General features: G+C 34.3%; 11 protein-coding genes and 1 long non-coding RNA gene across 17 annotated transcripts in view; 4 read left to right on the forward strand and 8 right to left on the reverse strand.

Annotated features, from left to right (window-relative positions):
* Positions 1-1,962: 1,962 nt before the first annotated feature.
* LOC148275465 (uncharacterized) lies at positions 1,963-7,921 on the reverse strand. The gene is made up of 3 exons (XM_088235680.1): positions 7,806-7,921; positions 4,443-5,369; positions 1,963-3,422 (listed from the first exon to the last, which is right to left on the reverse strand). The coding sequence occupies exons 2-3, from the start codon at positions 5,287-5,289 to the stop codon at positions 2,080-2,082; spliced, it is 2,190 nt and encodes a 729-aa protein (XP_088091806.1). The 5' UTR covers positions 5,290-5,369; positions 7,806-7,921; the 3' UTR covers positions 1,963-2,079.
* A 2,513-nt stretch (positions 7,922-10,434) lies between these two features.
* Positions 10,435-15,836, reverse strand: LOC148275466 (uncharacterized). The gene is made up of 3 exons (XM_088235682.1): positions 15,520-15,836; positions 13,571-14,089; positions 10,435-12,855 (listed from the first exon to the last, which is right to left on the reverse strand). The coding sequence occupies exons 2-3, from the start codon at positions 14,031-14,033 to the stop codon at positions 11,621-11,623; spliced, it is 1,698 nt and encodes a 565-aa protein (XP_088091808.1). The 5' UTR covers positions 14,034-14,089; positions 15,520-15,836; the 3' UTR covers positions 10,435-11,620.
* Positions 15,837-18,826: 2,990 nt separating this feature from the next.
* Positions 18,827-27,482, reverse strand: LOC148275467 (uncharacterized). Its single transcript, XM_088235683.1, has 3 exons — positions 27,386-27,482; positions 21,254-21,820; positions 18,827-20,232 (listed from the first exon to the last, which is right to left on the reverse strand). Exons 2-3 carry the CDS (start codon positions 21,798-21,800, stop codon positions 19,088-19,090), a joined length of 1,692 nt encoding a protein of 563 aa, XP_088091809.1. The 5' UTR covers positions 21,801-21,820; positions 27,386-27,482; the 3' UTR covers positions 18,827-19,087.
* A 2,008-nt stretch (positions 27,483-29,490) lies between these two features.
* On the forward strand, positions 29,491-37,905 carry LOC148275468 (uncharacterized). 2 transcript variants are annotated; one of them, XR_015824016.1, is made up of 4 exons: positions 29,491-29,554; positions 30,155-30,382; positions 33,579-33,847; positions 37,606-37,905. It is a non-coding gene; the product is annotated as an uncharacterized LOC148275468 (long non-coding RNA). The 2 variants fall into 2 exon arrangements; XR_015824017.1 differs by lacking the exon at positions 37,606-37,905 and adding an exon at positions 36,075-36,456.
* A 4,670-nt stretch (positions 37,906-42,575) lies between these two features.
* LOC148275469 (uncharacterized) lies at positions 42,576-45,707 on the reverse strand. The gene is made up of 2 exons (XM_088235686.1): positions 44,642-45,707; positions 42,576-43,621 (listed from the first exon to the last, which is right to left on the reverse strand). Exons 1-2 carry the CDS (start codon positions 45,591-45,593, stop codon positions 42,999-43,001), a joined length of 1,575 nt encoding a protein of 524 aa, XP_088091812.1. The 5' UTR covers positions 45,594-45,707; the 3' UTR covers positions 42,576-42,998.
* Positions 45,708-49,386: 3,679 nt separating this feature from the next.
* Positions 49,387-55,967, forward strand: LOC148275470 (uncharacterized). Of its 2 annotated transcripts, XM_088235687.1 has the most exons (3): positions 49,387-49,612; positions 51,189-51,493; positions 54,559-55,967. In XM_088235687.1, exons 2-3 carry the CDS (start codon positions 51,232-51,234, stop codon positions 55,704-55,706), a joined length of 1,410 nt encoding a protein of 469 aa, XP_088091813.1. In that variant the 5' UTR covers positions 49,387-49,612; positions 51,189-51,231; the 3' UTR covers positions 55,707-55,967. The 2 variants fall into 2 exon arrangements, with proteins under 2 accessions (XP_088091813.1, XP_088091814.1); XM_088235688.1 differs by lacking the exons at positions 49,387-49,612; positions 51,189-51,493 and adding an exon at positions 51,627-54,327.
* Positions 55,968-59,708: 3,741 nt separating this feature from the next.
* Positions 59,709-67,172, forward strand: LOC148275471 (uncharacterized). Its single transcript, XM_088235681.1, has 3 exons — positions 59,709-60,035; positions 61,767-62,059; positions 63,534-67,172. Exons 2-3 carry the CDS (start codon positions 61,798-61,800, stop codon positions 65,450-65,452), a joined length of 2,181 nt encoding a protein of 726 aa, XP_088091807.1. The 5' UTR covers positions 59,709-60,035; positions 61,767-61,797; the 3' UTR covers positions 65,453-67,172.
* Positions 67,173-75,614: 8,442 nt separating this feature from the next.
* On the reverse strand, positions 75,615-78,687 carry LOC148275472 (uncharacterized). Its single transcript, XM_088235690.1, has 2 exons — positions 78,609-78,687; positions 75,615-76,936 (listed from the first exon to the last, which is right to left on the reverse strand). Exon 2 carries the CDS (start codon positions 76,881-76,883, stop codon positions 75,831-75,833), a length of 1,053 nt encoding a protein of 350 aa, XP_088091816.1. The 5' UTR covers positions 76,884-76,936; positions 78,609-78,687; the 3' UTR covers positions 75,615-75,830.
* Positions 78,688-79,318: 631 nt separating this feature from the next.
* Positions 79,319-82,313, forward strand: LOC148275473 (uncharacterized). Its single transcript, XM_088235691.1, has 2 exons — positions 79,319-79,386; positions 80,335-82,313. Exon 2 carries the CDS (start codon positions 80,396-80,398, stop codon positions 81,374-81,376), a length of 981 nt encoding a protein of 326 aa, XP_088091817.1. The 5' UTR covers positions 79,319-79,386; positions 80,335-80,395; the 3' UTR covers positions 81,377-82,313.
* A 9,126-nt stretch (positions 82,314-91,439) lies between these two features.
* On the reverse strand, positions 91,440-96,331 carry LOC148275474 (uncharacterized). The gene is made up of 2 exons (XM_088235674.1): positions 96,137-96,331; positions 91,440-93,370 (listed from the first exon to the last, which is right to left on the reverse strand). The coding sequence occupies exon 2, from the start codon at positions 93,347-93,349 to the stop codon at positions 92,888-92,890; it is 462 nt and encodes a 153-aa protein (XP_088091800.1). The 5' UTR covers positions 93,350-93,370; positions 96,137-96,331; the 3' UTR covers positions 91,440-92,887.
* Positions 96,332-98,534: 2,203 nt separating this feature from the next.
* Coq2 (ubiquinone biosynthesis protein COQ2, mitochondrial) lies at positions 98,535-113,066 on the reverse strand. Of its 4 annotated transcripts, none has more exons than XM_088235668.1 (7): positions 112,892-113,066; positions 108,944-109,451; positions 106,456-106,631; positions 104,165-104,312; positions 102,615-102,808; positions 100,694-100,882; positions 98,535-98,712 (listed from the first exon to the last, which is right to left on the reverse strand). In XM_088235668.1, exons 2-7 carry the CDS (start codon positions 109,386-109,388, stop codon positions 98,557-98,559), a joined length of 1,308 nt encoding a protein of 435 aa, XP_088091794.1. In that variant the 5' UTR covers positions 109,389-109,451; positions 112,892-113,066; the 3' UTR covers positions 98,535-98,556. The 4 variants fall into 4 exon arrangements, with proteins under 4 accessions (XP_088091794.1, XP_088091796.1, XP_088091797.1 ...); XM_088235670.1 differs by lacking the exon at positions 112,892-113,066 and adding an exon at positions 112,598-112,813; XM_088235671.1 differs by lacking the exon at positions 112,892-113,066 and adding an exon at positions 111,735-112,021.
* A 4,700-nt stretch (positions 113,067-117,766) lies between these two features.
* The window catches only part of Skp2 (S-phase kinase-associated protein 2), a 36,870-nt gene continuing 10,457 nt past the window's right edge, over positions 117,767-144,179 (reverse strand). The window contains exons 4-14 of the mRNA XM_088235673.1: positions 142,438-142,893; positions 140,601-140,739; positions 138,924-139,224; positions 136,578-136,763; positions 134,552-134,681; positions 131,064-131,245; positions 127,628-127,731; positions 125,001-125,108; positions 124,325-124,484; positions 120,239-120,358; positions 117,767-118,806 (exon numbers count right to left, since the gene is read on the reverse strand). Of these exons, the coding sequence (XP_088091799.1) occupies positions 118,740-118,806; positions 120,239-120,358; positions 124,325-124,484; positions 125,001-125,108; positions 127,628-127,731; positions 131,064-131,245; positions 134,552-134,681; positions 136,578-136,763; positions 138,924-139,224; positions 140,601-140,739; positions 142,438-142,893 (1,953 nt within the window). The 3' untranslated portion in view covers positions 117,767-118,739. The remainder of the gene's footprint in view (positions 118,807-120,238; positions 120,359-124,324; positions 124,485-125,000; positions 125,109-127,627; positions 127,732-131,063; positions 131,246-134,551; positions 134,682-136,577; positions 136,764-138,923; positions 139,225-140,600; positions 140,740-142,437; positions 142,894-144,179) is intronic.

A 144,179-nucleotide genomic window follows, 5' to 3' on the forward strand; every position in this document is an offset into this window, starting at 1 on the left:
TTTCAAATAAATTTTATTTTTATCAAAGTATTCGTAAATGAAAATTACTAAGCACATTTTAAAGTGTGTTTTTTAAAGCATTTTTAATATCTCATTAAGATTATGCAAATTTGTTTCATGAAAGTATACAATATTTTTCCTTAAAAAAATGAAATTATTTTACTTTTTGTCTACAATAAAATAATATGTTCCATCTTAAAACTTAAAACCTACTTGTTCTCTAAATCATTTGAATAAATCCGTGGCATGTGATAGTAAAATAAGTTGTTTTAGTTAAATTACAAATTTAAAAGCTTCGATTTAATTTATTTATCCAAAGAATCACTATGTAAAGCACCCTTGAGGTATCATATTACGAAAATGGCCCTATATAAGTTCCCATAATAATAATAACTACGAAATTAGCTACAGTTTACAGCAATACAACAAGCCGTGGGTACTCTTGCAAGCGCAGATTGAAACCATCCGTTATACGTTTGTTGTTAAACTAAAACTCAAACAAAAAAAAATAATCGCTTTGGTTCCATGCAAAAGAGCTTAAGGATTATATGGTGAATTAGTACTCTAACATTACATAGGTCACTTGCATAGGTAAAATTTGTGACTACTTCTAACACAGAAATTCAAATTAAGTACTCTGGAATAAACTAAAAAGCAATGTTATTCCACAATTTTAGAATAAAACTGTTATATTTCATAGTTAAATATTATAATGCCACCGTGTCAACTGATTTAAGTGCTAAATTTGTTATAAAATCGTCACAATACATAGAAAATAAGCCTGGATGTGTTTGTTAGAATTGTATCCACTGATATTAAATATCTTTATTTGCGCATGCGAGGACTTAAAACTCCTGTACCGAGAGACCGCCTTAAAAGAACTTGAGCATTTACGCAGTTCCATGATCTAGAATCAGACAAAGCGCAGTGTATTTTATACCAGTTTGCGCATAACTGCGCAGCCGAAAGGTTGTGTGTGGGGTCGTCGCATTTTTTTAGAAGTTATTAATGAATGGACATCTAACCCACCACAGATCGCTACGATTTAAACTACAAACCAATAAAAAAATATTTATTGTAGTTATTTAAAGGATTAGTTGACTTATGGCTGATTTTATTAAATAAAAATAAAAAAGATACCGTCAGAGGTGACATTTTTAAGCATTGGTTCCATCCAATATATGGACGGATCGCGCATGATACGAGTATATCAATGAGTCTAATATTTACATCGATACTTATTTTAATATTATTAATCACTGGAGACCTGATTATATGCAACATAATATATATATATACATATACTTACTGTTAACTAATTTTCATTATTTGTTTTTAAGATTAATTTGTTAATAACATTTTTTTTATACGTATATATGTATGTGTATATATGTGTGTATATATATATTTAGAATTCTTAACAAGTTATTTACAATTTGTTTTTTAATTTTAACATTGTTCTTATATTCATATTTTTAATCTTTTTTTTTTTTATGCAAAGTTTCGCTTTTTATTTTGCATTGCAGTTTGCTTTTTATTGTTTCTACATGTATATAAAATCTTTTTTTATTTCTTTTAATGTGTTGTGTATTTATAAAATTATTACTTTCTTTGTTTGTAGTTACCTGTATATTTATTTTTACACTTATAAATATATGAAAATGTATTTATTTTTTTGTTTGAATTCTTTACAAGTTACTTACAATTTGCTTTTTAATTCAATTACTTTTATTATATCCATATAAAATTATTTTTTCTTTTTACTATGTAAAGTTTCACTTTTTATTTTGCATGGCAGTATGCTTCTTATTGTTTCTAAATGTATTGTTTATCTTTTAAATTTTTACGCACTATGTTTATACTTAACTGTATATTTTTTGTAAATGCCCCTTGGGCGTATTGTAAAATTAAATAAATAAATAAAAATAAATAAATAAAATATATAAAAAAAACGGTTAATTACCGAGGAATGATTTATTAATGTACCATGTAGATAATATTGAGATAAATGCTTGTCTCAGCCTTACATAATGAAGGGATTTCGAAATTACCGTGCATCAACAGCATTTAACAATTAATTTAAACCATTTTTAGTAATTTCACAGTTAAAACTTTCTCACCAATGTGATTTAAAGAGTGGTGAATTAAATCACTTTTTTTGGAAAACTTAAGCTCACAACCAGAGCAGGAGAATAGATTTTTGCAAATATGGGTCAACATGTGCGATATCAATAAATTTTTCCGTAAACATTCATATTCGCATTCTGAGCATGAGAAAGGCCTCGTTTCAGTATGAGTAAACATGTGTGATCTCAAATTACTTTTTTGTGAACATTTGAATTGGCACTCTGAGCATGAGAATGGTTTCTCACCAGTGTGGGCAAACATATGCGTTTTTAATCGATATTTCTGCGAACATTTGTAATTGCATTCTGAGCATGAGAATGGTTTCTCGCCAGTATGCGTTAACATGTGCGCTTTCAAATAATCTCTACGTGCAAATTTAGATTGGCACTTTGAGCATGAGAATGGCTTCTCACCAGTGTGAGTTAACATATGCTTTTTTAATTGGTCTTTATGCAAGCATTTATAATTACACCGAGAGCATGAAAATGGTTTCTCTCCAGTGTGAGTAAACATGTGCGATTTCAAATTACCTCTCTGTGAAAATTTACATTGGCACTTTGAGCATGAGAATGGCTTCTCGCCAGTGTGAGTTAACATGTGCAATTTTAAATGACTTTTTCCTGTAAATTTGTATTGGCACACTGGGCATGAAAATGGACGCACACCAGTATGAGTTGACATGTGTGATTTTAATGAACTGCTATATGTACTTTTGAATTCGCACTGTGAGCATGAGTATGGTTTCGCACCGGTATGAGCCAACATATGTGATTTTAATCTATTTCTATATGCTGATTTAAAATCGCACTCCGAACATGAAAAGGGTTTCTCACCAATATGAATTAACATGTGCGTTTTCAATTCACCTTTTCGTAAACATTTAAATTTGCACTCTGTGCATGAGAATGGTTTCAGACCAGCATGTGTGAGCATGTGCGCTTTCAAATGACTGATGAGTAAAAATTTATGTTGACATTGTGAGCATGAAAATGGTCTCACATTAGTATGAGTCAACATGTGCGATTTTAGATTACTTTTATATGTACATTTATATGGACAATTTGAACATGAGAACGGTTTCTCACTAGTATGCGTCAACATGTGGGAACTCAAATTACTTCTATTTGCACATTTATATTGACAATATGAACATGAGAATGGTTTCTCACCAGTATGCGTCAACATGTGTGCTTTAAAATGACTTTTTTGCTTACATTTATATTGACACTCTAAGCATGATAATCTTTTCTCAATACTACCAGTTGACAAGTGCGATTTATGGCTTGCTGGTAAATCTGAAACAAAACAAGAAACATGTTATCGTTGAAACCGCTGTAAGTCATTGAATAAATGTTTTGAATATAGTATAAAAGTATTTACCGCAATGTTAGCGTATTTAAAACATTAAATAAGAACTTTTTAATAACAATTAAGACGTTTTAAAAGGACTTTCTACTATTATTATTAATTTGGAAATAACACAATTTAGAAGGTATATATAAAATATGTATATAGGTGCGGAAAGGGAATGCTGATGATATATTATATTACATATTATATTTAGTATGAATAAAATTCAAAAAATATACTTATAGGATATACAGAAAGAACTCTGCTTAAAACACTTCCGTTAACTTACTTATTGCTAACGAAAAGGCGAACTGTAAATGAAAAACGAATTTCATTCATTTTTGTGATAGGGAAATATTTGAAGAAAGGATAGGAACATGGAATGGATACCTACCTTTAATATGATGTGAATGTTCTTCAATTTCGGGCACTGTATGACAAAATGCACTATAAAATGTAACAATGTTTTCAACGACGCGCGACGAATCCAAACACTTTTTATGCAATTTTATATGAAGTGAAAAATGTTGTTTTGTTTTTTTTCTAAATCCGAATCTTCTAATTTTGTATTTCTTCTATCTTGATGTTAGGTAGGTACCATAAAGATGGGTCAAGGTAAGGCTGGGAAAGAAAGGTAATCGTCCAGGAATAGTATCGATAAATGCTGTTATTTACTTAACACTTATTAAGGGGCATACTTCTTTAAAGCGATTTTTTTACCTTGCAGCTACAAAACAAACGGGCGAATGAATTTCTGGATAATTAAATGATTCTAGGTACTAAAAAGCTAATAACATGGTTTGTATTTGGAGGAATCCATCACAAAGTAAAAATATTTGACGATTCTAATATCCTAAATTTTGTCAACAATTGATGCAAAATAAGTTTAATTCCTCTGCATAACATCATTCACAGTTTAAAGAGGAAATCTGCAAGTAGATAATTTGTGAAAAAATATTACTTACTTGAGGCAATTTTATTGTCACATGGGGAATTCAAACTTTTTTCTTTAATATCAGGACAGTCAATGTCCATCTCGGTATGGATAATTATATCACCGGTTTTCTTAGACTGGCCAGTACTGGTCCCAGGTTCAGACTTTACGGTAAGACCTAACTCCTCGGTTTTGTAGGGATATGGCGCTTCTCCCACAGTATGCAGAATTCCCTCTTCTATATCGCCAGTTCCCGGTTCAGTCTTCACGGTAGCAACACCTGGATCCTCATTTTTGCAGGGATTTGGCATCCTTTCTTCAGTATGAAGAATATCTCCTCCTACATTTTCAGTTTTTGGTTCAACCTTGATTGTAGCAATAAGTAACTCCTCGCTTTTATAGAGATATGGCGTTCTTTCCACAGTATGCAGAATATCATCTTCCATATCGTCATTCCTCGGTTCAGTCTTCACGATATCAACACCTGGATCCTCACTTTTGCAGGGATATAGCATCCTTTCCCCAGTATGAAAAAAGTCTCCTGCTAAATCACCAGGCCTTGGTTCAGCCTTGATGGTAGCAATAAGTAGCTCCTCGCTTTTGTGAGGATATGGCGTTCCTTCTACAGAATGCAGAATATTCTCTTCTATATCACTAGTTCCCGGTTCAGCATTCACGGTAGCAACATCTGGGTCCTCGCTTTTGTAGGGATATGACGCTCCTTCCTCAGTATGAAGAATAAGCCCTTCTACATCGCCAGTCTCTTTTTCAGCCTTTACGGAAGCAATACCTAGCTCCTCTTTTTTGTATAGATATGGCGCTCTTTCCTTAGTATGGAGAATACACCCCTTGACATTGCCGATCCTCGGTTCAGCCATTATAATAACTGAAGCTATTTCCACAATTTTGCTTTCGAGAAACAAAAAGTAAACCGTTGAATAATCTAGAAATAATTTTCCTGGAAATCGTATAATATACTTTAAAATGACTAAATATCAATTTTATATATAGAATACAAGAAAAAAAAGTAGTTCTATTTCGTTTAATAAAAATCCGTTGCTGGGATTAATCAAGATATATATTTTAATCTTCTAATAGTCGTTCGAAGATGGGGCACAAGATGCAGTTTAAATAGTAAATTCCAGATTGTTTTAGTTTATTTACTGTATTTTTATTATTTCTTATATGTTTATTTATATAATATAATCATACAATTATATACAAACTAAAAATACAATTTCTTTATCTACATATACATACTTAGGTGATAGATATCTCTGGATTATGTCTAGTCTCCCTAACTAGGTACAACCTGTTTTAAGGCAGACATTTTTATGCAAAAATAAATAATAACATGACTACCTACTAGTTAATTTATTATAGAGTTGTGCAATATTTAAATGTGCCATTTGTTATTTTAGAATGTTTTTGAGTAAGTTTATTTATACTGTTATTAGCGTAGAACGCGGGTTTTATTTGAGTTGGAAAAGAATGAGAAATATTATTAACTAGTTAATTAATAATATATACAATTCTTCTTCGTTCATTTAGTTTGATTTTATGAATTACAGGAAGAATTTACTAAACTATAACTGACTGCATAATAAATGTAAACAATTTATAATAAATGTAAATTAATGTATGACAGGGTTATGAATGATGAAATCAGGCGCGAGTGTGAATCTGAGTCAAGTATAATTGATAAAATTAGGATAGGGTCTCTGAGATGGTTTGGTCACGTAGAACGAATGGACGATGAAAGAATGGTAAAACAAGTATATATGACAAAAATTAACAGTAAAGTGAGACAAAAACGACCAAGGAAGACGTGGCATGATCAGATTAACCAAAATCTAAAGTCTGGTCATGTCAAAAGCAGACAGAACCGAAGGGCATGTATGACAAGATGTATGAATGTGAAAGAAGCTAGGAATATATGCCAGGATAGACGTGTGTGGCGGTCCATTCTCTCTGCCTACCCCTACGGGGAATGGCGTGATGGTAGAAGTAGAAGTTTACTTAACTATGATTATTTGTTTTAGACTTGATTTAAAATGGAATCTATAAACACAGCAATAAAAACAGCTCAAAGCAATTTGTTTTATTATATTGAGTTCTTTGTTCTTTGAGCAAAGTTCGGATTATATAAGACGTATGCCAGGCCAATTATGACATATGGGATAGAAACAAGAACTAACACAACCAGAATAAATATTCTCCTTAGAACGTCAGAAATGTTAACAGAATGGACTACTCCAGAATCCCTTACATTGCGGCTAAGGAAATTCCACCTTGTCATCGATTTTATGGTAGACCATCTGAAAGATGGAGAGACAGTTGGATCTCAACGTCCCAAGAGTAACAGCTTTCTGCCATAACAGATCAACAGATTAAAACGAAGATGAAGAAAAAGAAGAGTTCTTTGTAATAGTTTTATATTGATAGAAAAATATTTATTATTCTATAAACCATTGAATGAAACACGCAGTGTTTATGATATATAGAATGATAAAAACTATTATGAATTACCACTTCAGTATATTTTGACAGCTTTAAATACTTGGGAGTTCACATAACTGAGGAAGAAAACATGCACAAAGAGCTCGCAACCCGCCTAGGAATAGCTGGGGCAACTTTTAACATGATGCGTGTCGTCTGGAACTCTAGTCTATACTCGGTCAACTCTTGTATAATGCCAGTGCTTCCTATATAGGTGCGAATCTTGGCACCTTACCAAAGCTTTAAACACCAAACTTCTGAGTTTTGAAGAATGTTAAGTATAAGGTGGTTCGATTCTATAACTAACACTGAAGTCCGATAACGGACGCAACAGCCTCCTATAACGAGCGTCTTCAGGATGCGGCGGTGGACCTGGCTCGGACACTTGCTGCATATGCTCCAGGAGAACCTAAACTTAGGTTGCCTCTTCTTTAAACCTGCGGGCTCATGCCGTCCTGGAAGGTCGTAGATGACGATCTTTCGACTTTATTCGGCGGAATAAGGGGCGCTGAGTTTACGTGGGAAGAGGCGCAAATGCTGGCTGACGATAGGGTCTCATGGAGGCAACTGCAGATGGCCACATGCTTCACTTAGGAGCAGATGTAGAAAAGAAAAAGAAGATATGTTGGTTGACAAAAAAAATGAAATCCAATTATTATTCAATGGTTAATACAAGACACCCATTTATTAAATTCCATTCTTAACAATATTGTATTTACATTAGAGATTGCTTCAAGCACGAGTTCCGGGTTCGATTCCCGGTGAGATGACAATAACTAAATGCGATTTTTCACAAGCCGGGCTGAGATTCGCCGTTGTAACGGGGCCTGTTGTGGTGCAACAAATAGAATATAAAATACATTGTTCTTCTTTACATAGTGCAATTGCTACTTACTTTTTACTTTGAATTTTATGGAAAAACGTAGTTTGAGCGTCCAATAATATTGTAATTTATGTATTTATATTTTCCACTAGAAGAGACGCGCACCTATTGCTTGACAGAAGAACCACAGATAAAATTTAATGTAAAGTGATAGACAAACGCAAACGAACTAAAGTTTGCCACACTGACAGCGCCCCTAGCGGCAGAATTAGCAGAAGTGGCTACGGGAGAATCTCTACCATATGCCAAATTTTCATACTTATTTCATATTACGGTATTCCGAACGCGTTTACAGCGCGCTATAATGCGTATTTAGTACGTAAAAACGCGCTATACCGCGCTATAATTTCGTTTGGAATACCAGCCCAGGGGTGGTATCCTGAACCGCTCTTGTCTCACGAGGAAACAGTTTTTCTCGTGTGTTTTGTATGTAAACGTCTGTTCCCTTGGTTATGATGAGAAGATATGACGTCATACCTTCACCTTGGCGGTATAGTTTATAATATATACGATAATATATAAGAAACGCAGTAACCTGTTTTTTATACATAGTTAATAATAACGTTTTTAACTCTCTAATAGAGTAAAAACTCGTGTTTAGATAGGGAGTTTGTCTTACATTTATTTTTATAGTACCTATATATATATACATATATATTATTTTTTTTCAGGAGCCAAGTTCTAGTGCAAACTCTAATGTATGGGAGTGAAGTATGGAATTGGAAAAATTATCATGAAAGTAGGTTAAATGCTGTCGAAATGCGATCCCTCAGGCGAATTTGTGATAAAATTATGTATGATAGGTGCACAAATGTCGATATCCGTGAGCTGTGTAAGGCTAATAACCGTATGCAGAGACAAAACTTAAGGTGAGGAAAGTACATTCTAATCTCATGCAGAGAATAACCCGACGGTAAAGACAATAGAATGTACTTACCTCACCTTAAGTTTTATCTCTGCGTACGGGTATAAGACTTGCATTATCGACTGAGTCAAGAAAGGGGGCCACGCTGGTTTGGGCATGTAGAGCGAATGGACAGCGAAAGAACGGCTAAAAGGATCTACGATGCGAATGTTGATGGATGCTGAAAACGAGGAAGACGGAGAAAGACATGGCATGATCGAGTCTATCAAATATTTGAAGATGGACATGTCAAGAGTAGGAATGATCGGAGTGCGTGCATGAGAAGATGTATAAATGTATAGGATGCGAGGTCTGTATGCAAGACAGAGTGATTAATTAATTAATTAATTATGGATAACTTATATAGCGCCATTTTCGTAATAAAATACCTCAAGGGCGCTTTACATGGTGATTCTATTGTTAAGTTAATTTAATTGAAGCTTTTAAATTTGTAATTTAATTCAAATAATTTATTTTGTTGTCACGTGCTACGGATTTATTCAAATGATTTAGAGAACAAGTGGGTTTTAAGTTTTTTCCGAAACATCACTTCACTTTCACAGCCTCGCACCTCCGCTGGGAGAGCATTCCATGCCATAGGGCCTGCGACCGCAAATGCGCGTTCACCAAATTTAGTGCGCTGTTTGCGTAGAGGTATAATAACTTTTCCTCTCGCCGTAGACGTAGCTGATCTAAGCGTGAGACGCCTGTCAGCTAGTTCATCTGGAATGCATAGTTCCCTTAGATATTCCGGAGCCGAGTTGTGCAGTGACTTATACATAAGCCAACAGAGTTTGTATTCGACCCTCTGTGGAAAACGTAGCCAGTGTAGTTCCCGAAGTAGTGGAGTAATATGACTATCCTCTCTGCCTACCACCCATACGGGGAAACGGCGTGATAGTTTGTTTGTTGTTTGTTTGTTTGTTTAGTTATCCATTCATGGACAAGGGTTTTAAAAGCATTGTTATTCATGTTGCTTTTCGGTATCTCCATTACAGCTCGCCCACCACATACCGCACACCGCATCTAAGGACATAAGTCTCCTTGGCGGTGCCCACATACACGGAAAACTTGCTCGTTGTCATACGAGAAAAGTTGCCCGAAGAAGCTCTCTGAAATCTGGTAGCCTTAGCATCTTTGTGCTGAAAGAAAGTAATCAAGAAGTAGATAATATGTACTTCATTGGACTGAGAAGAGAGGGAAGTGAATTCTCCATTACAGGTGAAAATAATCGACTAAATTTACAAATCGAATGAATAATTCATTAAATCGTTCATCATTCAAAAATCGTACTTTTCCCTCTTTCCAATTGTTCCAAGAAGCTAAACTTTTAGACCTAAAAAAAATATATTGTTTTCAATGTTTAAAATATATATTTCAGAACCAAAATTTATTTACAAGTAAATCAAATAGATCAAGTCAAAGAAGGAAGCGTGTGTTAGAAATACCACATTGTAAAACGAGGCTCGCACAGAGACATGCATATTTTATAGGCCCAATTTTTTTTATTTTTTTTACTGATAATATTTCATCGATTCCAAATTTTCAAAATTTTCCTTCTTTTAAAAAACACGCACTATCCTGGATACAAACTAAAGATATGAACTCTTTTTTTCTACGATTTATTTTGTTGCCCTTTAATAATAAGGAATATTTTTATGTTTTTTAAAAATATTATTTATTTCTTTTTTTTAATTACTATAAAATAAAAAATACATTCTTATCATTAGCAGAATATTTTGTTTTCTCTTTCTTGTATTACACAAAAATATTATACCCGTCGGTTTATCATGGGAGCAAAAATTCATAAAGCTTTCTTGTATAGCCAGGCAGAACGCCTTTGTGGAATTTTTGTGATTTTTGATTGCTATTTAATTTTCCTTTATTTTTCAATACTCTGTTTTAACTCTTATGAAGTTTGTTAAAAAAAACAATAATAAAAAATTAAAAAAATCTCACGCTACCATAATATTTCACATGTTCTGTTCGATTCCCAAATACATGGACCTTACATTACAATCTAGAGCCGATAATAAAAATTGTGAAGAAAATATGAAACATACAAATAGAAAATTAATTTAATATGAATATATTGTAAAAAGACAAAATGTAAATTAATTGCAAAAACTAGTCATCATCAATCCATGTCCGCTCCCTAGTTAGAGCATATGGTGTCCACGAAGATCCTCCAGGCATCTCTGTCGGCTGCCAGCTTCTGCGCGTCCTCCCAAGTCAGATTCGCGTCCCGTAGTTCTGCCATGAACTGCCAACGAACAGTCACCAGTGGACGTCCAGGACGTCGAGAACCTGATGCCTTGTAAAGTGGGCGAGCGTGGTTAAGGCTCTCAGGAGGCATCCGCAGCACATAGCCAAGCCAACCGTATCGCCTCCGCTTGATGACAGTTGTCACCGGAGTTCGATGCGTCCGTTTTCTTATTACTTCATTCCACACAAAGTCACACCACCGCTCGCCCAGGATTCCTCTGAGACACCTATTCTCCAATCTCAATATTTTGCTCTTTAGGGCCCCAGTGAGGTGCCACGATTCGCAGCCATAGAGGAGAATAGGCGTTATGCAGGCGGCATTTGATTTTCAAAATTGTAAAAATAATTAGGTTAAATTATAGCAATTTATTGAAAAACTAATCAATGTAAAAAGTGAATAAAGACACACCCAAAATTTGCAAATCACTTGTCATCAACATGCGATAAATTGACATCATATACAGACATGAAAGTCTCTAAAAAATACTGATATCAATGCATGTCTTAGCCGTACAAAATGGGATTTGTGCTAAAACTATTTATATCCACCAACGTCATTAAATATATTTTAGCAATCTCAAAGTTGAAACTTTCTCACCAATGTGATTAAAAGAGTGAATTAAATCTTCTTTCGAAAAGATTGGATTAACAATCAAAACTAATTTTTTGAAGTATGGCTCAGCATGTGCGATTTTAATGCACCACTCCGTGAACATTTGTATAGGCACTCTGAGCACGAGAATGGTTTCTCACGGGTATGAGTTAAAATGTGTGATTTTAAATGTGTTTTCTGAGAACACTTAAACTGGCAGTCCGAGCATGAGAATGGTTTCTCACCGGTATGAGTTAAGATGTGTGATTTCAAATGACTTTTATGTGAGCATTTATATTGACACTCTGGGCATGAGAATGGTTTCTCACCAGTATGAGTTAACGAGTGCCTTCTCAAATCATTTATGCGTGAACATTTATATGCGCACTCTAAGCACGAGAATGGTTTTAAATCAGTATGAGTGTACATGTGTAATTTCAATTGCCGGCTGAGTAAAAATTTATGTTGACACTCTGAGCATGAGAATGGTTTCTCGCCAGTATGAATTAACATATGTGATTTTAATGTGCTTCTATGTGAACATTTGTAATTGCACTCTAAGCATGAGAATGGTCTTTCACCAGCATGAGTAAACATGTGTGATTTTAAAGTACTTCTATGCGCACATTTATAATTACAGTGTGAGCATGAGAATGGTTTCTCACCGGTATGAGTTAACATGTGTGATTTTAAACCATCCCTCTGTGTAAACCTAGATTGGCACTTTGAGCATGAGAATGGCTTCTCTCCAGTGTGAATTAACATGTGAGATTTTAATTTGCCTTTTAGCGAACATTTGTATTCGCACTCTGCGCATGAAAATGGCCTTTCACCAGTATGAGTTAACATATGTGATTTCAACGAACTTTTATACGAACATTTATATTTACATTCTAAGCATGAGAACGGTTTCTCGCTGGAATGAGTTATCATGTGTTTTGTCAAAGAACATTTGAGAGAACATTTATATTCGCATTCTGAGCATGAAAACGGTTTCTCACCCGTATGAGTTAACATGTGTGATTGTAATGTACCCTTGTGAGAACATTTAAATTGGCACTCTGCGCATGAGAATGGTTTTAGTCCAGAATGAATGAACAGGTGCTTTTTCAACTGACATTTCTGTGAAAACGTACGTTGACACTCAGAGCATGAGAATGGTTTCTCACCACTATGAGTTAACATGTGTGATTTTAATAAACGTTTATATGAACATTTATATTTGCACTCTGAGCAAGATAATGGTTTTCCAACTGTTTTAGGTACTCGTAACTGGTGCGATTTCTGGTTTGCTGGTAAACCTGAAACAAGAACAATTTTATGGTTAAAACCGCTGTAAGCTACTTTATTAACATTTATTAAAGTCCGAAAATACCCTAACGACTTAACCGTGAATTCTTTAATTTTAGAAAAAAATATATCTCTGCAAACCATCCATTTTAAAACTACCGCTAGCAATATAAAAAAAAATATACCAAAAATCCGACTTTACAGCCACGACTTGCGCAATATTGGCACGTCTTCAAAGGGTATTAGAAAGCTGTAGGCAATAAATGCATTCCCGGTCAGGTGGTGTGCGCCCTTGTTCGTTTCTCGGCCCACGAAGTCACCGCCCCGCGCGTTCCTTCGCGCCAACCCGTCGCGTCCTCGGCCTTTAAAGCTAGTTTTTAGTTAGGTTAGCCATGGTTTAATCATAAGAACTTCATTCAAATACATCATATCAGTTCAAAGTCGATTTTTGAGATAGATAGGCTGGAGGTTGGGCTTATCCAGAGACCAATATACGTTTAAAGAGTTAGAAACTAGCTTAAATATATCTTCTCTTCAAGGCCGTCGAAATAAATCTGACATTCTAGTCCTATTAAAAATTCTCAACTCTCTCTTTGATGCGCCTGAGCTACTGAGCTCAATAAAATTAAATATCCCAACTACAAACCACAGGCAAATCTGACTCTTATGTAAGTGATATGTGTTTGGAAAAATAAATAAATAAAAATAAAATAAAGTATTACTTACCTGGGGCAATTTTATTGTACCGAGAAGAATCTAAACTTCCTTGTTTAATGTCAGGATAATTTATATCCATATCTGTATGTTTGATTGAATCACTGGTTATTCTAGGCTGGTCCGAACCAGTTCCCGGTTCAGCCTTCACGGTAGCATCACCAGACTCCTCGATTTTGTAAGAACATGACGCTACTTCCCCAGTGTGCAGAATAACCCCTCCTACATCGCCAGCCCTCGGTTCAGCCTTTACGCAAGCAACACCCGGCTCTTCGCATTTGTAAGGATATTGTATTTCTTCTCTAGAATTAAGCATATCTCCTCCTTTGCTAATCCCCGGTTCAAGCTTCACGGTACAAATACCTAGCTCCTCGCCTTTGTAGGAAAATGGCCCGCTTTTCTCAGTATGGAGAGTATCTCCTTCTACATCGGCAGCCCCCGGCTCAACCTTAATGTTCACTAAAGCGATTTCCATAGTTTTGCTTTCGAGAAATACTAAGTAAATATTTGAATAATCAGAAGACAAATATCCTGAAAAAATTACAAATCGCTTTATAATTAGGTACTAACAGTTTATTTTATAATACTAAAATTAGTTTCAAAGAAATTTTCGTTCGAAATAACCCAATTTCGTATTGTTAGCACTAGCTTATGACAAATACACATTTAAGACTCATAAAGCCAATTTAAGCCTGATGGATTAAGAATAGTCCAGAAGGAGCGTAGAATCATATTTAAATATATCGGACTATGTCCAATAATTCCACCACTATGCCCCACTTCCACCGCGCGCATTTGTGGTGTGGCCGCGTAATGTTGCACGATGGGAAAAAATATAATTATAACACAAATGTAAGGTAAAATAAAAGCAATCTGTTAATTTCTCAAAAATTTTATTGCGCACGCGGAAATATTGATTGACAAAACAGAGTAGATAAGTAGAGGGTCATTTAATAAGAGCAATTGAATTAATGAACTTTAAACTTAAAATATAAAACAAATTTTATATCATGTTAAAAACTTTTGGATGTTTTAAAGATAATGACGGTCAAATGTCCACCACAGAGTTGTTTAATCCGAGATCCATTTTTTATTAGTTCTCTCATTAGATGAGCAATGTAGGGAGAAAAAAATACCACCCTGCCAGCACTAACGAAATGTTTATTTTGTTTCTTCGACAATCTGACAGATGTAAAAATAATTCATTTTTTAAGTAATGCATTTGCTGCATACACATTCATTTGCTAATTACTCATGAAATGTGACCCCATCCTGTTGCTTTAAGATTCTAGCAGTATTTCTACACTTTAAAAGGTCACAAAACGGCATAGTTGAATTCAAATCAGGAGTTGCGTACTGAGCGACGTCTACAAAGAAACTAATGGGTCAAAACGTAAACCTACTAATTTAAGAGTAGTTTAGTCGCCTTCTGTTTGATGTGCGTACGCGGTTTTTGGACTATTCTTAATTCTATGTACATAACATAAACTTGATGTTTGATGATTTTCATGTACAATTATCTTGATGTAAAGCGTGTTTAATTAATTGTATTTTAGTTGCCTAGTAGTTCAACCAGATGAATCTCACTCACATAAGCACTTATAAGCATATCTAGCATTAACTAGCAAATGCGTAAATATTTGTATTTATGTATTTCAAAAAGAAAAAAAAAAGCAGTTTTTGTATGTACGTACATTTATATGTACTGATCTTTCCGGCTGTTAATTATATCTGTAAATTCATTGTTTTTATAAACTTACAAATTAAGGTTACATTACATAAATAAGTATTATAATTATAATTCTTAGCTTGCTTGCTATTTTATCCATACAATAAAATCTAGAATCACTCGACAACAAGCCTGGCTGCAATTTACCATAGAAATTGGGTTACCTGACCTATTGCGGTGTTACACATTTGATAAATATTGTTTTAATTTATAAACTGGAATGATTCCTTACTTTTAGCCGTGACTTGCGTGGAAAACTTCGTTTAATCGGCTAATAATATCGTAATTTAAGTGTCAACGAGATAGGGACGCGTGGTGTCTGACAGGAGAGCCACAGATAAAACGTCACGAATCTACATGCACATCGATGCCTTTTAGAATTTTCTATGCAAAAACATTTTCCAGAACAAATGGTGCGGTAGGTCAGGAATGAGTCGGAACACCACAGAGTAAATTAATGCGGGACCTACCCGATCGAAACAAAGAAGATCTATACTCGGTCAAAACGAAATTCCGATTACTATTACTTAATAGTTGATATTACTTAATTAAGAAAAGAACGGTTGATATTACTTAATTAAGAATTATCTTGCCGGTAATCTTACATGGGTGCAAATCGTGGCACCTTTCCAAAGCTCAAAACACCAAACTTCTGAGTCTAATTGCTTGAGGAGAATATTAACCATAAGTTGGTTTGATTTCATAACTAACAATGAAATTTAAGAATAGACGCAGCAGCCTCCTTTTACCAGGGTCTTGAGGATGCGGCGGTGGGCCTCGCTTGGACACGTGCTGTGCACGCCTCAGGAGAACCTAAACTCAAGTTGACCCTTCTCTACGCCTGCAGCTTCCCTCCATCCTGACGATGACGATCTTTCGGCGGATTCAAGGGATGCGGGGTTGACGCGAGAGGAGGCGAAAGTGCTGGCTGGCGATAGAATCTCCTGGAAGCGTCTGGTAAAATCCACATGATCCACTTGGGAGAGGATGGGGAAAGGAAGATATATAACTGTTTTAAAATCATTTTCAAAATGAGCCGCCATATTACGTTTGCCAAGTATAATTGAATACTGTATTTAAGTACCCCTAACGCCGGTTGATATTTTAATTTATTAGAAAAAAACATTATTTTCATGTTTTTTTATACGTCATTTACTAAAAGATACAATAAGATATGAAACAACAAATTATTAAATATATGTTTTTGGTAATACCGTGTGTGTGAGATTTGTTTCGACGTTTCGGCTACCATTGCAGGAGCCATCTTCAAGGTAAACTAAGTGTTTTGTAGAAAAAAGTATGGGTTTAATTACTAGTAATTTGTACCGTGTCGCAGTGGGCAATAGAAACGTCGGAACAAATCCAACACACACGGTATCACCCAAAGTAGAAACATATTGATAACGGGGACCGTGAAAACCTTCGCGCCTATTTTACAAATTATTCGTTTTCCCTTTTCAGGATTTTTATAAAGAATTTGTCTAAAGGCAATAAACCTGTTAGTATATTTTCTGACATTAAGTGTATAAATATTAAGACCTTTGGTACTAATATAATTGTTGAGGAGTGGACGAGGTGTGAAGAATACCTCGTCCTAGAAGGAGGAAAATTTAGAGTGGACTGTATTGTTGGGGAGGGAAGGTTGCGCAACTCCACTAACCTACTGATGATGAGGCGTGACGTGCGCAGGAACCCTGGTGAAGCTGGCGGTCGTGAGACGCTGGCACGGCTTGTATGGAGCTGGCGGTCTAAATTGACGCTGGCACAACTCGCTTGTGGAGATATTTGTTGAACACTTCACTTGTTTGATGTCAGATTAGTACTGATAATATAATGTTTTTTCACTACGAATTATTGTTACATGGAGTGCGCTAGGAAATGGGAAGGACGGGTAGGTAGATATAGATTTGGTTGAGAATTGGTCCGAACAATAATATCCACTTGATATCAAAATAAATTAAGTTTTTTTTACTTTTATTTAAATACATAGGATAATTATAAAATAAAACACTATAAATATATTATTTTTTTATGTACAGAAAGTTCATACATTTACAAAAACTCACACAAAAATCTCCCATAAATTGTGTTTTATTTACGAACAGTCAGACCTAATACATTACAATTACTTTTAAATACACTATAAAAAAATATCTTCAAATTATTATAGTAAATTTTGGTTCAATACTTGGTCTTTATTGAGATCCCAGATACCTAAGTTTAGTTTAAATTTGAAATAGCGTAATCTGCCGGTCTAAAAGTAATTATATTTTAGTTACATAAAACTTTCAAGTATATTTTTTAACAGAAATACCTTTAAAAACTATTGTTTTTATCTAATTTATGTTCTTTTAGTTTTTTATTATTGCGCGATTACAAAAAAACATTAGTTTTAAAATGGCAAACTCGTATGATTTCCTAATTTCGCGTTAGTTTTACCAGACTACAGCCTTAATAGTTTATCGGGACAAAATATGTATGAGAACTTTGCTTTCTTTTTATAATATATTAATATTGTAATAATGTGTGTATTTTTATATATTTATTTTATATATTTTAATACAATCATCGATATCAAACTATCGATTGTATTCATTTTATGAGTATTTCATTGCTATGTACATTTTCTTTTTTTTATTAAGCATTAACTTTGTTTTCCCTCTTATTTAAAAAAAATATATTAAAATAAAAAGTATATACAGGGTGTTCTTTAAACCCTGTCACACCCAAAACCACGATGCTCAGTATGAGCAAGAAGACATATTGGCACATTAAAATATTTTTTTAGAACAAATAAAATTTACAAAAATAAAATATCAAATAAAACAACTGGTTGCCTTCTTCTGCAGCGAAGAAACGAGAAGGGGGGAGGGGGGAGTCTGATACACTGTCAAGCGCGCGGCCACGCCCCCCTCACTTCTCCCCTGCAGAAGTCAGCAACCATTTGTTTTTTACAATTTTTTTTTTTTTTTAATTTCTTCATTCTAAATATTTTTTTTAATATGCTAATATGTCTTCTTGTCCATACTGATCATCGGGGTTTAGGATGTGTCTGGGTTTAAAGAACACCCTGTATATACACAAGTTTGTACTCAAATCTAGCAATATAAAAGCTTTGCCGGGTTGAACTCTTTTAACATAAAAAAATTAAATAGGTGCGAAGGTTTTCACGGTAACACTGTTATCAATTTGTTTATTTTTTGGGTGATACCATATGTGTTGGATTTGTTCCGAAATTTCGGCTACCATTGCAGGAGCCATCTTCAGGGTAAACTGAAAAAAACTGTAAGTTTACCCTGAAGATGGCTCCTGCAATGGTAGCCGAAACGACGGAACAAATCCTACACACATGGTATCACCCAAAAAGAAACAAATTGTTTAAAACATGAAAATTTAGAATAATATTGATATCAATGCTTGTCTAAGCCACATAAAGCACGGATTTAAACATTTGTCTAACAATAATTATTATTAATTATTACAATTATTATTTTCTTAATTAAAATTCTTATTTATTTTTTATTTTTTGTCACATTTAATGTTTATATCTTTTTAATTTATGAAAACTTAATTGGTCTTTTCATGTTAATTTTTTTTTGTTTTTATTACTTATTTTGTATGACGGTATATTTTCGGAATAAAATAAATAAATAATTAATATCTACCAACACTATAATATAACAGATTTATAACATTTTTACTAATATAACCGTTAAAACTTTCTCATTTATGTGATTTAAAGAGTGATGAATTAAATCACTCCTTTTAGAAAACTTGAATTCACAATCGGAGAAGAAAAATTAATTTTTGGAAGTATGAGACAACATGTGCAATTTTAATTTACCACTCCGTGAACATTTGTATTGGCACTCTGAGCATGAGAATGGTTGCTCACGGATATGAGTTAAGATGTGTGATTTTAAACGAGTTTTCTGAGAACATCTAAACTGGCAATCTGAGCACGAAAATGGTTTCTCACCGGTATGGGATAAAATGTGCGATTTCAAATGAGATTTATGTGAGCATTTAAATTGACACTCTGAGCATGATAATCGTTTTTCACCAGTATGAGAAAGCATGTGTGATTTTAATGAATGTTTAAGAGAACATTTAAATTGACACTCCGGACATGAGAACGGTTTCTCACCGGTATGAGTTAACAAGTGCCTTCTCAAATCACTTCTGCGCGAAGATTTATATTCACACTCTGAGCATGAGAATGGTTTCAGATCAGTATGATTGAACATGTGTAATTTCAATTGCTTGCCAAGTAAAAATTTGTGTTGACACACTGAGCATGAGAATGGTTTCTCACCGGTATGAGTCAACATGTGTATCTTTAATCTACTTCTTTGTGAAGATTCATAATTACACTCTGAGCATGAGAACGGTCTCTCACCAGCATGAGTAAACATATGTGATTTTAATGTACTTTTATGTGCACATTTATAATCGCACTCTGAGCATGAGAATGGTTTCTCACCGTTATGAGTTAACAAGTGAGAATTTAAACTGCCCCTCTGTGTAAACTTACATTGGCACTTTGAGCATGAGAATGGCTTCTCACCGGTGTGAGTAAACATGTGTGACTTTAATGTACTTTTATGTGAAGATGTGTAACTGCACTCTGCGCATGAAAATGGTCTCTCACCAGTATGAGTTATCATGTGTGATTTTAATAAACGTTTATATGAACATTTATATTTGCACTCTGCGCATGAAAATGGTCTCTCACCAGAATGAGTTAACATGTGTGATTTTAATAAACGTTTATATGAACATTTATATTTGCACTCTGTGCATGAAAATGGTCTCTCACCAGAATGAGTTAACATGTGTGATTTTAATAAACGTTTTTTTGAACATTTATATTTGCACTCGGAGCATGAGAACGGTTTTTTACCAGTTTGAGATGTAAGTTGCGATTTCTGGCTTACTGGCAAACCTGGAACAAAATAATAGTAATTTTATGGTTAAAACCGCTGTCAGTTATTTTATCAACGTTTTTTATGTACAGAAGTATTCCTATAAACAAGAGCTTCATTAAAAAAAATATGAAGGCGTTCTGAAGGAACTTTTGAAAATCATATGATACTTTTATTTGGGACCTTTTAGAGGGCGAACAATACACAAGAATAAAACCATGTTAAATAAACGATGTTGAGTTAAAGCTTTATTTTTTTAATAAGCATTTGGAGACTCTTACAAAAATTTATTTAAAATAGTGAATCAGATTTTAAGGGGTTTAATTACACATAACGTTTGTAACTGGTTGTAACTTCAATAAGAGATCTCGGGGGTGGTTCTAGACAACAAACTAAATGTTAATGAACACATTGACTATATAATTAACAAATTTCTTAAATTCTTTGAATTTGTTAATAGAGTTACATCCTATTTTGAAAATACATTAACTCTAAAAACACTTTACTGCTCATTGGTTTGTCTCATTCTTGAATACACCTCCGTAATATGGTCTCCTTAATATGTTACTTATATAAATCGCAACGAATCAGTTCAGCATAAATATACGAGAAAAATTGCGTTCAAACTAGGAATCACAAGAGATCACTATAACTATACCGACATGGAACTTTTCCTTAATATGTCCAGTCTGTCACAACGTCGATTAAATGCAGATGTAATTTGCATGTTTAAGATACTTAATAATTTATTTGATTTCCCGACTATTCTCCAACAAATATCTCTCAATGTTCCTTCACGTAGACTCAGAAATAATGAAATTCTGTTCTGGATTCCATAATGCCTGTCTAATGTATTATCTTGCCTTTGCTTTTCTTTGTTGTATTCCTTCTCATATTGTTACTCTATTATTATTGTTTTTCGTTAAATAATTTGTTTAAATTGGACATTGTCCGTAAATTTGTTAAATAAATAAATAAAACATATACATAGTACACATAAGTAATTTCAGAGCATATAATGTAAAAGGAAGCATTACTTACTTGAGTCAATTTTATTGTGACGGGAAGAATCTCCTTGTTTAATGTCGGGATATTCAATATCCATATCTGTATGCATAATTGCATCACAGGTAACTCTAAGCTGGTTAGAACTGGTTCTCGGTTCAGCCTTCACGGAAGCAACGCCCGGCTTCTCGCTTCTGTCTGGGTATGGCGCCCCTTTCCCAGTACGGAGAACATCGCCAGTTCCCGGTTCAGCCTTCACGTTAGCAACATCTGGCTCCTCGATTTTGTAAGAACTAGACGCCACTTCCCCAGTTTGAAGAAAACCCTCTACTGCATCGCCAGTCCCCGGTTCAGCCTTTACGGAGGCAACACCTGGCTCCTCGAATTTGTAAGGATATGGCACTTCTTCCCTAGAATTGAGTAAATCTCCCCCTTCGCCAGTCCCCGGTTCAATCTTCACGATAGCAACACCCAGCTCATCGCGTTTGTAGGAAAATGGCCCAATTTCCTCAGTATGGAGAATATCTTCGTCTACATCGCCAGTTCCCGGCTCCACCTTAATATTCACAAAAGCGATTTCCATAGTTTTGTATTCTAGAAATCCTGGAAAAAACACGAAATTCACAATAATTGAGTACTAAATACATTTTTAAAAAAAGTAAATGTCGCAGACTCACGGATCAGAGGTCCGAGATGCTTTTATAACTCATGACAAATTACCAATACTCATAATTGGGATTTTTCCATGTTGTCATTTTGTGATTAAGCGTCTTCCTTTTAATAATTAAATTAAAGCTAATTTTATAATTAATTGATAGTTTTATCCTGTTTATATATTTAAAATAGTGGCGGCCTTCGTGGTGTAGTGGTAAAGACGCTTGATTCACTCACATAAGGTTCCGGGTTCGATCCCGGTGAGAACACAAAAATTCAATGTGATTTTTCTCAAGCTTGGGTGTTTTGTGATGTAATTCACCACAGTTATTGGCCCTCCTGGCCTGTTGTGGCGCAAAAACAACATAAATAAATAAAATACACATTATTCACTCTTAAAAAGCCGTCGATTACGACGTTATCACGTGATTAATCAGTTAATTATAACTAAGTTAATTATAACTGATTATTTATCCTATTGACGCATTAAACATTCATATTAGTAAATTCTGGAATACGACGCAATAGGTGAATAAACAGGATATTTGTGGGAATTGAACCATATAAAAGGGGATTGCACATCCCCGCTGTGTCATTATGATTCGATAGTTATACGCATAGATAAATAATTGTACTTGTTCCCTTCTTGATAAAATAAATTATTAAGTATCTGCACAAGTGTTATCATTGGTGGACAATCCTGAGGAAGAAGACAACCCCTGACATAGCCTCCTTCTAAGTTTTCTACAACTTATCAGTGTAACGCTCGGCGTAAGTATAGCCTGTGAGCTCGCCAATACATGACAGATGACATTAACATAACCATAGAAAAACATAGCCGTTGAGCTCTCAGAATTAAAGCAACGTGAATGCAGCAATGCTTGAACTACATGTCAATAATATTCTAATAATAAATAATATTATTTGGCCATACGGAACTTTAAAGCAAACCTTGGTTTAATTACTAATAGTATTTTATCGGTTAGGTAGGTGTATTTAAAAAAAATGTTGCGTACCTGAAAAAAGCACAAATAATTATGTTTTTGTAAATGATGTCAGTGGCGACACTCGGAGAGTGGCTTTGTGACGTTTTGACATTTTTTATAAGAAATTCATGGCGTAGCCGAAATACTGTTATAAAAACGAGGATGTTTTTGTTGATTGACGTTAGCAGGCGCTACCCAGGGGTGACTTTGTGACGTGAGAAATTATTTAAAAAAAGGGATTTATGGCGTAGCCGAAATATTGTAATTAAAACGAGGATGTTTTTGTTGATTGACGTTAGCAGGCGCTACCCAGGGGCGACTTTGTGACGTGAGAAATTATTTAAAAAAAGAGATTTATGGCGTAGCCGAAATATTGTAAGTAAAACGAGGATGTTTTAGTTGATTGACGTTAGCAGGCGCTACCCAGGGGCGACTTTATGACGTGATGAAATTATTAATTTAAATATTTTTTTTCATTTTACATAGCGTAGCCGAGATAAGAAATTGCGTGGTGTTTCGAAATTTAACCGTGTAGGTAGCCGCCTAGTTACAATATTATTTTTGTATTTGTATAACTCCTGTTTTATAATGTTTATGTATTTATCGCTATAAGAATTAAACTAAAGATAGTTTTTACTTTTAATCGCTATCCGTTTTTTAAATTATGTTTGTAACACTCAGTAATATTTATTTTTCAAGTATTCAATGTTATTTTTGCATTTTAATTAATATTGTTAATATAAAGCGTATTTTTATTTATTCGAATTTACTAGACTGTTTTTATTACAAAAAAAAAATGCATATTTCTCTATGCATTTTTCTGTTATACACAATCTATTAAAATAATACACATCAAATTTCCATTGTCTGTTGATTTTATTTGCAATCTTCTTTTTTTTCGATGGTTAAAACTCTAGGAAATTCAAAGACAATAAATTTTTTACTGTCATATATTGGCGAGCTCACACGCTATACATAGCCCTAACGCTCACGATGGATTGCCTTTAGTCAAAAGTTCTAACAGTGCGAATCCCGGTTCAACATTGATTTCACTTGATTCTCATTTTCTAATAGTCATTTATTCAAAACTCGTCGAGAAAAGCCCCAAAATTTAAATACTTATACGCGAATTCGCCTCGTCAGCCTATTGGTGTAATGGTCGACGCGTTCGCCTACCATGAAAGAGGTCTCGGATTCGATTCCCGAAAAAGTTGACAAGAAATATTTATTTAACTCTTAAAAGACTGTGCTGAATAATCCCTTTGCAGCCGGTGGTGTAACACAATGTGACCACAAGCATAAGTCGAGATATTTTGAAATGTAAGCTAAAATACCAAATTATTTACAATGGTATGTGTTAAAAATGATCTTTATTCAAAGATGTTACATAAAAAATATAAAATTAAAGCATATTTATGCAAAATAAAGTTAGAAATTGTGTTCATTCCTTTTAAAATCCCGCCAGCAAGCGCTGCCGCCCGCGTCTGGTTGTCGACTGAATTCCGAATTACACTTACGACTGAATTTAGCGGAAATAGATCAACCGGGAGACTAGAAAGTATGCTATGCTAATACAACTCTTATTTGAATGCAAAAAAGAATATCAAATTTTTATTGCAAATAAATACTAGATTTTATTAGAATAAATAAAAACGCTGTTAAAACATATTCTTAGAATAATATTGAAATAAAACCTAAAAAAATAGCAAAAAAAACTTGTAAGAAATAAAATAATAGTACGTAATACGTGATATAATCAAATCGTAATTAAACATACACAAAAATGACAACGTAAACACGTTTTTTAAAACTAGTTAGGAACAAATTTTTTGAACACTTTAAATGAAATAACTTTGCACACTTCCTTGGGTACACTTCCACTTATTTGTTTGACCAATAAGCGCTTTCATCCTCTAATGGACATCTTCAGACTGGTGAATATTATACAATGTAAGGATGATTTATAGAAATCAAAATATTATCTTAAGTGTGGAAATGAGTGGAAGTGTACCAAGTATTTTTGATTAATAACTTATATGTAAATGTATGTAAATATTACATCATTACAATGAAATTCCATCAAGAATTGTCAAAAAATAATTTAAATCAGATAAATTGTGAATAAATTGTAGAAACATTTCGGGAACACGGTGTGTTAAATACAGCGTCAGCTCAGTATACTACAAAAAACTTCACGCGACTGATGTGTTCTCTGTCCCACAAGTGGTATAATTCTGTATCGTGCTCTTTCGGTATTGTTTTCTCGGTCACTCAAGCTCCGCCCCTAACGAATAGTGTCCTTGTCGGTCTTCTGATATGCTATATTCTCGTGCTCTTTCTTATAAAATTTAATAAACCACTTATAATACTGGCATCTCTTTCGTTTGTTTTAATTTATTTTACAAAATGAAGAAATTGTTTTTTATAGAAAAAGCCCGTGCATTTTTTATAAAAATGTTTCCTTATTTTGGTGTAAAAAAGTCCATATAAGGATTACAAAAAATATGAGTTGGTTATTTAAAAAAATAAGAGAGTTATTAAATGTTTTTTACCCGAGGTAGACATCCGTTACCGCATAGCCACACATGAGTTAAAAACCTGAAGCGTAAGACTAATCAATATGATCGAGATACGCTGCGATTGGTGTACCAATGCAGTGACATCACTAGGTGCGGAAAGGGAATGATTGTGATAATTTAGAATGCAAAAAAACTCCATCTTCGAACAGGCTGAGCCATACTAGATGGAGGCAAACCTCACTAGGGGATACTCTATATTCATGTTCAAATGCTTTAGTGTTCTAAAGATTCCTGTCTAATAAATGCAGTAAATTTATAAATAAAGGATTATTTTCAACAAGGTTAAAACTATATTTTTATTTTCTATAAAAAAATGGATAGTGGAGCTAGGTAGAAGTAAAATGGATTGTTTCATTCGCCCATACCAATGCTGAATCAACTGCTCCACAACTGTATGGCTTATGTTAGGTTTTTGTTGTTTTCATTGTGTGTTTTGTAATATAAATAATATAGATGTACATAAATACCTTGTTTTTAAAACTGTCTGAATATTTGTTAATTATGTTTGTTTTTTAAGTGAGTCTTCTTTGTTTATTCTCAAATGTAATTTTAAAAAAACTAAATTGTTAAGTGTCCTCGGCACGGGAAACCCCAGTGAGGTCACATTATTTTTATTATTAATTATAGTTTGTAAGCGAAAAATATGAATAAATAAATAAATATAAATTTCGAGAAAATTGAGAGCGAACGGCTTAAAAGATTTACGATACGAAAGTTGATGGAAGCAGAGACTGAGAAAGACATGGGATGACCAATTCCAGCTAATACTTGAAGATGAACATGTCAGAAGTCAGAAATTACTCATAAATATGTAGAATGCAGAGGAAGCGCTCTTTGTAAGTTATGTAAGACAGATTGAAATGGCGTTCTATCCTTTCTGCCTACCTTTACATGTAAATGGATGATGTTTTTTTTAAATTTTTAATTGCATTGATAAACCCTAACTGGTTACATACATTTAACAAAATATTTTTACTTTTAAAATTCACATTCAACTGTAAATGATAATATTTTTAACATCTTTTGTAAAGGTTGTCTGAGTGTTTTGCTTAGTTTTGTCCGGTAGTTTACTGTATAATTTCAGTCCCCGGTTTATTAGCCTCGATGTCCTTGTCTCGTTTTAGATATTTTTCTGATATTTCATGGTCATGTCGTACCATATATATGTGCTATAAACTATTTAATATTTCAAAAAGGAATGGCCCACGCTCAGACGCTGTAGTCTTTGTTGGGCATTTTTTCCAATTCATGTTATAGCTTAATTTAAAGATGTATTTTCTAAAGCGTATTTTTGTAATTATATTTCTATGTAAATAATATATGTATGGAAAAATAAACAAATAAAAAAAATAAAAAATAAATAATAAAAATTGTGTCCATGTTTACTACAATTTTTTTCAAGTTTTAGTTCTTCGCCTACAATAACATATAGGGCTAATTTATGAATTAATTTTAATCATTTTGCTTTAAAGAGTTCAGTTACATTTAATTGCTTAGTTTGTTTAAAAAGTTCTTTAGTTGCCGTTGGATAGGGTAGGTCATATGCCGACATTAATGTTTTATTTTGCTGTCTTTGTAGTCTGTTTATGTCATTTTAATTTCCTGTTCTCCATAGCAGTTGCGTATAACATATTTTAGTTTTTACATAGGCTTCATACATTAGAATAATTTCCGATTTAGGAACAAAGTTTTTGATTAAAAAAAAAAGACTCGATAATGTCGCCGCTTTGCTAATCACATTGTAAATATGAATTTGCCATGTCAATTGTCTGTCTATTATTAGTCCTAGGTATTTAATTTTAGTTTGTTTGCTGTTTTTCTCTACAGTAAAATCTAGAATCGCTCGACTACAAGCCAAGTTGCAATCCACAATTGTGTTACCTGGCGTGCTGTGGTATTACAAATATAATATTTAATGATTTAATTTATAAACTGGAATAGTTGCTTACTTTTTGCGATGACTTGTGTGGAAAACTTGGTTTAATCGTCCAATAATATCGTGATGTATGTATTCACGAGACGGACGCTAGCCGCTTGACAGAAAAGCCACAGATAAAATGTAACGTTTCTACATGCGGATCGATGGTTTTACATAGACACTACCTACCCGACTCTCTGAGCATTTAACAGCCGTATTTTATGTATTTTTTTTATTTAAAAATCATATAACACAAGTATTTTATATTATAATACGTTGAATTACATTCCCAGGAGTTACAACTCAATTCGGGACATAAATAATTTTAACATTAAACTTTAAATATTAAATACACATATTGAGAACAGCAAAGAAACAAAGCAGTTTAGCAATTTTGTAACTAAATATACCACAACAATATAAACGCCAAAAATCTTTTCTTACACAAGCAGAATTAAACGCTTTTAAGAATAAAAAAGGAGTGAATCTACTAAGGGAGATAAGGTCATTAACATCACATGCCATGCAGATGATGCAGCCATAGTAATGATGAGAACATATCCATCTCAGTTAGTAAACATCTGAATGCCTAAGAAATTTCGTATAGTACAATAAACACTATTATAATTCGGACATACAAAACATGTGTCAGACCAATCAAGGTGTATTCAATAAAGGCGAGGATAGATAGAGAGAAAAAAAAATACGAAAAACCAAGTAGAAAAACTAAAGAGAAAAACCAAATAACTGCTCAGAACGTCAGAGATAAATGTACTTAAAGCAATCGCAGGGAAACTTCAGAGGCAGAATCAAGAGTCAAAAAGTTAGACGGAATTGCGATACCCAGTGCATAGTAAATAGATTATGGAGAGATTACGTCAATAATTCTATTAATGGACAGCTTCAAAATCCCGGCCGTCTGCCGTCTGCCCAAAAGACCACCAAGTCTGAAGAGTTGGCTTTTAGCTTATACCAAAACGTAGAAGAAGAATAAGCTTTCAGAAATAATTTTCACTCGGATCTTCCAAGAAAAGGTTAAGGTAGAAGGCCTTGAGAGCCACGCTTTGCAATTTACGCATTTTATTTTTTTAAATTTTGGTTTGTAGTTTACTATACAGTGTTTGAAAGATATTCTTCAATGACTTTTTACCAAACTTGGTAGAGTGAAATTTTGGTACATGCAGGGTTTTTGAGCTGCGCGTATTGTGGCTATGGATATCGCTATTAAAAATTTGCTTTTAATTTGTATGAGCTGAGGAATTCAAAATTTTTAACATGGTGTTTGTGATATCATGCACAGGTATTACTTTGAAAGGAAGTATTTTTGTTTGAGTGTTAATATATTTTACATGTGTATCCCAAGGCAGACCAAGAATGTTCCTCAAACTTCTGTTTTGAAGAACCTGAATCTCAGAAATTAGTTTTTTTGTAGCAAATCCCCATATACAGGATAAATAAGCAAGATGTAAATGGATCATGGCATAATAAATGGAAAGCAGAATGGGCTTAGGAATCAAGCCCCTACGTCTATACAGAACTCCAGTTATAGGTGCAACCTTGGATTTTACATGGTTAAATTGATGGTTCCATGAAAGTTGATAGTCTATAAATAACCCTTAGTTTCTTGTGACGTAAACTCTTTCAATCTTACTAGATCTAAGAGAAATGTAAAGACTTATGTTTTTTTTGCTGCCGAATTGTATATTTGAAGTTTTCTTTTTATCTAAAGGCTTAGTTAATTTATCCTTAACCAATTTGTAAGAAGAGAGAGATCCCTTTGCATTGAAGTCTCTAGCTTTTCAACCGTACAGTTATGATAGAATATGAGTAGAAATGCACTTTTCAATTATATGAATGATGGTATCATCAGCATATAATTGAAAAGTGCTTTCTACACCCCACGTGGTGACATCGTTAATGTAAACGAGGAATAATAAGGGTCCGAGAATAGAGCCCTGGGGCACACCACATGCTATCATTCCAAATTCACTAGAATATTCTCCAATTTGAAATGAAAAGTATCTGAAAAAAATGGACCCTTAATATTTCAGTGAAACGACTTGAGTCTAGGTGGTGTTGGTCTAACACATTAAATTTTATCTGTGGTTTTAAATTGGTTTTAATCTCTGCAAGCGTCTACCATCTGCCATCGTCTCTGGCGTATTCCTCGTGGCTGGCGTGGTACTGACGTCACTGGCTCGTATGTTGGGTACCTTAATTACTGTAGATAGTGTAGATGATATATATATATTTTATTTATTGAAAAAAATCTTCACAAAATGAATATAAAATTACAAATTGTTTGTAAATACATAATTAATAATATTGTTTTTACCTCTCCAATAGAGTGAAAACTCGTGTTCAGAGAGGGAGCTCGTTTTGCATTTATTTATAAATATATATATAAATATACAGTATACTTACATATGTGTATTGCATTTTATTTATATTTCGATTTTTCTATATAAAACAGAGTTCTTAAAATTACATGCTATATTCTAAAAGATATACAATTTTCTACTATAAATGCATATAATATATTACAACAGAGATGAAGAATATTTTCCATAAGGGAATATAGAAGTCTGGGCATTTACAGGGGTTATAACTTGCCATTGGCTGGTTTAAGTAGTCACTTTACACACTATTATTCACCATTTTACCTACAATTGAACATCTACATTCTTTCAATTCTTCCATGTGTTCATGTTTGTGAAGCTGAAGAGCTGAAATCTTCAATGATGCGGGTTGGATTCTGGCTCAGTTATTTCATCATCATTCCACGTCTGTTCCGTTGCAGCTCATGGTGTCCTCAAAGAGCCTCCGTGCATCACCAGCTCCTGCGCGTCCTCCCAAGTCAGGTTCGCGTCCCGCGGTTCCGACGTGAACTGCCGACGAACAGTCAGCATCGGACGTCCGGAACGTCGAGAGCTCGACGTCTTGTAAAGTAGGCGAGCGCAGTTGAGGCTTCCGATGTCAGTCTTCATCGGAGTTTGCTGCGTAATTATCCCGCCTACGAACTGACCAGGTAACGCATCATAATATCTGTACCTTGAAGCTGAAATGCTGGAAGTCACATTTGGTAAATTGTTCAGGAGAGCGGTTTGAAGTTGTAAAACTGTTTCAAATGTAGCTCTCCATGTCAAAACACTATTTATTGCTGTTTAGCTGGATCTATAGGCTTTTGATAAGAATATTTAAGAAAAAAACATTTACAGTATGGACTATGAAATAACTGTGGGATATTATTTATTGTGTATGCAGACAATTGGTAAAATTCCGTATTTAATTTGGTAATGTATCCAAAATATAACAAGTTTATTGGATTATAATTCTACTTTATTTTTTATAAAATATACAAAGAGTATATTGTGAAGCGTTTCATCTTGTTAGGACATTTTCAAACAAACTAACTTAAATATTTACAAAGTTTCCTTATATACTAAAAATAATTGCTATTTTATGTTTGTGGATTTCTATACAAGCCAAAATAAGTAGAGTAATTAAAATTCAATTAGGGTATACTGAGTATAGTAGAGGAATATTTTGGTTATATTGGGGAAAAACCCTCTATTATTTAAACATATTTGTAAGGCACGAGTGATACTTTAATCCACAAATTTGGAATATCCAGTGACCGGTTTCATCGCTTTCGCGACATCTTCGAGACTGGTATCTTTGTTAAAAAGTTAAATGTTTTTATACAGAACAGAGGTGAGGATACATAATTCAAAGTTATATGTAAGTAAATTAAATAAAGTAATTTTTATCTTAAGGATCATTATCGACAAATTTTCTATGGGTTAACTAATGAATGGATATAATGTTATTTTAATGAGTTTAAGTATTTTATTTTATTGTTGGTGTCCCATCCTTCGTGAGTGTGGTTTTGTAAATAATGATTATAGTATCACTCGTGTTTTATTTATATAATAAATTACAATAAACTTCCATCAAGAATTTTCACTTACAAACTTAAATATTTGTAAGGGATGACTTTAAAATTAATATAATAATTAGAAAAATATTGATTTCATTTAGTATTTATTTATTTATTTACTATATATATACGGCCTAAGCCAATTACAACAGTTACATGAAGAAACGTAAATGCAAGAAACTGAACAAAAAGAACATAAAACTATTTAGCAAAGACAAACAAGGGCAAAACAATAATTGTATACAATATATTCAAAAGTCGAAAGACTTAAAACTTTGAGCTAAACCATGCCAATTCAACTTCATCCCACACTGTTTAGTCGCGAAGAGATCTACAAAAAGCCGGAAGATCTATCCCAAAAATTCCAAGTCGTGTGATGAATTGACTAATCTACACATTCTGGACATTGGGGCATAAAAACCAAAGTTGCTCTTAGAAGATTTAATAAATAGCAGATTTTGACTTCTGGTGACGCGGTTGGGAACATGAAAAGAAATTGATCGCAACAGAGATGGGACATCACTTGTAGCATTAAGTATAGCATTTATACAGGTTTATTTTGAAAATTATTGTTGAAACTCGACATAACCCAGCTAATATACTTATAAATGAACAGTTAAACCAAGTTAATTCACCTTTACTAAATATTTTCAAAAAACTAAATTATTTTAACATATTACAACAGAGATGAAGAACATTCAAGAGAAGGTAATATAGAAGTCTGGCATCTACAGGGCTTATAACCTGTCAATGGCAGGTTTAAGTGGCCACTTTACACACTGTAACATTCACCATTCTGCCCATATTTTAACATCTATATTACTTCAATTCTTTCATCTGTTGATGTTTGTGAAGTTAAATAGCTGAAACCTTTATTTATGCGGGCGAGATTCATCTAATTGAATTATTTCACCTACATACTAGACTAGGCAACGCCTGAAAATGTTATTTTTTCAATTTCTATACTTCTTCATGGACCAGGTAATTTATGTTACTAAATTATTTGTAATTGTAAATTTGTTATTTCAAATTATGTACGAGTATAAAGAACTTTTTATTATATACCCACTAAATATATAAAAACTTGTCATGTTCCCAATCAATTAAATTAAAATGAAATGATATTATAAAATCTGAATGTATTTTTAACTTAGTTAACATTAAACATGAATGAAACCTGTGTAAAATACCAATGTAGAGTTTCAACAATAATTTTCAAAATAAATCTGTATAAATGAAATCAATATTTTTATAATTATTATATTAATTTTAAAGTCTTACCCTTACAAATATTTGTAAATAATGGAAGGTTTTCCCCCAATATAACCAAAATATTCCTCTAATATACTCAGTTTCCCCTAATTGAATTTTAATTACTCTAACAATGTTTGATTATGTCCAAATGCTTGCAGACAGGCTGGATTTCCTCCCTAGGGAGTTGTTCATATTTAAATTTATTTCAACAGAGAGGGAAAATTTTTGAGAAGGGGATATGGAAGTCTAGGCATTTACAGGGCTTATGACCTGTCATTGGCTGGTTTAAGTGGCCACTTTACACACTGTGTAACATTCACCATTCTGCCCATGTTTGAACATCCACATTTCCTCCCATATAGTAATCCCGTAATCTTCCCATAAATGTTTTTTTTTGTTACATATTGAGAATGTGTTTTGAAATTCAAATATCTATCTATGTAAACTCCGAATTAATGAAAATTAATGAATTACATTGTATGTTTTTGGAGCATTTTGAAACACAGCTCAGATTCTTTTCCTTGATATTATTTGTTTTAACTTTTAGTATCAAGTAATCGTTTAGTTATTATTACAGATAAAAATATAATAATATTAAAATACAGATGTACACCTATTGTGAAAGAGTCGTACAACAGCATATTCTAAACTTTGATGTCTTAATTACATTGTTTATGTCATTTTCCTGTTATTTCTGTATGATTTTTAATGGCATTGTCACATTTGTGTTTGTATACCAAAAAATTCACCAAAAACAATAAAAAAGGAATGACCCACGCTCAGACGTTTAAGTCTTTGTGGGCATTTTTTCCAAATTTAAGGCTATGTTTATTTTTAGAATATGTATTTTTTCTCTTTTTCTCTTCTAATGTTTAATAAATATAATGTATAAAATATGTAATTTAATACATGCATAATATGTAACAGTATGGAAAAATAAACAAAAAAAAAAAAAAAGAAGTTATTTTGTAAAATTTCCAAAATGTTTATCATCCGATGATTCAAAGATTTACTTTTTTTTTACATCAAGGCTGAACCGGGGACTGGCGATGTAGAAGGAGGTATTCTACGGCTGCGAGGAGCCAGGCGTACCGGGGACCAGTTCTGACCGGCCCGGGACAACTGATGATCTGATTATCTACACGGAGACAGATATGGATTATCCTGGCATTAAACTAAAGTTATCGTCATTTTTACGAGAGGAATCCAGACGTAATTCTAAGTGTTTGGGTTCCTCTCGTAAAGACGAAGATATACTTCTACCCACGTCATCTGCTCTGAGATTACGTCTGGACTATGGTACGCAATGTTCATTGTTATTCTTATGATTACATAGTCAACTTGGTTATTACGAGGAAGACGGGACCGACTGAATTTGCTCGTTATAAATATTACTCATACCAGAGAAAGGTTTTTCAAAATGCAATCGCCATTGCATATTGCCACTATTGAAAATTATAATAAATGCTTGCAAACAAACCGCTTTCTAAATTTTAAATTCAGATAAATGGACATTAATTTTTTCACAATGTTTACAATGTGATAAGAAAAGAACACTAAACCATGTTTTGAGTATGTCCAAATGCTTGCAGACTGGCTGGATTTTCTCCCTAAGGAGTTGTTTATGTTTAAATTTGTTGCAACAGAGAGGGAAAACAAATTTAAATTTATTGCAACAGAGAGGGAAAACATTATTGATAAGGGAATATGGAAGTCAAGGCATTTACAGGGCTTATGACTTGTCATTGACTGTTTTTTTTAATGTATTTTTTTCAATGAATAACAAATAAAAATACAATATTACAACTAAATACAACTTTACATTAATAAAATACATATATTTACATTTACGTAAAAGAAATAAATAATTCTTGTGTACATAATGGGGAGTGACGTCTTACAATAGATTATTTTATTTTAATCAATAATATTTTTAGAACAACATAAATAAATTACAAAAAATTGTTTTCAATCATTGTTACATAAAGAAGAATTATACATGTAATTTTTTACTTCTCTCTTAAATATATTGTATTGTTTAAGTGGCCACTTTACACACCGTGTAACATTTACCATTCTGCCCATGTTTAACCATCCACGTTTCCTCAACTCTTCCATCTGTTGACTTTTGTGAAGTAAGTTCCATGCAAGTCACGGTCAAAATAGCTTTGTATTCAAAGGTGTAAAAAAATATAATAATCTTCCTAATTAACTAAAAACTATTAAAAATAATATATCAATAAATAAATTTAAAGTTAATCTAAAGAAAATTTTTCAACTTGTGTAAAAACAACATTAAATTTTAATTAGTATGAATGTATTATTGTTTTATGTTTTTTCTTTATATATCCTATGTTTTTATTTTTCTTTTCATGTACTCGTATTTAAAATTATATAAACTCTTATAAATAAACAACTACAACAGTGTAAGTCACTCTCCAAGCACAAAGAGTTAGTCTCTTGTTTTGGAGAGTTACAGTGATAACATTTACTAGATGTGTAAAAGTAGATATGTTTAGAATTCTACAAAAACACATACTTTTTATGAAATTTATGAATATTTTTTTTTATTTTTAAAAGCTTTGAAGAAGTTGCTATAAATTTAAATTTGAATAACTCCCTAGGGAGAAAATCCAGCCAGTCTGCAAGCATTTAGACATGCTCAAAACATAGTTGAATTAACTACCTAAAAGAAGAAGTATAAAAAATTGTAAAATCGTTTTCAAGCGTTGCCCGGTAGGTGAATTGGTTCAGCCGGATGAATCTCACCCACGTGATAAAGGTTTCAGCTCCTTTACTTCACAAAAGTCAACAGATGGAAGGGTTGAGGAAATGTGGACGTTCAGTGTGTAAAGTGGCCACTTAAACCAGCCAATGACGGATCGTAAGCCCTGTAAGTGCCTAGACTCACATATTCCCTTCTCGGAAATGTTTTCCCTCTCTGTTGCAACATAAATTCATTCACTTCAACATATTTCGCGCCACGGTCTAATCTACAAAAATAATTACCACTTTTTCAAAAATTGAAATACTTCGGCTTGTTAGTAGTTATGTTAACAAGCTTTAGACGGGCACAGTTGGTTAGACAGCCAACTGTGGAACTAGTGTCGCGGGTTTGATTCCCTCCAGTTGCAAGAAAAAATCCAAGTCTCAATTGGTCTGGGTGTTGTGGTGTATTTTTCATAACTTCCTTCCACATCCAATTTCCCACCTGCTGATGAGCCTCTGAAGAAGAGGCTTAGCGGGTTATTCCTTTTAAAAAAAACAAGCAAACCATCGCGCAGTTTTCCCGTAGGGCAGAGAGGATAGAACGCCATATCATCGGATATTATCCGTGGTTGTGCCCGTCTGACTTCATACTGGGAATGCTCGGCTGCAATAGTTTGGAGAAAAGAAGAAATGCATACTTGCCCATGTATTTTTCCGATTGATCCGTGGTATTACGATCAACGTAGGTGTTTCTCTATGTTCCTAATGACTACCTTAGACATAGGCAGCTTAAGCTGGTTTATCTTCCTGCTTGCAGAACCAACCTGCCGATGGTAATGCCAGTAGGAAGAGCGATGTCTTTACTCAACCGTATCTCTTCGGATATTGACATCTTTCATATTAGTGAAAAAAAGTTCAGAGACGATAGCATCCTTTCTCTATAATTGCTGGGTATTTTTATTTTACCATTTTTGTACATTTAAATTTTAGTATTAATTTTTTCGTTTTTTTTTATGTATGCATTGAACTTTTTTGTAATGTACATAAACGTTTATAAAATAAATAAATTGAAATAAATCACTCTGTCTTTGCATACAGACCTCGCTTTCTCTACATTCATACATCCTCTCATGCACGCACACCGATTATTCCTATTTTTGACATGTCCATCTTCAAGTATTTGATGGACTCGATCGTGCCATGTCTTTCTCGTTTTCTGCATCCATCAAGATTCGCATCGTAGATCCTTTTGGCCGTTCTTTCGCTGTCCATTCGCTCCACACGTCCAAACCAACGCAGCGCCCCTTTCTTGATTCTGTCGATAATGCGTGTCTCAGCCTTACACGGTTCACGGATCTCGACATTTGTGGGATCGCATTTCGACATAAATACCTTGTTTTTAAAACTGTCTGAATATTTGTTAATTATCTTTGTTTTTTAAGTTAGTTTTCTTTTTTTATTCTCAAATGTAATTTCAAAAAAGTATATTGTTAAGTGTCCTCGGCACGGGATACCACAGTGAGGTCACATTATTTTTATTATTAATTGTAGTTTGTAAGTGAAAAATATGAATAAATAAATAAATACGCGATTTTCGTTCAGTCTAATCTTTCAAAAAAAAATTGCTCTAATTCGATACATAAATAATAATTATCGGATCAGATTTAACGGAGTTTTTTAACAAATTCTTTAAAAGTTCCAAAATTTTGCAATGGTCCTCTTTACTACCAGCAAGCTCACGATCTAGAGCACATAATTCTATGTCAATCGCATGCATCACATTGAATCAGTCCAACATCGCTTGCTTAAAAAAATAGCGTGGATGCTCGGACTAGAGAGAGGTAATTACTTTTATGCTGAAATAGAGTCAATGTTAAATATTTCTAGTCTACAAAAACGTAGAACTATATATGTTCGGCATACTAAATGGTATAATCGATGTTCCATCATTACTGGGACAAGTAAAATTCAATATTTTGACTCGTAGATTGAGAAACAATGAAGTACTGTTCATCGTTCAGCGTAGAACAAACTATGGCCTTAATTCTCCAATGACCCGTCGTTGTCGTATTGTTAACTCGAGACAAGATCTGGACTTTTTTGGTTTAAGTTTCCAAGGATTTAAACGAGCACTAAATAAATAGTCCAGATCTTGTCTCGATGTCCCTTATGTTTGTCAATGCTTCTTTTTTTTTTTAATGTTTCAAACTATTCTTTTATTGTAATACTTAAACCCTATACATTGTAAACATGGACAATGTCCGTTAATAAATAAATAAATAATATAGTAGAAAAACGGGACAAAAATACAATGACAATAAGGGATTCCTTCTTTTTATTTTTTACAGAAAAAATGACAGATGAAATAGTCGATTGCTCCGATAAGCTTTGCCAGCTCAATCCTCAAAATTCAAACACAGCAGCCATCACACGCACAGAGACACATGCTTTTTTGGAGTTCTCTTCGCTTCAGGAAGAAACCGTGGAAGAAAATTGGCGTTAAGTGAGTTATGGACTTCTGAAGATTTGTTTAGGCAACATTTTTTTCCTTCCGCTTTGTCCAGCGATCGATTTCGTTACATCTTCACTCAAATACGTGGCGATGACAAAATTCTAGAATAGCAAGAACTGTCCAGTCTGGAGATAAAATGGAAGCCTTGCGTTCTGTGTTTGATAAGTACGAACCAGGATACCACATCGCAGTTCACGAGCGGCTCGTGGCGTTTCGTGGACGCTGTCCATTTAAAGTTTAAATGAAAGACAAGCCCCACAAGTAAGGAGTGAAAACGACGATTCTGCTACATTGTTCAAACCAACAATTGTATGCGAGGAGCAGCCAGCACGGACAGAGTATTCGGATGAGGGGGCGCCTTCAATCCTCCAATCAAACAAACAGCAAATTTCCTTTAAAACACTTTATTATAACTGCGAAAATATGCATTATATAAGATTTTGAGGGATGCGGTTGTTTTGAATCGTTGAGTGGTGCGTATAATAATGCCCAGATTTCTGTCAGCCTTATTTACAGACGCCTGAATATGGGAATCAAATAAGAGTTTTTCATTCATAATCACACCTAAATCTCTTAGCTTGTCTTTCCGGACAAGTATTATATATTTTTTTTGTAAACCTTGTAAATATTTATATTTATTTTATTAAATAATTGAAATAAATTAATAAAATATGTATATTTTATTTCTTTAAACTATGAATTACTTTATACTTACCACAATTACAGTCATCACAAATATAAGTGGACAAATAATTAAATTAATTTTCTGTAGTGCTAGGAAAAGAGAAAAGTCACACAACTCAGTATACACCTCAATTTATATTTATCTAGGACACAGTCAAACTTGGCAAAGATAACCAGACAGCGGAGTTACCGAGAAGAACAGGGCTAAGTTGGACTGCTTTCAGTAAACTTAAATATATTTTCTAGAATAAAGAAGTCCCTCTATGCTTAATGAGGCCAGTCTATGAATCGTGCATATTGCCGGTGACAACATACGGACTAGAAACCATGTCAGTAACACAGAAAAGTAGCCAGAAATTAAAATGCACGCAACGATCCATGGAAAGACAGATGCTCGGTGTATGTCTAAGAGATAGAAAAAGAAATTAAGAAATAAGGCGCTGAACCGGAGTCGTGGATATCACGGATCGTGCAGCAAAATTGAAATGGCAGTGGGCAGGACACTTGGCGAGGCAAAAAGGCAGAATAATAAAGTGGAGACCATTGGCAAACAAAAGAAGAAAAGATGGGTCGACGACATTGCCTCTGTTGCCGGTAAAACGTGGATGATGAAAGCGGGTGATAGGAAGGAATGGAGACGTTTGGGAGAGGCCGCCATCCAGCAGTGGAGGGAATAAGGCTGAAGAAGAAGAATAAAATTGTTTTATTATGAATGTAAAGGGAGGTCTATGATATATCTTCTCATGCACGGGCGCCAATACTTACGGATTTTTACGAGCTGATTTGACAGCAGACGTCCATCGAATTGCTTGGACTACATGTTTGATGCTTTTTCGAATCCTTAAAAACGTTTCGGATAATTTCTTTTCGCTTCTATAGCGTGCTTGACGGCGAAAATAATCCTCTAGTAATCCCGTGTTGCCACCATTTGAAATCGACAATCCCGGTAATTTAAAAAGTTGCCAGAAGCGGGTTTATTGAACTAAAGTTCCTACGCATCTAAATTGACTCGTTACAATGTCCAAGAAATATTAAATCGGAGCAGTATAATAATTCGTTGCCAGTATCGGTCAACATTTGCGATGATAAAGGGTTTTACCGAAAAAATAATATTTGTACTCATAGCATGAGAAAGGTATTTAATCAGTATGGGTTATAAGTTAACATGTGTGACCTCAAATGACTTTTTCGTGAACATTTGTGTTGGCACTCTGAGCATGAGAATGGTTTCTCTCCAATATGATTTGAGACGTGTAAAATTAACTGACTTCTCCGTATACATTAACATTGGCACTTTGAGCAAGAGAATGGTTTCTCACTTGAATGAGTAAACATGTGTGATTTTAAATTACTTTTTTGATAACATTTATATTGACATATTGAGCAAGAGAATGGTTTCTCATCAGCATGAGTCAACATGTGTAATTTCAAACTTTTTCTAAATAAGCAGTTATATTGACATTTTAAGCATGAGAACGGTTTCTCACCACTATGGGTCATCATGTGTTATTTCAAATTATTTCTTTGTGTAGATGTATATTGACACTTTGAGCACGAGAATGGTTTCTCACCGGTGTGAGTTAATATGTGCGATTTCAAATCTTTTCTCCGAGAACATCGAATCGGGTTGTGGTCCTGTGGCTAGTGTCTCGGACTCACGGACCAAAAGTCCGTGGTTCGAATCCTACTCTACCCCATCTTGATTCCCATTTTCTAATAATGAGTTAATTACAACTCGTTGAAAATGGCCCTCAAAATTAAATATTTGGGTAAATCATAAGAACGCAAATATTTCTTTTTTTATAAAAAAAATAAAATATATATATTGGCACTCTAAGCATGACAATGGTTTCTCACCAGTATTAGTAAGCATGTGCTGTCTCAAATTACCTCTTTGTGTAAATTTACAATGGCACTCTGAGCATGAGAATGGCTTTTCACCAGTATGAGTCAGCATGTGCAACATCAAGGCACTTCTCTCTGAACATTTATATTTGAACCTGAGCACGAGAATCGCTTTTCTCCAGTATGAATTACCAAGTGCGGTTTCAAAGCATTTCTCGTTGAGCATTCAAATTTGCATTTCGAGCATGAAAGTGATTTCTCCACAGTATGAATTAATATGTGTTTTCTCAAATTACTTCTGCGTGTACATTTATATTGACACTCTGAACATGAATATTTATGTATTAAATTTTACAGTCATTCTAAAGGGAAGGATTGAAGGAAGACGCAGTGCAGGTAGAAGCCGCATCTCTCGGCTTAAGAACTTGCGCGACTGGTTCCATTGCAGCACTCAGTCCTTGTTCAGGGCAGCTGCCAATAAAGTAAGAATCGCAATGATGATTTCCAACCTCCATCGGGGAGAGGAACCATAAGAAGAAGAAGAACATGAAAATGGTTTCTCGCCAGTATGAATCAACAAGTGTGATTTCAAATGACTCCTCCGTGAAAATGTATTTTTACACTGTAAGCAAGAAAATGGTTTCTCACCAGTGTGGGTTTTAATGTGCAATGTCAAAATTCTCTTCTGTAAACATTTAAACGGACACATTGAACATACAACATACTTTTGGCTTGCTGGTTAAGCTAAAACAAAACGAGAATAATGTTGTTGTTTTAACCGCAAGTCGGTTCATAAATTTCGTAATTTTAAACAAGCTTTATAAAAAAAATATTTAAGAAAATTTCAAGAATGAATTACAGGTAGTTTAAAATAATAGTTAAAAGCAGAATAGGAATGCTATTCCTAATTTTCTCACAGGGAGGAAGAAGATCTTTTCTGCGTATAAAGTGGGTTCTTTTGGGAATTTAATTTTTTTAAATTACGTATGTCAAATTGCGTAAAATAAACAGTTTAACAGTGAACTGAAATCTACTTTGGCAAAGTTTTTTTGGAGTTCTAGTGCCAACTCTAATGTATGGAAACGAAGTATGGAATTGGAAAAATGATGATGAAAGTAGGTTAAATGCTGTCGAAATGCGATCCCTCTGGGGAATGTGTGGTAAAACAATGTATGATAGGTGCACAAATGTCGAGATCCGTGAACTTTTTAAGGCTAAGACATGCATTATCGACAGAATCAAGAAAGGGGTGCTGCGTTGGTTTGGACATGTAGAGCGAATGGATAGCGAAAGATGGGCTAAAAAGATCTAAAGGATGCAGAAAACGAGGAAGACCGAGAAATACAAGGCACGATCAAGTACTCGAGATGTACATGTCAAAAGTAGGAATAATCGGCGTGCGTGTGTGAGAAGATGTATGAATGTAGAGGAAGCGAGGTCCGTATGCAAAAATAGAGTGATATGGCGTTCTATCTTCTCTGCCCACCCCTACGGGGAAACGGCGTGATAGTTTGTTGTTGTTTATAATAGTGAATGGTTTCGTCGGATGAATCTTACCCACATTATGAAGGTTTCAGCTCTTTTACTTCACAAAAGTCAACAGATGGAAGAGTTAAGGAAATGTGGATGTTTATTGGTTGGTTGGAAGAAATTGCCATTTGGCAATAAGCCCGCCAATGTACAAATAATCATTATGTACAAAAAGTTAAATAAATAAACATAGGCAAAATAGTGAATGCTTCACAGTGTGTAAAGTAACCACTTATACAAACTGTTTTAAGGCAGACATTTTTATGCAAAAATAAACAATAACATTACTACCTGCTAGTTAATTTACTATACAGTGATAAAATATTAATGTATACCATTTATAATTAAAGAATGTACCTATTTTGAGTAAATTTTTAGATTTTTCTCGACCTAAACCCAGTAACTAGTTTTTTACAAATTTATTTAATGGAATCCGGGTCAAGGTTTTGCAATGTTTGGGTAACATATTGAATATTTTGGGGCCCAGAAACCTGAGATTTCTGTGCCCGAATTCAGAGTTTGTGATAGACCCATAGACCCCATGACCCATCCTCTAGTTTGACTTCTGGTAGTGTGGGAGTCCTTGTCTACAAAAATTTTGACAAACTCAACAAATATTGTCGATAAATAATACTAATTAAACGCATAGAAATTTGGTACAAATAAAGTATTTCAGTTTTGAGATATTTGTGCAAGCGATTAAATAAAAATAAAATGAAACCTTCTTCGGAGAGACGAAGAAAATAATTTTGATTGATATCCCAACCGAAATGAAAGATTTATTGGGAAATGTGTAAATGCAGGCATTTAGGAGCCGGTCTTAAGAACAGTTAAAACACAAATTGCTTTTAATAAAATCCTAAGAGGATCTAATACCGTGTAAAAAATTAAACATATTTAAAATATTATAAATCAACTATCATTAATAACATTCACTGAGTCATTGGAATCGTTTCGAGTCATTCTACATTTAGAACATTCTCACCAATACGATTTGTTGAATGATTAATTATTTCACTTCTTTTTGAACACTTGTATTTACAATCGGATCAGAAGAATAGTTAGCTGCTAGTATGGGTCAACTTGTGGGACGTCAAAAGTATTTTTCCAAAAACAATTATATTTGTTACATTTCAGATTATGCTTCAGAGAACATTAAATTTTACGCTTTTAGCATGATAATGGTTTCTCACCCGTATGAATCAACATGTGTTTTCTCAAATCACTTTTACGTAAACACTTATGTTGGCACTCTGAGCATGAGAATGGTTTCTCGCCAGCATGAATTAACATGTGCGATTTTAAATTACTTCTCTGTGAACCTTTATATTTGCACTCTGAGCATGAAAATGATTTCTCACCAGTGTGAGTTAACAAGTGTAATCTCAAATCATTTTTTCGAGAACATTTATATTTGCACTCTGGGCACGAGAATGGTTTCTCGCCCGTGTGAATTAATAAGTGACATTTCAAATAACGCTTCTGAGAACATTTAAATTGGCACTTAGAGCATGCGAATGGTCTCTCACCAGTATGAGTCAACATGTGTTTTCTTAAATAACTTTTACGTAAACACGTATATTTGCACTCTGAGCATGAGAATGGTTTCTCTACAGAATGAATCAACATGTGTGATTTCAACTGACATTTTAATGAACACCTATGTTGGCACTCTGAGCATGAAAATGGTTTCTCACCAGTGTGGGTTAGCATGTGCAATTTAAAAATTCCCTTATGAGAACATTTAAACTGACACTTTGAACAGGAAAAATATTTCTGGCTTGCGAGTAAACCTGAAACGAAAACAATAATATTCTAATTGTTGAAACCGCTGTAATTGTTTATATATTTTACCAAACAGGAAAAAAGAAATTTTTCTAAATTTAAAATCAGCTGTATTGAATATTTAATAAAAGAAATTCCTAAAACACGGAATTTCGGGAAATAATGACAAGTAAATGGTCAAAAACAGAAAAGAGTAACAAAACGATGAAAGGCGATTTAAGAGAACCTTTGAACCTCCTTTTAAAATGAAATTGAATATTGATGTTTTTTGTCGATATTTCTTGATAAAACTCCATGGTTAATGATTACGATAAAATTATAAATAAACTTATCAGTGAAACTTTTTGGTTTAGTTTGACTTGTTATTATTTTGACCAACGAGCGTTTTCGCCTAAGTAGGCATCTTCAAGACTGGTGAATCGTTAACAACGTATACAGCTTTTATACTCTTCTTAACCCAATTTCGGTCCGAAAACTCCCAAAAATGAACTGTTTAGCAAACTAGTTGTAAATATTTATATTTTCTGTCCCCTGTTAAAATACTTATTTGATCTTATCTCCAAAATATGTTTAGAATAGTATAAAAGCTGTAAACGTTTTAAACAATTCACCAGTCTTGAAGATGCCTACTTAGACGAAAGCGCTCGTTGGTCAAAATAATAAAAAGTAAAACTAAACCAAGAAGTTTCATTGGTAAGTTTATTTCTAATTTTATCATAATCATTGAAATTAATTACTTTAATTTTAAAACAACTCCTAGAATTCTTTTGATTTCAGTGAATCATAATTTCTTTTACTGTGGTTTTATGCTGAAATATTTACTCGGAAGTGTTTTTTTTACTTAGGAGCAAATTAAAAAATAACCCAACCGGATAGACTACAAATTTCGAAATATCTTTTGAGATTCAAAAGGGTTTTTATTGCTGATTATTATGAAAGCAATATGAGTTTAAGCCCTCTGCATACCATTATCCACAGTCCTCAGACGTAATCTCAGAGCAGATAATGTTTTAGGAAGTATTACTTACTTGAAGTAATATCATTGCTAAGCGAGGAATCCAAACATTCTTGTTTAATGTCAGGATAGTGAATATCAATCTCTGTGGAAATCATAACATCACTGGTTGTGCTAGGCTGTTCGTTACTGGGCCCCGGTTCAGCCTTCACGGTAGCAACACCTGGTTTTCCGATTCTGTAGGAACATGGCGTCTCTTCCGCAGTACGGATAATATCTGCCTTTACATCGCCAGTCTCTGGTTCAGCCTTCACGGTAGCAACATCTGGTTCGTCGCTTCTCAAGGTAATTGGCGACCCTGCCCCAGTACGGAGAATATCTGTCTTTACATCGCCAGTCTCTGGTTTAGCCTTCACGGTAGCAACATCTGGTTCCTCGCTTCCGTAGAAACATGGCGTCTCTTCCACAGTACGGATAATATCTGCCTTTACATCGCCAGTCTCTGGTTCAGCCTTCACGGTAGCAACATCTGGTTCGTCGCTTATCAAGGTAATTGGCGACCCTGCCCTAGTACGGAGAATATCTGTCTTTACATCGCCAATCTCTGGTTTAACCTTCACGGTAGCAACATCTGGTTCCTCGCTTCCGTAGGAACATGGCGTCTCTTCCACAGTACGGATAATATCTGCCTTTACATCGCCAGTCTCTGGTTCAGCCTTCACGGTAGCAACATCTGGTTCGTCGCTTCTCAAGGGAATTGGCGTCCCTGCCCCAGTACGGAGAATATCTGCCTTTACATCGCCAGTCTCTGGTTCAGCCTTCACGGTAGCAGCACCTGGTTCCTTGCTTCTGTGGAGACATGGCGTCCTTTTCCCAGAATGGAGAATATCTCCTACTTCGCCAGTCCCCCGTTCAATCTTAATATTCACTGAAGCGATTTCCATAATTTTGCTATAAAGAAGAAACGCAAAGAAAAAAAAGTTCATATTCAGAAGATTTGGAGATTTGGAGACCTTGGAGAGCATATAAAATACATTAGTTGTTATTTTATACACATAATACAATTGTTTTTCATATTTTTTTTTGTCTACCGATATTTATTGCAAAAAGAAAGGGCTTGTTATGACAACCATAGATGCGAACCGAGCGAATAAGCGGATCGTCAATAGATCGGCTATAGACAAGATTAAATGTAACCGAAGAATGGAATTATTTTCACGAAACAATACGTACCTACCTAAACTATATTTTTACTTGATTGTAATTATTTTTGGTTTTATACAAATTTTATTAACATAATTTATCTTTTTTCTCTTAAAAACAAATGAAAAATAACATGCTTTGTTAAAGAATTATCTTCATTTCGTTTTAAAAAATGTTTGGAAAGATTTCTATAAAATGAAAAATTAATAAAAACGTAAATTATTAATATAAGCAAATATAAAAATTTACACTACACTATGAGATGAGGGGGTAAACGTGAGTATGAAAGGAAAGAAGATGAAAAACTATCTTCTAATAGTTTTAACTGCTAATTATAATACATAAAAAGTGACGAGGCTTCTATATAATATCTACAGAACAATGAATATTTGGATGAATGATTTATTTGACTAATTTAGTCATTATTTTACAATGATTGTATTTATTTTGTTATGTGGAGCGAGGTTGCATAAAAATATATTGGATTAGGTCAGTTGTGAAGTCAAGTTAAATTAGGAAACAAAATGATTCTTAAATTTATTTCAACAGAGAGAAAAAAACATTATTGAGAAAGGAATGTGGTGATGATGTTTTCCTTCTCTGTTAAATCAAATTCAAATATGAATAACTCTCTAGAGAAGAGATTTAGCCAGTCTGCAAGCATTTAGACATACTCAAGCATTGTTTAAATGAGTTTTCCACAATGATTAAACTTAACCCAACCCAACTTCAGATAATATATTTTTTTTTTAAAGTAAATAAAAACAATTTGGTAGTCAGACGGCAGAATCAACCATTTGTATTTTTTTTTTTATGTTATAAAAGTATTAAAATAAACTTGATTTTCGATCCATAAACCAAATTATTTACGTGTTACTTTTCAATAATTAGTTACCTTTTTCAATAATAACGTTTCTTATTATGTTATTTTATTTATAAAAGCCGTTTCGATGGCCCCTTCTGCCGTCGGATATCAAATTGTTGTTTTATTAAAATTAGCAGGAAGGTAACAAATTTAACCTGACCGTAATAATTCCGAAATAAACGTGATTTCTTTATAAATATAATATAAATGTCACCACGTTTTCCCTGAAATATGTCATAATGATTCTTACCTGTTCAGAATTCATGTCCGGAACTCTGCCATTTGTGAACGTAAACTTGTTGTAATCTGGAATACAAACTCTGTTGGCGTATATATAAGTCACAATTCTGCACCAGAATATTTAAGGTAACTATGCATTCCATAAACTGACTGACAGGCGTTTTACGCATAGATCAGCCATGCCTACTGCGAGAAAAAGAGTTATTATACCTCTACGCAAACAGCGCATTAAATTCAGTGAGCACGCATTTGCGGTCGAAGGCCCTATGGCATGGAATGCTCTCCCAGTAGAGGTGCGAGGCCGTGAGAGTGAAGTGATATTTCGGAAAAATCTTAAAACCCACTTTTTTTCTAAATCATTTGAATAAATCCGTAGCATGTTATAACAAAATAAACTGTTTTAATTGAATTACAAATTTAAAGGCTTCAATTAAATTTATTTATCCGTAGAATCACTATGTAAAGCGCATTTGAGGTATTATATTTCGAAAACGGCGCTACAAGTTATCCATAATAATAATAATAGTGAGTGTTGATAAGGATAAAGGACGATTACCAAAACATTGTGATATCGGCTGAAAACAAGGTGCGCAGCATATTTATTTATCATTACAATGAGCAATAAAATCAGAAAGCACAATAAATTTATATATGTTATTCAACACAAAAACAATGATAAAATAATACAAACCCCCCCTTACAGCGGTCTCATTTAACATTTAATACAAAAACCAGATTGGATTCAATTCACGTCACAGGAATGGCAGCAACTGATATAGAAAATGAAGTTCATAAATGAAACAGATTTAAATCTAATTTTTTTGCAACAGAGATGGAAATATTTTTGAGAAGGGAATATGGAAATCTAGGCATTTAAAGAGCTTACGACCTGCCATAAGCTGGTTCAAGTGGCCCGTGGAATGTGACACACAGTGTAACATTTTGCCTATGTTTAAACATCCATATTTCCTCAACTCAAAAGATAAACGATAAAAATTGGAAATTATTCTCAGGCGTTGCCTAGTAGTTGCCTAGTAGTACTAAAGGTTTTAGCTCTTTTACATTGCAAAAGTCAACCGATGGAAGAGTTGAGGAAATGGGGATGCTTAAACATGGGCGGAATTGTGAATGTTGCACATTGTGTTAAGTGGTCACTCAAACCAACTAATGATAGGTCATAAATAAATACAAATGCCTGTAAATGTTTAGAGTTCCTCATTCCTTTCTGAAAAATGTTCCCCTATCTGTTGCAAAAAAAAATTGAAGATCTGAATAACTCTTTAAGGAGGAAATCCATCCTTTCTGCAAACATTTGGATATCAAAACATTGTTGAAAAAGGTGTGTATGATTTGCACTTCTGTTGCTCCATTAAAGAATTCGAGCCATTGTTAAAATTTTTAAATAAATTATTTATTAAATTGGCGGCGTTCCACAGTATTTCATTAAACATAACAATTAATAAATAGGATTATAAAAGTTTTGACTAGTTCTTGGGCAAAATCAAAGCTTTCATCGGTAGAAAATGCAACACTTTTACGATGATTTTGATAAAATTATAAATAAAGTTACCAATAAACCTTCTTGGATTAGTTTTAGGTTTTTTTTATTTTGACCAACGAACGGTTTTGCCCAAGTGGGCATCTTCAAGACAAGTAAGTTGTTAACAATGGTTACAGCTTTTATACTATTTCTAATATATTTTGGAGATAGGAAGATCAATAAGTATTTTAAAAGAAGACAGTAAACATAAATATTCACAACTCGTTTGTTAAACAGTTTGTTTTTGGAGTTATTGGACTGAAATTGGTATTAGGCATTTTTTATTTAAAAGGTGGAAAAAAAACACATCGCGAAATACAGCAGAGTGGAAAACATAAATTTTAACAGGTTAAGTTCGTACAATACTTTGATTTTATGACAGGGAAGTTTACATACATAAATGACGAAATATCTTAAAATACATACCTAAATAATGCATTTGTTTATGGAATGAATTAACTATGGAGCGTAATTAAGAAATATCATAAAAAAACTACAATGATCAGGATTGGTGAAGAGCTTTTCTGAATTTTCTCTACCCCCTAGAGAGTAATTAATTTATAAGTGGTTTTATGAAGCAAAGTATAGTTGCATAAAAAAAGTTAAAGAGGGACTTGTAGGGAACAAAATGCCGAACACTCCTCTAGTGGAACGGAAAGCCTGTTGATTATTGCCAACAGGTCGGCTTCTCTTGAAGAGTTTTAAGTGGTTTCCTCTTCACGTGAGCAAATGCTGAGAAGTTCTTGATTAGCTCACATTAATACATTCTTCTTGATCCCAATAGTTTAGATAAATTTAAAGATATTTAACTGCAGAAAAATCCACTTTTTTAAATACAAACCTAGTATATTATAAGATAGGTAAATAATAAAGCAGCTCCCATATAAAAAAAGGGGGATAAACTTTACAAGTTCTGAGAATTATGAAAGCACATCACACTCCAAGTACGTAGTAAGGCCTTTAGACTGGCAGCACTGTCTGCAGCATTTCGCAATGGCCGCCGTTTCGTGTTCGACAGTGTCTGGTTTACGTTGCGAGTCTTAATCTATTTATTGTTGAAGATTATCGTAGCGCTAGTTTTGTGAAAAATCACCTCAAGGGCGCTGTACAATAAACAATTGATCCCTAGTTAAGTGTACCTATAGTACAATACATGCGCGACGGAATGATCCCCACCATCAATGAAGCAACTAAGGGTAAGTTTCCTAATGTTTTTATTAGAGTAATATTACCTATCTTATAAGACGTGCCGGTTCAAGTCAACATGACCAGCGTTTGGTATATAAACAAGTATTTGGCAAATAAAAAAAAAACACAAAGCTTCATTTTAAGTATATTTTTTATTCCGTATATCTAAATAACTGGATGAGCCTTTCTGAAGAAAGTAGTCATAATTGTGCCCGCAAACTCTATCTGCCACTGTGTTTTTTTTGTTAATTTTTCCATACTTATATTTACATAGAATTTTAATTACAAAAATACACTTAAAATTAAGCTGTAACATAATTTGGAAAAAATGCCCACAAAGACTGCAGCGTCTGAGCGTGGGCCATTCTTTTTTTAATGATTTAAAATTTTATAGCATATACATATGGTATGACATAACCATGAAGAAAAAAAACAAACAAGATTAACATATGCTGATAGAACAAAAAACAGGATTTATTTGCAGTATTTCATTATAAATTTTGATTCTTTTTTAAAAGAAGGTGTCTATCTATTCCTTCCATGCTAATCCATGACCTCAAACCTACTTTAAACGGTATCAGTGATTCAATGTTTATAATTCTTTAGGTGAAATATTGAAAGATCTTGGACCAACATGTAAGGAGTGCCTCTGTGCGAACTTAGTTCTGCACCCGGAAACTGACGGTACACGATCGGATCTATCACTTATCCGATTTAAATTATAACTAAATAATTTCCTATTTACGTAAACATGCTTTAGGCACTAAAATACTAACTTTATTACCAAGTTTGTGCGCATATTGTTATCCATTGTTTTTATGGCTATGTGATATGAAAATATTTAACTCATTTTTGCCTGATGCCATGTTTTAGTAATGTCTCAATAAATAAAATAAAATGGGTACACAAATTTTAACAGAAAATGTAATCGACGAAATAAATCTAATTACTTAGTCATGTAACAATTTATTTCTTTACTTACGGACTTATTCAGTATATTAAACAACAGTAAATACATTTTTTTTACTAACCTCTTGCCATAACTTCTATTTATGTTTGTGTTTGTGGATTGCCTATCACATTATATTTTATATCCGGGTTATCATGTCAGGCAGGGAACAGTACCCGTCACTATCTAGTGGCTCGTGGATTACATTACAACATTATTTGCTGATTAAACTAAGTTTTTACCTACAAATCACCATGAAAGTATGTTACGATCTCAGTTTGTAAAATAAAACAATATGTAGCTTTACAATAGGCCAGGAGAACCAATTACAGTGTTTGATTACAGCCAGGCTTTAAAATCACATTAAGCTATTGTAATCTCACCTCAAACTCCAATGACGGATCATAAGCTCTCTAACGGCCGAGCCTCTCGTATTTTCAAAAGCTTCATGTCTGTGAAAAATATCTATTTAAACTGTTATAGTTGTAGTTTGTCGTGTGGAGAAAATTTTAGTTCGGGGAAATGTGTTACATTTGAGGCCTATGAAACGTCCTTTTTTAATTCCATCATAGCATTACATCTTATATGCAATTTTAGATTGTACTTTTAATTAAAATCGTTGGTATAATTTCCAGGATTAATCACAGATTAACTTTGAATCTTTTGAAATAAAAAAGTATGGAAATCGCTTCAGTGAATATTAAGGCTGAACCGGTGACTGGCGATGAAGAAGGAGATATGCTTCACACTGCGGAAGGGGCGCCACGTCCCTACAGCAGCGAGGATCTGGGTATTGCTACCGTGAAGGCTGAACCAGGGACTAGCCCTGGCCAGCCTAGCATAACCAGCGATAAATTTATCTACACTGTGATTGATATTGACTATCCTGACATTAAACAAGAATGTTCGAATTCCTCTCGTAGCAGTGAAATTGCCTCAAGTAAGTTATACTTCCTTCCACATTGTCTGCTCTAAGATTACGTTTATGGACTGCGGATGATGGTTCGCAGAGAACTTAAACAAATATTGCATGAATGTTGATATAAAATTGTTGTGGGTGAAAAGCTGTATTATTCTTGTCATGTATCGAAAATATTACAATATTGGAAATTTTAGAAGCCACCGTCGTAGATTTTTAATAGGAACGCGGTCATGGCTTATTAATTACCTACATAAATGACTGTGACAATATAAGTTCTTATTTGATATTCGCATAGTCATATGTATTTGAAAATCTTCCTCTAGGTATTTAAAATAAAACAATCAAATTAACCATAAGGAAGCAGTGAAAACTCTCAAACGTCATTTTATAACTGCGTAAAAAGTGTTTAAGAATGTGTTTGTGTGTGATGTTTAAATGCCTAAATTAAACATTCACGAATAAAATCCATATAATATTATAACAGGGCTAGGAAAAGTTTGTTACCTACGTTGTTTATTTAAAAATAAAAATTATGAATATTTTTTCGCAACTCGCAAAAAAATCCAATGCAATTCACTCGTTTATCTAATATCAATGTAAAATAATTAGAATTAGGAATTTTAATATTTGAAATTTGCGTCCGATAAAAATATACAAAGACCAAAAAAGGACAAGAATCCGATTGAGGCGGCCTCCGTGGTGTAGTGGTCAAGACGCTTGACTCACGCACGGAAGGTTCCGGGTTCGATTCCCGGTGAGAACACAAAAATTAAAATGTGATTTTTCTCAAGCCTGGGTGCTCTGTGATGTAATTCACCACTGTAATTAGGCCTCCTGGCCTGTTGTGGCGCAAAAAAAAAAGTAAAAATTAACGTTAATCCCCACCTACTCAATGACATATGCATTGTGAATTTCCATTTAGAACTATATCCCATCCACCTATGCGCTCTGTGGCTGCAAGACGTGTTGGTATATTTATTGTACAGAGCTCTTGATGTGATTTTTACAAAAATAACGCTAAAAAAATATCCACAATTATAAGAATTAAATTCTTGGCAGTTTACGGTCAACAAAGTCATAATATATTCATTGTATAGGGTCTTTTATTAAGCGCTTCCTATGTTTAAATTAAAATAAAACAAAGTGTGTGTGAGATATCATCGAATTTTTTTATTTATTTGAAATGTATCAATGCCATTTTGTATGAAATATAACATTGTTCAAATGTCCGCCGCGGCTTTTCTGGGTTGTGCGCACCCGAAATGTCCAATTTTCCATGACTCTTGCGCATAAATCAGGCTTAATGTGACTGACGGCATGGGTTATGTTGGCTTTGAGGCCCGCTGTAGTTTGTGGCTTATTATCATAGACCTGTGACTTAAGAAAACCCTACAAGAAAAAGTCTAAGGGGGTCAAATCGCACGATCTCGGTGGCCAGTACACATCACCTCTACGTGAGATAACCATGCCCTCAAATCGCTCGTGCAGGGTATCCAATGTGGCATGAGCTGTATGGCACGTAGCGCCGTCCTGTTCAAACCACATGTTGTTGGTGTCCATATCATCTAATTCAGCCCAAAATAAGTTGGTAATCATCAGCCTATAGCGCTCGCCGTTAACGATTATGGCTTGGCCAACGTTGTTCTAAAAAAAAAAATGGACCGATGACGCCGCCAGCCCAAAATCCACACCAAATAGTGACTTTTTCGGGATGCATTATACGCCTTTGGAGCTAATGTGGATTGTTATTGTCCCAAACTCGACAATTTTGTTTGTTGACGCACCCATTCATCCAGAAATGGGCTTCATCGCTGTAGATGATTTTTGAACAAAAATTAGGGTCAGTTTTCAACTGCTCCAGAGCCAATTCAGCGAACACGCGTCGCTGTATATGATCGTTTATCTTCAGCTCCTGGGTCAGTTAATTTTTTTACGGGTGCAGGCTCAAGTCACGATGCAAAATTCGCTAAGTTGTGGTCTACGAAAGGCCGAGTTCTTGTGATCGACGCAAAATCGACTGCCTCACGTTCTCCAGCATACTTTTACGGACAGCGGTAATGTTTTTGGCAGATCTTGCGCATTATTTCCTTGCTAATTAATTACTGAACCAGTGGACTCAAATTTATCCACTGCACTGCGAATATTCTTCTCGGTAGGACGCCTATGGCGACTGTAAAATGGGCGATGCGCGGATCTTTGCCCGAACAGAACACCTATTTCGATAAAACAATTCTATAATTTGTACATGGTGTTGAACGCTATATCCGTCCATGGTAATTTGGCGAAACAGACTGAATAAATGACAGCTAATTTGAAAAATATCGCTTCAACAATATGGCCGCTATCAACTGTCAAAGTTCAGAAGTCCCAATTGGAAAACCCTGTACATGAAGTATTCCATTGCATTCCGAAAAATTAATAAATAAAAAAAGATATCCAGCCTACTAGACCAATAAACTAAAAAAAGAGACCTCTCAAGTGGTTACGCGAGAATGTTTACTGCCATATGTGTTTTGGTTGTCGGCTTTTCCTTGAGAAGTAGGAACTTGAGCAGCCTGGCAGTACCTACCGCATTGCAACAATTCACAAATTCCATTGTCAAAATTAACTGACAGATGTATTTTTCCTTAAAACAAATGATGTCTTCTGTGATCCGCACTATAAACTAACAACAACAAATAAGATTCGTACCGCTATCTTGCTATAGAAAGTTACCGCTTAAGGTCAGCATTAATATCATCACCGCAACCAATATCTAATCCTGATACACCAAACAGAATAAGAAAAAACTTGACATCCGCATCATTCCCGCATTAATATCTGGTGGAGCAAAGGGGAACACTTCAACACAGGTGAGTCGATTTCCGTTGCATATTAAGTGGCAGAAAACGTTCTTAGTAACGTGTGTGTTGGCTGACCTTGTTGGACCATCTTGGATCTGTTCATGCGCTCTCTAAGCTATCGAGGAATCAACTTTTGCGCCTCTCTCTCGCGTCACCACTCAAGTGATATCACCACTCGCAAACTGATACTGAAATAAATCAATATTATGCCCATTTCTTTATTTTTTGTTTTTATTTCAGGTTTTCAAGAGAGCCAGAAAAAAATTGCCTGTTCAGAGGGCCGATATATATGTCCAAAGAAGAGTAGTTTAATTTCTGACATGTTTATTCGTACCCTTGAGAAACCATTCTTATGCTCAATGTGCCAATATAAGTGTTCTTATAAAAGTAAATTAAAAGCACACATGTTAACTCATACTGGCGAGAAAAAATTCTCATGCTCATGGTGCCATTATAGATGCTCGCGGAAAGGTAATTTGATATCACACATGTTTATTCATACCGGCGAGAAACCATTCTCATGCTCAATGTGTCAATTTAAATGTTCTTATAAAAGTCAATTAAAATTACATATATTAACTCATACCGGTGAGAAACCATTCTCGTGCTCAATGTGCCAATTTCAATGTTTGCAGAAAAGTCATTTAAAATCACACATGTTTATTCATACCGGCGAGAAACCATTCTCATGCTCAATGTGCCAATTTCAAGCTTCACGAAAATGTCATTTAAAATCCCACATATTAACTCATACCGGTGAAAAACTATTCTCGTGCTCAATATGCCAATTTAAATTTTCGCTTAAAAGTAATTTAAAATCCCACATGTCAACTCATTCCGGTGAGAAACTATTCTCGTGCTCAATGTGCCAATCGAAATTTTCGCTTAAAAGAACTTTAAAATCCCACATGTTAACTCATTCCGGTGAGAAACCATTTTCATGCTCAATGTGCCAATTTAAATGTTCGCTTAAATGCAATTTAAACACACACATGTTAACTCATTCCGGTGAGAAACCATTCTCGTGCTCAATGTGCCAATTTAAATGTTCACGAAAAAGTCATTTAAAATCGCACATGTTTACCCATACTGGCGAGAAACCATTCTCATGCTCAATGTGCCAATTTCAATGTTCACAGAAAGGTTCTTTAAAATCACACAAGTTAACTCATTCCGGTGAGAAACCATTCTCATGCTCAACGTGCCAATATAAATGTTCACGAAAAAATTCTTTAAAATCACACATGTTAACTCACACCGGCGAGAATGCATTCTCATGCTCAGATTGTGGAAACACATTTTTTAAAAGGGGGGATTTAATTCGCCATTTATTAAATCATATTGGTCAGAAAGTTGTTGAAAACCGGGTAAAGAGTTTTGATTCTTAATGTTCTCGTTTATTTCTTAGCCCTGAACATTAGATACGAGGTCATACTTCCACGTATGGACGCCGTTTGTACTCTGACCTCTGACCACTTATACTCTCCTAGCTACCCACTCCACCTGCGTCTTCGGGTAATTTTAAGTTCAGTCATAAGTCCTAACTTTAAGAGCTAAGTTAGGATTTTGATTTTATATTCCTTCTATTTTATTTTATAAGTCGATATATGTGTTTAAATAATAATTATATATACAATTTTAAACCTTTAATATAGTCTACACTTACTAAGCCAACCCTTCCTTTAAACATAAATCAAACAGACGTATTAACAAATAATGATATAAACGAAGACCTTACTATGTTGACTAAACCGACAAACACAAACTTACTTACACTTAATGAAAAAAAATGCAATATTATCAATTATGCATCTAGAAAAAAAATCTCACCAAGTAGATGCTTACATAAATAATGAACGACTAACTGAAATTGAACATGTTAAATACTTAGGACTAACAATAGACAGACAATTGACATGGACAATGCATATTAACAATTTAATTCGCAAAGTGGCGACTTTATCGCGTCTTTTTTTTCAATCAAAAACTTTGTTCCAATAAAGGAAATATGTTAATGTATGAAGCCTATGTAAAAACTAAAATATGTTATATGCAACTTCTATGAGGAACAGGAAATCAAAATGACAAACAGACCACAAAGACAGCAAAATAAAATATTAAAGTTAGTATATGACCTACCCTATCTAACAGCAACTAAAGAACTTTTTAAACAAACTAAACAATTAAATGTAACTGAAATCTTTAAACTAGAATCCTTCAAATTTATTCATAAATTAGCCGCTGATGTAATTGTACACAAAGAATTAGAACTTGAAAAAATATGTAGTAAACATGGACACAATACGAGAATATCAGAAAAATATCATACACAACCTTCTAAAACGAGAAAAGGACAATCGAGACTAATAAACCATGGATTGAAATTATACAATAAATTACCAGACAAAACTAAATAAAAGACTCAGACAACCTATACAAAAGGTGTTAAAAATATTATTATTAACAGTAGAATGTGAATTTTAAAAGTAAAAATATTTTGTCATATAGTTAAGCCCTAAACTCACCATGTCCAGACATCTGGACTGCACAATTATCCAGGTTAGTTCTCCTTAGGCTTAGTCTTCTTCTTCTTCGTCCGGAAAAAAATTTCGTGTCCAGCGCCCCGTAAGAGATGCATCCCTCCTAATTTGCCACTCGTCAATAGTTTTTCTTTTATTACTTTTGTCAATGGTTTTAATGTAGGTACTACCTTCTCGGTGTTGAACACTGATGTCAAAATATAAAACCAACTCGCCTTTTTTTAGTGATTCCACCGCAACAGATTCCATTACCTCTAAGTCTGTCGGAAGTTCCCAGGCCAGGACAGGTAAGGCAGCAGTGGACACAGTTCTGTAAATGCAATTAGAGGAGCCTTTTGGCCACTAAGGAGGGTCCTGTAGACGCCACCAGAGGATGCACGATGAGCCCAAACTTTAGCAGCACATGTTAATTGTGCAACATAAGTTCCTCGGTATATTAGTCTGACCCCATTACTTTTTATTCCCCGCGTTGCTCGGCTCACCCTTCGTACTTTCATAAAAAGCGAAGATGTTTTTGAGGATATCATTTTGGCATGAGCCAAAAACGAAAGTACCTTAGATCTTGGAAAATTCCTCTTTTGCGGTTAGAATGTGAGTCTGTTCCTATTTTCCCATTCTTAAATTAGTTTAAGTGCCTCTCACCCCCTAATTTCCAACTCCCTTCTACTGTTTCCTGACAAGAGAAGAAGAGCGTCGTCTGCGGCTACCATATCGCTGCCTGCTGGAAACAGTAAACGCAGTAAGTCATCACAGAGTAAATTCCACAGTGAAGGCCTCAGGATAGAACCCTGTGGACAATCCATGGTCGTCGTTCTACTCGCGGTTATGGATCCGGGGACCACAGAGATGAATCCATCACCAAGGTAGCTCCGAATGATCCCGAAAAGTTCCTTCGGACAACCTCTGGATTTTAATTTAGTTAATATCATCGGCTACCAGGCGTCGTCAAATGCACCTGAAATATCGAGGAATATCCCACAGGCAAATCTCACCCGGTTATCATGTAGACTGACTTTATTTGCTGGCACGGAGTATTGCATCCTCTGAAGACCGGGCTCTAGTAAAACTATACTGCTTTGGATAGGGAGCAGAGAGCCAGCCTTTCAGCCTATTTCTAATTAGATTTTCGAGAACTTTACCAAGAGCTGAGAGGAGTGCTATTGGCCTGTAAGTTTTAGGATCAGATTTATTTTTATCGTTACCCTTCGGGATACCTTCAAACCTTCTTTCCAAACTTTTGGGTACTCGTATATCTCTGCTTTTAAACAGAAATTCATCAGAGTTGTAAATTCACGCCTGGAAAAGTACCAGACGTTTCTCACGATTTCCCCGTTAACTCTGTCAATACCAGGTGCCTTTTTTGGACCGAGGGATTTTATGGTTCTATCAATTTCACCCTCCGTGACGACAGACACTTTGATATCACTGGTACGAGGGTCAGCGACGCCGATTCTTCTGACCAGAGTGTTGTACGGTTTATTCAATTAGAATAGTAAAGAGAAAAAAAAGAAAAGATAAAGAATATTAAATTTAATTTGATAAATAAATTAGGAAAAAATACAAAAACAAATAAAAAAAATATCAAGAAAAGAAAAACATATACATTTACATGTTTGGCCCATTTTATAAAGGAATTATTTGTAGAAAAGAGGCTTAAATTATCATTTTCCGTTGTGTTTATAAAGTATGAGTTATAGAGTTTAATGGCAAGGACATTTGCATGCCTCCGCCCTAGTAATGATTTACAAAACGGAATCTCCAGCACTTGATTACTTCTTTGACTATGGCGGTTTGGGTTTTGAGGGAACAAGTGCTGACGATTTACAACGAATTTTAGACATTGGAGACGATACAACTATCTTATATTTAAAAGTTTGGCTTCTTGGAATAATTGGATGGAGGGATATGTTTTATTCTTGTTCAGCATAATTTTATTATTAGTTTTTGTACTATCATTAAATGTTGAATATAATTATTTAATGCTCCACCCCATCCAATTATTCCATTTTATAGAGTTGATTTAAAAATATGTTTGCGCAGAGCCAGTTTTCCAAGCGCAACGACGAAATACAATACTATTATTTTTATTTGAAGATATTATTTCAATTAAAGTCATCTATAAATCATTTTTAACGAGCTTTTTAGAAATAAAAACAATAACTCTAACAGTGTTATGACTTCTGACACCATGTTAATTATTGAAGAGGTTTTTTTATTTTATTTTTTTAAGAAAATATCAACAGTAATACTTGTAAAAAAATTATAACAAATAAAATATACAGGGAATTAAACCAATAACAGATATCCATAGAAATACATTAAATACACGTACAATACATTCTAGTGTGTTTGTGTGAGTGTAAGTGTGTGAGAGGGTGGGTGAGTGGGTGTTATAATGGAACGAGGGTAGACATGTGTGTAAATATCATTGCACAAGTGTCAAAAATATAAAAATATATAACATTTTAAGAATTAGAGATAAAATAATATTATATTTTAGAAACTAAATATAAGACAGAAAGATGTGTTATAAAACGCGCATTTTGAATGTTTATTTGGTACAAACAAAGGGATCAATAAGGGGAAAGTTCAAATTACATTCACGAGCAAAACGTATAAGTGGAATTATAAAAAAATACAAAAAGTATAAGCAAAACATATAATTTCATTTTAATATAATAGTTACGCTTTCAAAAACACATTTTCAAAGACTTAAAAACAACCAAATACTAAAAATGACAAATTTAGAACATTTTAATTACTATAAAGTTAGTACCATGTAGGTACTACGTTTATTATACGGCGGTTCATTTTATTGAATAATACGCAGTTTTATTACATCACAGTTAATTGTTAGAAACTTTCTGGAATATAAAAGCACGTCACACTTAAAGTACGTACTGAGGTCTTTAGACTGGCAACAATTTATGCAACATTTCTCAATGTCCGCCATTTCGTGTTTGACAGAGACAGTGTCTGGTTTAAGTTGCGAGCAATATAATCTGTGGTTGCGAGTCTTAATCTATTTACTTATTCTGGATAATTGTTATAGCGCCAGTTTTGTAGAAAATCACCTCAAGGGCGCTGTACAATAAACAATTCATCCCCAGTTAAGTGTACCTCTAGTATAATACATGCGCTATGGAATGATCCCCACTATCAATGAAGAAACTAAGGGTAAGTTTCCTAGTGTTTTTATTAGAGTAATATTACCTATCTAATAAGACATGTCGGTTCAAGTCAACATGAGGGGCGTTCGGTATATAAACAAGTCTGTGGAAAAATTCATAAACACACCTAGCTTTACACGTATTTGTTTATAAATTTGTATAAACCACTTAATTTTTTTAATTATACTTCGACCGGTTTCGAGGTTACTACCTCATCGTCATGAATTTAACTAACTTATAATTACACGCGTTGCTATTTATGTAATAAAATATTGTGTGAAAGAGAAAGAAAAATGAAAGAGAAAGAAAGAAGATGAATCATAACGGGGATATTTTTGAAAGAGAACTCAAATTTAAATTGAATTGATTATTTGTTATTTGAAGTTTTTGATTAATGGCTTTACTAATTTCTTATCGTTCTAAATTATCTTAACGAAAACCATTTTTATTGACTTGCAAAATTTCTACACACGTTTCTTGATTAAATTCATGGTTTTCGGATATAAGATGATTTGCGAATTCTGAAAAATTATTATTACTCTTAGATTATTATTACTCTACTTAGAAATTTTGCATGTCAATAAAAATGGTTTTCGTTTAGATAATTTAGAACGATTAGAAATTAGTAGCCATTAATCAAAAACTTCAAATAATAAATAATCAATTAAATTTAACTTCGAGTCCTCTTTTAAAACTATTCCCGTTATGATTTATTTTATCTTCTTTCTCTCTCTTTCTTTCAATTTTCTGTCTCTTTCATACAATATTTTACTATATAAATAGCAATGCGTGTAATTATAAGTCAGTTAAATTCCTGACGATAAGGGTAGTAACCTCGAAACCGGTCGAAGTATAATTTAAAAAATTAAGTGGTTTATACAAATTTATAAACAAATAAGTGTAAAATGTCATACCACAAAGTGAAAAATGTTTTTGATAACAATAACACCTAGCTTTATTTCAATCCACCATTTTTATAACAAGGCACGCGAGTTGGGGATTGGAAAGTTAAATAGAAATGTACCAAAATACTTTTTCCCTGTCCCTCTCTCTCTCTCTCACTCTTATCTCTTCGCACGTTGCGTTGACTTATCTAAACTGAAGGTAACCCTTAAATTCGTATAAACTGCAGGGTTTGACTTACTATAATAGACACGCTCTCATGGCTACATTTTAATATCAAAAGCACGACAGAAGGCAAATGACAAAATCATCTTCAGAAGTCATATAATATTAAGACTGTTCTGTAAAAGTAAATACATTTCTTCTTTTTTTACTAACCCCTAGCCATAACTTCTATGATTGTTCGCAGATTGCCTACCAAATTACACTTAAAGGTTGGTTTTTACCTACAAATCACCATGAAAGTATGTTTCAATCCCAGTTTGTTAGAAATAGCAATATGTAGCTTTACAACAGGCCAGGAGGTCTAATTAAAATGTTAGGTTACAGCCAGGCTTGAGGAAAATCACATTTAGTCATTGTGATCTCACCGAGAATCGTACCTCGAACTCCAATGATGGATCATAAGCTCTCTAAATGCAGAGACTTAAAAAGCTTCATGTCTGTAAAAAAATATCTATGTAAACCGCTATAGTTGTAGTTTGTCGTATGGGTAACATTCAATTCCTGAGAAATGGATCTTGAGGACTGTTAAACGCCTTTTTTTAATTTCATAATAATATTACATCATATATGTAATTTTAGATTGAATTGTTTATTTGTTATTATTTTACAGATTAACTATATATATTTTGAAAGAAAAAAGTATGGAAATCGCTTCAGTGAATATTAAGGCTGAACCGGGGACTGGCGATGAAGAAGGAGATAAGCTTCACACTGCGGAAAGGGCGCCGCGTCCCTGCAGCAGCGAGGATCTGGGTATTGCTACCGTGAAGGCTGAACCAGGGACGAGCACTGGCCAGCCTAGGATAGCCAGCGATAAAATTATCTACCCTGAGATCGATATTGACTATCCTGACATAAAACAAGAATGTTTAAATACCTCTCGAAGCAGTGAAATTGCCTCAAGTAAGTAATACTTCCGTTCACATTATCTGCTCTGAGATTACGCCTGTGGACTGTGGATGGTGGTTCGCAGAGAACTTAAACTAATATTGCATGATTGTTGACACAAGATTGTTATGGCTGAAGAGTTGTTATTATTAATGCCACGTATCGAAAATGTAACAAGAATGGAAGTTTGTGGAACTCAGTCTTGTCTTATTACTAACCTATATGACTGTGACAATATATGTTGCATAATGCGTTGTTGGTCTACGCAATATTGAATCCATCTCACATCAACTTATCTATTTTAAAAGTAGAGGCATTGCCAGCTTCCCTTCTCATTGAATGCTTTAAAGGGTTATTAAAATCTGTTGATTTAGTTTTCAGTAAATCTTAAAGGAAGCCTAAAATTGTCTGTACTTCTTGACTGATAATTGTGAAAGAATTAAAATCAAAACTCTTTAATATTTCACTTGGAAGAACTCCAGTTTTGTAAAAGTAAATAAACGGAATTGTTTTAGAATGAATCATTTTCTTCCAGTTTTTTTTATTTTATTTATCCCAGTATATATTTATTTTGGGAATCACTTTCTATGATTTGTAAATAACTCACTATTAGAAAATGGAAATCAAATTGTGGTAGACACAGTTCATTTGTTGAACCTCTGATCCATGAGTCCACGACACTAGCCTCAGGACCATAACTCGGTTCCCTTTAACCGTTTTAAAAAAATGTATTTACCACACTTTAATACAATTCACACCGTCCTATTCTGTTAAATTCTTCTTAATTCTGTTTCCAATAATTATTGCTTCAAATATCACATTACTTCAACCTATAAGAGAAAAATATTCCATAAAAACATACGCCATATGTAACCGAATTTATAAATGAAATTTGCTTTTTATCATACAAACTCATGCACAATGACTGAACTTTTAAAAGAAAAAAAAGAAAGAATGACGAAAAATTTGATACTAAATTTATAGTCCAAATGCAGATTTGACGTCCATCGTCTTCATTCACATCGTGAGAAAACACATGGCCTGGTCGACGATTTCTGGTTCCCTCGAGTAATTTGGAAAAGCGTCATTGTCTCAAGTTTCAGCGTATAGAATGTTAGCAGTGTCTCGGCAATTTGTAGAGTTTGGGGTTGTAAAATGTTTACGTGGAATTTTTAAAATTCATCACAAATAATGTAATCCGAAGACCAAAATTACTCTTGTGATTTCATAAAATAGAAAGGAAATGTAAAAATACTATCCAGAATAAAAAATATACACATTTTTTCCATTAACGGTCACCATAGTCATTATATAATGTTCATTGTACACGTAGTATTCAATTACATGCCGCAAAATCAATAATTCCCAGCCTTCCGAACCAATTAACTGAAGACTTGATCTCTGAAGTGATACCATGATACCACTCGCATGCTGATATTAAATAAAATCAATATTTTGTCCCTTTCTTTATTTTTTGTTTTTGTTTCAGGTTTTAAAGGAAGCCCAAAAAATTTTGCCTGTTCAGAGTGTCAATATAAATGTCCAAAGAATAGTAGTCTTTTGCCTCATGTTTTATTTCATACCGGTGAGAAACCAGTATCATGCTCAATGTGCCAATATAAATGTCCTTATAACAGTCAATTAACATCACATATGTCGACTCATCCCGGTAAGAAACCATTTTCATGCTCAGTGTGCCAATATGAATGTTCGCTTAAAAGTAATTTAAAATCACACATGTTGCTAATTCATCCCGGCGATAAACCATTCTCATGCTCAATGTGCCAATATAAATGTTCTTATAAAAGTCATTTAATTTCACATATGGCAACTCACACTGGTGAGAAACCATTCTCATGCTCAGTGTGCCAATATAAATGTTCTTATAAAAGTCAATTAATATCACATAAGTCAACTCATACTGGCGAGAAACCATTATCATGCTCGATGTGCCAATATAAATGTTCGCTTAAAAGAAATTTAAAATTGCACATGTCAACTCATACCGGTGAGAAACCATTCTCATGCTCAATGTGCCAATATAAATGTTCTTATAAAAGTCAATTAACATCACATATGTTAACTCATACCGGTGAGAAACCATTCTCATGCTCAATGTGCCAATTTAAGTGTTCACGGAAAAGTCATTTGAAATCACACATGATTACTCATACCGGCGAAAAACCATTCTCATGCTCAATGTGCCAATATAAATCTTCGCAGAAAAGTAATTTACAAGCACACATGTTAACTCATACAGGCGAGAAGCCATTCGCATGCTCAATGTGCCAATTTAAATGTTCACACAAATGTACTTTAAAATCACACATGTTTACTCATACCGGTGAGAAATCATTCTCATGTTTAATGTGCCAATATAAATGTTCACGAAAAAGTCGATTAAAATCACACATGGTTACTCATACCGATGAGAAAGCAATCTCATGCTCAATGTGCCAATATAAATGTTTTTATAAAAGTCAATTAACATCACATATTTTAACGCATACCGGTGAGAAACCATTTTCATGCTCAATGTGCCAATTTAAATGTTCACGAAAAAGTCGATTAAAATCACACATGGTTACTCATACCGAAGAGATATCATTCTCATGCTCAATGTGCCCATTCAAATGTTCACGAAAAGGTCGATTAAAAGCACACGTGGCTACGCATAGCGGTGAGAAACCATTCTCATGCTCAATCTGTCAATATAAATGTTCTTATAAAAGTCAGTTTACATCACATATGTCAACTCATACCGGTGACAAACCAATATCATGCTCAATGTGCCAATTTAAATGTTTGCGAAAGAGTCATTTAAAATTACATATGGTTACTCATACCGGTGAGAAACCGTTCTCGTGCTCAATGTGCCAATTTCAATGTTCACAGAAAAGTAATTTAAAATCACATATGTTGACTCATACCGATAAGAAACCATTCTCATGCTCAATGTGCCAATATAAATGCTCGCAGAAAAGTAATTTACAATCACACATGTTAACTCATACCGGCGAGAAGCCATTCTCATGCTTAATGTGCCAATTTAAATGTTCACACAAATGTTCTTTAAAATCACACATGTTTACTCATGCCGCTGAGAAACCATTCTCGTGCTCAACGTGCCAATTCAAATGTTTACGAAAAAGTAATTTGAAATCACACATGATAACTCACACCAGCGAGAAACCATTTGCATGCTTGATGTGCCAATTTAAATGTTCCCGAAAAAGTCGATTAAAATCACACATGGTTACTCATACCGGCGAGAAACCGTTCTCATGCTCAGATTGTGGAAACACATTTTATCAAAGGGAGGATTTAATTCGTCATTCATTGAATCACATTGGTCAGAAAGTTCTTACTGTAGAATTGCTAAAAATGAATTTCGTCCTTAACCGGTAATAGATTTTTGATTATTATATTCTTAATTATTTTCTGGCTCTTAATATTACTCTGACCTCTGTCTATTACTGCCTATAAAAAGGTCACGTTGGTTGTCCAAGGAGTTGTAATAAAAAATTATATTTTTACTTTTTCTCACAACTACAATCTGCTTAATAAAAGCAAATATTAGTATAGAACAAACATTTTTGTTCATCTATACATTTTTGATGGGCGGACATGAGAGTATTATAATTGCAAAAGTGTAACTTTTCTGGAAAGCAAAAAAACTTTATTTTGAACTCAATTATTTAGCTACGAAACTCATGATTTGCAAAATGGGTTATTATTTATAGATAATTATATTTGCGTAACAACATTCAAGTAATTTGTACAAATGACAGAAATATTCCTTAAAATGTGGGATAGAAAAGAGACTACTTATTTTAATAAAACTAACTTTTACTATTTGTACCACTCAATGAATCATAGAAATGAGTCTTCTTATATTACTGAGACCATCTCGTTCTATTTGTGTCACTGAAAATATGACACAAATGTGCATACTAGTTTTATTAAAACCAAAGCTTAATTAATTAATTATATATACAGCAGTAACTAAACTAAACAGTTAAATGAAGAAACATTTCTTATTAAATGACCCTTGACTTATCTTCTCTGTTGTGTCAATCAATATTTCCGCGTGCACAATAAAATTTTAGAGAAATTAATAGACTGCTTTTTTTTACCTTACATTAGTGTTATGATTATATTTTTTCCTATTGTACAACATTACGCGGCGACATTACGAATGCGCGCGGCGAAAGTGGGGCCTAGTGGGGGGATTTTTGGACACAGCCCGATGTATTCTAATATGATTCTACGCTCTTTCTGGACTATTCTTAATTCTATGTTTTCAAATAATAAATGAACAAACCAATCTTATACCTTCACCACCATTAAATATATTTAAATAGACTGTTATTTTACACTTAATCCTCTTATGTGCACGCTTGCATGATGCGTAATTGATAGATTGATTATTTTACAAATGCATTTATATTTTTAGAAATTCTTTCAAATGTAAAAATACTTTCATGTTTTTATAAATTTCTTCATAATATTTCAATCACGTATTGAAATTATAAAGAACACCAACCTATTATAATATTATTGATATATTTTCCACAACTATTATCTTAAGACATAAAACTATAAAGCTTCATTGACTATCTTAAAATACATAAATGTATGTCAAGAAATACTGTGTTATAATTTTTTCCGAAATTCAAAATAAATACTTAAATTCATCATTACCTATTAAACACTTATACCCGTATGCAGAGACAAAACTTAAGGTGAGGAAAGTACATTCTAATTTCAAATACAGAGAATAACCCGAAGGTGAAGACAATAGAATGTACTCTCCTCACCTTAAGGTTTGTCTCTGCATACGGGTATTAGCCTTGCCCTGAACTATTGGTTTTACCCACAGTTATGTGCAATTACTGTACATGCTAAAATCCGTAAGATTATTTTTATTTTTAAGTACCTTGAATTATATAACTATATAAGGGCATTCAATCCATCTAATCTTCACATTCGTTTGAAAATGTTCTAACAAGGGGAAACAATTGTCACGAAATTTTCGTTTTTATATTTGTAAAAATAAAATAAAATTTTCAGTAGACTCAAATCAGTGTTTGATTTCTTATATAATAAGTTTAAATATGGAGTTCTACAAAATAAACACCAAATCAATCAATAAGTACCTGGTACCTACTTAAATTCAATATTTGAAAATGGTATTGAGAGAGTGCCTTGAGAATTAGAACGAAGAGGTAAACCACGAACTGATAAGCTTTGAAATTTTTCACGCGGGTATTTGGGAGCGTTAGGACTATGAAGTACATTGAACAGAAGTGAGAGGGAGTGATAGTCTCTCCGCTGTCTAATTTTGAGCCATGTGGTCATATTTCCTAAGACCAAAAAGTTACCTAATGCATGTATTCTGAAGTCGTTCAAGTTTATCGAGTTGCTCACAGCTTAAATCAGTCATGGAAACATCAGCGTAATCTAGAATGGGTAGTAGTAATGCTTGTACAAGGGTGCATTTAGTATTAATGAGTAAGAATTTTTGCAACCTTCTAAGCGAGTGCAGACTGAAAAATATTTTTCGGCTTAATTCATTAGTGTGAGCTCGCCAGCAGAGATGTTCATCCATTTGTACTCCTAGATTTTTTACGGATTTCCTGTATTGAATATTGGTACCATTGACATTAAGAGAATTAAGTGAAGATACGCATACCGTGCGCCCGAAGACAGAAGATAAAACTGTGCTTTTTTAAGGGTTTGCATGGTTATAGTTCCCATACTGAACTATTTAAAAAAAACGAAACAAAATAGACACGCCAACGGTAAATATTTATGGTGTGTAAAAAAAATCACTGCTCTAGCACCAAAATCCAGAGAGATAATACGGGAATACGTTTTCACTTGGCGTGAAGCTATATATAAAAGAAAATATTAGTACGCGTGTCCTCGGTGGACTGAATAACCACTGGACCGATTTCACCGGCGTTTCCTCTTAAGATAAATCATGATTGAGTATACTCACAAAACTTTACTAAAAAATCTTTAGTAAAAACCGTTCGGATTATCGTAAAAAAGATGGAGTAACTCGTGTAAAAACAACATTAAATTTTAATTAGTATGAATGTATTTTTATGGTTTTTCTTTATATATCCTATGTTTTTATTTTTATTTTTTAAGTACTCGTATTTAAAATTATTTAAACTCTTATAAATAAACAACTAAAACAGTGTTAGTCACTCTCCAAGCACAAGAGTTAGTCTCTTGTTTTGGAGAGTTACAGTGATAACATTTACTACATGTGTAAAAGTAGATATGTTTAGAATTTTACAAAAACACGCAATTTTTATGAAATTTATGAATAAAAAAAATAAATTTTCATTAAATCACATTGGTCAGAAAGTTCTTACTGTAGAATTGCTAAAAATGAATTTCGTTCCAAATCGGAAATAGAGTTTTGATTCTTAATGTTTTCATTTATTTCCTAGCCCTAAATATTAGATACGTTGGTTGTTCAAGGAGTTAAAATATAAATTAATATGGCCAGAACACCCGAGGTGAAAAGGCCTTTAAAAAACGAAGAAGAACGAACGAAGAAATATTTTCACTCATTTCTATAATGTAACACTATATTAGGAGGTGTGAGAGTGGAAAACAAATTTAAAATTTCCTTGACATTTAAGACTGCCGTTGCAGCAAACAATTTTTTAACATCAAACTTTGTCGTTACTAACTCCCTGAAAGCCTATGTACCGTCATTTAAAGTAACCAAATTAGGAATTGTAAAAAGTGTGTCTACAGATCTTACAATTGAAGAAATTATTGAGTCAATCGAGGTCCCTTATGGATGTGGTAAGGTAATTAAGGCTCGACGTCTTAATTATAAAGATAAATCTTGTGAAACTGTGACATGGAAACCATCTCAGTCGATTGTTTTGACTTTCGAGGGGCAAACATTACCCAATAACGTTTATTTGTTTCATAATTCTTTAAAAGTGGAGCAATATATTTTCCCAACTATTTTATGTTTTCAATGTTGCCGCTTTAGCCACACGAAAACACAATGCCGATCGATCCCTAGGTGTTACAAATGTGGGGAATCTCACCTCGGAGAAGTATGCCAGACTGAAAACATTTAATGCGTAAATTGCAATGGCTCGCACAGTGCCTCTAGTTTTTCATGCCCAGAACTGACTCGACAAAAGAATATAAAGCATACAATGGCCGCTGGTAATGTGACGTACAAGGAAGCTTCCAATTTACATCCCACATCTGCCATTAGCTATGCGGAAAAAACTTCCAAAAATATTAAACGCGTTTCAACTCCCATCACAATGGTTTCGACTCCTATAAAGTCTACTGCTGTAAATTCAAGACATGTTCAGGCATGGAATTCAAAGGAACATGAATTACTTCTCTCTTATCGGAATGGACAGGCGTCCAATCCTGCGGATGGCTGTGCTCTTCAAAATAATGCTTATTCCCAAAACAATTCATCGAATTCAACATCATCAGAACTTGTTCCATCAAATATTTCTAGTCTAATTGATTCTATTGCTAAACTTCTACTTTGATTTCAAATCCTAATTCATATCAACCGTCCAACGCTGCTTCATTTATTCCTATAATTAACTCTCTAATTCATAATATTAAAAATGGCGGTGAAGTGGATACTTAACTCAAAACAATTTACTATTTTACAATGGAACAGCAGAAGTGCTGTTTCAAACAAATCCGAAATTATATCATTACCTCAAGAACATAATGTTGACATAGCTGTAATTTCAGAAACATGGCTTCCACCAAATTTCACTTTTAATATCCCTGGCTATAAGACGGTTCGACACGATCGTCTTGATGGCAGAGGGGGAACAGCATTATCGATCAAATCAGAAATTCCGTTCACTCACATCACCATACCAACACACATAAATTACCAAGTTGTTGCAATAGATATATCGGGAATCTCTTTTGTTTCTATATATATCCCTCCAAAAATGCATTTTGATAGTTCGTACTTCGATTCTATTACTACAAAGCTCTCATCTTCGTTTATTCTTTTGGGGGATTTTAACGCCCATTCAATTTCATGGGGATGTAATTCTTCAGATTCTAGTGGTAGAGCTATCTTAGACTTGACGAATAGCCTTAACTTATGCATAATTAACGATGGGTCACCTACCCGTCTTGCCCCCCCCACACAGAAACGAAACGCAGTCGACCTATCTATTTGCACGTCGGACTTAGCGGGATTAATAAATAATTTTAATTTTAATGATAATTAGGTTAGTTGGATTAATTACGTTTTTTTGTTGTTATTATTATGTTAACTTTGTTAAATAGCTAATTTAAGGCATGTTTCACGTTTTGTAAAATGTTTCCCTCGGCACGGTGAGGGAACATTATTATGTATTAAAAAAAATACAAACAATGTAAAAGTATAAATAAATAAATAAGACAATAATATAATATAAGGTACACAAACATATTTGATAAATTCATTTCAGAAAGAGATTAGATATTAATATTACACATAAGAAAACAGAGAAAAAAATGAATGCGAATTGATGTAAAACAAACTTTTTTCTTGATATAACGTAAACATATCTAAATTTATACTTTGAAACGTGACCGCTCTAGAACTTATAATGAGGTTTTCAAAATTCATAGTTAAATAAAAACACCTAAGTACATATTTTAATACTTTTATTCAAAGTTAGATTCATGGAAAAACGTTAAAATTAACAGAATTAACTGAACACTTGGAAACATTAAACGAAACGAAACGAAAGTATGGAAACACTCTGACGCGAACATGCCATAGGAGACGTATTGGTTTCTGTCTCTGACTAACTCGAATGATTCGAATGAATCATTTATTTCCGGTATACCATAGCCAACAGACAAAAATTTATTCAAAGACAAACTCCGTTTTTCGGGAGAAATATCCATGCTTTGAGAATGCTAGGTACTTTTTTTCCTTTATAAGGAAAAGAGCCTGATACTCTGCTATTTTGCGGCTGATGAAAAAACGCCATCAATTATGAGACTTCGAACATAATACCTGGGGCGTTGCGTGTGCCATTTTCGTGCTACCTGTCTGTCGTTCACCTAGCAACGGCAAATAATTCTAAGAATTTAACCCAACTCGGCTGCCGGCTTACAATAACAATGCAAGCTCGGCCGACGAAGCTAATTCCGCTACCTGGATCACCCCTAAATGCGGTAACTATGTCGCTTATGACATATTCAAATCCGGAACAACATTTTGAAGTTTACTTGCCCATTGTAAACAGACTCTGATTTTAGTACTACGAGTCCCATCTGGCGGTAAAAATTGGAAGCCATGGCAGTGCTCTACAGTATTTTCCAATATTCTTATAGGATAGGTGCGAATCCCAGATAAAAATAGATATCATTTAGAGCTTTCATGGACGCACCACAGGTGACGTTAAAAAAAAAGATAAATAATTTTTTCCAAAAATTAATTAATAACTTAGGAATCGGTCTTAAAAGCCCACTTTAAGCTGTAGGAAGATTGAAAGAAAAATATTTTTCCCTTTAGTCATTTGTCCTCACGCAACCTCCACATTAAATACTGCTGAATGATGCCCCTTATAATTTATCTTAATTTTAATTGTAATTATATATATTAATTAAGTATTTAGGTTATTCATATTAGTTATAAGTTTTTTTATAGTTAGTTCACATAAAAAAATTGTAACACCAGTTCCAGGCACTGACAGATGAAAGTAAAAACAGATTACATCTCGAATTTCTTTTATTATTTTATGGTTTTCAACCTCTTCTTAATATTAATTTATTATGACAATGATAAATTGAATTATCAATTCATCATGAAAATATAAATCACAGCTCGTAGCATTTGATAAGTGACAGGACGAGGTAAATGTAAACAAAATACACATAGAAAAAGGAAGCTATCTACAACATTCTATAAAATCCATAGACATTGATGAAAAAAAATCCGATGACGTCACAAAACATCCGAAGACGTCATACTGGATGACGTCACGAATTGTTTGTTTTTGGCACCATTTAAACTACTAGAATGTAATCCTTTATACAGATTTTAATAATAGTACCGATCGGCTTGTGATTCTTTACATTAATTTGTTTGACAATAAAAAAATCCATGATAATTGCCCATTCCTAGTTCATATTGTATGACTTTGCGACCGAGAAAAAGGTCCGCGGTTGTCGGTTCCTCAGCCTGTAGATCAGGGTGCAAACTTCGGAAAGAATTATAAGCAGTAATCAAGGCACAATTCCACTTTGCCAGTTTATCTGAGATATATTTAATAGGATAGGATAGGATTGGGTTTCCATATTGCGTAGGGTTAATAAGGTAGGTTGATAGGTCGGTTGATAGATTAGTTGATATGTCTTGACAAGGATGCTAGATTTTGAATAGGTTGATGCTAGGTTTTCGTCTTGAATAGGGTGATGCTAGGAATGGAGCGAATTTATAATCAATGATTTTTTTTTGTCCTTATCGGTTTGAATTATTTGGTGGTAACGGTTTTGGTTCTCCCGATCGGACTTGTTTCTTCTGGTTTACTAACATGCTAATGAACTAACATACCCCATCGCCGTCAGAATCGAGAAAATTTGATTGAGGGCGACAAATTGACTGTATATACTTGACAGGTTGCTCTGACGGCGATCGGGGCATTGAAAGCAGTAACTGTAAATTAAAAAAAAAAAAATACGCGAATCTTTTGAAAACAAAGACATTTTTGGAAAAATAAATAAATTTACCGTTTGTTAAAGCTGGATTTTTTTTTTGCAATGTGCGGATCTGAAAAGAGGCCACAAGTCCTTTAAAACAGATTCGGGTAGGTGGCTGGGGCTTTCAATGTGTATCTGTGAGAGCTCTTCTAACCTCTATCACAACACGGGCTATATCTTCGTTCTAGTAACGAGAGAACCCTTTTAATACTATTTCATCGCTCTAACTTTCTTGCCTCCTCTTTTACAGTAGTAGCTGCTCGATTGTGGAATAATCTACCCCCTAATGTTAGAGACATTCTTTATTTACATTTAAGTCAAGATAGAAATGTCACAATCAAAATATTTAAGTTGTTCCTTTATCCTTCTTCTTTCCTTCCCATCCCCTTTCTCTCTCCATAGTATAGTGTTTATTTTTCATATTATTTAATTTGTTAATCTTTGTTTTTAATTTTGTATAAAATCGTAAGATCCAATATGTTTATGTACTTGTAATTTTTTCAAACTGAACGATCTGGGTAGGTGGGAAGAAATTGCCTTAAAGCAATATGCCCGGCCTTATATGTATATAAAGAGTTAAATAAATAAATACCTCTTTATTGTATGTGCCAAAAATGTCAATAAATGTATCTTGTATAAACTGACCACAGGGTTTTAAGTCCATAGATGAGCCCTACCTTTTCCAACTGAGTAAAGCATCAGAGAGACTCCAACCTGACCACTATGGGTAAGTAAGGTGCCCTATGAACCACCAAGAAACATTCTTGTAGCCTTTCACATTCAACAAAGACATGTAGTTTTTTCATTAATTTAATGTGTTTTATAAACAAGTACAATTTGTACATAAATAATGCGTATTGAGGCAAATAGTACAGAAGAAAAATGAAACCACACCGAAAAAGAGACAACCTCTTGTGCTTCATCATCATTCCCTTTCCGCACCTAATGGTGCATATGGCACTGCATTGGTACACTAATCTCAGCGTATCTTGATCATTTTTGTTACGTGAAGGTAAGATGATCAGTCTTACTCTTCTTGTACTTGGGGGTAAGGATTTTATAGTGCTAAATATACTCGATATTTATATAAGTAAAATAGATTGCCTATGAAAAATACTGTGGCAATAGGAAAATATCACGTTTTTTAAATAAATTTTAACCTTTCCCTTACTGTCCTAAAAACACCCGCACGTTCCGGTGCTGTGTCATAACACATGCAAAAAATGAGAGATTTTAAATGGTAAAAGTGAAATATTCATCAGAAATTTCTTCAATTATTTATAGTTGAAGTCAAAAGTGAAGATATTTTTAATCTAATTGCAAAAAACATTGATTTATGCTCTCAATGCGCGCAAAAGCGGCGGCCTCCGTGGTGTAGTGGTCAAGACGCTTGACTCACAGACGGAAGGTTCCGGGTTCAATTCCCGGTGAGAACACAAAAATTAAATGTGATTTTTCTCAAGCCTGGGTGTTCTGTGATGTAATTCACCGCTGTAATTGGGCCTCCTGGCCTGTTGTGGTGCAAAAATAAAATTAAAATAAAATAAAAAAAAAAAAACCGCCCCCAACGAAAGCCGGGTAGCTACTAACGCAGCTAACGGGCGTCTGGGAGAAGTACAAGAAACTTTGCTGTTCGCGCGTGTGACGCGTAAAAATTGTCTCTCTTGCTCCCAAATATACCCGTATTATCGAGAGTGAGACATAAAGAGTGTGCGAGACAATTATATATTAGGATTACTCAAAAGAGTAAAAACTACGAACGCAACATGCGACACATTGGTAAACTTTCCGTTGTATCGGTGATATCTCTGATTTTTGATAAAACGCTTTTTATGTTCCCAATTCATTATTTAATTTTAAAAAACATTTTTTCCGATGCGTAAATGTATAACGAAGGAATAGGGGAAATCTCAACCCATCATTAATTATATTAATGGAGATATTAAAGTTATTAGATGCAATGTGTACCGGGAAGGTAGAGTTAAATTATCAAGGGTCTATGAAATACTGCCGAGAAAAAAATAACATTTTTATTTATTATCTTAAATTTCCGCGAAAACGGTTCATTGCGTTGGCCATGCCTTTCAACCTACTCACGATTCGTTTAAATTTTGAACTTTGTTTGCGACCGCTTAAATTTAAATAGAGCATCGGCACGAATCTAGACATCACAATTACAAGGGCCAGGAAGCAGAGCGTAATGCTTTGGCAACAAGTACCTAGTCAGCACCATGCGAAGAAGCTGATAAAAGAATACTCGCAAAGCTTTGCCTTTGACCTAATAATGCTCAGCCGAAATCAAGTGAGGGTGATCACTAGAGCCCGCCCAGTGCACCGCAGATTGAACAAACACCGCGCTAGAATGAACCTCTCCGAAACTTCTAGATGTAGGTTCTGCAGTGCAGATGAGGAAACACCTATACGCATTCTATGCGAATGTGATGCTTTACATTATAAAAGAAGCCTCATCCTCGGGGGACCACAGGTTAAACCTGGTGGTGTTAAAGAGATCGCCGCCTACCTAAATAGCCCGATACTGGGCTTGGAGGGGGAAATTTAGCAAGATGAGAACTTTCGCCTTCCAAACAGTAACCAGGCTCTTTACAGACATGGGCTCGGAGAGCGAGAACTATTCACGGGGACCCGTCATAATAAATCTTCACAGGTCGCAGTGATGTCAGGAGCTTGCATAGCACTGACCTCTACCTCTAAAAATAAGAATACAAAGACTCAATCTGTCGCGTTTTTGTAAAGACATGTTTTTTTACAATTTAATTTTTAAAATGATGCATAAAAACATTCTCCACAATATCCATATGGATCTCAAAAATAGAATTCATTTTTCTAAACTCATTTCCCACATTTCCATCGGTATTCGTAGTATGTGATATTTCCCTACTGTCGAGACAAAAGTTTTTAAAATGTATCTGTCTGATTGTAAGATTACTTTATTTAATTTACACAAGTTACCTGCGTAATTTACCCAAATTACTTTTTAATAATTTAAAATCATTAAAGAACTTCCAAATAATAATTAATAATAAATATTTGTAATCTACTTTTTATCGGAGTGTGTCTGTAAGTGTTTATTTAAATTCGATTTATGAGAGGATGTATAGTCACATTGTAAGCACGCGAATGGTTTTTCACCAGAATGAACGCGGAAATGGAAATCTAACGAAGATCTGTAGCGACAAGTGTAATGGCAGACATCACAAGCGAATGGTTTCTCTGCTGAATGTTTAATCATATGAGTCTGCAGATGTTGCTTACGAGATGTGGAATAACTGCAGTGAATACAGACAAACGGTTTTAGCCCCGAGTGTGTCTGCAAATGAACTTTGAGGGAAAACTTGTGAGAGCACGTGTAGGAGCACATGTCACATGCAAACGGCTTTTCTCGCGTGTGAGTAAGCATGTGATCGACCAAATGTTGTTTGCGGGAGCAAGTGTAACTGCACTTTTCACAAGCAAATGGTTTCTCTCCGTAGTGACCTTGTACATGTCTTTCCAAGTTGGATTTCTTCGAGCAAGAATATTGACACTGCTGACAAGAAAATGATTTCTTCCCTAAATGTGTCTCCATGTGTCTGTTTAAATAGGCCTTCCTTCCGCATGCGAAACTGCATAACTCACAAATAAACGGCTTCATTCCAGTGTGCTTTGTCATGTGGTCTCTCAAGTTACCTTTCTTGTAGCATCTGAAACTGCATTTATCACAGGCGTGTTTTTTGCCGTCGGGTATTTTAGACTGGTCGTTTCCTAATTCTTTAGATTCTGACTTTACATCTGAGTAAGATATATCGATTGAAGAAGGAAACTCAGCACAATTATGTCCCCGTTCACTTCCCGCACTTGTGCCGGGCTCCTGTTTTACTGTAGCTAACTTAAAACGATGAGTCCCGTCTAAAGTGGGACAAGTTGTGTGAGTACCATTTTCTTCATCAGCCGCCGGCGGCTCGGTCTTAATATCAGCCAGGCTAAGTCGAGGTAAATCTTCCCTTGGGTCAAGAAATTGAACTGCATTCACCGTGGTGCAAATATTGGTATCTACGTCTACATCGTCTAGATCAGTTGCTGATTCCGCCTTGACAGGAACAAATTCCATCTTATGATCTCCTTTACTTTGATATATCTGCTTCTGATGACTATGGTGGAACTCTGTAACAAATGAGAAACGTGAACATCAATCATCGCACCCCTGCCCACTTCCGATGGAGCATAGTTTGTCTGTCTGAATATTTTGTTAATTATCTCTGTTTATTAAGGTAGTCTTCTTTATTTTTTTTTTTTTTTTTGAACATAATGTTATTTGTACATTGGCGGGCTTATTGCCAAATGGCAATTTCTTCCAACCAACCGATAAAATAAAAGTTTTAATTTTATAATTCAAGTTACAGAACAAATTCAATAGAAAAAAGATTAAAAAGCTAAAGATATATAAAAATATAAATAAACGCATTTGTTTTTAAATTACCTTAAATCAAAACTATTACTAAATGGGAAAAAGAAAAAAAGATGAAAGGGGAAAAAGGAAAGGATGAGAGACTAAGGAAGAGAAAGGAGATGTTTCTTCAGACGTGATTTAAACAGAGATAATGTAGTAACATCTTTGATGGTGGATGGGAGATGATTCCACAGTTGAGCCGCATGGGCACTATATGAGTTAGAGAAGAAAGAGGAATTGTGGATGGGTATTAAGAGAGTGCCTTGAGAGTTAGAACGAAGAGGTAAACGATGAACTGATAAGCGTTATTCTCAAATGTAAAAACATTTCAGAAAAGTATATTGTTAAGTGTCCTCGGCACGGGCAACCCCACCCCAGTGAGGTCACATTATTTTTATTATTGTTTATAGTTTGTAAGAGTAAAATATGAATACATAAATAGGGCACTGCACTGATACACTAAATGCTGCGAATATCGACCAACCGTTACATGTAGGTAGGGTGATCAGTCATACGCTTCAGGTGCCAGTCCGAGGAAAATTAAATACTTCGGTGGAAAACCACCGTTGACAACAAATATTTCGTGCCAAGCGGGAATCGAACTTGTAACCTCAAGCATGGTTGTCGAACGCGTCAATCATAACACTACGAGGCGGACTTCTCTCCAGTCGATTTCCTCGTTTGGGATTTTCACCTGAGTAGCCAGCGAGCCGAAAACACTCTTCGAGGACTCTTGTTATATTTTACATCATCATCATTCCCTTTCCGCACCTATGGTGCATAGGGCACTGCATTGGTACACCAATCGCAGCGTATCTTGATTTTTTGTTACATGAAGATAAGATGATCAGTCTCACGCTTCAGGTACCAGTCCAAGGACTATGAAATATTATATTGTGAAAACACCCTTTTGAATAAATGTTTCATATCAACCATGTCGGGAATCGAACCCGAGACCTCTCGCATGGTAGGCAAACGCGCTGACCATTACACCACAAGGCCGACATTATATTTTACATATATAACGGTATTCTTCCTTGCCCCCGGACACAGATAAGATCAATAAAACATAAATACCAAATCCCAGATTAAAGTGTAAAATAAACGCTTTAAAATCAAAAACAGTACGTAAAACCGTAATTTAAGGGCGAAATAAATACAAAGGTAAAATACTAGAGACGTTGGGTGTTTTCTGCTCGGTGGCGTATTTCAGGTAAAAATATTCAAAAGAGACATTCTGGTTTAATTCCTGGGCAATATAGATAAGAAATACTTCAATATTTCTAAAGATCAAGTTACTTGTGAAAGCTGTGTATTTCGTTGAACTCAAAGGGAATATAGTAAACATAAGTTGATTTATTAAAAATTCAAAAATAACAAGCTTACCATTTGAGTTGATGTATAATTTTCACATGAATCAAAGTAGGAGCCGAAGAAACTGTCAGATTGGAGGAGCCATTTTATTGCCATTGCAATCGAACGTAGACAATAAATTTATTATGGATTATAAACATTTTGGAATAGACAAAAACCGTTTTTTTTTCCTATCAATTTATTATGTAATATACTCTAAGATTAATTAAGTGTGTGAAATAATTCGATCAGATGAATCTCTTTGCAGCAATAAAGGTTTCAGCACTTTGACTTCACTAAAATCAGTAGATTTAAGAATTGAAGAAATGCGGATGCGAAAGAACGACCAAAATGATTTACGATGCAAATGTTAATATAGATGCAAAAAACGAGGAACACCGAGAAAGCCATCAAATACTCGAAGATGGACATGTCAAGAGTAGGAATAATTGGCGTGCGTGCATGAGAAGATGTACGAATGTAGAGGAAGCGACGTCTGTATGCAAAGACAAAGTGATGTGGCGTTCTCTCCTCTCTGCCTGTCCCTACGGGTAACCGGCGTGATGGTTTGTTTGTTTTTGTTTACTTATTTTTATGTTCAAACATTGGCAAAATGATGAATGTTACACAGCGCGCAAAGTGGCCACTCAAACCAGCAATTGCCAGGTCATAAGCCCTTTGTTGTTTATACTCTTATATTTACTCTATGACCAATACTGTCATTGTTGTCTATGAGAGACGCTATCCAATTGGCGTGCAAATGGCTGTCGCCCGTTTGACAGCTCACGGAAAATTTATTATAAAAACACAGGTGAGCATTTTTCTTCAGCATTTCCAGTCCCTGGCTTCCTTAAAACCAGTCAATATTCGTTTGAGATGTTTTCGTACCGAAATGTACTTAAAATTACACCGAATTGACGATTATACTGACATACACACATTTTTTCAATGATTTTATTTATTTGGAAGTATGTTCGTGATGTGAATACAGAAAATTTCCTGTCCTAGCGGAATGAAGGATACCTATTATTCTGAGTGTAAAGTTGAGCCGGAACCCTGGACGGGTGTTTTTGCCTCGATAGCTAATCTGCTAATAATTCTGAAGAAGTAAATCGAAAGTTTATTTATTTAGGATAATTTATAAAGCGCTATTTTTGTAAAAATCACCTCAAGGGCGCTGTACAATAAGCATCCCAACACGCCTTGCAGCTACAGAGCGCAAAGTCGGTTGGGATTCTAGTTCCCCATTTCGATTAAGATTAAATTTTAATAATTATGTAAGAGCTAGATTACAAAACGTCTTGCAGCTTCAAAGCGCACATACGTTTAGAAATCTAGCCCCTATTTACACTGCACAAAAAATGAGTTAGAAGTGTATTTAATTTATCAATAATCGTTTACAATGTCCCGCAGCTACAGAGCGCTAAATAAAGATTAGTCTGCGCTTTAGTCGTCTACTATTTAGCGCGTTTGCCTATCGTGCCATTATTACTGGATCACCATAATTTCCCTATCTGCCCCTGATGGCGCATAGAAAAAAAAATTACAATTCAAAAAACTAAATCGAGGGGTAGACTTATCCCTATTCAATTTCCATTTTCAGGGTTTAACCTGTGAATAACCGTTAAGTAGAAATCACTCGTCCCGTGTTCTAATTTACAAACAAAACTGTAGTATTATTTATTCCGCCCGGACGCAGATTTATTATTTTTATGTTGGAACTTTGTTTTTATGTTTAATTGATGCGTAAGCTTCTCAGTTGTTTCAGAGTTCAACAGGGGAAATTCAAAGCGTAATATTTAAGTACAGCGGATTATAAAATGGAATTCGTTCCTGTCAAGATGGAACCATTCCCAGATCTGGATGATGTAGATACTAAATTTTGTAGCACGGAGAACGCAATGCAGTTTCCTGACACGAGGGAAGATTTACCTCGACTAGGCGTGGTTAATATCAAGACTGAACCGCGGGCAGATGAAGAAGAAAATGGTACTAATTTAACTTGTCCCACTTTAGACGCGACTCATCACCCTAATGTAGCTACAATCAAAGTAGAGCCTGGAACAAGTGCGAGAAGTGAACCGGGACATTATCCCATTGAATTTTCTTCACCAATCGACATATCTTACTCAAATATAAAGCTGGAATCTAAAAAGCAGCCAAGAAAGGATCGAAATTCAAAGTCCCAAAGAAAACTGCCTAGCGGTAAATTGAAAAAACACGCCTGTGATAAATGTAGTTTCAGATGCCTCAAGAAAGACAACTTGAGAAACCATATGGTGATTCACTCTGGAATGAAACCCTTTAAATGCGAACTGTGTCCCTTCACGTGCTCGAGGAAGGCCTATCTAAGAAGCCACTTGATAAGGCACACGGGAATAAAACCGTTTTCTTGCCAACAATGCAGTTTCACTTGTTCCAATAAATCAAACTTGGAGCGTCACGTGGGCAATCACTATGGAAAGAAACCATTCGCGTGTGATCACTGCAGTTACACTTGCTCCCGTAAGCATCACTTAATTGATCACATGCTCACGCATACGGGAGAGAAGCCATTTGCGTGTACCATCTGCCCTTACACGTGTTCTCACAAATTTACTCTCAAAATCCATTTGCAGACACACTCGGGTCTGAGACCGTTCGCCTGTATGCACTGCAGTTACACAACGTCCCGTAAACAGCACTTGCAGAATCATTTGATGAGACATTCCGGAGAGAAGCCTTATGCGTGCATAAAGTGTACCTATACTAGTTCAGATAGATCGAATTTGAGTAAACACTTGCAGACACATAGAGATTAGTTCAAACCGAGAATGGTTAGAATTCGGGGGAAATGGAATTGTACTGAAATCCCCTCTTCGCCTTTTTAAATAATTACGCCATACTAAATCACACAATGCAATGCACCTAACTCAACTAAAATCGGAAGAACTTGCGCTAATATGATTAATTTGTCACGTGGACTTCATTCCAGTTTATTATCAAAATCAACTGTCATATTAAACACATATATATACAAAAAATGTGAATGTTACTCAGTGTGCAAAGTGGCCACTTAAGTCAATGACAGGTCATAAGCCCTGTAAATGCCCAGACTTCCATATCCCCTTTTCAAAAATGTTTTTCTTCTCTGTTGCAATAAACTTTTAAATAAGTTTAACATCACGTGACACGTCTTTTCGGATCGGTATACTCTATGCATATGCTTCGATTTAATCCTTTTAGTGTCATTATTTTTTACCAATATATAATTTAAAATGCCAAAGAAAACTTTCGTTTTTGATGTCATTTACCTTGGATTTGATAAATTTTAATTTTCTGGACCTTTTAATAAAATATTTAGTAAGAATATAATAATTTTAAAAGGTGTAATACGTGGAAAATGAAAAAAATAACGATGTGTGCAAGGGACCTTCCTCACTGCGCGCTAAACAGCAACTGATTTTGCGAACGCTATCGCGCTCGTGGCACGTTAAACTTGTATACACACGAGCGCGACGGCGCTCGTCGGCACTGTAAGGGTTAATTTACATTTATATTAAAAAATATTGTTTGTGTTCAATTTGAGATGATGTTTATTTTGTAAAAAGTAGTCTAATTTTTAAATAAATCAATTCGCGGGAAGGAAATCAACAATCCACTGGATATTATTTATACGATAATTTAGGTAGTATTTTTTTGTTAATAGCATTTTTATGTTGTACAGTTTTAGGCTAATAAAAGATTTTCTTTACAAAACTTATTTAAATATTTATGTGTATCATTTATTTATTTATTTATTTTACAGAAACAAACAGTCGACAATGATATAATAACATAAAAAAGTACGGTTTAAAGACAGACCAGCGAAGTTTCTAAATTAAAATCATACATATTGAATTGTGGTACAAAGTACTCACTTTTGTGGAGGTGTGTATTTGTGTGTAAGTAAGTGTGAGCATTATTAAATAGCAAATGGGATCGTATCGCAGCCAGAAAGAATGAGTCTTAATTTATTTTTGAATAAATTAAGGGGCGTGTTAAATATATCAATTTATGAAAGAAAAAATAAACATTGTAGTTAGAGCAAGAACGGTAGAGGAAAGAGTGTTGTGCATAGTTAGTGCTACGGACTGACAGATGGAATAAATATTTATTTCTTGTCACGCAAAAGGGGACATTAAAATTAATTTTGGAGAGTAGATTAAAACAGTCTACTTTATTATTCAATATTTTTTATAAATAGCGTAATTTAGATAGTGCGTCTTTTTTCAATGGTAATAAATCAATTTTGTATGTATGGTAAGTATGTAGGTATAATACAACGTAATACTGATCATCTTATACCGGTGTAACAGGGAGGGTGCATCATCGGTGGCAGGGCGATGAGGGACCTTTATGCCTGTCAATTTAACCCATCTGTATGATCTGCGATATTCAGTCATTCAAAAGTTATTCAGATTTTAGGCTGGTCCGAAGTGTAGCCAAATCATCGGCAGTTCATGTCAGAACTACGGGACACGAGCCTGACTTAGGAGGATGCGCAGAAGTTGACAGCCGACAGAGGTGCCTGCAGGATTTTCCGTGTACACCATATGCTCCAACTAACACGCGGACATGGAATGATGATGTTTATTTTGCGTATCTTGGTTCTTACATCAGTAAAAAGAGTCAGGCAGTCGTCGTTGGCGGGCACTCTTCTGACTTTTCCTTGCTTCCATCTGGTGTCCCTCAAGGTAGCCACTTAGGACCCCTTTTATTCAATGTATATGTTCATGATATAGGCGATTGTTTTAATAACTCTAAATACATTATGTATGCGGACGACATGAAGGTGTACTTAAATATTGAAAATACTAATGACTGTCATAAAATGCAGGAGGACCTCACTAGACTGTCGGTTTATTGTATAAATAATAAACTATCGCTTAACCCTGAAAAATGCCTAAAAATAACATTCAAATGAAAGACCCGTGCCATCGATTTTAATTACAAATTAAATAATACAAATATTAAATCTGTCGAAACAGTCCGTGATTTAGGTATCCTCTTAGATGAAAAGTTAACTTTTAATCGTCACATCGATAGTATTACTGAAAAATCTTTTAGAACACTAGGATTTATACTACGCACAGGCAAACCGTTTCACAGTTCTCATACATACTTGTAAGTGTGCACTTGTTCAAATTTTCTACAAAGAAAAAAATACGTAAATAGTGGTAATTTCAGTTAGTAAAAGGTCAGATAATACAGAAAAGAGTGGTATCCGACTGTTCTTCTAGAAGGTTGTTGAGTGAAGTTCGCTAGTGCAAAGAATACTTTTAAAAATACTTATTTCCATCACAAATTTGTCCAAACAAATAGTTTTATTATTGCTGTGTACTGGTGACTTACTGTGATTGGTCACTCATTTCAAAATAACCAATCACTACCGGGCATTGGATTATTGGACTTTGTACTTTACTTTACTTTACTTACATACTTAAATATAGTTTATAATTGCCGGCAGCCCAAATCCAGGGGTGTGCAACTTTGACCGTAATTAAATCATTTATAACATTTATTAAATAAAAGTTTACAATATGTCAAACATCGACGTATCGGCAAAACAATTTATAACAAATGCAAAAAATATTGTAACAAAATTGAACGTAATGATTAATGACCAAAGTAATAAATATAATAAAGAGCAAATCTCAAAATTGTCTCCAATTTTTTCTGAATTTTTGGGTATGGTTGGGCAAATGGCTGTAGAAATGGCGAGTTTAGAGGGAGAGTTAAAAGGTTACAAAGAAATTGCAAAAAATCAACCTGCCATCCAGTCTCAACCAAACTTTAACCAGAATACCTTAATCGAAGCAATCTCTGAATTGGAGGAGACAAAAGAACGCTCTAAAAATGTCATTATATACAATTCACCGGAAAGTATGGCACTTACCCTAACAAAAAGAATTGAAGATGATGCCAAAAGCACTACACAAATGATCCATAACATTGAACCGGTTTCCAGCGGTGACATCATAAAAATTTACAGGTTGGGGCAGTACCGACCGGATGTGTGCAGACCTATTAAAGTCGAATTTCGGGATTCTTTACAAGCTAAACGACTGCTAAGGCTTAAATCAAAAGTACCTAACGGATTGAACTTGAAATCGGATCTTACAACAAAACAGAGAATATATTTGACAGAACTTAGAAAGGAATTGGAATCAAGAATCAATAAGGGAGAGGCAAATCTAACAATTAAATATATAAATTCCTTACCCAAAATCGTCTCAACTGTACCAAAAAACTAAACCAACAATTGGAACTTCAATGTATATACCAAAATTTAAGAGGAATGTGCACAAAGTTAACAGATTTCTCAAGAATTGCCCCTACTCTATTACAAGATATCCTAATCTTCACAGAAACCTGGCTATATCCGGACATCAACACGGCAGAACTCGGGTTATCTTCATACAATACTTACCGTTTGGACAGGAACAAGTCGACAAGCCCCAAAACAAGAGGAGGTGGTGTTTTAGTGTCAGTTAATAAGAAATATGTTTCTAGAAAACTTAAAACAATCTGCAAAAATGTCGAGCATATTTTCGTGTTAATTAGTTTAAACTGGTCAAAAATTGTATTGGGTTGCGTTTATATTCCACCATTATCTGATTTATCAGTGTATCAAAACCATACCGATGAAGTTGAGCGCTTGAAATTTTTATATCCTGATGCTAAATTCATACTCATGGGGGATTACAATCTTTCTAACATTCAGTGGGAGATATTAGATTCTGAATTTGGACAAATCCCAAACTGCAATGACTTGTCGGATCGAGAAAAAACTATTGTGGAAATGGCTTTTTTCCTTAACTTAAAACAATTGAATAATATAACAAATTATCATAATCGTATTTTAGACTTAGTTTTTTGTAGTGATGTGTCTGTTTCTGTGCACAAGTCTATCGAAGAAATTGTTCCTCAGGATAAACATCACCCTATTCTTGACATAAATATTGATTTGCATATACTGAAGAATCAGAACGATCCAACATCGAAATTTTTTCGTAATTTTAACAAGGCAAATTATGACAATATGTGTACTTTCTTTTCGGAAGTGAACTGGACATTTTTAAATGAAAATAATTTAGAAGATACCATTGTTAGCTTTTATAATATTTTAAATACTGCTATAGAATCTCATGTGCCAATCTCAAAAGTAAGAACATTATCATTCCCAATATGGTATGATAAAGATTTAATTAATTTAATATACATGAAGAAATCTGCACACAAAACTTACAAAGAATCCAGATCTTGGTCAGATTTTGATAGATTTAATATTTTAAGAAAAGACTGCAATAAAAAAAATACAATTTGTTACAACAATTACATAAAAACTATCGAGGATTCTTTAAAAAATAATGTTAAAAAAATTTTTGATTATTCAAAATCCCTCAAAAATGACAGTACAAATTTACCTAATTTTATGTATTATTCCGTAAAAACTGGTAGTAACTTAACAGATATAGTTAATCTATTTAGTGACTTCTTCAAGAGTGTCTATGATGATACAACTAATAATAATACCAACAATACTAACTATGTAACCAACTTAAGCAGTAATATAAATATACAATTATCTCATATTCAAATTGAGATGATTGACATAAGAAACAGTATTCAAAAACTAGTTTCTAAGTGTAGTTATGGTCCTGACAAAATACCTACAATACTGTTAAAAAAGTGTGTTGACTTCCTTGCATATCCCTTGTATATAATCTACAATAAGTCGCTATGTGAAGGACATTTCCCCCAGTATTGGAAGTCTGCTTTCTTAACACCTATACATAAAAGTGGGGATAAATGTGATGTCACAAATTATAGACCGATTTGTATACAATCTGCAATACCAAAGCTCTTCGAAAAAATAATTTTGCAAAAAATGTCTTCAATTGTCAATCAAATAATAATTCCAAATCAACACGGTTTTATGCCTTCAAAATCAACACTGACTAATCTTATTATATATGAAAATGTTATTATGAACTCTTTTAATTTACGTAAACAAGTGGATTCAGTGTATACAGATTTCTCTAAAGCGTTTGATAAGGTGAACCATAGAATCATGATCGATAAGTTATCCAAGTTGGGTTTCTGTGGATCGATTTTAAAATGGTTTCAGAGTTACCTAAGTGGTAGATCATTGGCAGTAAAAATTTGTGACACCACATCCAGTACCATTGAGGCGACTAGTGGAGTCCCGCAAGGATCCCATTTGGGTCCGATACTTTTTAACATTTTTATCAACGATATTGTTGACATATTTAATGGTGTCGAAGTTTTGTTGTTTGCTGACGACATGAAAATTTTTAGAGTAATTAACACTATTGATGATTGTATTACTATCCAACATAACTTAAATAAACTATTTTCGTGGTGCTCAACAAATAAACTCCAACTAAATGTAAAGAAATGCCAAATCATGAGATTTCACAGGACTAAGTTTCCAATAATGTTTAATTATTCTATTGGCAATTCTGAACTTGTATCCGTTTCCGAAATACGTGATTTAGGTGTTATTTTCGATACCAAATTATCATTTATTGGTCACATTAATAGCATTAGTAATAGATCTCTAAGAATGTTGGGTTTCATTATCAGAACCACTAAATATTTCAAAGATATTGGTGCACTTAAAATAATGTACACGTCACTTGTAAGAAGCATTTTGGAGTACAACTCTACAATCTGGGCTCCTCATTATTCTAGGCACCAATATTGTATTGAAAAGGTCCAAAATAAGTTTTTACGATTTATAAATTTTAAATTAGGTGTTAGTATTGAATTTTTAAATTATGATTTATTACTGTTTATTTTGAAATTATTAAGACTAAGTGACAGGAGAATTATAACTGATTTATTAAATTTATATAAAATAATCCATTCCATGTTTGACACCCCTGCACTTTTATCACTAATTAGTTTTAATGTACCAAAAAGGACAACTCGGCAAACCTACCAATTCTGTGGCAACAATACTTCGACATCATATGGTAAAAATGCAGTCATCAATAGACTTCACTCTCTAGGCAATAAGTACCAGGACATTGGTGACTCATTTCACATGAAATTTATTACATATAGAACGGCTCTTCTTCTTTATTTTATTGGTAATAGTTCTAGGTAACTATTTGTTACTTTTGTTAAAAATTTGATTTAAACTTCTTTATTAGTGTTTTTTTTTCTTTTTTCGTTTCTTTTCTTAATTAATTTATAAGTAAAAAATATTTCTCTTTATCATTTTTTTTACATCATTATATACTTTTATACATAAACATATACTATTTACCTAAATATTAGTTTTCAATAATAATACATATAAAAATATTATATATATTTTTAATGTTATTCAAAATTTACTTCTTAGTTATTTTTTTAACCGGTTCAAAGTATCTCTAATACCAAATTATCTTTTTTTATCGATAATTCTATAACTGGTAATATTTTATTCTTTTATATAGTTATATTTCTTAGACTTTCTAAATTAATAATATTGTTTTAAATGCTATGTATTACTTATAACTATGTTTACATGTATGTATATTTAATTGTATTTGTAACTAATATGTAAAAGGCACTAAGTGCCGTTTATTTCAATAAAATAAAATAAAATAAAATAAAATACCGATACTCTTAAAAAATTATATTTTTCTTATGTTCATAGTTTACTAGAATTTTCTTCACCTGTCTGGTCTCCTTATTATAAAATTCATTCCTGCAAAATTGAAAGAATTCAAAAAATGTTTATAAAAAACTTAAACCATAGACTACATCTCAATTTTCCAGATTATCGCCAAGCGTGCGTTTTTCATAATATTCAAACTCTCGCTGATAGACGAACCACAGCTGATATAGTGTTACTCACCAACATAATATCTAATAAAATAGATTCCCCCGAATTGGTTACCCGCATTCATCTTAAGGTACCACAGAGACAAACGCGTTATACACAACTTTTCCACATACCTAAATGCAGAACAAATTCGTCAAAAAACGCTACGATTAACCGTATTATGGATACGTATAACAGGAAATTTAACGAAATAGATATATTTACCAAAAATATTAAATTTATCAAAACTGCCATAGGTAATAAATTGTCTTTGTCCGCATCCTCCTCTCCGTTGCTCTCTATCCCTGAACATATATAAGTTTTATAGTGAGAAGATCTTTTAATATAATTATGTATCCCCGTACTGCGGGCCAACTGTTTGTGACACCTGATTTTTATAATCCGAATCATTTCTATTAAACTTATATGTTATTCTTATTTATATATTATGTAGGTGCATATAATATGCATTTGTGTGTTCGTTTTGAATCAACGTTCGCGTATTGTCAAACCTTATTTTATTGTTGTCATTATTTCGTATTTACTGCATTTTGTGATTACCTACTGTATTGTATAGGACTCGTCGCACATTATTCATTCGATGTGTATCAGTTAAATTTAAAAAATAAAATGCTTTTTTTTTCAGAATACGGTTTTGAAATTTAACATACTTATATAAAAAAAAAAAAAAACAATTTATATCATTTCGTCATTTGAATTTTAACAAAAAGGTTTCTAACTTTTTACTAAGCTCTTTATTGTACCATTTTTAATACAATTTACAAGTTTTAAGCATGTATATTATTTTCATACTTACGCACCCATACAAACGCACCCTCTCCCTCTTTCATTCCCACACGCACATGTATCCTCTCCCTCATTCATTCACGCATACACACATTCACATACACATGAATACAAACGTCACACAAATACAATTACTAAACTTCTTTTCTAATATATTATGTGTCATTATATTTACAGTGGATTTTTTTAATTGGCTTTAGTATTGTTAAGATTTTTCTAATTATTTTGTTTATGTAATAGCTGTAAAAATCCCAAATAAAATAAAATAAATAAATAAGTATCTTCCTTACGAAGCGAGATCCGGAATTTATCTATTCTTTATTATGTTAGTTCACAACATCTTAAGAACTAAAATAAACTTATACTAATATCAAAACCATTTTTTATCCAAATTTCTCAAGAACGTGGTTTTTCAAATTAATTCAATTCCTTCTATTTCTTTTATCTCTTGAGGTAACTCATTATACAGCTTCAATCCCTCGTACAATGAGTTTTGAGGTTCTGTTTTTCTCCTCATTGGTAATCTTATCTTTTTTATCCCTTTTTTCATATGTATGACATTGTTGGTTAAATTTTATTTTATTAATTATTTTATTTATTTTATTAATTTTATTTTATTATGGCAACTTTATATTTTATTTGCTGCTTTACTGTAAGCAAGCCAAATTCTTTGTGCATTCGTAGCAGACCCAATTTGAAACGTGTTAATGTCACCATTGAAACCAGCCAATGAAGGGTCATAAACTATCTAGACTTCCATATTTTCTTTTCTGCAATTTTGTATATCTCTGTTGTAAAGTGTACAAAATTGTTTTATTTGGAATTAAAACTAAGAAAAAAGGGTTTAAAAGAATAGAGTGGGGATACTCTGCAGTTACACATCTTAAACAAATAATTAAAGCACAAAATAATCATAATCAGCATTCCCTCTCCGCACCTAATGGTGCATAGGGCACTGCATTGGTACATAAATCGCAGCGTATCTTGATCATTTTTGTTACATGAGGGTAAGGTGATCAGTCTTACACTTCAGGTACCATTCTAGGGACTACGAAATATTATAGTGTAAAAACACCCTTTTAAATAATATTTAATACCAACCATGTCGGGAATCGAATCATTGTAGGCAAATGCGCTGACCATGACACCACGAGTCTGACAAAATAATGACAAGATGAAACAATAATACATATTAATGAATATTCGCAAATTTGACCACATAACCGAATACCGCACGCAACTACACTAGCTCAGTTTTAAGCGTAGAAGAAACATTCATATTCTATCACTTCTTCATAATATTTCAAATAATCTCACTTCGCCCGTTTATCTGAGAGAGCTCTTCCAACCTCTATCACAACACGGACTATATCTTCGTTCTAGTAACGAGAGAACCCTTTTAATACCTTTTCATCGCTCTTTTTTTTTTGCCTCCTTTTTTACCGTAGTAGCTGCTCGATTGTGGAATAATCTACCCACTAATGTTAGAGACGCCGCTTCTTTATTTACATTTAAGTCAATATTGAAATATCACTATCTAAATAATTAAGTTGTTTCTTTATCCTTCTTTTTTCCTTCCCACCCCCTCTCCTATCTTCATAGTATAGTGTAAATTTTTTATATTTTTATTTTGTTAATATTTGTTTTTAATTTTGTATAAAATCGTAAGATTCAATATGTCCATGTGTTAACGAAAAGGCGGACTGTAAATGAAAAATGAATTTCATTCAGTTTTGTGATAGGCTGGGTATATTTGAAGAAAGGATAGGAACATGGAATGGATACCTACTTTTAATATGATCTGAATGTTTTTCAATTTCGGGCACTGGATGATAAAATGCACTATAAAATGTAACAGTGTTTTCAACGACACGCGACGAATCCAAGCACTTTTTATGCGATTTTATGTGAAGTGAATAATTTTGTTTTGTTTTTGTTCTAAATCCGAATCTTCTAATTTTGAATAACTTCTATCTTGATTTTAGGTAGGTACCATAAGGATGGGTCAAGGGAAGGATGGGAAAGAAAGGTAATCGGCCAGGAATAGTATCGATAAATGATGTTATTTACTTAACACCATGTACTTGTAATTTTCTCAAACTGAACGGTTTGGGTAGGTAGGAAGAAATTGCCTTAAGGCAATATGCCCGCCCTTATATACAAATTTAATATGTTTATAAAATGTTAAATAAATCTTTTTTTATTTTTAGCGTGTAAAATACATTTATTTTTACATTTATGGCACAAAATACATATATTTACTACAGGGGAATCTATATAACACTGGAGCATTTAAACATAAATATGGAGTGACCTTTGGTTAGGTTAGTCTTCATGTAACACGGCTCAGTCTACTAGAACCCTGAGGCTCAATGTGAGATTGTTTGTAAATAAAAGTAAATTTAAGACTTCTATGGAATATTATATTCTGAAGATTAATCAACATGATTATTTATTTATTATTTTGAAAAGAAATATTTGCGTTCTTATGATTTTCTCGAATATTTGAACTTTGAGAGCTGTTTTCAACGAGTAGTATATAACTCACTGTTAAAAAATAGAAATCAAGTCGTGGTAGAATGGGGTTCGATCTGGTACGCGAGTCCGAGACACTAGACCCGGTTTTCAATCGGAATGAAGAATACAGTTTTGTGTGTAAAATAAAACCGGAACCCTAGATAAGTATATGTTTCTGAAAATCCTGCATAAACAAACATTCAATGCATCTACTGAAACAAGAATTAGGCTCTAAAATTCCGATTTTTCAGAACCCATCAAAGCTCTCCGTCAAAATTTATAAAAAACTAGCGGACCCGACAGACGTTGTCCTGCCCGAACGTTGGCTTGTCTGCTATTTGCTTGGGAAAAGACGTTTCATTGATAAATAGGTACCTAGGTACTTGTTTGTGATTAAATTCCAAAACTCAGAATTGTTAATATTTAAATATTGAATTTAAGAAGGTACCTTGGTATTTGTTTATGGTTGAATTCCAAAACAAAAAATGAATATTTTTTTTAAATATGGCATTATTTTTGCAAACGTCAAACTCCGGTCTTTTCACCGACAGAGGTGTTCTGTAGGAAAACGATTTATAAAAATGTGTTGAATTTAATATTATTTTAGCATTACCAAAAATCCGGTGAAATAAATGGGTAGAAATTATAAGGAATTTAAGGAAAGGATCTGATTAAGATCCACAAAAAAACAAATGCTGTTTGTAAACATTCAAAAACAAACTTTTTTAATACACAAAAAACAACATTTTCCATTTTTTTTGTAAATGCATTCTCCTTAAATGCAATCCTGGTAGATCGATGAATAAAACATTTATGCTCCTTACTTATTTTTTACATATTATATTGAAGATTTTAATGTCTACGAACACGCGCAGCGCAAAGATCTATATTACACTGAAAACCGCACGTAATTCGGTTAAGCCGTTTAGGAGAAGTTCAGTGACATCACATGCACAGAGGAATTATATATATATATAAAGATGACATGTCATGTTTTGTCATATTTCAACAGCCATAGAAAAGAAAAAAATTGTACGGGGTTCTGATTCTATTTTACGCGTAGAACTGTATTCTCCATTCCTATCGGACACGAAAAGCATAAATTTACATTTATTACGTGTTATTGTTAAGAATTTTCTCCAATGTGAATTTTCTGGTGATTTCTCAAGTAATCTCGGAAAGCGGTCTTGTAATCACACTTAGTACAAGCAAATGGTTTCTCTCCAGCATGGGTCAGGATGTGTCGATCTAGATCGGATTTTTCTGATGTCCTGAAGTTGCATATTTCACACCTGAATGGAAAATTTTCGGTCCTATTCTCGGCAAGGTCAGACGAAGAACCCGAAACTTTGTTACCAGGAGATGCATCTATTTCGGACAATGAATCATCAGTCTCTTTGCCAGTCTTGAGGACATCTTTGTTGAGCTTTTCTTGCATGTTTTGTGTGTTGGCAATCCTTTCTGCACTAGCATTTACATCATCTTTATCTTCTGTCTTCATCTCATCTTCACTTTTGTTATGAAGTTTATTACCAACCTTGGAATCGGGATTGATATTTTCCAAGGGAGGAATTATGCGCGAAGCCATAGTTGATCGATAAATTATTTTCTGAAACAAACAGTGGCATATGAATAAACTTCTAAGTGTAGGTTCTGCGGTGCAAATAAAGCAGAGACTTTAAACAATACCCCCTCTCTGGCCCTGCTACTAGTGGCAGAATTTACTTAAAGAGCCCATAGGAGAGTCTCCTATAAGTAGCGTTGCCAGATCTACCGATTTTTCGGTAGATCTGCCGCCGATTTTGGGAGCAATCTACCGAATTCGATTGAAATTCTCCCGATTTTTATACATTTCCTTGTTTTTTTCACAGAACAAAATTTCAATGCAAATAAAACGAATTCATATTATAATAATTTATTGCTCGTTTGCTCAGTTCGATTGCCATCAGTTGCTTATTTAAAAACTGCTTATCTATCGTATATAAGTATACAATGAATGATATATTAATTATGGAATTGGCTAGTATTGTTGAATATAATATGGTCAAATAGATCATGGCATAGAATTTCATGACATTATTGAAAAATATATATATGTCTATTTTATGAAGGCTAAGACAAGCATTATCGACAAAATCGAGAAAGGAGCTCTGCGCTGGTTTGGACATGTAGAACGAATGGACAGCGAAAGAACGGCTAAGAATATTTACAATGCGAATGTTGATGGATGCAGAAATAGAGTAAGACCGAGAAAGACGTGGCATGACCAAATCCAACAAATACTTAAAGATGGACATGTCAAAAGTCGGAATAATCGGCGCGCGTGCATGAGAAGATGTATGAATGTAGAGGAAGCGAGATCTGTATGCAAAGATAGAGTGTTGTGGCGTTCTATCCTCTCTGCCTACCCTTACGGGGAAACGGCGTGATGGTTTGTTGTTGTTGTTGAAATGTAGAGGGATCACTTTTCATATTGAAAATAATATAAATGCTTTTATCTTCAGTTGAATATCTATTTAAATTTAGTTGATTATTGTTTTAATAATTTGTTCAGCAGTTAGCAGTTTTTATTAAGTTTTAAGTTGCACTGAAAGAACTTTAAAACGTTAATTATTTCTTTGTTTGACAATAAAAATACTATATATTTTGATAAAATTGTGTCATTCATTCAATAAAATAATATTTTGAATTTTAATCTATGTATTATATTGTTATTTTTTATAAGAATCAAATCAAATATTCCTTTTCTTAAATGAATATTTGAGTATTGAAATGAAATATTGTAATTGACATTTTTTTGGAAGAAAAAGAAGACATTATAAATAACTATATTTTGGTGATTCACTTATTGCAGTCCTTTTGGTTTTCAATTGTTCATTTACCAAGCGTTTTCAACTATTTAAAGCAACGGCCTTAGGCAAAACGGCGCTTTAATTTTGAACAACTGTCAAATTTATTTTTGCCCCCCTCTACTAATCTACCTTTTTTCGCTTGATCGGGTCTGGCAACGCTTCCGGGAAAATATTCTGCTAGGCAAACTGCCGTGCTTTTGCAAATTGCTTTAAAAATAACTGTCGATTAGTGTGAAAACTAGTCCAGTGTATCTAAGGAAGATTTTTATGCATAAACAAACAATCAAACCATCACGCCGTTTCTCCGTAGGGGTAGGCAGAGAGGATAGAACGCCATATAACTCAATCTTGGCATTCAGACCTCGCTTCCTCTACATTCATACATCTCATGCACGCACGCCGATTATTCCCACTTTTGACATATCCATCTTCAAGTATTTGATGGAATTGATCGCGCCATCTCTTTCTCGGTCTTCCTCGTTTTCTGCATCCATCAACATTCGCATCGTAGATCCTTTTAGCCGTTCTATTGCTGTCCATTCGCTCTACATGTCCAAACCAACGCAGCACCCCTTTCTTGATATGGTCGATATTGCATGTCTCAGCCTTACACAGTTCACGGATCTCGACATTTGTGCATCTATCATACGTCGTTTTACCACACATTCGCCTGAGGGATCGCATTTCGACAGCATTCAACCTACTTTCATCGTCATTTTTCCAATTCCATACTCCGCTCGTTAATAAGTGTTATGTTCTCAAGTTAAAAGATAATTATACATTTTTCAGGCTTTCCTGTTTCCTAGACTAGATAAGATTTTACGTATAACCTTTTCCTTACTGTCCTAAAAACACCCGCGCGTTACGGTGCTGTGTAGTCACAACACATGCAAAAAATGAGAGACTTTAAATCGTAAAAGTGAAATATATATCGGCAATTGCTTCAATTATTTATAGTTGAAGTCAAAAGTGATGATATTTTTAATCTAATTTCTAAAAACATAAAAAATACATTAATTCATGCTCAAATCGATCGTTGCGAGCATTGAATTAATGTTGCCATGGAAAGACAGATGCTCGGTGTATGTCTAAGAGACAGAGTAAGAAATGAAGAAATAAGGCGCCGAACCGGAGTCGTGGATATCATGGATCGTGCAGCGAAATTGAAATGGCAGTGGGCAGGACACTCGGCGAGACAAAATGATGGCAGGTGGACACCCAGAATAATAAAGTGGAGACCGTGGGCAAACAAAAGAAGTGTTGGAAGGCCACAGAAAAGATGGGTCGACGACATTGCCTCTATTGCCAGTAAAACGTGGATGATGAAAGCGGGTGATAGGAAGGAATGGAGACGTTTGGAAGAGGCCGCCATCCAGCATTGGAGAGAATAAGGCTGAAGAAGAAAATAGGATATCGTTGACTATTCTAGTTTTCTAAATGATTCTACTCACCAACTGTGCTATACTTAAAAGCCGAAATAAACTGAAAATTATGGCGAAATTTGATAATATAATAATTCAAACCTTTGAACTTGCGGCGTCATTCACTTACGCACAGCTGTCACACGAAAGAACCACCTTGTTTAGTAGTCATGTTCATATCCGTTCTTATAATCGATTATTTTTACAACCGAACTGTTCGATATCCATAATCGTAACGGCTAAATTATATACTGGTCGCTTAATTTAAAGCTGCGTTCGCAAAACTTACGCAAACGCATTGTGTAGTATCTGTGAATACGCGTAGTATGGTATGACATCGCACGGCAAACGCATTATAAAAATAATTTCGGTCTCTCTCGCGCTCAGACGCGCTTATGAGCGTGACAAAGACAACTATTGCTTTGTTAGGTGCTAATAATATTGTAATAAAATATACACAGAATGCATCTGCGTTCATCTGAGTTTTGTTGCGATTCTTAATAGTGTCCGTAATCAGTTAAGGCTGCAGTCCGGTAAAACGAACGCAAAATTAGGAAATCATACGATTTTGCCATTTTAAAACGATTTTTTTTAAATCGCGCAATAATAAAATAATTAAAAAACATAAATTAGATGGAAACAATATTTTTCTGTTAAAAATATTCTTAAAAGTTTTATGTAACTAAAATATAATTACTTTTAGGCCGGCAGATTACGCCATTTCAACTTTAGACTAAACTTAGGTAACTGGGATCTCAATAAAGACTAAGTATCGAACTAATTTTTTTTTCATAATTTAAAGACTTAAATTGAACATGAAAGCGGCCGGAGCAAAATTTTACTTTTTTGTTTTTGAAAAGAAATACAAGCATTTTAAATCACAAACATTTTTGTGACATTTTCCTTTATTTCTACGTAAAATTATGCCTTCCAAAAATATAAGTATATCGAAATATTTTCATTGAAACCTTTTTTATAGAATAGTATTCTGGTTGTAATATTTAATTTAAAACAACATCTTATTTACGTTTTTATAAATTAAATATTACAACCAGAATTATCTTCTTTAAAAAAAAATAATACAATTCTATAAAAAAAGGTTTCAACTAAAATATGAATATTTTTTTTTTAAATGGCAAAATCGTATGATTTCCTAATTTTGCGTGCGTTTTACGCGTAGATTAAAACGCGTACATAAAAGGTGTAAAATTTTGTAGATTTATTTAATTATGTGTCTGATGTGAAATCTGTCAGCAGTAAAAATGGCAGCAGAAAACTAGCCTTTTCATTATTTAGTTCGTCAAAAATGATGAACAACAACAAACCATCACGCCGGTTCCCCGTAGCAGTAGGCAGAGAGGATAGAACGGCATATCACTCTGTCTTTGCTTTACAGACCTTGCTTCCTCTACATTCATACATCTTCTCATGCACCATGGCGATTATTCTTACACTTGATATGTCCATCTTAAAGTATTTCGTGGACTTGATCGTGCCATGTCTTTCTCGGTCTTCCTTGTTTTCTGCATCCATCAACATTCGCATCGTAGATCCTTTTAGCCGTTCTTTCGCTGTCCATTCGCTCCACATGTCCAAACCAACGCAGCACCCCTTTCTTGATTCTGTAGATAATGCATGTCTCAGCCTTACACAGTCCACGAATCTCGACATTTGTGCACCTATCATACATCATTTTTGAAAAAAAAAAATGTGTTTTTTTGTACCTTGTGTTTTCTTCATTTATTCATATTTTTTTACACAACCCTCTAATCCAACACAGATTTTTTTAAAAGATAGCACATTTACTTCAAATTAAATATAACTTTTTAAAAATCAACAGCCTGTAGATTATAAATGCGGTTGTGTAAATTTTGAAACGGAATAATCATACAACTTGTTCAGCGGCCATATTAATAATATTTGGCTGATTTGTATAGCGCCATTTTTGTAAAAAATCACCTCAAGGGCGCTTTAAATAATCCCACTTCGCCTGTTTATCTGAGAGAGAGCTCTTCCAACCTCTATCACAACACGGACTATCTCTTCGTTCTAGAAACGAGAGAACCCTTTTAATACCCTTTCATCACTCTAATTTTCTTGCCTCCAAGAGGAGGATCACAGTAGTAGCCGCTCAATTGTGGAATAATTTACCCACTTATATTAGAGACGCCCCTTCTTTATTTACATTCAAATCAAGATTGAAATGTCACTATTTAAATAATTAAGTTGTTCCTTTATCCTTCTTCTTTCCTTCTCACCCCCTCTCTTCTCTTCATGGTATGGTGTAAATTTTTTATATTTTTATTTTGTTAATCTTTGTTTTTAATTTTGTATAAAATTGTAAGATTCAATATGTCCATGTACTTGTAATTTTCTCACACTGAACGGTTTGGGTAGGTAGGAAGAAATTGCCTTAAAGCAATATGCCCGCCCCTGTTTGTATATTAAGTGTTAAATAAATAAATTAGCAGTTGAAAAAATAAATAAAAACAGAACTCAATTAACGTTTTAATATATTTTTATTAAGATGTCTGGGCTTCTTCTTTGGGAGGAAAATAATCCAAATAGTACTTCCACTTTCCTAGTAAAATCCCCAAAAATATGAGTAATCCGACCGTGTTGTTTGACACAAATTTGTCTGCACAGTCTTTCGGATTTTCCATGTCCAATGTGGCGATCTGCAACAGAAAAACGGTTTCAAAAATACGTCATTCTAATACAGTGGAACTTGGTCATAACGAGGAAGACGGCACCGACTGAATCTGCTCGTTATACCAGAGAAAAGTTCTTATTTAATCCAATCGCCATTGCATATTGTCACTAAGTGAACAAATATATATACATACTAGTGAACCTGACAACCTGACAGACGTTGTCCTGCCCGAACGTTGGCAAAAGACTTTTCATTGATTAGTAGGTATCTGGGTACTTGTGCGTGATTCAATTCCAAAAATAAAAATTGATAATACTCAAATATTGAATTCAAGTAGGTACCTAGGTACTTGTTTATGGTTGAATTCCAAAAAAAATTACTTTTTTACAACATTATTTTTGCAAACGTCAAACTCCGGTCTTCTCACCAACAGAGGGGTGTACTTATGTGAGAATACGACTTTTAAAAATGTACTGAATTTAATATTATTTAAGTATTACCAAAGATCAAGTGAAAAAAAAAATGGGTAGAAACTACAAGGAATTTAAGGAGGAAAGAATGCCATATAAATAAATTTCCCAATATTTAGGGGAAAAGTCATTGTATGTAAAATTAGACACTCAAACAAAATGGTCTATTACACTGAACCTACTTAGAATTTAGTTAGAGACAACAATCTTCACATTTTTTTATTTACCTTGATTTTATTCACCATTAGTACTAACTATATAATATTAATAATGACATTTTTAAAAACACTGAATTTGGAAAAAAAATATCAAAGCCACAATAAACATGATCATAATACCAGAAAAAAGGTAAAAATCAGACTCCCATTTAAAAAAAAGGCAAAGTCACAAAATTCTATTTTATATATCATCATTCTCTTTCCGCACCCAATAGTGCATAGGGCACTGCATTGGTACATAATATAATAAACATTTCCCTAGGGAGAAATCCAGCCAGATTGCAAGCATTTGGACATACTCAAACATTGTTATATAAATATCTATTTTTACTTGTCTATCTCAAAACACAAGTAGCAACCCTCGTATAAAGCATCTCATTCACGTAGAATTTTGCGTCACCTTCACTGCAGAGCCTGCATCTCGAAGTTTCAGAGAGGCGCATTCTAGCGAGGTGTTTGTTCAATCTGCAGAGCCCTGTCTGGTGAAGAAATATGGTGTCCGTTACAAATTGTGAATGCTCCAAATAAGCTATGCGTAAAATAAAGTCAATATGGATGATTGTACAAGCATTACTACTGCCCATTCTAGATTACGCTGATGTTTCCACGACTGATTTAAGCTGTGAACAACTCGATAAACTCGAACGCCTTCAGAATACACGCATAAGGTATATTTTTGATCTTGGGAAATATGACCACATTTCTGATTATCGTAGCCAACTGAAATGGCTCAAAATTAGACAGCGGAGAGACTATCACTCCCTCTCACTTCTGTTCAATGTACTTCATAGTCCTAACGCTCCTATATACCTGCGTGAAAATTTCAACACTTATCAGTTCGTGGTTTACCTTTTTGTTCTAATTCTCGAGGCACTCTCTTAATACCCATCCACAATTCCTCTTTCTTCTCTAACTCATATAGTGTCCATGCGGCTCCACTGTGAAATCATCTCCCATCCACCATCAGAGATGTTACTACATTATCTCTGTTTAAATCACGTCTGAAGAAACATCTCCTTTCTCTTCCTTAATCTCTCCTCCTTTCCTCTTTTTTCCTTTTTCCCATTGAGTAATAGTTTTGATTTAAGGTAATTTATAAACAAATATATTTATTTACATTTTTATATATCTTTAGCTATTTAATCTTTATTTTTTATTGAATATGTTCTGTAACTTGAATTATAAAAATAAAACTATCATTTTATCGGTTGGTTGGAAGAAATTTCCATTTGGCAATAAGCCCGCCAATGTACAAATAACATTATGTACAAAAAGTTAAATAAATAATGAGTTATTTGCGGGGAAACAATTCCACTACCTGGGCTGTGAGGTGGGCTCCGACGGAGGCCAGGCAGGCGTAGTAGGGCCAGGCCAAGGAGGCCTCCAGGCCGCAGAAGGTCAACCCTCCCAGCATCCCGCTGGCGAACAGCGCCAAGTACGCCTTGGTATCGGATCCGAACTTCAGCGCCGTGGAGCGAATGCCGATGATGGCGTCGTCCCGCTTGTCCTATGAACAATAATAACTCGATATTAAGCATTTTTTAGACACAAAAATAAAATTACAACAAATTAGTCAACGACGCATTCTCCATCATTATTTTACGACAAATAAGTCGATAATTTATAGCATCTTCACTGCGCAATATCGCAAGCAGCACTGACAGCTTCATTCTTTAGATTGAACATGAACGGAAGGGAGGTGTCGAAACTCTCAGTTTCGTCTACTTGACATTCCATTTTGAAGGCTTGTGATCAAATAAATGATACATATACAGTAAAACCCCTGTTCTACGTTTTTCAGGAGAACAGTGAAAAAAAATGTTCAAGTGAGAAAATGAAAAACTGCAGAAAAATGGCAAAAATGGTCTTGATTGGGGCTCATTTATATTTACCTATTATTTCATTAAAAATATTTTGTATTTTTTCAATCAATACCATAATGTGTTTTTTTTTATTGAATTAAAAAAAAACATGTTTTAATAATTTTATGTAGGTACTTAACCTTAAAAACACGAAAATAAAATTTTGAATTTGCATAAAATGCATACAATGATTTTTTTCCCTAAATATTGTGAAATTTTGTTAATATAGCATCACTTTTTTTAGTATGGCAGCACAGAATTTCAACTGTCATTTACATCGCGGCAAAATTGTTTCACACTTTTAAAACAATCTTCTTTCCAAATTATGTTTAAAATTCAAATAATATTTCTATTGCCAAATTTTTAAACTTTCTGCATCGTAATTTATTAATGTAAAGACCTTATTCTTCCTAAACATGCGTCAACTGCATGTCACAATTTAGTAAAATGACAAAATTAGACACTTAAACAAAATGGTCTATTACACTGAACCTACTTTGAATTTAGTTAGAGACAACAATCTTCACATTTTTTTATTTACCTTGATTTTATTCACCATTTTGTGCAAACGCAGCGGCGCGCGGCTCGGCGTCTTTTGACAGATCAAATGAGTTTCGAAAAATTTTCAGCGTAAAACCAGGGCTATGAAAAACGTTAATTGGAGGAATATTTTAATGAGAATGTGTGGAAAAAACAATGGGACGTAAACATTTCGGCATTAAAAGCAGGAAAACGTAAAATCGAGATTTTACTGTAAACAACGCAATATCTTCTAGAGCAGAAAATTTTGTTTTCCTTTGGTACTCATTTTTAAATCAGGAAAAAACCCCTGGCCTGATCCTTTCAATTTGTGCGCAACCTTCTTCATTATCCACTTCTTGATAAAGTATTAAGAGAACGGACGCAGCAAACTCCGGTGACAACTGTTACATCAAGCGGTTGCGATACGGTCGGCTCGGGGGGCATATACTGCAGATGCCTCCCGAGAGCCTTAACCGCGCTTGTGTACTTTACAAGGCATCACGTCCGCTGCTGACCGTTTGTCGGCCGTGAAGTTAAAGAGCTGAAATCTTTATTTATGCGGGTGAGATTCGTGTAATTGAATTATTTCACCACAAACATCAACAGATGTAAGAATTGAAGGGATGTAGATGTTAAAATATGGGCAGAATGGTGAGTGTTACACATTGTGTAAAGTGGCCACTTAAACCAGCCAATGACAAGTCACAAGCCCTGTAGATGCCTAAACTTCTATATTACCTTCTCTTAAATGTTCTTCATCTCTGTTGTAATATGTTAATATTAACAGCCTGCAGAAAGTTGAATCATTTGGACAAACTCAATATATTGTCGGTCATAACATCAATTTTTCATTACTTGGTGGGCGTATATGGTGTCGTACAGCATCGTCCAGCAGATCCCGGCCGCGTAGAGCGGCAGGCAGACGCGGGGGTCGAAGCCGGCCGTGATGGCGGTCCAGCCCAGAAGGGCGCCCCAGTTGAAGGCCAGGCCGAGCACCAGCTGGGGGTAGTCCGTGACCCTCTTGGCGAGCGGGTACACCACCACCAGGGCTGGAAACGTCCCAGTTCACGGGACAGTTGAATTAATCAAATATCCAAATAATTCTTAGACTAGACAAAAAGGGATGTATATTATTTTTTTTAAATAAGAATTTGTATCATCAACATATTAGCATCCTCAAGTGCATAGCAGTGGCGAGCGGTGTTTTATTTTATAGGTAATCTGCAAAAAATGTTTTATGATAGTCTAAGTCGAAGTAGTCTACTTTTCCCACTGTTTTTAAAATTTTTTTGCTTCAAATACATAAAGACAAAATAATAGTAGTATTTCTAGGTCACAAAATGTAAGTACGCGACCTAGAACAGGTGGTAACATCTTAATCAACATCATTATACTTACAGAGGAATATTGTTCCTTAATGATATGAACAAAGATAGTAAAAATAACAGTCAGGAATACAATATATTTAAGAAAGAAGAGAGAAGTTACATTTATAATTCTTCTTTATGTAGCACTGATTAAAAACACCGTTTGTAATTTATATATGTTATCCTAAAAATATGAATGGTTAAAATAAAATAAACTATTGTAAGACGTCACTGCCACTACATAGTGATGTACACAAGAATTGTTTATTTCTTTAACGTAATGGGTAATAATAAACGTTGATGTAACTATATGTATTTAATTCATGTAAAAAATTATATTTAGTAGTAATATTGTATTTTTATTTGTTATAAATGAGCATTTTTTTCTTTCTGTGGTTCTGCGAAAATCAACTCAAACAACAATTATTATTAACCACACGATAAACCAAAGGACCAAAATGGACACCAAGTCGTTGGAACAATAGGCATAATCCCCCAGTCTACACACGTGCGTTTCCAGAAATTCTCCAGCAGCCTAGTGGACCACATGGTGACGATATCTACCTACTGTCTACAAAAGATTCTCTTCGGACATCTATCTCCCTTTGTTAACCGTGGAGTTGATACAGTGCTTTATTTATTTAGTTTTTTATTGCTTAGTTCTTGGCATGAACACTTGACAAACTTACTACTATGCTCTATTTTTCTCTAGTTAGTTAGTTATATTGTTAAGTGACCTCGGCACGGGTAACCCCAGTGAGGTCACATTATTTTTATTATTAATTATAGTTTGTAAGACAAAAAATATGAATACATAAATAAAATGAATAAATTCAGTCGGTCCCGTCTTCCACGTAATAACCGAGTTGTCAGTACATATTTTTTTAAGAAATAAAAATTGACTAAATATCTACACTATGCTATGAAGAGAGGAGGGAAGAAAGAGGGACGAGACAGGAATAATTTTCAGGAAGTGACATTTCATACTTGATTTGAATGTAAGTAAGAAGCGGCTACAATTGTCAGATAAATAAATACCTAAACTAGACGCTCCAAGAATGATACTGAGCACGTTAAGTTGGAGAAGTATGGACAGTCCTATCGTAAGTTGCCCGGTGAGGAAGATGAGGGCCGATTTGGTGTCCAGAGCCCCGCTCACCAGGGGTCGGTTCTTGGTTCTCTCCACCTGCAGAGAAGGAGGGATTATTAGGTAAATAGATATATTTTATTTTTTTAGTTGCAAATTATTTGTACCTTGCTTTTGTTATGTGCAAGGTTTTATCCGATATATTTATTACATTAACAAATAAAAAAATATAAAAAAATCATAAAAGTTAGACACAAAAAAACAAAAGAAGCTAGATACCACCATTAAATAACTTAGCGTGCTCGATCGTCCCTGTAATGAATCGAACAGTCTCTCTTCGTGTATCATTACAGTTCAGGAGCTCAGCTAGGTTATTAGTCGCGGCAATCCGAGCGTTTACTTTGCATTCAAGCTCCACCTCGGCCTATCGAAGATTGGACAGTATATAAGATGTTCCACAGTCTGCTCAGTGATGCCATCACATGGACAGCAACTATCGTCTCGCAGCCCGAAGCGATGCAGATATTCCCCCATGCATCCATGCCCCGAGAGAGCCTGAGTTAGTTCGTGTGTAGGCGATGCTTCCAAAATGTTTTGGCCTCGTCTGTGCTTCTCAAAAGTTGCTTGATCCACTTATTGGCAGTTTTTTCTTCGTAAATTTTCCTCCACTCGTTTGATTTATCTTTTGAAAGGGACCGCCTTACGTGGCTTATTGGGACTTCATCGAAGTTCGGCCTCACTTTTTTGAACGTAGCAGCCTTGGCTAGCTCATCTGCTCTCTCATTTCCGATTTCCGCAACACGAGCTCTAACCCAGCAGAATCGAACATAACGCACCCCTAGTCTTAGACTATGATAAGTAAAAAAATAGCATTCTGAGATAATCGAATTTAAAGTTTCATTTCTCCGAAAGAAATCAAAGAATGTGTTCAGTTAACCGTGGTTTTTTTACAATTAGTATGTCAGGATTTGTATTTTAAAACGCAATGTTTATAAAATAAAATATTATAAGGAAATTGTGTTTATAGTCGTGTTTTTGAGATATCATACTCTAAAACTAGACCAATAAAATATTTGAATTAAGATTTTGAGTTAACTTATCATGTACATTATTATTGCACTAACAAAAGTAGGAAATGAGATAATTTTTCGGTGCAAAATAATAAACTCACATTCATTTTAAACAATGCTGTTTTTTATTTTTGGCCAAAATATACAGACAAAGAAATTTTCAAGTTTTAATTTAAGGTTATTTATTACGTTTATTTCTATTTTTATATATCTTTAGCTTTTTAATCTTTTTTTTCTATTGAATATGTTCTGTAACTTGAATTATAAAAATAAAACTTTTATTTTATCGGTTGGTTGGAAGAAATTGCCATTTGGCAATAAGCCCGCTAATGTACAAATAACATTATGTACAAAAAGTTTAAAAAATAAAAAAAAATATATATATATAGTGTTGCCAAATTCAAAGACCCATCAATGATCTCTCTGGTAGTTTGGGCTCTCAGAAAGTGGGATTCCACCCCTGGGATGCTATTGATGTGATCCCTAACATATTGTTATAATTCAGCATCAATTTTTTTATGATTGTCGTGTCTTTTAGCCAATTCAACAATATATTTACTTCTAAATGAACTCATCTTGAAAAATAAATGAATACTTAAAGTGCATAAAAGTGCTTAAAACGAAATCTCCATAAACAATGTAACGAGCGCTTCGAAACAAAACAATGACTGTCAAAATTTAATGTGGTACCAAAACTCAAAATTAAGTAATTTGTCTATTCCTAAACTATGATAATTTAAAATGTAAGTCTCAAATTCATAAAAATGTTGTTTTCTGATTCAAGACTATAGCAACTCAAAATATCATAGTCTTGAAATATCACACAATATGATTTAAGAAAATTCAAGACAGTATTTTGTGTTATTAAATTCAGAACAGTTTATTTGGACTTGTGATAGTTTTTGAGCAGCTGGTTTATGATATTATTGAAACTTCTACATTATTAACTCGAAATCTCAGTTTTTTAAATTACCATAGTCTAAAACTAGGGGTGCGATATATGCCTCGAACATATAGTAAATAAATATTGATAGTGGTGTAGGTTTGGGATTTTGCCGGTTTGTTTTGTACTTCTGAATATCTTCAAATATAACGTCACTTTCAACGGACATTTCCACCACCGCTAATATCTAACATGTCAACGGACAGAGGAAGCGCCGGGGGCCAGTCACCTTGGCGTCGATGTCTCTGTCCCAGAGGTCGTTGATGGTGCACCCGGCCCCCCGCATCACCAGGGAGCCGGCGAGGAACAGGCCCAGGGTGTGGACGGCGGCTCCCGCCGAGCAGACCTCGGGCCCGGCGGCCAGCAGGATGGACCAGCCGCACGGCCAGAAGAGCAGCCACGTTCCTGCAACGGAGACGCGAGGTTTTAGAATACCGGCTTCTCTATGAGCACTACGTCTACAAGCAATGAAAAATAATATTTTAAAAACAGAAACATTCACATTTATTTTATTTATTTATTTACACTCTTTATCAAAATACAATTTTACGTTCACTTTGCCCAGCTAACAAGGGTACATACCCCGTTCCAAGCTAGGCAATTACATTCTAACATATTATAATAATTAACAAATTAATAGAGAGCACAGACAAATAAAATATAAACTTATTCGTATACACATTTTGATACATATACATACACACATACACACATATATACACACACACACACATATATATTATATTATATTATATTATATTATATTATATTATTTATTTATTTAGTTCTATGTATTTACATAGTCTAATATATATTTACAACACAATATTTACATCTATAATTATTCTAACATTATTTATCACTATTATACACTTAGTATCCTAATTTATAATATTAACTGTTTCATTTGTACATTTTCATTAATTATATTCACTATTTACACTATTTACTACCTAATATTTTTCACATATATACTTTTTACATTTAATTTTAAATATATTTACATTAATTTCATTTTTTATGCTTTCTGGCATTTCTTCAAATAGTTGTATTCCCTCGCACATGCGGCAGTTCTGGGACATTGCTTTTGATTTTTTTTCCAGTCTTATATTTTGAGATCCTCTTGTTGCATAGTTTCTATGAAAGAACTCATAATTTTTTAGTTTATTTTGAAAATATCTCGGAACTATTCCTTTAATAATTTTGTTTATTTCATTGGCAACATTGAATTTGATTCTTTGATCAATTGTAATGATATCTAGAAGTTGAATCATTTTCTTAACATTTGTTCGTCTCCCACATCTTAATATTATCCTCATCGCTTTGTTTTGTATTATTTGGAGTCTTTTTAGATCTCCTTCATTACTTAAATATAAAATACTGGAGCAATAATCAATGTGGGGAACGATAATACTTTTAAATATCAGCAGAGAGGTTTTAATGTCTAATTTATTCCTTATCCTTCCTAACAGGGATACCTTCTTTGCGATTTTCTTACTCGTATAGTCTGCATTTTTTGAAAAAGATAATTTAGAGTCAATCCAAACTCCTAGATATTTTATGCTTTCAACATTCTCAAGAACTTCTCCATCTAATTCAACACATATACACACACACACACATACATACACCCATGCGCATACACACATACATACATTCATAAAAACATAGACAATTTATTTATGCGAAACTTCATGGTAGCCATCTATAAATATATATTTTTTATATATTCCTTTTTTGATATTTTATTTTCGACATCCAGTAAGAATCTCCAATCCGTGGCATGCATCAACTTTTCTGTCTCCTACGACCAATGTCACAAAAGAGCGAGGTCAACACCTTCCGTAACTTGACAACACTCCCGTCTTTCCATGATTCTGGCAAAAGGTTATGGACCTTTTTGCCTACGTAATAGTGTTGTCTCGATGCCAGAACAGTGTTGACCCCTTCACGTAGTATCAGATCCCTATCAGAGTATCTTGTATTATGGTTGTGGTTGACGCTTGGGTAAATGTCTCTATTGATGTGTGTAACCACTACCGTTCTCAATATATACTGTTGAATAATATTCAGTACTCTGAATTCTTTAAAGAGCAAGTCATTTGGATAAAGAAATGTTTTTTTTTTAATTACTCGGATTAAAGATTTCTGTGCAATTGCTACAGGTTCAAGGGCGGTCTCCGTGATGTAGTGGTCAAGACACTTGACTCACGCTTGTTTTGAGTGTATCCAAATGTTTGTAGACAGGCTGGATGTTTGTACACGGGCAGAATGGTGAATGTTGCACAGTGAATAAAGTGGCCACTCAAACCAGCCAAAGACAGGGCATAAACCCTGTAAATGCATAGACTTTCGTATTCCCTTCTCAAAAATGATTTCCCTCTCTGTTGCAACAAATATGAACCTAAACAACTCTCTAGGGAGTGAATCCAGCCTGTCTGCAAAAATTTGGACGTAATCAACAATGCGAATGTTGATGGATGCAGAAGTCGAGAAAGACATGGCATCACTGAATTTAATAAATACCTAAAAAAGGACACGTCAAACATCAGAATGGAGAGGACGAATCAATGTAGAGGAAGAGAGATCTGGATGCAAAGGCTGAGGAAAAGGAGTGATGTGGCGTTCTATCCTCTCTGCCTACCCCGATACGATTAAAAGAAGAAGAAGAAAAATTAATCATTCTGAATTCAAAATAAAATAAATAATCAACTCACCAATCGGTTTGTCCAGTCGCATCAATCTGATGTATGGATCTAATTTATTTTTCAAGCTATTATAATTCTTTGGTGCATTTGCAATAAGGGTCATATTTGGAAAACCGTTTGTTTTTTTCGCCTCCAAAATGGCCGACGGTTCTTTGGACATTTCGAAGCGGCTTCTCCGATTGGCCGACCCAAAATGTATGGCCTCGCTCTTCTGTTTTTCGTCGGAAATGGCATCTAGGAACTTTGGACATTTGTCATTGGCAAAACTCGAATTAAACCTATTATAACTAGTACAAATAACACTATCACAGCCATTTTTTCTATAATTTATTCTGCTCAAGTTGGTACAGTGATGGCGGTTGAAATTTTGCGGTACCAACTTGATGATTCCAAACGATGTTTTCGAATAAAGAACGGAACATCGCTCGAACACTTTTTTTGAACTTTTCCACATTTTAAAAAATATAGCGTACTATTTTTTAATTAATATTTTTATCTCGGTCTATCCATTGCTGATCTGAAAAAAATATATACGTAAATAAAAACAAATCATTTTAACAAATTAAAACAGAGATGCAAAACACTTCAGAGAAGAAAATATGGAAGTCTAGGCATTTACAGGTCTTATGACCAGTCATTAGCTGGTTTAAGTGACCACCCACACCACAGTGACACTTTAAATGTTTAAACATCCATATTTCTTCAATTCTTCCATCTGTCGATTTTAGTGAAGTTAAAGAGCTGAAACCTTTACTGTTGCGAAAAGATTCATCACATCGAATTATTTCACATACAAGGCAACGCCTGAAAACAATTTTCTAATTTTTAAACTTCTTCCTAAACCAGTAGGTTTTAATACAATATTTTTCGTTTTTTGAGTTATTTGAGTTTGTCCAACTAAAAATATTTTTCAACAATATTTTGAGTTTATCCAAATGTTTATAGACAATAGACTGGATTTACCGGACTGGATAATTTGTCAATCTTAATTAGGATTTTTGTCGGCCTCGTGGTGTAATGGTCAACATGTTTGCCCACCATGTGAGAGGTCTCGGGTTCGATTCCCGACAAGGTTGACATAAAATATTTATTTTAAAGAGTGTTTTCACACTAGAATATTTCATAGTCCCTGGACTGGCACCTGAAGCGTAAAACTGATCATCTTCTCTTCATGTAACCAAAATGATCAAGATACGCTGCGATTGGTGTCCCAATGCAGTGCCCTATGCACCATTAGGTGCGGAAAGGAAATGATGATAATTTTAACTATCTCTTTATGCATGAATCAAGATATTCCATTTTGTAATATACATATATATGAATAAATAAAATTAAAAATCATATCTTTATCCCAATTTAGATTCTGCCTCTTTTGGGCTTCCCTGCGATTGCTTTTAGTACTTTCATCTCTGACGTTCTGAGCAGTTATTTGGTTTTTCTATTTAGTTTTTCTATTTGGTTTTTTGTATTTTTTATTTTCTCTCTATCTATCCTCGCCTCTGTTGTATACACCATGATTTGGTCTGACGCACGTTTTGTATATCCGAATTATGTTGCCAATAATCATGTGTTCATTGTACTATACGACATTTCTTAGGCATCCAGATGTTTACTAACTGAGATGGATATGTTCTCATCATCACTATGGCAGCATCATCTGCATGGCGTGTGATGTTAATGGCCTTATCTCCCTTAGTAGATTCACTACTTTTTTTTATTCTTAAAAGCGTTTTTTTATGTATATATTTATTCTGCTCGTGTAAGAAAAGGTTTTAGGCGTATATATTGTTGTGCTATATTTAGTTATAAAGGTGCTAAACTTGCTTTGTTTCTTTGTTGTTCTCAATATGTGTTATTTTCTAAATGCTAATATTATTTATGTCCCGAATTAAGTAGTTGTAACTCCTGGGAATGTAATTCAACGTATTATACTTGTAAAATACTTTGTGTTATATGATTTATAGATAAACAAATAAAACTAAAACAAAACTAAAAACTATTTACAAAGCAATTATTGAACCACACGTTAACTACTGTAGTAGCATTTTATTTTTATCAAACAAAGAAAACATAGATAAACTAACTGTATTACAAAATAAAGCCTTCAGAATCATTTTGAAAAAAAACAGATATACGAGGGTAAAGTCGATGGTAAATGAAATGAAATTATTAACATATAAACAAAGAATATTTTACAATACAATGATATTTGTTCATAAAATTATAAACTCTAATAAAAAAACAGAATTTTGGAAAAAAATTGATCGGAACCAGCATGAACACGATCACAATACTAGAGAAAAGAACAAGATTAGACTTCCATTTAGGAAAAAGGCAAAGTCACAAAATTCAATTTTATTTCAAGCAATTCAAAAGTATTACGAAATGGAAAAAAATATTTATGAAGAAAAAAACATATCAAAATTTAAAATAATGGTCAAGACATATGTGATAAACAATTTATAAATTAAATATATTTGCAATGTTATTATTAGAACACACATAACAATATGTATGATATGTGTGCCCTACTTTAAGATTTAAATAAAAAAAAAAATTAAAAAAACATTGAAATTCTGAGTTTCGAGAATAAATGTCTCAGAAGAATCTCGGTAGCGCTTTGGTTTGACTTTGTAAGGAATTAATTAATAAGAGGAAGGATAGAACAAACTCCGGAGACGACTTATTACACAGTTGCTTCAAAGTCTGCACTGGCTACCTGCATAGTTTTCCTGAAAGGGTTGAGTGTAAGCTGTGTTGGTTAATGTATAAAACAATGCGTAACACGGCTCCTCAATACCTTAAGGAACTCTGCATTCCGGATGAGTTGGCAGATAGGCGCCTCACTCTCCGCTCAGCCTCCTGTTCTGCTGTAGGCTGCAGGGAAGGTGATACTACCCCAATTACGCAACCAGAGTTCCAAATTTGGTGATAGAGCTTTTGCAATAGCCGAACCTTGGGCGTGAAATGCCTTACCTGAAGGTAGTTCTGAAGAACTACGAAATTGTGCAACAGAATCGCTTTTTAGAAAAAAAATAAAAACTTATTTATTTGTGAAATCGTTTCCTTATTTGAAAAGTGCTACTGCTTAAAAGGAATACAAACATAATACATATGTGTATGGGTAATTTATAAAATGAGTGTGTAAGTGAATCGTAATTAAGTATAATGTACAGCGCCCTTGGAGTGATTATTCACGAAAACGGCGCTATGAAAATTGTCAAAATTTATTAATATTATTTTTATTGACTGTCATCGAGCTATAGTAGTAGAAGCAAACGCGCTCACCGTTACACCACGAGGCCGACATAATTAAAATAACAAGGTGAAATTAGGTATATATAAAAATAACACATAAGTATACATAATATCCAGAGAATAATATGTTAAAAAAGTAAGAGAATCTTGTAACGAAAAACTCCCTCATAGACGTGAAAAATGTCAATGTCCAAAGAAATATTGTTCAACATAGAGATAGCCCTTCCAATGATTATTGTTACTATCGAACGCGGCCCATTGTGTCCTGATTTTGTCGATAATGCTCATCTCAACCTCACATGACGCGCGGATCTCGACACTTATCGTGGACAGTTTGACGACACAGAGATCGCATTTCGACAGGGTGAATACCCTACGTTCACTCTAGTTTTCCCAATTCCATACCTCGCCTCCATACAGCGAGGTCGGCACCAGGACTCCATTGCGAACTGCTAATTTTGCCTCATTAGCCTTGCACAAAACGACGCACAGACCTCGACACTTGTGCACCTACCGTACGAAGATTTTATTCTGACAATATTCACCCGACTTTTATCCTTGTTTTTCCAATACACGCTAAACTCCCACACATTAGATTCGATTACGAAACAAATTAACCTCAAAATTGATCAAAGTATTTACCGATGATTTCTATACATAATTAAAGCGTAATTTGATTGTCATGCAAATTTATATCACCTTCTACGTGCGGGCGTACTTTTTATCAACTACAGCGCGTAGTTCACCATTCTAATTCTTCATAACATGGAATTATTGTTCAATTATTTGAATATGAGGTTAAGATTTGAAATTTGACATACAATTTGACGTACGTAAGTCACAAGAGATAATACCGAGACAAAAAATATGTATCGGAGGGGCGTTCGAAAACTGATTTCCACGGTCACTCTTGTCAGATTTCTTTGGTTGATCTCGTAAGCTTTTGACTTTCGACGTTTTGGCTACAGTTGCAGGAGCCATCTTCTGGATAAACAATATCTCATGTAAAAAATACTTATTTACTACTACTACTACCATCACACCATTTCTCCGTAGAAGTAGGCGAGTAGTAGAAGAAGTCGGTGAATTGATCACGTCTAATAAATTTAATCCCAGTCAGTGAAGAATTCAATTCACTCTTTTCCTTTATCCAATCAAATGCATATTATGTACTTTTAGATTATCTTCTAAAAGCTACCAGATTACAGAGAGCTCCATTGGGCTATCATATCTCACTACGGTACAAAAATATAAATATCTTCTAAGCACGCGCGTCAATTATTCCGACTCTTGTCATTTCTCTTTTGAATTTGACCATGTCAAACTTTTCTCGACTTTCTTCAACATCTACCCAATGTACAAAATCCGAAAAACAATAAAAATACGCCGAATGCTGTTGAACAAGAAGCGGAATTTCATATTTTAGAACGCTCTCTTAGACCGCCATTTATAAATATTTGTGACGTCATTCGATAAACCAATCGAAGTCCAAATTTAAAAAACTTTACAATATGACATTATACATTTTTTTCAGCTTTGCATACGTAATTCATGTTGAAATAAATTGTCTTCACCAACTTAATTGACGTCATTGAATATATCAATATCATATAATAAAAACAACAATTTTTTAGTATGTCCAAATGTCTGTAGACATGCTGGATGACATTGACATTAATACATAAACATGCCCTAAGGAGCTATAGAATTAAGAATAGTCTAGAAACCGCATACGTGCATCAAACAGAGGGCAACTAAACAATTCTTCAAATAGTAGTTTTATGCTTTGACCGATTAGTTTCTTTTTAGACGTCACTCAATACGCAACTCCCGATTTGAATTCAACTATGCCGTGTTGTCGTTTTAAAGTGTAGAAATTTTGTTGGGATCTTAAAGAAACTGGATGGGATCACATTTCATGTGTAAGTAGCAAATGCATTACTTAAAAATGTAATTATTTTTCCATCTGTCAGATTGTCAAAGAAAACAAAATGGATATTTTGTTAGTGTTGCCAGAGAAGTCAAATGTTTACGCTACTTTGCTCATCTTATGAGAGAACTAATGAAAATTTGATCTCTCGGATTAAACAACGCCCTGGTGGACATTTGACAGACATTATCTTTAAACCATCAAATATTATTTAACACGACATCAAAATATCAATTAAATGTAAAATATTTTATTTTTTAAGTTTAAAGTTCATTGATTAAATTACTCTAATTAAATGACCCTTTACTTATCTACTCTGTTGTGTCAATCAATGTTTCCGTCGGTACAATAAAACTCTAGAGAAATTAACAAATTGCTTTTTTTAAAATATAAAATTATCTTACGTTTGTGTTATGATTATATTTTTAGCAACCTGACAACATTACGCGGCGACTTTACGCATGCGCGCGGCGAAAAAGGGGGGATTTTTGAATACAGTCCGATGCATTTAAATATGATTCTACGCCCCTTCTGGACTATTCCTAATTCTATGCCCCGAGCCCTCAAAAATGATGACACTTAACACATGCCCAAAGTGTACTTAGTCGTTAACACGCATAAAATAATCAGCTTTGTAACGTTAATGGAAGCGACAAAAGTTTTGACATAAAATGCAGAATTTATGTTCGAGCGATTCAGCCTTGAAATTTCAACTTAAAATTAAAAATCTAAATCTATTTGGTTTGACACACGTTTTGTGTATCCGAATTATGTTGCCAATAATCATGTGTTCGTTGTACTATACAACATTTATTAGGCATCCAGATGTTTACTAACTGAGATGGATATGTTCTCATCATCACTATGGCAGCATCATACGCATGGCATGTGATGTTAATGACCCTATCTCCCTTAGTAGATAGATTCACGACTTTTTTTTATTCTTAAAAGCGTTTTTTCTATATATATTTATTCTGCTTGTGTAAGAAAAGGTTTTAGGCGCATATATTGTTGTGCTATATTTAGTTATAAAGGTGCTAAACTTGCTTTGTTTCTTTGTTGTTCTCAATATGTGTTATTTTATAAATGCTAATATTGTGTGTTGTTGTAACTCCTGGGAATGTAATTCAACGTATTATACTTGTGAAATACTTTGTATTATATGATTTAAAAATAAAAAATAAATTAAAAAAAGGCAATTCCTCAGTATCTGAAAAACTTTAAAAACTGCGCTAGACTCTAAGCTCTCGTCATAATACAAAAAGTTAGTACTTAATAGGCTATTATTTGCTGAAATCGGCCTTCAAAGATACTTAGGAGGAAGCATAATATAATCAAATAAAACAATGAACTAAGTAAAAATATTCACTTTATTAGAAAAATTTGCATACAAACATAATATTAATAAACATAATTTAAAAATAAAACGCTAAATCACAAATTCCTATACTACGCTTTACAAAACTTAAGATTTACTCAGTGAGGAAGTCCAGAGCTACAGGAAATTAGAGCATCTAATGGGGTCTTTGCACGTTTTTTTAAATTATTTATGTTTTTGTGTTCAGGCAAAAATTTACGATGATATTTTTCCTGCGAAGTCGGATAAATTTTCTACAAAGGTTCGAAATGTGCGTATTTCGAATTACGCGAAAACGAGACATTTCGTGCCCTGCAGGACAAACGGCACGCACGACGTTTCGGCGCCATACTTGTACGCGGCGTTTATTAGAAGCGCTGCCGGCGGTGCTGCCAACTGCGGCCCTCGTTTCTAAACCCGAAAATGATAAATAAAAACTTGTATTGAATACGATAATTTTTAAATTTCGCTGGTTTGGGTAGTCTGACTGTCAATTGTTATTTATTATTATGTTGGTATACGTGCCCCTGAAGTATGCAAACATTTTCAGCTGTATTCATTGCTTACTTTGTCTGTGGCAGCCACTGAGGTTGGACGTGTTTATATGAGCTCAGCGATTTTCGTTTGTTAAAATAATGGATCAAAGAATTTGTATCAAATTTTGTCTAAAAAATTCAATAAAGTGTAAAAAAGTGTGTGAAATGTTAACAAAGGCCTATGGTGAGTCTGCTATGAGTGAACAAGAGTTTACGCTTGGTATAAGCGTTTCCGAGATGGCCGTGAAGATGTTGAAGATGACGGACGGCCCGGACGCCCCAGCACATCAATAAATGATGAAAACGTGGAAAAAGTGAATAAAATGGTTTTGAACGATAGCCGAATCACAATCAGAGAAGTGGCTGACTCACAGACGGAAGGTTCCGGGTTCGATTCCCGGTGAGAACACAAAAAAATTAAATGTGATTTTTCTCAAGCCTGGGTGTTCTGTGACGCAATTCGCCACTGTAATTGGGCCTCCGGGCCTGTTGTGGTGCAAAAATAAAATGAAAATAATACGACACATAAAAAATACACTGAACTTCCTCATTGCGAGATAATAGAAATCAAGTTGTCGTAGAAGGGGTTCGCACCCCGGACATCTGATCCGCGTGTCTGCGACACTACCACAGAACCACAATCCGATTGCATGCAAATAACCTATAAACATCTGCTGACATGATCCTTAGAACAGATCCTCATAAAATTATCAAATCAAAATCGTATCTTATTTACATAAACAAAAATAGTTTTACATAACATTTAAACATTATATTATACAGCGGAATTCGGATAATTTTATCAAGCGGTTATTGCTATCAGAATCAGTCAGTCCTAGAGCCATCTATATAAACATGACTGACATACTGCGGTCAACTTCGCCTTGTCATAATTATCCAGTCGAATCTTTGACATTTCTATAAAATGATTTTATTGTTATTCAGGGCTCCCCGGAAATCCTACTATCAAAACATTCAAATTGCTGACAGCCAAGGAAATAGTATACGACCTCAAGTCCCCACTAGGAAGTAAAGTGAACACTGTAAAATTACTATATATTTGTAGAAGCATTCTTAGTTAGTCAGTCAGTTCAGTATCATACATTTCCTGTACGTAAACATAGATTATCAAAACATTCAAATTGCCGACACGTACGGATATCAAATTGCTGACAGCCAGGGAAATAGTATACGACCTCAAGTCCCCCTAGGAAGTAAAGTGAACACTGGACAATTACTATGCATTTATAAGTAGAAGCACCATTAGTTAGTCAGTCAGTTTGGTACTTAAACAGACCAGTCTCATACATTTCTTGTACGTGAACATAGATTATCAAAACATTCAAATTGCTGACGCGTACGGGTGTCAAATCACTGACAGCCGGGGAAATAGTATATGACCTCATGTCCCACTAGGAAGTAAAGTGAACACTTAAACAGTTCGGTTACGCAGTCAATCTGCGAATTCAACATGTAATAAATCACACATCGACGCAAAACATCATTTTCTTCTGTCAACCTCCAACTGGGTAGGAGCTCCCATGCAACTACAGGCATAATGACAACTCAAAACTTTTTAAATATAAGGGTCCAACAATGTAATTCTCAGGCAATAGGAAGGATAAATGAATTTTTACCTGAAGCATTATTGAGGAACACATACGCTGCGTCCTTTTTCTAACCTGAGACATTCAGGATTCTCTTAATTTTCAAATTATAATAAATATTTTAGAAATAAAAAGGACCATACATGATTACACCAATATCTTATATTTCAGAAATTGTGGACGCCAGCCATCGCTTAACTATGTTAAATTTTTTAAAAGTTTACCATGAAGGATGTTCCTCTATAACACTGGAACACCGTATACATAGAATTAAGAATAGTCGAGAAACCGCACGCGCACATCAAACAGAAGGCGACTAAACTACTCATAAATTGGTAGTTTTATGTTTTGACACATTAGTTTCTTTGCAGACGTCGCTCAGTACGCAACTCCCGATTTGAATTCAACTATGCCGCGTTGTGTCCTTTTAAAGTGTAGAAATACTGCCAGGATCTCAAAGAAGCAGGATGCAATCACATTTCATGTGTAATTAGCAAATGAATGTGTATGTAACAAATGCATTACTTAAAAATTGAATAATTTTTCCATCTGTCAGATTGTCGAAGAAACAAAATGAACGTTTCGTTAGTGTTGCCGGGGTAGTAATTTTTTTTACCCTACTTTGCTCATCTAATGAGAGAACTAACGAAAATTGGACCTCGAATTAAACAACTCTGTGGTGGACATTTGACCAACATTATCTTCAAAACATCAAATATTATTTAACATGATATAAAAATATCCGTTTAATGTAAAATAAAATTTGTTTTATATTTTAAGTTCAAAGTTCGTTAATTAAATGACCCTTTACTTATCTACTCTGTTGTGTCAATCAATGTTTCTGCGTGCGCAATAAAATTTTATAGAAATTAACAGATAGCTTTTTTTTACATTTGTGTTATAATTATATTTTTTCCCATCGTGCAACATAACGCGGCGGCATCAAGAATGCACGCGGCGAAAGCGAGGCATAGTGGGGGATTTATTGGACACAGTTCGATGTATTCAAATATGATTCTACGCTCTTTTAGGACTATTCTTAATTCTATAACCGTATATAAATAAATGTCGACTCTCCAAGGGCTGAGGTCCAGAATTACAAAATTGATATATGGTATCAATCTCGAGTCCGCAGGCCCCATATGGACGTTCTTCTGTTGCCGACGGTCGGACGAGCTATAGAACTGAAAAAAAAAAAAAAATTAAATACCCATAAAAAATCACTCCGTTTCCTAACAGAGGCTGGCAGAGGATAGAACGCCCCTTCACTCTATCTTCACACTCAGGGGCTCGCTTCCTCTAGATTCATACATCTTCTCACGCACGCTTGCCGAGTGGTTGTTGGATTCCATGAATATTATTATTATTATTATTATTATTTATATTTAGTAGTTACACTTACGACTTTTTATGTCTACCGGTTTCGAGACGCACCCATCTCTTGGCCAGGAGACTCATTATGCAAACATGCCGATACTAAAATACACTTTCACCTTTACCACCATAGTGTACATTTTTCATTTATTATTTTTTTTATTTGAAAATTTATTTATAAACCCTTACGGATTATTACATTCATTTTACATAAAATAATATATGCATTTTTCATTTATACTCCGCTGTTCAAAATAATATTTTTTACATCTTTTGAAAAGTTTGTCTGAGTCTTTTGTTTAGTTTTGTCTGGTAGTTTATTGTATAATTTCAGTCCCTGGTTCATTCGTCTCGATTGTCCTTGTCTTGTTTTAGAAAGTTGTATATGGTATTTGTCTGATATGCTCGTATTATGTCCATGTTGACTACAATTTTTTACAAGTTTTAGTTCTTCGTCTACAATTACATTAGTAGCTTATTTATGGATAAATTTTAATGATTCTAGTTGAAAGAGTTCAGTTAGTCGAGAGAATGGTGAATGTTACACAGTGTGTAAAGTGGCCACTTAAACCAGCCATTGACAGGTCACAAGCCCTGTAGATGCCTGGACTTCTATATTACTTTCTCTTAAATGTTCTTCATCTCTGTTGTAATATGCTAAGTATTTAACATGTTCAATTTCAGTAAGTCGTTCATTATTTATGTAAGCATCTACTTTACTGTTTTTACTCTCTGTTGCAACAACAACAACACAACAACAACAAACATATAGAGATAGAACGCCATAACACTCTATCTTGGCATACAGACCTCGCTTCCTCTACATTCATACATCTTCTTATGCACGCACGCCGATTATTCCTACTTTTGACATGTCCATCTTCAAGTATTTGATGGACTCGATCGTGCCATGTCTTTCTCGGTCTTCCTCGTTTTCTGCATCCATCAACATTTGCATCGTAGATCCTTTTAGGCATTCTTTCGCTGTCCATTCGCTCTACATGTCCAAACCAACGCAGCACCCCCTTCTTGATTCTGTCAATAATGCGTGTCTCAGCCTTACACACTTCGCGGATCTCGACATTTGTGCACCTATCATACATCGTTTTACCACACATTCGCCCGAGGGATCGCATTTCGACAGCATTCAACCTACTTTCATCGTTATTTTTCCAATTCCATACTTCGCTCCCATACATTAGAGTTGCAACAAAACTGTATTATTTATTTGGCCAGACCCACCTGTGCATGAATTTGTTGAATTTGATCCGCGGAAGCTGGCTCTGGAGAAGAGAAACGGTTAGCGGCGGTAAGAGACCGAAGGCGTCTATCCACTCCAGGGAAGGGCACTTCTCCAAGGCGCTGAAACAAACATGCACAGTTGTTATTGATGGTCCAATTCATTACACAGACACCTTTAGCTTTCAAGCGTCTACTGGAGTACCCCGAGGGTCAGTGCTCGGACCCCTCCTCTATCTCCTGTACACGAAGATATAGAGAATATTATCGAAGAATGTGGATTGTGGTCTCACTGCTATTTTATTTTATTTTTATTTTATTTGGGAAATCAACAGTTCTACATACATATTTTTAGTAAACAAACAGATATAGTGTATAAACTCAGAACTAATAACAGATTTCCACATAGTATACAAAGTTAGTAAAGAATATATATATTACATATCAAATAAATACATACAATTTATACATATAAAAATGTTATTTTCAAGTACTCAATAATCAAAGATTTTTTAAATATTAATTTTAAGAACATTAAGTTACTGTAAATTGGGCGGGATAAGGACAAAAATGCTTGAAGAGAGGATAAGGAGGGGGGGGGGAGATGTACATATTTATTATTATAATGTCTACTAAGTTACATAATACATTTTTAGTGTAAATTTTAAATCTGACAGAGTGATGTTTGTATAATCTATATTTTTAAATTTTGTATTGTACATTGAAAAAGTCCTACGAAAAAAAGCATTTTTAACATACGATGTTTTACTTATTGGTACATGAAACAGGTGGTACCGTCTACAAATCCTGGCTGGCACATGTATTGTTATTAAACCAAGCAGCTCTGTACAGTCAACCATTCCTGTCACAATTTTGTAAAGCAGTAGTTGGTCCGCACACACTCTGCGGTATTGTAGAGAAATGATTCCATGGAAGGATGATACTTTATTAATAAGTGGTTTTACAGGTGCAAAAGCAGCAAACTTACCCAAAGACTACTGGTTAACTTAATTAACCGGTAATCTGTATGTAGACAGTATGCAATAACTTATAATGTTCCTGTTTTTTACACCGAAATGTTCAGGACCCATTTTTCTTCATACACTCTCATACAAATATTCCCCCAATTAACTCTTAAATTTTTTTTTTTTTCTTTAGTAGAATCAATAATAAGATATGGTATAAAGTCGTGGGGACATTCGACTAAAACTAATATTAAAATGATCCAGGGTCTACAGTATTCTGTAGTTAAGCGAATTGTACCTGCAGAGATTTACGAACAAAGAAGTAATAATGATCTCCTGTACAAAACAATCAAAACTCTGCCTGTTCGAGGACTTCTGTGGCTTTGCATCATTTTGGAACAATTTAATAGTAATACATTCAAGTTTCCTCTCAAACATAACCATAATACACGCTTCACGTCTAATGATGGCTTGGTAGTACCAAAAGCATGTAATAAATATTGAAATAGAACTCTCAAATATTTAGTACCTAGAATTTTTAATTTATTACCAAAAGAACTTAAATTTAACTCACATTGTAACAAGAGCAAAATAAGAGAGTGGCTACTAGATCAAGAGTTTATATATGAATAGTAGCTTAGGTGTAAATATTTTAATTTTTCATATATTTTCTTGTATTCAAAAAATAAATTTATATATTATTATTTGTATAACGTGTTTATTCTGATCTTTCCGGCTGTTCATTTTTATCTGTTATTCATTGTTTTTATAAATGTAAATAATTTTATTAAGTCAGTATAAATATAATCTTCACCAACAAGCTACAAAAAGTGGCTTGGTGGGATTTTAGTTTTAGTAAAAATATAACAAGTGAAATTTTTTTTTAAATTGTAAAAATGTATAATTATGCTATTAAATAAATAAAATAAAATAAAACAACGTTTTTTACATTTTTCATGACCCCGGTTTTACGCTCAAAAATTTTCGGAATTCATTTGATGTGTCAAAAAAGCCAAAATTACGTCGTAATATTGATGCCGCGGCCCGCGCGGATGAAGAATAAAAACAGGTAAACTAGTTGTGAAAAACTTCAGAATTAAATTGAAAGGCTTATGACCTGTCATCGGCTGGTTCAAGTGGCCTGGAAGATGCCTGTACTTCTATATTGCCTTCTCTAAAAAGTTATTTATCTCTGTTGTAATATGTTAATATAAACAGCTCCCCAGGGAGTTGAATCCAGTCCTTGTCTACAAAAATTTGGAGAAACTCAAAATATTGTTGATAAATATTAATATTAATAAAGCGCGCCCGGCGCCTGCCGTGAGCCAAGAAACTAGCTAAACTAAAAATTTTCGGAATCCATTTGATGCGTCAAAAAAGCCAAAATTACGTCGTTATAATGATGCCGCGGCCAGCGCGCCGCCGCGTACGCCATGCGAATGAAGAATTAAAACAGGTTAACAACTAATAAAGGATAAATTATTGTCTTAACCTAAATTCAAAGCAGGTGCAGTGTAATTGACCTTTTTGTTTAAGTGTCTTCCTTTAGGGTTAGTCCTAGTTTTCATTTGAACAAAAACGTCACATTGACTTGTACAAATCATGATACGCAGTTGACAAATGTTCAGAAACAATAAAGTTTAATATCATTAAATTGCGATGTTTAAAACATAACAATACAAATATTTAAAGTTATAAAAAAGATGCTTTAAAAAGTTGTTATAAAAGTGGAAAAATTTTTGCCGCGATCTATATGACAGTTGTTTTTAGTGATACCATAGAAAAAAAGTGATACCGTATAATTAAAAATTCCCAACATTAAGGGGAAAAATTATTTTGTGTTATTTCAAATTCAAAATTCTATTTTCGTTTTTTTTTTATTTGCACATAAAATGTTTTTAACATTACATAATATTATTTGAAAAAATATAAAAATATTTTTAGTGAAATCATTGAAAATATGTTTTTACAATTTTTCTGGAAGTATATGTACACTATCCTATTTTCTCCGTACATTTTTCATTTCCTCACTTGAGCGTTTTCCTCAGTTTTACACTGTTTTCTTGCTCCCTTGAAAAGCGCAAAAAGGGGGTTTCACTGTGTGTTTCAGGGGTTGTCTTTTGAAACTTCAACGGTCTATTATAAATCCATTTTCCTAGGCATCGTATGCTCGGCAGCTGGCTGTTGGGCACACCGATGTGAGTTGCAATATTTCAGGCGAATTATTTTGCAACCTCTTCTGGCTCTTTCTAGAGCATATAGGACATGCTCAACGGAGGCACTCCCGGTTCTAACGGGCTTGTTTCCCTTGGATCTGGAGGTTCAGCGACGATCTGCAAATTTCCACCTAAACAGAAGGCGTTCCTCTGTCATTGGTGGCGTCCGCCTACTCCCAACTGAAGGAATGTCTCAATCGAATATTAAAAAAAAAGACTTTAAATGCTCTTCTCAATGCTTGGAAATTGCAATGGGAATCTTCCCCTTCAGGGAGGGTTACCTTCCTTTTTTTTCCTTCAATCCGCCAGCGCTTGGAATCTTCTCGGGTTATCCCCGATCACTGTACTACGCAGTTTTTATCAGGTCATGGTAAATTCAATATAAAATAATTTGTTTTTCATATTGTTGACTCCCCTTCGTGCTGCTGCGGACATCCTAACCAATCTTCTGAACACATCCTGTGGTCTTCTCGCTTCTCGCTACTATCCGTGGCCCTGTTATAGGTCCTGTCGGATATGCAGATCTGGTAGCTTCTAAAAAGAATTTCGAGGCTTTTAAAAAGCTTGGTAATCATTTCGGCGAATTGATCATGTTCAATCAATTTAATCCCAGTCAGTGAAGAATTCACTTCCCTCTCTTCTCGATCCAATGAAGTACATATTATGTACTTCTGGATTACTTTCTTTCAGCACAAAGATGCTAAGGCTACCAGATTTTAGAGAGCTCCTCAGGAAACTTTTCTCGTTTGACAACGAGCAAATTTTCCGTGTGTGCGGGCACCGCCAAGGAGACTTATGCCCTCAGATGCGGTGTGCGGTATGTGGTGGGCAAGCTGTCCCGATTTAACACCTTAAATACTCTGTTTTATTTGTTTAGTGCAATAAAAATGAATTTGAATAATCTTTACGTGTAGTCTCGACACTGGAGCATGTAGCAGCGGGAGATGGCGAGGTGTTCCAGCCGCTGAAGACTCCTGACCTGCATCACGGACTCGCCGCCTATGGTGGCCGCGTCGGACACGTCCAGTTCCACGAGCTGAGGACACCTCTGCACGATTGCCGCCACCACTTGGAACAAAATTTGTGAAAAATTAGCCAACAATTCGATCGCATTCTCACGGAAACAACACAAAATTACTTATTGCCTACGTGTCCAAACCAACGCAGCACCCCTTTCTTGATTCTGTCAATAATGCGTGTCTCAGCCTTACACACTTCACGGATCTCGACATTTGTGCACATATCATACATCGTTTTACCACACATTCGCCTGAGGGATCGCATTTCGACAGCATTCAACCTGCCTTCATCATTATTTTTCCAATTCCATACTTCGCTCCCATACATTAGAGTTGGAACTAGAGCTCCGTTGTGAACTGCTAGTTTAGCCTCATCTCTCACCCGCATAAATAGCAGTTTTAGCTCTTTAACTTCACAAACATCGACGGGTGAAAGAATATAGATGTTCGAACATAGGCAGTATCCGATTTCCGGCAGGGCTGAAGTTCCATGTGCAAGTCAAATTCAGGGACATTTGGGTGAATCTAAATTCATCGTTTGGATACTTTACTGAATTAATCATACCGTCATCTTTGAGAGTTTTCCTGCAGCCGGCCAAGTTGAGCCTCTGCAGGCCTCCCGGCAAGCTGGGAGCGAGGATACGCAGAGACGATTCCCCGAGTCTCGTCCAGGCTGTGAAAGAAAGAAGAAGTTCATTATTTATTTATTTATAAATTTATTGCAAAACAAAATAATATACATACTTAATAACAGGGAATCTATGTAAAACCAATTAATGTAAAATGAAAACGGAGTGTTCTGTGTTTATGATAGTCTCCATCTGACATGGCACAGCCTGTTCTAAGATGGAGATTCTCTATCTTTAGAGCGTAAGTAGTCCCATACTAATAAAGCAATAACATAAAAAAGAAAAACTAAAACTACTTCATTATAAATGCCTAGCTAATCAAATGTAAGAAATTAAAAATCATTATTATACAAATATAAAGTATATATATATGCCAAGAATACATGTTACTTAAACATCAATAATATATAATAAAACAAATATAAAGCAATGAAATACATAAAAATATAAATAGTGTATCACTGTGGCTAAAAATTAATAAATTAAAATTAAATGTTAACAAAACTAAATATATGAATATAGGAAACAAAAGAATAGAAATTACACCATCAATTGTAATAGAAAATGAAAAACTTAATGAAGTCACTGAAATTAAACATTTAGGTGTAATGTTGGATTCAAAACTTACATTTCACCAAAACGCTAAGATGGTAATAAATAAGATTGCAAAAAAAATATCAATTTTGGGAAGGATCAGAAGATTTATTGATAAGGACTCCTGCAAAACTATTTACAAAGCAATTATTGAACCACACGTTAACTACTGTAGTAGCATTTTATTTTTATCAAACAAAGAAAACATAGATAAACTAACTGTATTACAAAATAAAGCCTTTAGAATCATTTTGAAAAAAAACAGATATACGAGGGTAAAGTCGATGGTAAATGAAATGAAATTATTAACATATAAACAAAGAATATTTTACAATACAATGATATTTGTTCATAAAATTATAAACTCTAATAAAAAAACAGAATTTTGGAAAAAAATTGATCGGAACCAGCATGAACACTGAAAACGATCACAATACTAGAGAAAAGAACAAAATTAGACTTCCATTTAGGAAAAAGGCAAAGTCACAAAATTCAATTTTATTTAAAGCAATTAAAAAGTATTACGAAATGGAAAAAAATATTTATGAAGAAAAAAACATATCAAAATTTAAAATAATGGTCAAGACATATGTGATAAACAATTTATAAATTAAATATATTTGCAATGTTATTATTAGAACACACATAACAATATGTATGATATGTGTGCCCTATTTTAAGATTTAAATAAAAAAAAATAAAAAAAATAAAAAAATAATAATATGTGTACCAATTATATAAAGTACTACGTTTATTGATTAACACATATTTTTCAAAAAAATCTCTCACGACACTATTTATATGTGCAGTTATTTTTATTTTAAAATTTGTTTTACAATTTGAGTCTTTTATATTTGGCAATTAATCATTTAATATTTTTGGAGCAATTACATTGTACTGCTTTTTACCAAAGGCGGTTTATACAAATGGGACAATACGATTGAAAGGCGATTTGAGTACTTCCGCTTTACAGACATTTACTCCCTCCATTTCGACGTTTTTACCGGACACGGAGCTATGAGGAGTTACTGGTGGTTCGACTCAAGCTGGCGCGTTCAGATATATATATTTGGATAATTTATATAGCGCCGTTTTTGTGAAAATCACCTCAAGGGCGCTGTACAATAAATAAATATCCCACCACGTCTTGCAGTTACAGAGCGCATGGACGGCTGGGATTCTTGTTCCTCGTCTCCGATTATGATATACAGGAGCTAGATTACAGCGCGTCTTGCAGCTACAGAGCGCATAGACAATAAGAAATCTAGCCCCTATTTTCATTTTTCAATTTTTTATTTAACAATAAAGTTAAGAGTTTTAGTGATATTTAAAAAATTTATATATAAAAAACAAATTTATAAAAATAGATGTTAGGTTAGGTTAGGTTACAGAGCGCATAGACAATAAGAAATCTAGCCCCTATTTACATTTTTCAATTTTTTATTTAACAATAAAGTTAAGAGTTTTAGTGATATTTAAAAAATATATATATAAAAAACAAATTTATAAAAATAGATGTTAGGTTAGGTTAGGTTACAGAGCGCATAGACAATAAGAAATCTAGCCCCTATTTACATTTTTCAATTTTTTATTTAACAATAAAGTTAAGAGATTTAGTGATATTCAAAAAAAATATATATAAAAAACAAATTTATAAAAATAGAAGCTAGGTTAGGTTAGGTTACAGAGCGCATTTAAAAATGTAAATAGGGGCTAGATTTCTTATTGTCCATGCGCTCTGTAGCTGCAAGACGTTCTGTTATCTAGCTCATATATATCATAATTGTAATATATCATAATTGGAGACGAGGAACTAGAATCCCAACCGTCCATGCGCTCTGTAGCGGCAAGACGTGTTGGGATATTTATTTATTGTACAGTGCCCTTGAAGTGATTTTCACAAAAATGGCGCTATATAAATTATCCAAACAACATCATTATTATTATTATTATTATTGTGTGGACTTACCCAAATTTAAATGTTCTAATTTGTGCAGTTTGGCGATAGATTTCCAGCCTCCTAATTCTAATCCCGTCACTTGAGAAAGGTTGAGAGCCTTCAGTTGCACGAGTCTGGAACAAAATGTGATGATTGTACATAAATAACTGTTTAAATGTATTGAAACAGAGAGGGGGAAGGTAGTATGGAGGTCTAGGCATTTACAGGACTTGTGGCCTTTTTATTTGTGCACCAATCACTTTCTCAAGAAGGTTTTATATATATTTTTAATATTTTTTTGGTTCGTGTACCTGCACACAAATCTGGATTTTCTCCCAAGACGGAAAAAATTCTACCTCATCTCTGTAGGGATATAAATAAAAAATATATACCTACTCCCGTCTTGGGAGAAAATCCAGACTTGTGTGCAGGTACACGAACCAAAAAAATGTTATAAAAAAATTTGGTAAAATTATAAGTAAAAATAAATTGCAGAGTCATCTGCAGGCGTTTACTAGTACTTAATTTAACTCGGCTGATGAGTCTTAACTACATAAAATAAAGTATCAATGCATAGATGGCGCTTCCAACTCGCTTGTGGATGGGTTCTTGATTCGTAACATATATACAAAAACCAAAAATGTTACCTGGTGTGGATATTCGCTAAAATAAGCGTAATGGGGAATGTTGTAGTACCTACATAAAGTGGCCACTTAACCCAGCCGATGACAGGTCATAGGCCCTGTAAACGCTCGAATATCCATAATCCTGAATCTTGAATTTGAAAAAATTCTACCTCATCTCTGTAGGGATATAAATAAAAAATATATATTTTTAATGTATTCATCTCAAAATTGTATTCGGTAGACTTCCATTGAAGATAACAATGATAAATATAACACATTGAAACATCACATTTTCTTTTAAATAAAACATAAAATGCACTAGCCCGACAGACGCTGTCCTGCCCGAACGTTGGCAAAAGACTTTTCATTGATAAGTAGGTACCTAGGTAACTAACTAACTAACCATCACGCCATTTCCCCAGAGGGGTAGGCAGAGAGGATAGAACGCCACACCACTCTGTCCTGGCACACTTCCTTTGCTTCCTTCACATTCATACATCTTCTCATGCACGCACGTCGATTATTCCGACTTTTCACATGACCACTTTCAAGAATTTGTTGTACTTGATCATGCCATGTCTTTCTCGGCCTTCCTCGACTTCTACAACCAGACACATTCGCATCATAAATCTTTTTAGCCGTTCTTTCATCATTCATTCGCTCCACATGACCGAACCATCGCAAAAGACCTTTCTTAATTTTGTCGATAATGCTTAACTCAGCCTTGCATTCTGCTCTAATTTCGATATTAGGGCACCTATCATACATTGTTTTTCCGCACATTCGCCTGAGGGATCGCATTACTTACTAGGTACTTAAATTATTATGAAAATATAACTTTGTTATCAGTGTTACACCATTTTATTATTTTACAAGAACACAACTAAAAAGAACAATTTAAAAAGGTAAGACCAATTACAGATTTCACACTAATTTATTATGAATGCCGGAGGAGAGGGGGAAAATAATTGCATTCTAAAATAGTAAAAATATTAATATTAAATAAAAAGTACATAAAAGGGAGAAGACATTGTATAGCTCCAACTCTACTTTCCTCCCTCTCTCTCTGCTTCCATGAACATTTATATTTCTTTGTAAAAATTTACAACAGACAATAATTCATTAGATTGTAGTGTTAGCTGTCAAAGTGATACAATACCTATTAAAAGTGCTCTAAGTTTTTTGTGTTTTTGCATATGTTTTTGTGAAGTTTTTTGTAAAATTTGTGTTTTGGATCATTCTTCATTATTTTCTACATTTACCTAGTTTATTATATTCACTAATTTTTATTTTAAATTTAAACATTTTTTTTTTTTTTTTATTTAAATCTTAAAATAGGGCACACATATCATACATATTGTTATGTGTGTTCTAATAATAACATTGCAAATATATTTAATTTATAAATTGTTTATCACATATGTCTTGACCATTATTTTAAATTTTGATATGTTTTTTTCTTCATAAATATTTTTTTCCATTTCGTAATACTTTTTAATTGCTTTAAATAAAATTAAATTTTGTGACTTTGCCTTTTTCCTAAATGGAAGTCTAATTTTGTTCTTTTCTCTAGTATTTCTCATTTATAGTTTGTAATCTTTATAGTATCGTTTTGCAACAATAATCAAAATTTAACTATTTGTAAAATTTATTTTCTTTCGCTATCAATTTTAATTTACAGATTACAGTTTCGGGAGAGCACTCCTCCCATCGACGGGTGATATAAAACTAATATAATAAACACAGAACATTGTTCGCAATGTCATCGAATCCAAACAAAAAATAAACATATCATGTTAATAAAATTTGTATAAAACCACTCACCGACTTATCTGTCTACCGGTTTCGAGACGTAACCCGTCTCTTCGTCAGGACAACAACACTACACCAATTAATTAATAATCATATGTCACTTAACTCCTCAACGGCTTAACCGATTTACGTGCAGTTTACAGAGCAATACAGACCTTTGCGCCGTGCGTGTTTGTAGATATTAAAATCTTCAATCTAATATGTAAAAAAGAAGTAAGGAGCATTGATGTTTTATTCATCGATCTACCAGGGTTGCATTTGAGGAAAATGCATTTACAAAAAATGGAAAGAAGTTGTTTTTTTGTCTATGAAAAAAGTTTGTTTTTGAATGTTTACAAACGGCATTTGTTTTTTGTGGATCTCAATCAGGATTTTTTTCTTAAATTCCTTGTAATCTTCTACCCATTTATTTATTTTTACTGGATTTTTGGTAATACTAAAATAATATCAAATTCAATACATTTTTAAAAATCGTATTCCTAGTTCATTAAAAATATTTTGTATTTTTTCAATCAATACCGCAAAGTATTTTTTTTATTGAATTAAAAAAAAACGCGTTTAAATAATTTTATATAGGTACTTAACCTTAAAAACACGAAAATAATATGTTTAATTTGCATAAAATGCATACAATGTTGGGAATTTATTTGTATGGCATCACTTTTTTTAGTATGGCACCACAGAATTTCAACTGTCATTTACATCGCGGCAAAGCTGTTTCACACCTGAAGCCTGATCATCTTACCTTCATGTAACAAAAATTATCAAGATACGCTGTGATTGGTGTACCAATGCAGTGCCCTATGCACTATTAGATGCGGAAAGAGAATGATGATATATAAAATAGAATTTTGTGACTTCGCCTTTTTTCTAAATGGTAGTCTGATTTTTACCATGTTTATTGTGGCTTTGATATTTTTTTTCCAAATTCTGTGTTTTTAAAAATGTCATTATTAATATTATATAGTTAGTACTTTTAAATCATTTAACATCAGCAGCTGTCCCAGTTGGCAATACATTACGCTTACCCCGACAGTGCGTGCCCCACGCGCGAGTCCAGGGTGAGCGCCTCGAGGCTCAGCCGCAGGAGGCCCGGCGACGCGGACAGCACCCCCGCGAGGCAGCCGGGGCTCACGGACGCCGCGCTCAGGTCCAGGTACTGCACGCGCCACGGCTTCGAGGTCGGGGCCGGCAGGGAGGGCTCCATGAGCTGCGGGGCGGACGGGAATATTTTATTTGGGAAACCAACACTTCTACGTACATATTTATAGTAACGAGAAAATGTTTAAAAAGGCTATAAAAAATAGATAGTGGAGCTAGGTAGAAGTAAAATGGATTGTCTCATTCGCCCAAACCAATATTGAATCAACTGCTCCACAAGTGTATAGCTTATGTTAGGTTTTTGTTATTTTCATTGTGTGTTTTGTAATATAAATAATATGGATGTACATAAATACCTTGTTTTTTAAACTGTCTAAATATTTGTTAATTATCTTCGTTTTTTTAAGTTAGTCTTCTTTGTTTATTCTCAAATGTAATTTTAAAAAAATATATTGTTAAGTGTCCTCGGCACGGGATACCCCAGTGAGGTCACATTATTTTTATTATTAATTATTGTTTGTAAGGAAAAAATATGAATAAATAAATTAATAGTAAACAAACAGATATAGTGTATAAACTCAGAACCAATAACAGATTTTCACAAAGTGTTAAAGTTCTGTACTAACTAGTAAAGAAAATATATTACATATTATTTAAATACGTATAAGTTCATACAAATAAAAATGTTATTTTCATGTACTCGTAAATATTTTTCAATAATCAAAGAATTTTATTTTTTTTAGAACATTAAGTTATTGTAAATTGGGCGGGATTAGGACAAGAATGCTTGAAGAGAGGATAAGGAGGGGAAGGAAGATGTACATATTTATTATTATAATGTCTACTAAGTTACATTATACGCTTCTCCTATTTGGTGTCCATTCTACAGGACTCATATTGACCATATCGAGTCTGTCCAACACCGTTTTTTAAGAAAAGTGGCATGGTTGCTCGGATTACAAAGGGGTAATTATTCCTATTTTGAAATAGAGCAATCTCTTAATCTGTCTTCATTGGAGAGACGTAGAACTGAGACGGACCTTATATGCATTTTCAAAATACTTAATGCTTTAAGTGATGTCCCATCTCTGTTGCGATCAATTTCTTTTCATGTTCCCAACCGTGTCACCAGAAGTCAAAATCTGCTATTTATAAAATCTTCTAAAAGCAACTTTGGTTTTTAGGCCCCAATGTCCAGAATGTGTAGATTAGTCAATTCATCACACGACTTGGAATTTTTTGGGATAGATCTTCCGGCTTTTCGTAGATCTCTTCGCGACTAAACAGTGTGGGATGAAGTTGGATTGGCATGGTTTAGCTCAAAGTTTTTGATCTTTCGTTTTTTTAAATATATTGTATACTATTATTGTTTTGCCCTTGTTTGTCTTTGCTAAATAGTTTTATGTTCTTTTTGTTCAGTTTCTTGCATTTATGTTTCTTCGTGTAACTGTTGTAACTGGCTTACGCCGTATATATATAATAAATAAATAAACAATGCATTTTTAGTGCAAATTTTAAATCTGACAGAGTGATGTTGGTATAGTCTATGTCTTTGAATTTTGTATTGTACTGAAAAAGTCCTACGAAAAAAAGCATTTTAACATACAATGTTTTACTTATTGGTACATGAAACAGGTGGTACCGTCTACAAATCCTGGCTGGCACATGTATTGTTATTAAACTTAGTAGTTCTGCACAATCAACTATTCCTGTGATAATTTTGTGAAGCAGTAGTTGGTCCGCACACACTCTGCGGTATTGTAGAGAAGTGATTCCATGGTAGGTGGAGGCAGCGAGAGTTGATACATAAGAAATACCGGTTTTGTATTTTAGGCACTTTATAAATTTGTTTGGAATATTTTCTATTCTTGTTATATATATTGCATACTGGGGATTCCATACACGAGATGTGTATTCCAAATGGCTTCTGACAAACGTATAATATAATGAAATTAGGGCCTTTGGATTATCAAAGTGTTTACTCATTCGAATTATGAAACCTAACATGCTCAATGCTTTGGAGGTAATTTTATTGATATGCGATTCAAAAAGTAGTTTCTTTTTTTTATTTTTTTTTATTTATTTACAATTTTAAAAAACCCGTTAGGGTTACATTAGAAATTTAATATTGTCTAGTCATTTTATGTCTCGTCTAGTCTAGTTAGTTCAGTCATCATGTGCTTTTTCAGATTGATTTTAAATTTGTCTCCATTAAAAGTTTTCAAGTAGTAAGGTAGGTTGTTGTAGTGTTTAAGTCCATTATGTAGTATTTTTGACTGTCCTGTGTTTGTCTTTTCTTTTTCAATATGATAGTGTTTTTGTTGTCTGGTGTTATATTTATGTATGTCAGCATTTTTGACTAATATTATGTCGTCGTCTTGTATGTTTCCCAGTGTTATTTTGTGCACAATTTTTAAGGTCTCAATTTTAGTCAAGTAGTTTATGTCAAACTGGTGTGTTTTTTTGTACAGTTCAGTCGTAGAGGTCAGGTAGGGTAGGTTGTATGTTAGTTTAAGAACTTTATTTTGTTGTCTTTGTATTCTTGTTATGTCTGTCTTGTTACCAGTTCCCCAGAAGGCGAGTCTAAAACAATCCCAAGATTTTTAATTACGAACTAAACATTATTTGTCAATAGACTTTCAAACTATGTCAGAAAAATATTAATTTTATTTTTATGTATCGTATTATCATCGCTATGATGAAGTCTCGAATTCAGAAATTCAAAAAAGTTAAAAATATTAGGTGAAACGATTTATTTATTTGACTCTTTAGATACATATACATAAAAGGGCGGGCATATTTCTTTAAGGCAATTTCTTCCTACCTACCCAAACCGTTCATTTTGAGAAAATTATAAATACATGGACATATTGAATCTTACAATTTAAAAAAAAGATTAATTAAAAATTAACACTATACAATGAAGAGAGGAGAGGGGATGGGAAGGAGAGAAGAAGGATAAAGGAACAATTTAAATATTTAGATAGTGACATTTTAATCTTGACTTAAATGTAAATAAAGGAGGGAGCGTCTCTAACATTAGTGGGTAGATTATTCCACAATCGAGCGGCTACCACTGCGAAAGAGGAGGCAAGAAAATTAGAGCGATGACAGGGTATTAAAAGGGTTCTCTCGTTACTAGAACGATGAGATAGTCCGTGTTGTGAAAGAGGTTGGATGAGCTCTCTCAGATAAACAGGCGAAGTGGAATATTGTGAAGAACTGATAGAATGTGAATGCTTCTTCTATGCCTGATACTGAGCCAGTGTAGTCGGTTATGTGGTCAAATTTGCGAAGATCAAAGATATAACGAATACAAATATTCTGCAATCGTTCTAACTTATCGAGTAATTCAGAGTTTCTGACACGATTTCTGTGACCGCACTGTGTAACATGTTATCAAACACAACATTACCTGCGCGTTGGCTAGGCGCAGTACTAGCGGGTGCCTTGCCATCAGAGTAGGGAGGGCCCCCGACGGGAGAACGCGTCCGCCCAAATCCACGCGCGCCCAAAGTCTACCGTCCGCTGCCAGCCTACGCCACCTACAGAAACAAAAAGAAAAATAATGCCAGCCTTATTTATGACCGCAAAATCTACAGCTTTGTCATTCGCCGACAACAATGTAAGAAATGGTCGCTAGTTCAATTCTGTGATGTCCTGCCGGTAAAACAACTTTGTGATGTAAAAAAAATTTGAAAAGTATTTTCATTTATTGTCTAGTATTCAGCTAGATGAATCTCACCCACATCAATAAAGACACAACGTGTAGAAATTTATTGAGTTAAAGTTGGAAAAATATGGGAGACACCCTAATATTATCTACGTACGAGAGGTTTGTTCCCAATGTGAGGCCCAATAACAGCGGTGAATTACAGAACACCCAGGCTTGAGTTTATAGCACCCACATTGAAAAAATTATGATCTCACCGGATATCAAACCCAGATAATAGTCCATTTACAAAACCTTTGTCTACCTAAAAATAGCAGAAATGGTTTTTGCGAGGAATTCAGTACTATGACGAAAAGTAATTTCGCCTGAGTTCAATAGGGATCATGTTAGGATCTGTGTTAGGATTTTGCCGGTAGTGTCTTGATGATTTGATGTTCCACTGTGATTTGTTATATATACATATTGTTTTTCTTCTGTTGAATGAGTGCATGTTGTATAGGGCAAATTATTCCAATGTTTCCTATATGTATTTGGGTTTCGTGTCGTTTGATTGATTTGTTTGTATTACTACGTTCTTCTTCCTTTCCGAGGCGGGATCTGGAGCGTGCGGCCGCGGTCTCAATTTGGAACTAACGCTGTATTCCTCCACTGTCATACTGGGAAATTAGAAAAGGGTGATTGCGCTGAGCATGTGTATTTGATTGATCACAAACTGACAATACTGCAGTGAGGGGTACAATGAAAGTTTTTAAAGTTTATTTGTTTTGTTATTTTCGCGGTTTGATTGTAAAGAAATATTAAATTTTCGCTTAATTAGTTTAAAAAAAATAAAAATGATATTGATATGCGAAACTGAAGAAAGACTCGAGTCTTTATGAACAGTTTCGGGAAAGGGGTGGATGCTTTCATTGTACCTAAAAATAACTTAGTGAGATATTTATCTACCTAATAATCAATGATTATGATAAAATTATAAATAAACTTGTCAGTGAAACTTCTTGGTTTAGTTTTACTTTTTATTATTTTGACCTTTTGATTGACCAGTCTTGAAGATGCCTACTTAGGCGAAAGCGCTCGTTGGTCAAAATAATAAAAATTAAAACTAAACCAAGAAGTTTCATTGATAAGTTTATTTATAATTTTATGAAGTTTTATCAAGAAATATCAACAAAAAACATCAATATTACCAAATAATCCATTGATGAGATATCTGTCTACCTAATAACCTCTTGATGAGATATCTATCTACCTAATAATCCACTGATGAGATATCTGTGTACCTAATAATCCATTGATGAGATATCTGTCTACCGAATAATCCATTGATGAGATATCTGTGTACCTAATAATCCATTGATGATATATCTGTCTACCTAATAATCCATTGATGAGATATCTGTCTACCGAATAATCCATTGATGAGATATCTGTGTACCTAATAATCCATTGATGATATATCTGTCTACCTAATAATCCATTGATGCAATATCTGTCTACCTAATAATCTCTTGGTGAAATATCTATCTACCTAATAATCCACTGATGAGATATCTGTGTACCTTATAATCCATTGATGAGATATCTGTCTACCGAATAATCCATTGATGAGATATCTGTGTACCTAATAATCCATTGATGATATATCTGTCTACCTAATAATCCATTGATGAGATATCTGTGTACCTAATAATCCATTGGTGAGATATATATCCATAAAATAATCCCTCGATGAGATATCTAGATACAGCAGATTGTGTTGTTTGTTTACCTACGGCAGACGTGCATACAGCGGACTACAGTTCTCTTGGGTAGCCACTGGAAGATGGAGAGGATGACCTCGTCCGAGAGCTTGGAGAAGTAGCCCTGGTCCTCATCCGTCACGCTCCGGCTGCAGCCCTGCTGTTCCGCCGGACACTCGGGCGGCTGGGGACTGTCGCTGGCATCGCAGAATGATCTGCGGACGCAAACATACAATTAACAATACCGAGTAAAGTAAGTAAAAAAAATGACAACAAGTTAGTAAATAATGTATCCTCCTTTATTATTTTGCAATAAATTAGTCAATAATTCATGGCATCTTCCCCATTCACTGCGCAAATATCAATTTGCCCATTTATACAATTTATAGGGTTGAAATATTACAATAAAAGAATAAACAATATTTTGAGTTTGTCCAAATTTTTGTAGACAAGGACTGGATTCAACTCTCTGGGGAGCTGTTAACATTAACATGTTACAACAGAGATGAAGAACATTTAAGAGAAGATAATATATAAGTCAATATTGTTGATATATTCACCTGGTCCATGAAGAAGTATAGAAATTGAAAAAATAAAATATTTAGGCGTTGCCTAGTCTAGTATGTAGGTGAAATAATTCAATTAGATGAATCTCACCCGCATAAACAAAAGTTTAAGCTCTTTAACTTCACAAACATCAACAGATGAAAGAATTGAAGGGATCTAGATGTTCGAATATGGGCAGAATGGTGAATGTTACACAGTTTAAATCGGGTTGTGGTCCTGTGGCTAGTGTCTCGGACTCACGGACCAAAGGTCCGTGGTTCGAATCCCACGCTACCCCAACTTGATTCCCATTTTCTAATGGCGAGTTATTTACAACTCGTTAAAAATGGCCCTCAAAATTAAATATTTGGGTAAATCATAAAAAGGCAAATATTTCTTTTTTTTTAAAAAAAAAGTGTGTAAAGTGGCCACTTAAACCAGACTTCTATATTATCATATCTTAAATGTTCTTCATCTCTGTTCTAATATTTTAATATAAACAGCTCCCCGGGGAGTCGAATCCGGTCCTTGTCTGCAAAAATTTGGACAAACTCAAAATATGTATTTTATTTTTTCTGTCTGTTTTACTATCTTGCTGAGTGTAGGTATCGAGACGTTGAAGGCTTTGTAGTCAATCGGTAGATAAATACAGACGATCGTTAAGCGTACCGTCTAGGTAATTTCAAAAGTCATTTATGACTCATTTTCAAGCAAGAATTTTTTGCTTGAATTGGGATTTATCGAAGTTTATCCCTTATTCTATACAGGGTATTATTTAAACCCTGTCACATCCGAAACCACGATGATCAGTATGGGCAAGAAGACATTTTGGCACATTAAAATGAATTTTTAGAAGGAATAAAATTTACAAAAATAAAATATTTAAAAAAAACAAATGGTTGCTTACTTCTGCAGGGGAGAAACGGGGAGGGGAAAGGGGGGAGTCTGACATACCGTAAACCGCACGGCGGCGCCCCCGTCGCTTCTCCCCTGCAGAAGTACACAACCATTCGTTTTTTAAAATATTTTCTTTAAAAAAAAATTGTTCATTCTAAATATTTTTTTAAGTATGCTAATATGTCTTTTTACCCATACTGATCGTGGTTTCAGATGTGACAGGGCTTAAAGAACACCGTGTATATTTATCGATATATTTATTTTTATATTTATCTACGCATTAAGTGTCAAAAATTTTGTTCCAGCCAGCAATTTTTCCTTCGATTATGATTCAATCAAATTTTTGATCGTTTTGAGGCTGGCACTTTTTTTCTTAAAAGCCTATTAAAAATATGAAAGAGAAATAAGTAAATTTTAAAGTTGAATTAAATTCTGACAAAACTGTCAGTTTCGGAAACGAGTGGCTAGATGCAGTGGCTAGACTAGCTAGATGCTGCCCTGTTAACATACAAGAGTTAGCCGTAAAATGTTACCAATGTAAAAAAAAAACTGAGTTATAATATTTTTCTGTCTGTTTTGAGCCGGCTTTGTAGTCGCTCGGTAGATAAATACAGACGATTGTTAAGCATAACGTCCTGGCAAGTGTCAAAAGTCTTTTAAAAATCATGTTCTAGCGAACATTTTTTTGGCACTTTTTATCACAGATGCCTTTTTAAAATATAAATGGGAACTATTTTAAATGTTAATGAAGTCAGGAACGCGGACTAATTTTTGCGGTCATTCATTGGTTTGTTTCGATCAGATGATGTCGAGATGACAAGCAGGTAGAACATGCCGAGGTAGATACAGATAGTACAGAAGTTAAGTATACCGTCTCGATATGTACAGATAAAGATGCAGAAAGGGAAATATTGCCATTTAAAATAACTTACTTGTCGTGCGCCGTGAAGCACTGCTTCTCGTTCTGCCCGACGAAGTAGCCGTCGCAGTCTCCTAGCACCAGCGTCTGCTCCAGATCGTCGTCCTCGGACTCCAAGATGACCTGGTCGACGGACGACAGAGGCAGCGACCCGCCGTCCTTCCAGCGGCCGCCGGCGAGCTTGGACGGCGCCTGGCTGTCGTCGCCCCCCGCGGGGTTCGTGATCAGGTCGTGTATCTGCTTCTCCAGCTGCTTGCAGATGGCGGCGTTCGAGATGTTTTCGCTCGAGTAGAGCTCGGTGGCGCCCCCGAATTCTGGAATTTACAAAACGGCAGCGTTAACGCGGGAAGGGTGGTTCGACCGCGCGAGAAGGGTAGAAATACCCGGCTCCACTTAGACCCCTTCAGACCTGAATTAACGCCTGTGGATATAATTTTTTTTTTTCAGGAATTTAAAATTTTTTGGTTATTTTATCTTTCATACTAAAGAAATCATTTAACATATAATTAATATTTAAAGCATTAACTTTGTGGTCAAACATTATACTAAATATTATTAAATATTTGTATATTAGAAGCCATCCGTTACATGTTTGTTGTTAAACCAAAAATTTGGAACGCCATTGTTCTACGCAATAGAAAGGGCATCTCTATAAGCGGGAGCGTATTATTGTTCTGAGATTGCACCGGTAGTGTTTGTTACTCAGAGTAATAATGCGTAACCTAGAGAGGAGCCCTATCACTATGTTTCATAGAACGCAAGCGATGTTGGTTTGTTGGTTAGCAACCAATTGGTGGCCATTTAGTTTTATTTGACAACATAAACATAACGGTTCGACATAAGTATATTGTGAATAAAATGAATAAATAAAGAAAAAAATAAATACACACATGTATTTTCAATTTTATAAAATAAATGCGAATTATAGAAAAATTAATTGGAATAACCCTGCAATAAAAAATACACAGGTACATATTTAAAAATATTTACAATGCAAATTAATTTATTTATTTATTTATTGTGGATAACTTATATAGCGCCATTTTCGTAATAAAATACCTCAAGGGCGCTTTACATTATGATTCCATTGTTAAGTTAATTTAATTGAAGCTTTTAAATTTGTAATTTAATTAAAATAATTTATTTTGTTGTCACGTGCTACGGATTTATTCAAATGATTTAGAGAACAAGTGGATTTTAAGTTTTTTCCGAAAAATCACTTCACTTTCACAGCCTCGCACCTCTGCTGGGAGAGCATTCCATGCCATAGGGCCTGCGACCGCAAATGCGCGCTCACCAAATTTAGTGCGCTGTTGGCGTAGAGGTATAATAACTTTTCCTCTCGCCGTAGACGTAGCTGATCTAAGCGTGAGACGCCTGTCAGCTAGTTCATCTGGAATGCATAGTTCCCTTAGATATTCCGGAGCCGAGTTGTGCAGTGACTTATACATAAGCCAACAGAGTTTGTATTCGACCCTCTGTGGAAAACGTAGCCAGTGTAGTTCCCGAAGTAGTGGAGTGATATGACTGAACTTAGAGAGATAATATCCATTTGGCAATTCTCGACCCGAGTACGGCCCATTGTTTTGCTGCGAACTGCAGCTAACTTAAAAAACAATAGTCATAGAATGGTTTTTTCTACGTTTGGGCTCCTCTCTAGGTTACGCATCATTACTCTGAGGTTTGTTACCTTTATTAAGATTAGTTTTTTCTTTCTGCAAATTAGCTGCCGTCCCCGTCCTGTGCAGGGCCGGATAAGGACCGCACGTCGTGTGCGGCGATGTTTGGTAGAAAGGCTTCTCTTCCTCCGAAATGCACGCCGAGCCGTCCTGAAAATGCATCCGCCCTTTAAAGAAATTCATTTTGCCGGATTCGACCGTCTTTATCAAGACTGACGAAAGAATGAAATAAAAAATGCATAGCAAAATGCCACCTATATAATGCCTGCATAAAACCTATTTTCCTCTACGGATATGAATCGTGGCCCAAAGCAGCAAAATACTGAGTTTGAGAATAGGTGTCTCAGAAGAATCCTGGGTGTGCGGTGGTTTGACTTTGTGAGGAACGAGGTGATAAGGGAACGGACACAGCAAACTCCAGTGACAACTGTCATCAAGCGGAGGCGATACTTTTGGCTTGGCCATGTACTGTGGATGCCTTATGTCCGAGGCACTCGCAGGCGGCCTCCGTGGTGTAGTGGTCAAGACGCTTGACTCACGCACGGAAGGTTCCGGGTTCGATTCCCGGTGAGAACGCAAAAATTAAAAATGTAATTTTTCTCAAGCCTGGTTGTTTTGTAATGTAATTCACCACTGTAATTGGGCCTCCTGGCCTGTTGTGGTGCAAAAAAAAATGGGATAAGAAAAAACGAACTAAAATTTCATTTTAATAAGCAATAATTACTAAGTTACTAAGTTAATAATTTCATTTCATTTACCATCGACTTTACCCTCGTATATCTGTTTTTTTTTCAAAATGATTCTAAAGGCTTTATTTTGTAATACAGTTAGTTTATCTATGTTTTCTTTGTTTGATAAAAATTTGTGTTCATTTTACGCCGGTGTCTCTCGGAACGAAACCCCGGCATGAAACGACGTTTACCTGTAAATATATTGTATGTATATAGAAAGTCTGGATGGGTGGAATGGTGGTGTCAAAGTGGGAGGTCAACAAATATCAAATTTAAGATATGCAGACGACACGACACTGATTGCCAAAGATGAAACCGAGCTAGCAGAAGCCTTCAGACGGATAGAGTTGGAGAGTGAGGCTCTGGGTCTTAAAATAAATAAAAGTAAGACAAAGCTAATGATTGTAGACAGAGCTGGCAGTCTCCTAAGACAAGACAGATGCAAGACCTTGAACTGATAGGTGACTTTGTGTACCTCGGATCGCTTATTTCCTACAACGGCAGTTGCAGACCCGAGATTGGTCGCAGGATCCAATTGGCCAAAGAAGCAATGAACCGTTTGGAGAAGATTTGGCGAGATCGAGGTATATCAATAAACACAAAAAAGCGGTTGATGGAAGCCCTGGTATTCTCCGTTTTCCTATATGGGGCTGAAACGTGGACAACGCGTGCCTACGAGAGGAAGAGGATCGATGCATTCGAGATGTGGTGTCGGAGAAGGCTGCTGCGAGTGCCTCGGACAGCCGGAAGGACGAATGCATCGATACTGGAAGAGCTCCATATTACAACTCGTCTATCAGTAGTGTGTTTGAGAAGGATACTGTCCTTTTTCGGACATATTGCTTGCATTTACGTGAGCCAGACAATCTAGAAAAGGCAATATTGTCTGGCCGAGTCGAAGGTAGGAGAAGCCGGGGTGGAATCCCATATAGATGGACTGACCGAATAAAGGTGGCTACGGGGCTGAAATTTGTTTAGTCAGTACGTCGGGCTGAGGACAGACTGGAATGGAACAGACTAATCAGAAGTGTTCATGGTGATCATGATCTTCAGCATTGAGGGACCGACTTGGAAGAGAAGATAAAGAAAATGTTTAATAAATCAATGTAATACTTACGTTTTCATTATCAGAAAGTTTCATCCTTTTGCCAAATGTCTCTACATCGCTATTACTTCTTTTCCTCTCGTTTCTAAGAACTTTTCTAACACTTTCATCGTAGTCCCTCTCCTCGATACTCTTCAGTGTGTTTCTTGCCTCCGAGTCGACGTCGGGGTTGCGAGCGTCTGCTGGAACATTTCCCGCATCGGGGTTTTGACTCGCATTGGAGTTTTGACCTGCATTCGGGTGTTTACTCACATTGAGGTTTTGGCCCACATTTGCGTTTTTACCCGCACTGGGGTTTGGGCCCACATTTGGGTTTTTACTCGCATTAGTGTTTTCGTTCACATTGGGGTTTTTATGGGCCAAGGGAGAGTTTTTGTTGGGGTGGAATGATTTCTTTAACTTGTGGTTTGAGCGTGAATTCGGACTGCAATTTTCGATATTTTCTTTAGAGGGAGTTTCACTAGTATCCTGAAATACACAAATTAAAATAATTATTTCAAGGAAAACAATTGTTGTTGATAACACAGTCGAATTTGGTTATTACGAGGAAGATGGGACCACTTGAATTTGCTGGCTATGAGCGTTACTCGTTATACCAGAGAAAGGTTTTTTTTTTATACAATCGCTATTGCACATTTATTTATTTATACTTATACATTGTTTGTATTCTTTTTTTTATGCAGAATAATGTTCCCTCACTGGGGTGTCCCGTGCCGAGGGAAACATTTGATATCCCCGTGTACTATTTCCCTGGCTCCAAGGAAACCCTGAATTTAGTATTTTAATTGTTTCAGTTTCAGCTGATGCCGTTCCTAAGGCGAAACGAAAGTACACTCCGAGACGCCCCAAAACTGTGGTAATAATAATGTTTGGATAATTTATATAGCGCCATTTTTGTGAAAATCACCTCAAGGGCGCTGTACAATAAATAAATATTCCAACACATCTTGCAGCTACGGAGCGCATGGACGGTTGGGATTCTAGTTCCTCGTCTCAAATTATGATATATTACAATTATGATAAATATATTTTTACAGAATTTATTTGCAGTATGCATTTTATTTTTAATTTTAATTAATTTAAATAAGCCCGCCCGGCAAAGCCCGAATTTTTTTTCTTCAATTTTTAAACTTCTCGAACCAGTTGGTTTTATTGCAATATTTTGAGTTTGTCTAAATTTTTGTAGATAAAAGACGGGATTCCCTGGAAACCAGCCAATGACAGGTCATAAGCCCTAAAAACGCCCCGTCATTGATTGGTTAAAGTGGCCACTTATGACAGGTCTTATAAGCCCTGTGAACGGCCAGACTTCCAAATTCTCTTCTCAAAAATGTTTTAATAATAATGTTTGGATAATTTATATGGGGCCATTTTTGTGAAAATCACCTCAAGGGCGCTGTACAATAAATAAATATCCCAACACGTCTTGCGGCTACGGAGCGCATGGACGGTTGGGATTCTAGTTCCTCGTCTCAAATTATGATATATTACAATTATGATAAATATATGAGCTAGATAACATAACGTCTTGCAGCTACAGAGCGCATGGACAATAAGAAATCTAGCCCCTATTTACATTTTTATTTTCAATATTTTTATTTGACAATGAAGTTTAGAGTTTGAGTGATATTTTAAAAACGAAATACAAAGAAAATTTATAAAATTAGAATTTAGATGACAACAAATCTCGCAGCTACTGACCGCATGGACGGTTGAAATTCTAGACCCCATTTACTAAATTTAGATATTTGATA

This window comes from Micrasema longulum, unplaced genomic scaffold (assembly GCF_059751315.1).
Source record: "Micrasema longulum isolate JH-2025_06_02 unplaced genomic scaffold, ASM5975131v1 h1tg001416l, whole genome shotgun sequence".
NCBI classification, from domain to species: domain Eukaryota; kingdom Metazoa; phylum Arthropoda; class Insecta; order Trichoptera; family Brachycentridae; genus Micrasema; species Micrasema longulum.

Coding starts and splice junctions, on each gene's coding strand:
- LOC148275465 (XM_088235680.1), bottom strand. CDS start 5,289: ATGGCTGAACCGAGGATCGGCAATGTCAAGGGGTGTATTCTCCATACT. Junction 3,423..4,442: donor TGACAATAAAATTGCCTCAA/GTAAGTAATATT, acceptor GTTTTGTTTCAG/ATTTACCAGCAAGCCATAAA.
- LOC148275466 (XM_088235682.1), bottom strand. CDS start 14,033: ATGGAAATCGCTTTAGTGAACATTAAGGTTGAGCCGGGGGCTGCCGAT. Junction 12,856..13,570: donor GTACAATAAAATTGCCCCAG/GTAAGTAATACT, acceptor TTCTTGTTTCAG/GTTTACCAGCAAACCAGAAA.
- LOC148275467 (XM_088235683.1), bottom strand. CDS start 21,800: ATGGAAATCGCTTTTGTGAATATTAAGGTGGAGCCGGGAACTGGCGAT. Junction 20,233..21,253: donor TCACAATAAAATTGACTCAA/GTAAGTAATGCT, acceptor ATTTTGTTCCAG/GTTTGCCAGTAAGCCAGAAA.
- LOC148275469 (XM_088235686.1), bottom strand. CDS start 45,593: ATGCTCTCCAAGGTCTCCAAATCTCCAAATCTTCTGAATATGAACTTT. Junction 43,622..44,641: donor TAGCAATGATATTACTTCAA/GTAAGTAATACT, acceptor TTTTCGTTTCAG/GTTTACTCGCAAGCCAGAAA.
- LOC148275470 (XM_088235687.1), top strand. CDS start 51,232: ATGGAAATCGCTTCAGTGAATATTAAGGCTGAACCGGTGACTGGCGAT. Junction 51,494..54,558: donor TAGCAGTGAAATTGCCTCAA/GTAAGTTATACT, acceptor TTTTTATTTCAG/GTTTTCAAGAGAGCCAGAAA.
- LOC148275471 (XM_088235681.1), top strand. CDS start 61,798: ATGGAAATCGCTTCAGTGAATATTAAGGCTGAACCGGGGACTGGCGAT. Junction 62,060..63,533: donor AAGCAGTGAAATTGCCTCAA/GTAAGTAATACT, acceptor TTTTTGTTTCAG/GTTTTAAAGGAAGCCCAAAA.
- LOC148275472 (XM_088235690.1), bottom strand. CDS start 76,883: ATGGAATTTGTTCCTGTCAAGGCGGAATCAGCAACTGATCTAGACGAT.
- LOC148275473 (XM_088235691.1), top strand. CDS start 80,396: ATGGAATTCGTTCCTGTCAAGATGGAACCATTCCCAGATCTGGATGAT.
- LOC148275474 (XM_088235674.1), bottom strand. CDS start 93,349: ATGGCTTCGCGCATAATTCCTCCCTTGGAAAATATCAATCCCGATTCC.
- Coq2 (XM_088235668.1), bottom strand. CDS start 109,388: ATGTGGAAAAGTTCAAAAAAAGTGTTCGAGCGATGTTCCGTTCTTTAT. Junction 106,632..108,943: donor GCGACTGGACAAACCGATTG/GTGAGTTGATTA, acceptor TCTCCGTTGCAG/GAACGTGGCTGCTCTTCTGG. Junction 98,713..100,693: donor GAGCCCACCTCACAGCCCAG/GTAGTGGAATTG, acceptor TTTCTGTTGCAG/ATCGCCACATTGGACATGGA.